The sequence below is a fragment of the Equus przewalskii genome, chromosome 1 (genome assembly GCF_037783145.1).
Source record: "Equus przewalskii isolate Varuska chromosome 1, EquPr2, whole genome shotgun sequence".
Classification (NCBI taxonomy): domain Eukaryota; kingdom Metazoa; phylum Chordata; class Mammalia; order Perissodactyla; family Equidae; genus Equus; species Equus przewalskii.
In genome coordinates this window covers 106,970,346-107,114,524 of record NC_091831.1, presented here as the reverse complement: position 1 = coordinate 107,114,524, position 144,179 = coordinate 106,970,346, and the positions used below count along the sequence as shown (strand labels likewise).

General features: G+C 40.2%; 2 protein-coding genes and 1 long non-coding RNA gene across 6 annotated transcripts; all 3 read left to right on the top strand.

Moving 5' to 3' along the window:
* Positions 1 to 61,604: 61,604 nt before the first annotated feature.
* On the top strand, positions 61,605 to 127,487 carry TARS3 (threonyl-tRNA synthetase 3). Its single transcript, XM_070571533.1, has 19 exons — positions 61,605 to 62,126; positions 63,042 to 63,107; positions 63,818 to 64,014; positions 71,165 to 71,288; positions 76,417 to 76,538; positions 78,239 to 78,356; positions 81,112 to 81,176; positions 83,708 to 83,786; positions 84,630 to 84,776; positions 85,873 to 85,971; positions 98,761 to 98,927; positions 100,623 to 100,785; positions 110,279 to 110,416; positions 112,403 to 112,480; positions 112,565 to 112,665; positions 120,846 to 120,950; positions 124,354 to 124,426; positions 125,179 to 125,293; positions 126,636 to 127,487. The coding sequence occupies exons 1-19, from the start codon at positions 61,836 to 61,838 to the stop codon at positions 126,782 to 126,784; spliced, it is 2,397 nt and encodes a 798-aa protein (XP_070427634.1). The 5' UTR covers positions 61,605 to 61,835; the 3' UTR covers positions 126,785 to 127,487.
* A 2,115-nt stretch (positions 127,488 to 129,602) lies between these two features.
* On the top strand, positions 129,603 to 140,355 carry TM2D3 (TM2 domain containing 3). 4 transcript variants are annotated; one of them, XM_070571500.1, is made up of 6 exons: positions 129,603 to 129,740; positions 130,138 to 130,230; positions 132,017 to 132,174; positions 136,311 to 136,485; positions 138,042 to 138,117; positions 140,031 to 140,355. In XM_070571500.1, exons 1-6 carry the CDS (start codon positions 129,650 to 129,652, stop codon positions 140,194 to 140,196), a joined length of 759 nt encoding a protein of 252 aa, XP_070427601.1. In that variant the 5' UTR covers positions 129,603 to 129,649; the 3' UTR covers positions 140,197 to 140,355. The 4 variants fall into 4 exon arrangements, with proteins under 4 accessions (XP_070427601.1, XP_070427592.1, XP_070427620.1 ...); XM_070571491.1 differs by having other exon boundaries at positions 140,013 to 140,355; XM_070571519.1 differs by lacking the exon at positions 130,138 to 130,230 and having other exon boundaries at positions 129,604 to 129,740.
* LOC103559249 (uncharacterized) lies at positions 132,957 to 134,405 on the top strand. The gene is made up of 3 exons (XR_011525699.1): positions 132,957 to 133,006; positions 133,562 to 133,620; positions 133,697 to 134,405. It is a non-coding gene; the product is annotated as an uncharacterized lncRNA (long non-coding RNA).
* Positions 140,356 to 144,179: the final 3,824 nt, after the last annotated feature.

The window sequence follows — 144,179 nt, the reverse complement described above, 5'->3', positions numbered from 1 at the left end:
ATTGTCATAGGTATTTGTGGACCTGATGCATCTAAGCACATTTTAAAATCCATTTTTTGAGTTCCTCAAAATAGGTATAGAAAATCAGCAGTCACACACTAATGAAAAACTCTCCTTTAATTTTAAAATAGTGTATGTATGCTGCTAGCTCTGTGATCTACTTTTGAAACTAAGAATGAAACTCCAAATGTTAACAGTGATTTAAAATCCATCCCTGGAGTTTTGATTAGTCTGGGGCATCTTTAAAGGCTCATTTCCAAAGTGCTTTGCCTTTGGAAGCTGCTAATATGTGCGGTGTGTTGCCATGGTAACAGTTACTTTTAGTTAGTACTTTTTATAGATTAAAGTGTTACACCCTGGAGTCTCTTCGTGTAAATGAATAAATCTTAAAACAATATGCTACTTCATTTAATGCAGAGATTTAATGGCACAGAGTCAGACTTAACCCACAAGAAATGGAACATTTTCAGCCTCTATATTTGATACAGACATGCGCTGTTTCCAGAACCATAACATTTTTTATTAAAATTTTTTATAAGATACAAGTTATTCTTTTTTTACTCATTGAAATTTATCAGTATTTAACCAGTTGTGGAGGAAATGTATGTATCTGTCAGGAGTTTGTACACGTCATTTCATTTTCTACCCTGGGGCAAAATGCCCAGTTATTGTGGGGCATCAGAAGACTTGGCGAGCCCAGTGTCTCATAATCTAATGGGGAAATGTCACTGGGCACCTGGGCAGAAGAGGCATGTGGGCCTGGGTTTGGGTATTGGCTCTGACCTTTACCAGCTGCATAGCCTTGAGCTTTAGTTTCTTCAACCAGAAAATGGAGATTACCATACTCACTTTGTAGAGCAACTGTGGTGTGTCTTCAGTTAGTGGTATCTATGCTTCTAAAAAAATGCCTGGATAGTGATTTCAAGTCAATATTTAAGACAGAAAGAGGGGTGGAATATATCCAGCACAAAGGTGCTGAGGAAAGTCAACAGAGAACGGTCACAGTGGATGCGAGATGTCAGAGAATAGACCTGGGGCCTCTGCTTTCGCGCACAGAAGGAGAAAGAGCAGAGAGGCAATGGGCCTGGGCGGAGGGGCCATGGGGCTGGTGGGATAAGGAATCAGTCAGTGAGGGACAACGGGATGGCGACAGTGAGAGGCCTCAAGTCTGGGCTGAGAGCTCTGTGCTTTACACAGAGAGTGACGTGGTGATATCAAGTGTTTCCGAAGGAAGATCTGGCAGGAATAAGAAGCACATGGAGACAAGCATGAGGGCTGTGGGTGCCCCTGGCATGAGGAGAGCAGGGCCTGACCTCGCTCAGGGATCTGGAGGCTGAGATGAAGGTTCAAATCTTAAAGTCATAAAGAGGAAGCCTGAACTATCTTGAAGATATTCCTACACCTCTCGGGATGTGGGTGTTAGCTACTCTGAGAACAGAAGGAGTGGAAGGAGCCTAAACTATCTCAAAAGCTTCATCTTTCCTGATGAACAACTGTTTAAAGCAGCAGCGATAACAATCACGATGTGGTTTGAATGTCTGACATTGGTCCTTTTTAAAAAACTTTTCAAAACATGTTCATGACCCTTATTTCATCTGGCTTCCACAAGACCTTTGTCAGATAGAATGGGCAGAAGTTGCATCCTTGTCTAAAATAGGAAGGGACAATTTCTAGAAAAGGGACAACCAGAATCAGGGCAAAACAATTTTTAGGTCTTATTCTTATTCTGTCTCAGAAAAATATCTAAGTGGCTTCTTTTGCCTGTGTGGTTCAACACTATGGCCAAGGTCAGTTTCATCAGTCAGTTGTCTAGGAATCAGGAGGAAATTGCTGGAAAATGGACATCTGTAGGAGATGTCCCTTAAAGTTCTTTAAGGACAGACCTGATTGTCCAGACGCAGACCAGTTTGTTGTGCAGAGGTGTGCAATGAAATTAAGGATACATGTCTTGCACATGGTCAAAATGGGATGCTTCCTAATCTGTGTCTCCAGCTTGCCCTCTTTCTTCAGCTCTCCCATGGCTCAAATGATTGTGGGTTGTGGTTCTGGATGCCCTACCATTACCTCACATTCACCATGAATACAACGCAGTTCACCATCCGGGTCCCTAAATGATTTCCATCTTCACTGTCCTGTTGTGGTCCATGATATTTCTACTCTTCCAGTCCCCTAGTCTGGTAGGCAGCTTCCCACATGGCTCCCAATGATCCCTACCTCCTGGTATTCACGCACTTGTGTAGTCCCCTCCCTCTGTGTGTATGGGTTGGACCCAGTGACTTGAGTTCAATAAATAAAATACAACAAAGGTGATAGGATGTCACTTTTGAGATTATAAACAACTATGACTTCCATCTTCTTTATACACTCTTTCTGACTCTTCTCGAATATTTGCTCTGATAAAGTAAGTTGGAGAAGTTCAATGGCAAGAAACTGAGGGCAACCTCCAACCAACTGCCAGTAGAGAATCAAGACCCTCATTACAACATCTCACAAGGAACTGAATCTTGCCAACCACCATGTGAGTGAGCTTGGAAGTGGATCCTTCTCCTATTGAACATTCAGATGAGACCAAAGCCCTGCCTGACAGCTTGATTGCAGCCTTGTGAGAAACCCCTGAGCTGGATAGTCCAACTAAATTGTGCCCAGATTCCTGACCCACAAAAACTGTGAGATAATAAATGTGTTGGTTTTTTTTTTTTAAAGATTGGCACCTGAGTGTTAACATCCATTGCCAATTTTCCTTTTTTTCCCCCTTCTTCTTCTCCCCAAAGCTCCCCCAGTACACAGTGGTATATTCTAGTTGTGAATTCCTCTGGGTTGTGCTATGTGGGATGCTGCCTCAGCATCACATGATAAGTGGTGCCATGTCCACACCCGGGATCCAAACCAGCAAAACCCTGGGCCACCAAAGCAGAGTGTGCAAATTTAACTGCTCAGCCATGGGACCAGCCCCTAAATGAGTTTTTTAAGCCACTAAGTTTTGGGGTAACTTGTTATGCAGCAATAAACAGCTAAAACACCCAATTCCAACACTCAGGGTTATCTTTGATCCTATCAATTAACAACGTCAGCTAGAAGTTCTCCTGCCCTTTCCAAAGGCCCTAAATTCATGCTTTACTGAAATTTAAGGGAAGGTAATGGGTTACTTAGGGAGGAAAAGATCACTCAGTCTATGCCCCCAGGCACACTTTCCTCTGCTAGACAACTGCTTATCCAGTCTAACCCTGCTCCAGCTTTTCACTGAGAGAAAACGCTGCTTGCTCTTCCGCCTTGGACTTTCTATGTTCCAAAACTTGGCTTGGGTCCAGACTGTATTCTTCTGTGTCCCTGACCTGGATTCATATTTCAGAGCCTGATCGCTGTGTTTCTGAGCCTGACCTGGCCAGGAGGTCTTTTATTACTACTGTGTTTGCTGGTTGGTTTACTGTATTCCTGACCTTGTATTGCACCCATACAAATCAAAACCACCATGGCAGCCCTGGAGGATGGTCCGATTCCCTCCCCTAGCAGTACAAGGTAAGGTCCTGAGTCTCCAAATCAGCGCCCCGACTAGCTCCTGGTGCCTTCCCCTGGCCCATGGCTCCCTGACTTCTCCCCTCAAGCTTTTTTATCACTGACCTTTCCAACTCCACTACCTCAAGGAGGCATGAACAATCTTTCAAAGCCACGTGCCAAGTTCTGAGCTCCTTCTTCCTGTCTTTCCAGGGGGTGTGGGATGGGACTTGTGAATGTGCCAGCTCTTCAGAGGGAGATCGGAATGCACCAGCTCCAAGTAGAGTTTGGCAACAGGCACCGCCACTCAGTGGCACAGCGGTGACTCAGGAAAGCAGTGGGGAGTGGGATGTGGTGGCAGAGAGTCAGCCCCCAGCCCTCGAGGCAATTATGAAGGAGGCTGTTGACTCAGAGCCAGGGAAATAGAGTAAAAGTTCCTTTTCCTGACTTCCAAGGACTGCCATAGACTGATGCCAACCTACTTGCCCAGTCTGTTCCTCAACTTGAGCCTTCTGCTCCCACTGCTTTCGTCCAGAATTCTTTACCTTAAAAAATATCTATTGATTGATGAACCTCACAGACTTTATGTGAAGCAAAAGATTCTGGCTGCAAAAGAGTAAACACTATGCTTCGTTTAGATGACATTTTAGAATAGGCAAAATTCATCGAAGGTGAAAAAATCATATTGATTGCCTCTGGTTGGCAAAGGATTGCCTGGAAAGAGATACAAAGGAACTTTCTGGAGTGACGGAAATGCCCTGTATCATAGGGTTGTGGGTTATTCATTTCTATGCATAAGTATATGCATATGTCAAAATTGTACAGCCCATTTTGTCATTATGTCATTTTGATATATGTAAATTTTACCTCCAATAAAACTGTAAAATATTAATGATTGAGTGAGGGGCAGGGAGTGGGTGGAGTCATAGAAGAAGCAGGAATGGAAGAATGTTGATAAGTATTGAAGCTGGGTAAGTGGTAAATAGGGGCTATTATATTATTCTGTTGCTTTGTATATGTTTGAAATTTTCCACAAGAAAAAATTGAAAAATTTTCTATTGAACACATATTCCGTACTAGACACTATGTTAAATGGCATGGCCCAGGCAGACAAGGATGCAGAATACAGAGAAAAGTAAATTAAACATGGAATTTTTACTTACAAATATTAAGTGCATTGAAAAGGGGGAAAATATGGAATAAGCGAAAGAAACACTGGCCATTTTTTAATATCTTAAACTGTTATTCATTAATAATAACCCTCAGATGTCTGTTTATAATTTACCATGGATCTATATGCTTAGATGGAATATTAATGACACTGGCCTCAAATCTATAGACAAAGGTTGCTCTGAAATATCTTGTTTCTTCCCATTTCTATACATTTGTGCTGTTTCCATGAATGCTTGCTTCCTTCTATTCCTCCAAGCCAATGCACATTCCACTCATAACTTAGGAGCACTACTCAAAACATGTCCCAAGAAGATGAGGACCTTGTACTAGCAGGTAAATCAACCTACTGCTTCTTGCATCGAGAACGTCATGTTACGTTATTCTCACAAGAAGAATGTCAGCAGAGCTAAACACTGTGCTAAGTGATGTGGTTGGTTTACATTCTGGTTCAAACTTGATTCTTGGACCCTGGACCAACACCAAGGCAATGGTTCGCTAGATTCACCTGGGGAGAACTCAGATCAACTAAACCAGATCTCTGGGGCAGGGCCCAGGCATCAGTGTGTAAGTTCTCCAGTGATTCCAATACACTGCCAGGGTGAGAACAAGTGATTTATGAACTGCTTAAGTCACTTGCCTTCCAGGAAGTCTTCTCTCTCCATGCTGGTTCACCTAGAGCTTTCTTTTATCCAACCCCCTCAACACTGCTGACTTCCAATCTGATATCTAGTCATATGCGACCTTGTACTGTTTTAAACAACTTGTGGTTGGTTTCTTCAATGAGGATGTTTGGATATGTGTTCTTGAGAGTAGAGACCACCTTTTACTTCCTTACATTCCTGACAATGCTCAGCTATGGTGCTCAGTAAACATTTTTGTTCAAAAATTTTATTTAGAAAATAATGGATTATTACATTATTATAAATTGCCTATATTCTTTAATCAGATATTTATTTATTTATTGCTGTGGGCTGAATGCTTGTGCCCCCTCAAAATTACTATGTTCAAATCCTAATCCCCAAGGTGATGATAATTAGGAGGTGGGGCCTTTGGGAGGTGATTAGGTCTTGGTGGTGGAGCCCTCAGGAACGAGATTAGTGCCCTCATAGAAGAGACCTCAGAGAGCTCCCTCACTCCTTCTGCCTTGTGAGGACTCAGAGAAAAAGACAGCCATCTATGAACGAGGAAATTCTCACCAGACACCAAAACTGCTGGCACTGTCATCTTGGGCTTCTCAGCTTCCAGAACTATGAGAAACAAATATTTATTGCTTATAAACCAGCCAGTCTACAGTATTTTGTTATAACAGCCCAAACAGATTAAGACATACATAAATTTATAAGATACCAAGAATTCCTTCTCAAGATCCTGAAGTAAACGGTTAATCGTTTTTGGGATGTGTTTGTTCATGAAGGAAATATAAAAAGAGGCATGAACTTAAGCATAACTTTTCAATTATTTAATTTTGGGATTTACCAGTTGAATGGATTTCCTATTTAACAGATTCTATCTATATTATTTCTACTATCTGTCTTCATGCAAATCATTCAAATGCTGGGATGGTTGGGAAAACATTTGTTTTAATGGAGTTACTGGGAGCTAAACTGACTTGGGCCTTGGTGAGCCACCATTTTAACAGCTGACCACAGATAAGAGAGAAACCATATATCTACATATTACAAACCAGCATCAGAATGACCTTCACGCATAAATGGCGTAGAGTTTTTTTCAGTGAAAGCTGAAAAAATCTAGCCGTGCAGAGTGAAGTTGGCTTCATGTGTTCTCTGCAATGAAACCATTGTGTTCTCCTGGGTGACTGAGCCCAGTACTAACGTCCATCCGAGAAGCTGCAGGGGACTGCAATGCTTTGATTAAACAGGGTATTAACCAGAGCCTGGTTAATACTGGTGCTTGAACCACACCGATAAAGACAAAATTCACCCTATCTACCAAAAACATTCTCTCCATGCAAGACTTAGCAATGAAAATAAACAAAAGCTTTAGCTGTCAACTACATATATCATGGAGAATGGCAAAGTTTTCATTTTTGTTAGTGCTATTTTGCCTTTTCTTTTAATTGCTTAGTTGGCTATGAAAACTATTGTCCTCATTCTTTTACAATATTGTTTAGCTTGAAAGTAATTATGAAAGAAAATAGAGAATGTCACTTCTCAGAAGCTCATATTTTATTTAACCCGAAGGACTTTATGCAAGAGATTCTGTTCATTATTAATCAGAGGCCATCATTCCTTCATAATGGAGTGATTTAGCAAATTAAAGTTATGAGAGGAGTAAATATCGCTAATGGGACTGGCCAGAGTGCATTAAGAGAGATTTATTCCTTGTAGGGAAAAATCACTGTCAACGCCAAGTTTAAACAATGTGGAATTCAACAACTCCTTCATAGTACCATCTAGTGGTGAGACAGCTCCATCCCTACACTAAATGAGGATTGTGGTTTATCTTAACCTGAAACTAGCAAATCCAGGTCAATAGTCGATCACACACACTGTAGCTGCAAACTATTAAAAGAGCGAAAGGAGAAAGATATTTTTTATCATTCAAAATTTGTTTAACAAAGATAAAGTGAGTTAATATAGATAAAGTAAACAAAGTGTTAGAAGCTCACATGCCATTATATTAAATTTAAAAGTGTTCCTCGGTCTCAGATATGTCCGATATTGATTCTCAATAAATTGTGCTTTGGAATACTGAACAAGTACTGTGGTTACTTTTTTTCACAATAATTATGGCAATTTGTTTTGGGCCATCTTATAGAATACTGAGTACTGCCTTGTTTTGTCCTACTCTGAACAGTCATAATTGGTGCGTTTCTTCCAGTAAATGCAAGCTGAAAACAAACAGTTTTGACATGGTAAGTGTTGTTGGAATACAAGCCTTTATTTAATGAGATTTATGGAGAGTGGAGACAAGAATTTTTTAAAAGGGACAATTGCTCCTATGACAACTTGAGGGCATAACTGAGAGTGTTTTAGGTAATTTGGGCACTTTTTGATCAAATTCAGATATAAAAAGGCACTTACACTTGGTTTACCAGTATTTGTAATTATAAGCACATTTTCAGAGTTTGTGGTCTACCTCTAGTTTAAACATAGACAGACAAGATTCAGTGAGAATCTATCATGTTTTTCTTCCTTCACATGTTGCTTTACACAAGCGACATTGATTTGTTTGTCATGTGTAAACCTCACAATTTAATCTATTAGTTTTCATATCTCAACAATAAAGGCTCTGAGAATAAATGATAAATGTTAATGTCTGGGCTGAAATTATTTTTAAAAATTCACAAAGTGTCTATTCTATTTTGCTTACTGAAGTAACAAATCTTGAAAGAAAACTTTCATATGAATTACGGTAATATGATTTATACCATATAGTGATATGATTTATTGAATGTAGGAGAAGTTCTCACATTCAATCTTAATTTCCTTAAAAAGAAAAGATGGGAAAATGCTACAGTGTTTAAACAGGGACTGTTTTTGTAAAAGAGCAGCGAGGTCAGGATCCAAATGTTTCTTTAGTTTACTCTCATGCTTAACGCTGACAAAATACCATAGTTTGAACTCACAATCAATCTTTATAGATACCTTTTTCCATTATAAAACTGATTCATAGTCGTTGCAGAAAATTAAGAACACAGGGAAACCAAAGGAAGATAAGAAATTTCACTTGAAATCCCAGCACGCAGAAAACCATTTAAAATATTTTCCACAAGTGGATACATTTTTAAAAAACTGGCAAATGAGTTTGTCACCTGACTTCTTTCACTTTGTAATAAAATGTGAATAACTTTCCATGCCAGGAAACATACTTCTATGAAATTCTTAAAAATTGTTCAGTTTTCCGTTGTACAGGTGTATAACGTTTTTTCTCAATCAGCTCTGTAATGTTGAACTCTGAAGTTGCTTCCAGTGTTTATGTCTGTAATAACCCATGCTCTGATGAACACCGCTCTAGCCAAACCTTTGGAAACATCCACGTCTATTTCCTTGGGAAAAATTCTTACATTCAATCTTAATTTCTTTAAAAGGAAAACAATGGGAAAATGTTACAATGTTTAAAGAGCGAATGCTTTTGTGAAAGGACAACAGCAAAAAGACAGGACAGTTTTCATTTCTGAAACTGCCCAGCTCCTGAGGCCCACAGCACGCGAGGAAGTGAGCTAAAAATACATAGTCCTTGAGGGGATTCTGGTCTAGAAGCAGAGGCGATACTCAGTAGTTAATGCCAGATCAAATTTCCCTAACAAGATTTCAAATTCCTTGAGGACAAAATTTATTTCTTCTATGTCTGTTGTTTCCAGTCTCAGTCTGAACTATTTTTGTTACCAATGACAGAAAACCAGAACCCAACTGGCTTAGGCGCAAAGGAAAGTCTTGGCTTGTGTAACTGAATTCTCTAAGAATGGGTCCAGCTTCACACGGAGCTGGACACACTCAGGCTGTTCACCCCACATCACCTGGTGCTGGTGCTGCCCTCGCCTCTGGGGCAGCTTCCCCTCTGTTGGTCCCTTCTCAGGTAGGTCTTCCCTCAAAGAGGCGAAGACTATTGCATTGGCTCTAGGCTACACACTTGCTGTTCAAGCTCAGCGGCCATCCCAGGAGCTTCTTCACCACCGTCCTGGGGATTCCCTTTGACTCACTCTTGGGCTGGATTCTTTGTTACCTTATCCCACGTTTTCCTCTTCCTCAGTTTATGGTGGAGCATCCCTTCTACTAGCTTCCTGAGAGCAGGTGCCTTGGAATTAAATGTTTTGAGATTTTGTATGACCAAAATGCTTCTTTAGTTTACCCTCATGCTTAATTAATGAATAGTTTTGCTGGTATGAGAGAGACTTCCAGTGGTACTCATGTCTGGTCCTCTGGTTCCACAAGGGGACTACCCTTCAAGACCTTTTGTAATTAGGTGGTCTTGTGATGGGTTTAGCAAGTGAAATGTGATATCCCTTTCAGCCCAGGGAATTGAGGGCCTGGGCGCTCCTCCATGCTCTGTTCCCCCGCCGCAGGAACTTGGGAGGCCGTGTGTTTAAAAGCAGCAACTCAAGACGGAAGGAGCCTGGATGCCTGAATGATGATGAAGGATGAGGAGAACCACCTGCCAACCGGCCTTCACAAGAGCGGGAAGTAAACACCGCTGTGCTAATTTAAAATGCCAGGGTTGCACGACAAGGGACAGTCCTGACGAAGCAGAAGAGGCAGTAACTCCAGCCGGAGAGGAAAAAAGCCACCTTTGGGAGCAGTGGAGCTTCTCATCTGGCCAGGCGGGAGCCACCCTAAGGTACGCAGCCCTCCCTGGAGGAGTGAGGTCCGGAGCAGGGGCAATACTGCTATAACCATCCTTGGGACTCAGCCCAAGTGAGATGGGGGTCTTACTATCTGGCTTTGCTGGCTATTAACTGCAGCGAGGACACCCCAGAAAAGCTATCGGCCGAAAGCCGAAAAGATCCGGGTCTTAAAGGGCCCACGCACAAACTCACTCATTGCAGCAACCTAAAGTCACCAGAGAGAAGGCTGACTGTCCTTTGGTGAAACAAGACTCACCTGGTGGGTTCTGGGGGTATCTTGGTGAGAGGAGGATCCTCTCTGGGGACTGAGACATTGGTGGGGGTCGTTGTTCTGAGCTGGTCCAGGCATGCTGATAAGGACACCTGTGGGGGCCATTGAGGTGCATCCCTTGGGATGTTAGCCCAGGGGTCTGCCACACCCACTAGAGCACAGATTTAATCCAGTTCAGCCAGGGCAGGCAACCCGCCCTAGGGACTGGCCCCACCTAACAGGAAGCCCTCAGGCTACTTTTCAGCCTGCATTGACTGAGTGCCTTGATACTCTACAGGCAGGCAAGGGTGTCTGCCTCTGTAGGGCAGGGCTTGTGTGAGGACCAGGTGAACTGTGGGGGGCATTGGGGCAGAGGTGGGGGCCTCTGCAGTGTGGCGATGGGGTACGCTACACGGGGTTGAGAAGTGTACACGGACCAGGACTGTGTTGACAGTGTATGTGGTCCAGGGGGGGTGAGGCTTATCAGCGGCAGAAGACTTGTGTTTCACAAATAGCCATAAAAAGGATCAGCCCCACCTTCCAAAGCCTGAAACAACTGAGTGCCTCCATGCCAAGCGCTAGCCCCACTCAGCTGCACTCCTAAGAGAACTGACATCAGCCTTGTTGGCCTCAGGACTATCACAACTGTACCCCCCTGAGCCTAGCAACCAGCTACACTGGGTACCAACCCAATTAAGAGGACACTTGCAATAAGAGTGGCTAATAGACTTTGTAGCCAACAGTGCTGAGGCCCCTCCAAACCAGATTTACAAACAGCTGGCCAGGGAAGGAAAGATCAGACTCCCTGGGTACCTGCAGTGGGAGCAACCCTGCCACAGCAGAAAAACACAAGTAGCCCACAAAGGAGTCACTCCTGGTTCTTATGGACTGGTGACAAGAGGGAAGCACACTGTTGGGCCTCATAAAGCATCTCATACATAAGGCCACTTCTCCAAGATCAGGAGACATAGCCGACTCACCTAGTACAAAGAAAATAGCACAGAGAAAGAGGCATAATGAGGAGGCAAAGGGATACTTTCCAAGCAAGGGAACACTACAAAACACCAGAAAAAGAACGAAGTGAAACAGAAACTAGCGACCTCCTTGACAAGGAATTCAAACAAAATATAATGAGGATGCTCACAGATATGCAGAGAAGAATGGATGAACACAGTGAGCACATCAGCAAAGAATTGGAAGATATAAAAAGGAACCAATCAGAAATGAAGAATACAATACTGGAAATGAGAAATTCACTAGAGGGACTCAATAGCAGAGTAGAGGAAGCAGAAGAACGGATCAGCAAGCTAGACAAAAGATTAGAGGAAATCACCCAAGCAGAACAGAAAAGAGAACAAAGAATTAGACAGAATGAGAACAGTGTAAGGGAACTCTGGGACAATATCAAGCATGCTAACATTCAGATTATAGGGGTCCCAGAAGGAGAAGAGAGAGACAGAGGGGCAGAAAATTTATTTGTTGAAATAATAGAGGAAAATTTTCCTCACCTGAGAAAGGAAACAGACATCCAAGTTCAGGAAGCACAGAGAGCTCCAAACACGAGAAGCCCAAAGAGGCTCACACCAAGACATATTATAATTAAAATGTCTAAAATTAAAGACAAAGAGAGAATCCTAAAAGCAGCAAGAGAAAGGCCACAAGTGACATATAAAGGGAAGCCCATCAGGCTGTCAGCAGACTTCTCAGCCGAGACCCTACAGGCGAGAAGAGAATGGCAAGACATATTTGAAGTGCTAAAAGGAACAAACCTACAACCAAGAATACTCTATCCATCAAGGCTGTCATTCAGAATGGAAGGAGAGATAAAGAGCTTCCCAGACAAGCAAAAATTAAAGGAGTTTATCACTAAGAAACCAGTTCTACAAGAAATGCTGAAGGGACTTATTTAAGTGGGAAAGTGATGACCACAAATAGAGATAAAAGAAAAAAAATAATCAAAAAAACCCAAAACAACCACAAGAAAAAACAGGCAATAAAATCACTTGTCAGGTAAAAGTATAGTAAAGGCAGCAGATCAACTACTTGTGAAGGTAATATGAAGGTTAAAAGACAAATGTACTAAAATTACCTATTTCAATGATAAGAGGGTAATGGATATATACACACTAGACAAAAGACTATATATGATGTGAAAAACATATAATGTGGGAGGAGGGGAGTGAAAAAGTAGAGCTTTTAGAAAGAGGTCAAGCTAAAGAGTCTATCTTCTCAATATAGACTGTTATATGCATAGTATATTAAATAGGATCCTCATGGTAACCACAAACCAGAAACCTATAACAAGCAGGAAAAAAAGTAAGACAAAAGATATCAAACATGTTACTAAAGATAGCCATCAAACCACAAGTGAAGAGAGCAAGAGAAAAAGAAACAAACTGAGAAGAACTACTAAAACACCCCCCCCAAAAAAAAGAAAAAGTGACAAAATGGCAATAAATACATATTTATCAATAGCTACTTTAAATGTCAATGGATTAAATTCTCCAATCAAATGCCATAGGGTGGCCGACTGGATAAAAAAACAAGATCCATGTATATGCTGCATACAGAGACACACTTCAGACCTACAGACACTCACAAACTGAAAGTGAAAGGATGGAAAAAGATATTCCACGCAAATGGCAAAGAAAAGAAAGCGGGGGTAGCAATACTTATATCAGACAAAATAGACTTTAAATCAAAAACTGTAATAAGAGACAAAGACGGGCACTACATAATGATAAAGGAAACAATCCAACAAGAAAATATAACGCTTGTAAATATCTACCCACCCAACATAGGAGCACCTAAATATATAAAGCAATTATTAACAGACATAAGAGGAGAAATAGACAGTAACACAATAATAGTAGGGGACTTTAACACACCACTTACACCAATGGATAAATCATGCAAACAGAAGATCGATAAGGAAACACTCGCCTTAAAGGACACATTAGACCAGAGGGACTTAGTAGATATATACAGAACATTCCATCCAAAAACCACAGAATACACATTCTTTTCAAATGCCCACGGAACATTCTCCAGGATTGATCACATATTAGGCCACAAAACAAGTCTCAATAAATTTAAGAAGATCGAAATAATACCATGCATCTTTTCTGACCACAAAGGTATGAAACTGGAAATCAACTACAGAAAGAAAACCAGAAAAGCCACAAAAATGTGGAGATTGAACAAAATGCTACTGAACAATGATTGGGTCAATGAAGAAATCAAAGAAGAAATAAAAAAATTCCTGGAGACAAATGAAAATGAAAACACGACATGCCAAAATCTGTGGGACACAGCAAAAGCAGTTCTACGAGGGAAGTTTATAGCAATTCAGGCCTACCTCAACAAAGAAGAAAAATCCCAAATAGACAATCTAAAAGTGCACCTAAAGATACTGGAAAAAGAACAACAAACAAAGCCCAAAAAGAGCAGAAGGAAGGAAATAATAAAAATCAGAGCAGAAATAAACGAAATAGAAACTAAAAAAACAATAGAAAAAATTAATGAAACCAAGAGCTGGTTCTTCGAAAAGATAAACAAAATTGACAAACCCTTAGCTAGACTCACCAAGAAAAAAAGGGAGAAGGCTCAAATAAATAAAATCAGAAATGAAAGAGGAGAGATTACAACAGACACCTCAGAAATACAAAAGATCATAAGAGAATACTATGAAAAGCTATACTGCCAACAAATTGGATAATCTAGAAGAAATGGATAAATTCTTAGAAACATACAAGCTTCCAAAACTGGACCAAGAAGATGTAGAAAATTTGAATAGACCGATTACCAGTAAGGAGATCGAAACAGCAATTAAAAACCTCCCGAAAAATAAAAGTCCAGGACCAGATGGCTTCCCTGGTGAATCCTACCAAACATTCAAAGAAGACTTAATACCTATCCTTGTCAAACTCTTCCCAAACATTGAAGAGGAGGGGAGGCTTCCTAACTCCTTCTACGAAGCAAACATTATCCTGATACCAAAACCAGACAAGGACAACACGAAAAAAGAAAATTACAGGCCAATATCACTGAGGAACATTGATGCAAAAATCCTCAACAAAATACTAGCAAATCGAATACAACAATACGTTAAAAAGATCATACACCATGATCAAGTGGGTTTCATTCTGGGGATGCAGGGATGGTTCAACATCTGCAAATCTATCAACGTGATACACCACATTAACAAAATGAAGAATAAAAATTGCATGATCATCTCAGTAGATGCAGAGAAAGCATTTGACAAGATACAGCATCCATTTATGATAAAAACTCTGAATAAATTGGGTATAGAAGGAAAACACCTCAACATAATAAAGGCCATATATGACAAACCCACAGCAAATATCATTCTCAGTGGAGAAAAACTGAAAGCTATCCCTCTAAGAACAGGAACCAGACAAGGATGCCCACTGTCACCACTCTTATTTAACATAGTATTGGAAGTCCTAGCCAGAGCAATCAGGCAAGAAAAAGAAATAAAAGGCATCCACATTGGAAAAGAAGAACTAAAACTGTCACTCTTTGCAGATGACGTGATTTTATATCTAGAAAACCCTAAAGAGTCCACTAAAAAACTTTTAGAAACAATAAAGGAATACAGTCAAAGTGTGGGATACAAAATCAATGTACAAAAATCCGTTGCGTTTCTATACACTAACAACGAAGTAGCAGAAAGAGAAATTAAGAATACAATCCCATTTGCAACTGCAACAAAAAGAATAAAATACCTACGAATAAACTTAACAAAAGAGGTGAAAGATCTGTACACTGAAAACTATAAAACATTGTTGAAAGAAATCGAAGAAGACACAAAGAAATGGAAAGATATTCCGCACTCTTGGATTGGAAGAATTAACATCGTTAAAATGTCCATACTTCCTAAAGCAATCTATAGATTCACCTCAATCCCTATCAAAGTTCCAACAACATTTTTTTACAGAAATAGAACAAAGAATCCTAAAATTTATATGGAACAACAAAAGACCCCGAATAGCCAAAGGATTCCTGAGAAAAAAGAACAAAGCTGGAGGTATCACACTCCCCGATTTCAAATTTTACTACAAAGCCATAGTAACCAAAACAGCATGGTCGTGGCACAAAAAACAGACACACAGATCAATGGAACAAAATTGAGAGCCCAGAAGTAAACCCACACATTTATGGACAGCTAATATTCGATAAGGGAGCCAAGAGCATACGATGGAGAAAGGAGAGTCTCTTCAGTAAATGGTGTTGGGAAAACTGGACAGCCACATGCAAAAGAATGAAAGTAGACCATTCCCTTACACCATGCACAAAAATCAACTCAAAATGGATTAAAGACTTGAATGTAAGACCCGAAACCATGAGACTTCTAGAAGAAAACATAGTCAGTACGCTCTATGACACTGGTCTGAGCAGCATATTTTCAAGTCCCATGTCTGACCGGGCAAGGGAAACAAAAGACAAAATGAACAAATGGGACTGCATCAAACTAAAAAGTTTCTGCTCAGCAAAGGAAACCATCAACAAAACGAAAAGACAACCTAACAATTGGGAGAAGATATTTGCGAACCACATATCAGATAAGGGGTTAATATCCAAAATATACAAAGAACTCATACAGCTCAACAACAAAAACACCAACAATCCAATTAGAAAATGGGCAAAAGATCTGAACAGAGATTTCTCCAAAGAAGAAATACAGATGGCCAACAGGCATATGAAAAGATGCTCAACATCATTAGCTGTCAGGGAAATGCAAATCAAAACTACAATGAGGTATCACCTCACTCCGGTCAGAATGGCTATAATTAACAAGACAGAAAACAACAAATGTTGGAGAGTGTGTGGAGAGAAGGGAACCCTTGTTCACTGCTGGTGGCAGTGCAAACTGCTGCAGCCACTTTGGAAAGCAGTTTGGAGTATCCTCAGAAAATTAAGGATAGATCTACCATATGATCCAGCTATCCCACTGCTGGGTATTTATCCAAAGAACTTGAAAACACAAAGGCATAAAGATACTTGCACCCCTATGTTCATTGCGGCATTATACACAATAGCCAAGACTTGGAAGCGACCTAGGTGCCCGTCAAGGGACGAATGGATAAAGAAGATGTGGTATTTATACACGATGGACTACTGCTCAGCCATAAGAAATGACGAAATCCAGCCATTTGTGACAACATGGATGGACCTTGAGTGTATTATGCTGAATGAAATAAGTCAGAGGGAGAAAGTCAAATACCATATGATCTCACTCATAAGTAGAAGATAAAAACGACAAAAAAACCCCAAAACAAAACGCATAGCATTGGAGATTGGACTGGTGGTTACCATTGGGGAAGGGGGGAGGGGGGAGGGCAAAAGGGGTGATTAGGCTCACATGTGAGGGGATGCACTATGATTAGTGTTCGGTGGTGAACATGATGTAATGTATCCAGAATTTGAAATATGATGTACATCCGAAAAAAATAAAAATTAAATTAAATAAATAAAAAATAAATAAAAATTCTACTAGACAAGAAAAAAAAAAGATGCCAGGGTTGTTCTCTCTCTCCTTCTTTTTTTAAAATTGCAGCATATCCCAGCAGAATATACACTTCTTAGGTGCACAATTCATTTGAAGAATAATTCAAAACCCTCCTTAGGGACGCAAAGAAAACTCCAACAAATGGAAATCTGTATTCTTGGAAAGGAGGATTTGTGGTTAAAACAGAACCAGAAGTGGAGAGTATTGATTAGAAAGGTGATGTAATCCCATTAAATAGACCAACAGGATATTTCTTTTGAGGGGAGAACTAAACAATCTGATTCTAAAGTTAATACGGAAAGGAAAATTCTGAAGAAAAATAAAGTTAAATTTAGATCTCACACCTGATTCCAGGATAAATTCTAGTTGATCAAATAATTAAATGTAAAAATCATACCATAAAATATTAGAATGAATAACAATAATTATTTAGAATCAAACACTGCCAAGGCTTTTTCTAGATGACATAAAACCTAACAGCCATTAAAGAAAAGATTGATAGATTCAATTACTTAAATAGAAAGGGAAAGAATCTACATGTAAAAACCCTCTATAAGTAAACTCAGAAAATAAACAATAAACTGGGAAAATATTTGCAATTCAATCCACATCTAAAGAATAATTTCCTTTATAAACAAAGTGCTCCTACAACTCTGTAAGGAAAAGACCAATAACCTAGCAAAAAAATGTGCAAAGGATATGAACCGAGAGAAAAGAAAACATACACGGATCTTAAAAGATGAAATGACATTCACTCTCACTCGTAAGGAGTCATTTCACATTGAAACTACAATGGGACATCATTTTTCACCTACCAGACACTGGTAAAGATTTCAAAATTTGATAACACACTGTATTATTTAGGGTACCGGAAACGAGAACTGTTGCAAATTAATCATGGGGGTGTAAATTGGTACAATCCTTACAGAGCACAATTTGAAAATATCTAAGAAAATTACTCATGTAAATACCCTTTGAACCAGCAATCCTCCTTTTAGGAATTTATCGTTTTTTGCAAATATGTGAAACTATGTGCTCACAAGTCTTTTCATGGCAACATTGGTTGTAACGCTGAGATGAGATAAGCTAAATGTCAGCCAATTGCTTAAACAGCCAATTGCTTAAATAGCAGTACAGCCACACAATGAAACATTCCATAGCTGTAAAAAAGAACGAAGGAACTCTTCATGGACAAGCATGGATTCATCTCCAATGTGTGTTATTGAGTGAAAAAAGGAAGTTGCAGACCATAGTTACAGTATACTATTATTTATGTTTTTTTTTAAGAGGAAAATGTATATAACTTTCATATGCACAGAATATCTCTGGAATGAAGTGCAAAAATCTGGTCATTGTGGCTGTTCATGGGAAGAGAACTGGGCGTGGGGGAGAAGTTTTACCATTTCTCACTTTGAACCCCTTGAATTTTGAACCAAGTGAACGTATCTATCTAAAAAATGCCTACCTAAAAAATAAAAATAGTTAAGATTTAAACAGAAAATTTGAAGAGAAAATATGGGCACTCGCGACCCAGCTTTCAGCATCCTTGGTCCAGTAACCCCTTCAGCAATGAGCATCTCACCTGGGCTGAGTCAGCGCATAGCTCGCACAGGTGTGAGGGGCTCCCCCTGCAGTCTACGTCTGGTGGCAGTTTTCAGGACACTACTTCTACTGTGGGCAAGTGTCATTGCCCCTGTCCACCACAGGACAACAGTGGGGGTTTGGGTTTCCCTTTGCTGAGGTAGCCTTTGGCTGATAGAGTCCGGAGGAAAGGCAGGGAAACAGTACAGATCCCTTTTGACATCTTAGTTAACAACGGAGATAACCAGTGAGTAAGAAGAATGGAAAGATTTCCATTTGAAGACAACCCACCAAACACATGAACTTACCCCTCCTCCTTCTGAAAGTCCTATTGCAATGACCAAAGAAACATAAAAGGGAGAGTAAGTTGCTAGTAGCATTGGAAATCTGGGAAGGCTGCTTCTAAGAGATCAAAGGATGCAAAAATTCTTGAAGATAAATGCAGATGGAATCAGGTTGGTGGCAATTCTAGAATTTGACTCCAGGATCAATTTGCTAACATTGCTCTGGAATAAAAGGAGGAATTATGCTAAAGGTGGTGTCCAGAGTGGATACTGGGGCCAGAGTAAAGGGTCAGTGCGCTGAGTTAGCAGCTGCTTGAGGGACAAGAAAGACTTGTACTAAGAAGTCAAGTGACCCTCAGAACCTACACGTCAGCCTGTCCAGCCACATGTCCTGCTAAAAATCAACCAGTAAAAATAAAAATATATAAAAATAAATTTGAAAATCTGGATGAAGTGAATATTTTTAGGAAAATATAAATGTCACACTAGTAAATTTGTTCTGGAAAATTAGAAATAAGTTCTTAAGTGAGAAATTGAGCAGATGCGCTTCATGTAGAACGGGCCTGACTGAAGATCTGATCAGAGAGCTGAAAGACTGAACAGAGGGATTCTCCCAGAATGCAGTGCAAAGCAAGCTATCAGGGATAAAAGGGAAGGAGTCAGCAACTTTAATGAATATGATTCATGTGCAGTGGCTCACACAGTACTGGGGTTCAAATCCTGCCCAATCCTTTATTAGCTCTCTGTTCTCAGATAGGTAACATCACCACCCAAATCCTCAGTTTCCCCAGCTGTGAACAGGGGACAAGCAGAGGCCCTGTTGCATAGGGCAGGTTTGAGCATTATACGAAATAATAGGTAAAGTGCTCAAGAGTGCTGGAATACAGTAGGACTCAATTCTGCTCAGCTAGTTTTCTATCGTTATTAATATTAATAGATCATCAGACATGTTAAAAATAAATATGCAACCACATTCTGCATACAAAGATAGGCTGAAAATAAAACAATACACAGAGGTTGAAATAAATGATGACAAAGATAGTCACATGCTTACAAAAACAACAAAAGACAAGAACTAGTGAAATTAGAAAAATAGAATTCAAAGCCAAAAGTACTAAACAGGACAAATTTTATATTTATAATAAAAATCTATGAAGACAATAGAATAGCAATGAGCCTTTGTGCCTGAACAACATGTTGGCAAAATAGATAAAGAAAAATGAGTTAACAAGTCAATAGTCAAAATGAGAGAATTTAGCAAGTTTCTCAGAAGATGACTGATTAAACAGATAAAAATAAATGACATAAGGGTTTTAAATATTGAGATCACAAGCTTGATTCAATAGTGATAAACAGAATTTTGAACCCAGTAGAGAATACACATTCTTTGTAAGTACACATGAAATATCTACAAAAATTGACATAGTTTTAAACCATGAAGTCTCAATAAATTCCAAAAAGTGGAAGACATTCAGGTTAATTTTCTAACCACAATGCAATAAAACCAGAAATTAGAAATAACACAGAAGAGAATATCCCAATCAAAAAAAGAAAAAGGAGGCCAGCCCCATGGCCTAGTGGTTAAGTTCAGTGTGCTCTGCTTCAGTGGCCCAGGTTTGGTTCCTGGATGTGAACCCACACCACTCGTTGGTGGCCATGCTGTGGTGGCAACCCACATATAAAATAGAGGAAGATTGGCACAGATGTTAGCTCAGGGTGAATCTTCCTCAGGAAAAAAAAAACAAAGGAAAGGAAAAGATATACGTATTTGGAGATCAAACAAAAAACACAATGGTATTCTATTACTCTTGGGTAAAGCAGAAGGTCAGAGTTGGCATTGCCAGCAGTTTACACTTGGACAAAAAGAACTCTGTGTAGTAAAGGCTCTGAGAAGACAAGGGAAAAGAAACAAACTCTGAAAGTTAGCAAAGAACTCAAAGTGTAAAAAAAAGAATAGAAAATTCAAAAGGTAAAAGCAGAAATTAGTGAAACAAACAGGGCAAACAATGAACTTTGACCAGACCCAAATCAAGTTCTTTGACAATAACTTATACTAATAACTAGTACGATGGCAAACCGTGCACAGCCTTGATCCAGAAAAAAAGAGAGTAAGAAAAGAAATGTAACTGCAAATGGAGACGAGACTTTCAAAATTGCAATCCACTTTATAAAAATAAATTTGAAAATCTGGATGAAGCGAATATTTTTAGGAAAATGTAAATTATTAAAACTAACTACAGAGTCAGAAGACCTAAGTCCTTGATGGTTTCATCGAGATCATCTGTAAAGCAGGCCCAGCGCTGTGGGGGAATTCTTGTGGACCTTCAAGAACCTGGGTTCTTGTTATGCAGACAGTTTCTGAGCACAGGAACAGACAGACAGTTCCCCTTCTCATCCTAAAAGTCTAGAAAAATCCTAATAAACAAAACTGAGAGTAGAGAGGTTTCACGTGCGTGCGTGAAGATGCTTCACAAAGGCTCCAGATCCCGGCAGGACTCCTCCGCGGAAGGGCGGGCACAGGGGCTGGGCGAAGGGGGCTTCCGCTTCTTGCCCTACACATGTCTGCCGGTGTGATCTTCTTTTCAACAAACACATATTGATGGATTAACTAGGTAATAATTTTTTAAAGTATTCGTTATTTTACTTATTATTATTACTTTTTAAACGAAAAGAAGAAGTAGGACGTATCGTCTTTATCAAAGGTTGGCAAATTTTTTTCCGTACAGGGCCAGATAGTAACTATTCAAGCCTTGGGAGCCACAAGTCTCTGTCATAACCTCTAAACTTTGGTGGCCAGCACGAAAGTGACCACAAAGTCTATGTAAATGAATGGATGTGGCTGGCTTCCAAAAACATTCATTTACAAAAATGGACTGCAGGCTGGATTTGGCCCACTGCCCCACTTTGCCAGCCCTGACCCCTGTCAGCAGTGGGGACATGGGTGTTTTGATGCATTTTATTACACCTCAGTCCAATATTTTATCCATTTCACAAATATGTACTGAGCACCGACCTTCCAGGCACCACTCTAAGGGAGTAGGGTTACAGCCGCAAACAGAACCCAGTCACTCCCTTCAGGGGGGTTCCAGTCTACCAGGAGAAAACAGACAAGGCACAAATAAACAAAACCCACAACCCATCAGGGAGCGATGAACAGACTGAAGAAATAAAGCAGGGCTGGATGCGCTGGAGATGGGGATGGCGCAGTTTCAGAGAGGGCGGTAAGAAAGGCCTCTCTGAGAGGAGGGGGAGCATCAGAAGGAAGCAAAGCTGTGCTGTGCAGAGGGGAGGGGAGCAGGAGGCTGTTCCAGGGAACAGAGAGTGTGAAGTCCTGAGAGCCAGGAATGAGAACCAGCAAAAGGCTGATGCGCCTGCAGCCATTGGTGTAGGGGGAGCATCCAGGATCCAGGGCCAGGGCCTTCCAGGCCGTTTGAAGGAGTATGGACTTTATCCCCGTGTCACAGAGGCCTCTGGAGGGCTTTAAGCTGGCAGCGAAGTAACTGATTTATGAATTTGAAAACTCTCTGCTGTGGCACCATAGACCGTGGGTCAAGGACAAAGCAGGGGTCGGTGAGGAAGCTCTGCAGCCATCCAAATACGCGACGGCCGTGCCTCAGATGGGGCGGTGTGCTGAGGAGTAGTCAGATCCTGGATACAGTTTGAACGTGGAGCTGGCAGGACACCTGGTGAGGGAAAGGGACAAGAGGAGGGAGATCCTAGGTTTTTGACGGAATTGCTAGTTGCTGAGGCCTGAGCAAGCCCAGGGCTTGGCGCAGGCTAGCACCCACGTGGTGTGACATACATCGTTTGACTGCCTGATGGACAGCCAGGGACTTCAGTGAGCAGACAGTGAACTGCAGGGTCTGGGCTTCAGGGAGGGCATGCAAATTTCGGAGCCACGAGGGTAGAAGCCCATGAAGTCATCAGGGAGAGCCCGCAGAAAGAAGCGCAACACCGAGGCCTGGGCCCCGGAAAAGCCCCCAGGATGCAGGACCAGCCCAGGAGCCCAGAAGGTGCGCAGGCGAGCAGGAAGGACACGGAGGAGCGTGCGCCTGGGAGTGAGGGAAATACCAAGGAAAGGACAAAGGATGTGAACCCTTCTCACAGGAAACCTTCACAAGGGCAGTGGGGGGCGGGGTGCAGAGTAGGTTCGAGAAGGAACACGAGGCCAGAAAGCCAAGCTCGGTGCTGCGTGGAGACCGGGGCCAGGACAGGGATTGGGCTGCGCGGCACGGGGCTGAGGCCCTGGTGCCTTCCACCTCCGCCAGCTGCAGGTTAACCAGCACCTCCTTCCAGCCAAGCTGGACACAGAACTAAAAGGAGAATTTAAAAGTTGCCTTCTTGGGTAGGGGTGGGTGGAGTGAGGGCTGTAGGAAGAAGGTGGCTAATGGAAACAACGAACCTACTCTGATAAGTATGAAAGTAGGGCCAGTGCAAGGGTGCATGGAAACACAGGAGGGGCCCATCCCCTTCGCCCAGGTCTGTCTGTTTATGGAGGATGGGGGGAATTGTACACTAAGATTTCCAAGGTTTTAATCCAGGCAAGAGCCTGGATCCCACACATGCTGTCAGCAAGATGACAGTGCCCAGTGTGCTGAGTCAGATTTGGGGCAGGTTGGCCCTTCCCAACTCACAGCCGAGACTTGGTGGGCAGGAGACCAGTGTTTCTTTCCATCCTCAGGGCGTTAAGAACCAGGCTGGCCGCCTCCTTCGGTTTGTGTCCGGCACACCCTGTGAGTGAGGAACGCCAGGTCCTTTGAGGCAGCAGGGCCCTGAACACAGAACCCGGGGCCTGGAGGAAGTCACTTCATCTCGGAGCCTCAGTTTCTAAATCTGTGACTTTAGGATAATCGCACTTTGGGGTGCCTGGGAGATGGTTCAAGACACTGTGTGGAAGCTGCTTGTGATCCTGCAGGCTGTGGGCATGATGGGAAAGTCCTCAGTACTCCATGGAAGCATCACATCCACTAAGAATTATCAACAGACCCCAGAGGGAGGGTCATTATTTGTGAGCGAAAAATTTTAGGTATAAAAAATTATCAACTTTTCTTTCCACTTGTCCCACATTGTTCCTTTTTCAATGCATTTAATGTTTGAAAATAGAAACACAATGGTGGCTTGACTTCTTCCCGCATCCTGCCGCCTTATCGCCATGCAGCCTGACGTCTGTGTGGCCGGTTGCCGCCTGCCTGCCCTCAGGACCACTGCTGCTGGCTTCTCATTGGTGGATCTGAAGGTCCTGGATACTGTTGCCTTGGTGAAATCACAACGCTGTGCATGTGTAGGGGCAGAAGCTCCTCTGATTTATTACAGTTCTTAAAAATGGGGGTTATCTCCTGATGAAGCTTAAAATCGGTTATGACTCTCTCTCTCCACCGTTTTATTTTTCTTCAGTGTATGCTTCTGTGAGCAAGCAGTGGGTTTTCTTTTCTTTTGATAGCTGAATGAACAGAAAAAGGAGGAAAAGCAAACTCTGCTGTGTCCCCATTGAGTCTCCTCTGCCTAACCCTTCCTGGAATGAAGAGAGAAAAATCACAAAGGACGCACCATAATGTTTCTGAAATCAGGTCTCAGTGGCGAGCGGCAGTGGTGCCCCTCTGAAGGAGTTCACTCCAGCCTGACTTTGGCGCCCGCCGTGCGGTGCGGGGAGCCGTCATTTTCCATTCTGCCTTGTCTTCCTGGGCCAGCTTGAGGATGAGGGACAGCATCTGATCCCACAGGGCTCTAACAATGACAGCCGTGCAGCAGACGTTTGTGTGGTTGAAATGTCCTCTGACAGCCAGTGGAATCAAAGTTGATTTTGACGTTACTGTGGTAAACCCACTCAGGAAAGGAACTTTCCCAACTTCCTGATAAAATCACATAGTGTATCCCTAACCTGTTCATTAACTCAGAACCCAAATGTAATTTATTTTCGGCATTGTCTGTATTACTACTTTCCTCCAGAGGCATATTTAAGAGCTGACCATATAGGTGTTTAATAATACCATACCGTTATTACTAGAGTGATAAAACATCTTAGTGAAGCACATTTCTCACAGGACTACATTTTAACTTGAGTGTGGATGATTATGTTAATTATAATTTTAGACCAATGGTTCACTGATGCAGGAAAATCTACATGTTAGAGGTGGTTTTTGTGAACAAAATAGGGATGACATTTTGCATTTTGTAGGTCAACCTAATGGACAACCATTGTTCTAGAATTTATGCAATACATAGGGCCATTTTAACTCTTTAAGTCATGGCATGATAGGGTTGGGAGTGTGCAGGGAAGTATGCAGAAATTGTCAGCATAAACAGTGAACTCAGAGAGAGTGCTGGTGTAAGGACAAACCAATACACACAGAGTGTGCAGCGATGGTCTCAGCATGGAAAGTTCTCCACATGTTCTCCAGCTGGGTTTGGAGTATACTGTTTAGAATTTCAGGCTAGAAAAGGACAGTGAAGTCAGAGAGAAGACAAGCAGGGCAGAAAGGGAAGAATAGGTCAGAGAGGCTGGTGAGAACTCAGGCCGTGGCTACGAAGAGGAGGGCCAGTCTAGGAATGCAGGCGGGGTTGGCTATCACTTTTCCTTTGGAAATGGAAGTACAGGAATATCATTGCTTAGTCTTAAACTCGGAAGGCCTGAGTCTGGGGGCAGGGGTGGGGGAAGATGGGCTTTACTCTTAGACCACCCCAGTGTGCGTCTTACCCACGTGCACCTGCATCGACGCGGACTCGGAGGGAAACGCTGGCAGCAGATGTGAACCTTGGGACTGGAGGAAAAGGAGAAGGTGTTGACCCTCCCTAGGAATCAGGAAGACCAAAAGCCTAGAAAATCAAAGAACGTGAGCTCTCTCAGGGTGCGACTTCGGAGCCCAGACTTCCCGCTGTCCTGCGTCTGACATAGAGTCATGATCTGAGGACTGCTCTTTCTGTCCTTATGCTATCACTGGGGAGGGACTGAAAAAGGAAAGAGAGAGAGGAAAGAAGGATCTGAGACTCAGGGAAAGATACTTATGTTTGCACGTAAGACGGAAAGGAAAGCTGCAGAGGATCTGCTGCGCTTAGTAATCCAACGCGTGCTGCTGGTACCCCTGGGGGCGGTGTGCGGCCAGGCCCAGGCGAGCAGAGGGCACAGACGTGGCGGGATGAGCTTAGTCAGCAGGCCTGGTGTGCGGGGACTAGTTGCACAGAGGAAATGCTGGTAGTCCTGGACTGGACCATTGTCTTAATTGCCGAGTCAAGAGGAGTCAAGCAGAAGAATGCACTGTGCCGGCTGCTGAGTCAACAACTACTTAGCATGTGTTGAGTGCCAACTATATGCCAGGCACAGAGTAGTTTGGGCCACGAAAAGGGAAAAATGAATCAAGGGAGGCTGCTTTGTATGTTTCTGTGCATTCAGTGCTCCCAGTCACTGTCTGAGCCAGGTGCTATTCGTTATCCTCATTTTCCATAGGAGAAGCTCAGGTTTAGAAAGGTTAAACGGCTTGTCCAAGGCTACACAATACTTGTGATTCTTATTTTTATGTGTGAGTTTGTCTAGACCATGGTGCCTAGTTATTTGGTCAAACACCAGTCTACAGGGGCCGGCCCCGTGGCCGAGTGGTTAAGTTCGCGCGCTCCGCTGTGGAGGCCCAGGGTTTGGATCCTGGGCGCGGACATGGCACCGCTCATCAGGTCACGTTGAGGCGGCATCCCACATGCAACAACCAGAAGGACCCACAACTAAGATATACAACTATATACAGGGGGGGTTTGGGGAGATAAAGCAGAAAAAAAAAATGTTGGCAACAGTTGTTAGCTCAGGTGCCAATCTTTAAAGAAAAAACAAAACACCAGTCTACATGTTGCTGTGCTGGTATTTTTTAGATGTGATTAACATATAAACCAGTAGACTTTGAGAAAAGCAGATTACTCTCCCTGATGTGGGTGGGCCTCATCCAATCAGTTCAAAGCCTTAAGAGCAAAGACTGAAGGTCCTTGAAATAGAAAAAACTCTCCTCAAGACTGCAACATAGAAACCGGCCAGTGTCCAGCCTGCTGCCGAGTGGAATTTGACTCAAGACCGCAGCATCAACACTTAACTGAATTTACCCCCTCATGGGGCTTGCCCTATGGGTTTTGGACTTGCCTGTCCCCACAATTGCATGAGCCAATTCCTTAAAATAAATTTCTCTCTCTCTCTCAACATATGTATATGTGTATATATATATATATATATATAAAATATATATAACATACACATAACATATATATATATCTTATAAATATATAGCTATATCTATTTTTTTGTTTGTTTGTTAGTACCATTGAGTGGATTCCAACTCCTAGCAACCTGTGTACAGCAGAGAGGAACTGTGACCAGAAACCAGGCAAGGAAAGGGTTACGGAAAATCTGAGCCATAAAGGAACGTAGTCTGTCAAATGTTTTCCAGACAAGGAGAAAACTAAATGCTGTTTTTCAGAAGTTGGTGTCCTCATTTTTGCAGATGTTGCCACTCTACAGTGAAACTTAAGGGAACTAAGCTTGCAGCAGGACCCCTGCAAATTGCTCCAGCTCTAATTGTCCAAAAGTTATCATGGAACTGTTGTATAATGATGTGTTCCTTGAACCTGTTATGTAATGATGCCTTGACCTCGTTACGTAATGGACTGTGCATGTGCCCTGATTAGGCCCAGTTGTTACACAGTTGTAACATATCCTCTGCACTCTAGTGTATAAAGTCTCCACTGGCATGGAACAGTGTATGTGTGTGTGTATGGGGTGGGGGGTGTTCTCCATTGCTTGTGCAAGCAATAAACCTTTTTCTTCATCCACTTCAGCCTTGGTTGTGCTTTTTGGCTTTGCTCACCAAGAGATGGACCCCTTGATTTTGGTTACAGAACCCTGCCCAGTCTTTTTGCGCCATCCTCTCACCTTGCAGCACTATATCAGACAACGCTCTGCTGCTATTCATAGGATTTTCATGGCCAATGTTTTCAGAAGTGGGTGGCCAGGTCCTTCTTCCTAGTCTGTCTTAGTTTGGAAGCTCTGCTGAAACCTGTCCACCAGGGGTGACCCTGCTGGTATTTGAAATACTGGAGGCATAGCTTTCAGCATCGCAGCAACACGCAGCCTCCACAGTATGACAACTGACAGATGAATGGAGTGTTTCCCTGACTGGGAAACAAACCCTGGCTGCACGGGTGAGAGTGCCGAATCTTAACCACTTGACCACCAATCTATATATTGATATTGATATTGATATCAATATCTGTATCTATCTATCCTTTTCTCCTTACTGAGAACAAGAAGTAGAAGGGAAAAGAAACAGAAATCACCTCTTTGACAAACCCCAGAGGCAACTATAGTCCAGGATCCCGTGATACTTCCTGAAGGACTGTGATCAGTGGGGGCCAGATCTCAGCCTGCTGGACAGGGCTGGCAGGACATCATGCTCTCCATGGAGGGGCTCATCCCTGAACCACCAACCCAGCCAAGGCCAGGGAGAGCCTCCTGGCCCTGCAAGAGGAGGCACCATCACAGGGAACTCAAATCCTCCCAGGTCAGGCTCAGGGACCCCTGAGAGCTTTGCCCCAAGACTACACGGTTCTCCACGCAGCCAGAAAAAGGAGAGAAAGAGGATGTGTACTGTCTTAGTGACTAGACTGTGATAATGGGGCCTCAAGTTCATATTTATATTAATAAGCCTGGTGAATGGTAAAATCGATTAGATATGTTAATTAAGCACAGTAAATGTTGGCGTGTGCACTTTCCTATGATACTTACTAATTATCTTAACAATGTAGATATTTATAAGCAAGGCATAAGCAAATTAAAGAAAGCTAATGGTTTGCACCATGCCTTTGGGAGAGGGGAAGGACATTGGATGGAGTAGGGACCATTTCAATGGCTGCTTTGAGTTCTCGGTTTATTCCAGTCTTTCCTATTAGAGAGTCTGTAGCGGCAAGAGATGACCTCGAAGGCTTACCACAGGGCAAGTTTTATTCTAGCCCATAAAACACGTAATTTGTGAGTCGAAAAATCAAATGAAGGTCACTCATATTTGAGCAACTCCAGAACATCCCATAAGGAGTTGAGAATTACAGATTTTTTTCCGGGGGTGTGTGCGGGGGTTGGAGAAAAGCACTAGAACACATTTTAGGGGCTCACCACACAATTCTTAACCCCTGTTCAGATTTTAGGATTTTACTGTTGAAGTGCCTGGTTATCTAGGATGTGCTGAATGAGCAGCATCAGCCTGTTTTGGGCTCCAACAAAGAAGAAAAACTGACAGTCAGGCGCACACTTCAAGAGCCTCAACAGCCTGTGATAAAATGGTGCTCTCCAAGTACCATCCTTTCATGCTGTGGAACAAGCCAAGAAGTCACATAGGGGCCTGGGCATGTCCTGGAAAATATGGACATTGGCAAAATGATTTGTATATGGCCAGAGGACACAGTGGAATGAGAAATACACGCAGAGGAAGAAAACGAAAAGTAAGAGATAAGACTTTTAAAGGTTGCAAACACACTGGGAATGTTAACGTACTTGTTAAATAACTGAAGGCTTTGTTCTCGATCTTCGGTCTCCAGGGCATCGCTGTGTTCAGGCGGAGGTCCAATCTTTCCTTCTTCTTCTGCAGCAGATGCGTCTTGTAAGATCCTATGGGTTTGCTCTGCATTTTAACATAAACATGGATCACCGTTCTGGCAAGAAGCCCACCCATTTGTTGCTGCACTGCTCTAAAGTTGTATGTTGCTGGAGATTTGGCATTCCAAATTGTGTATAAAAGGACAAAGATTATTCAGTTCACATTTTTCTAAACAAATATCCATTGGTTCATTGAAAAATGAGTCATTACAAGTTGTTCAAAATAAATAATTGCTCATTTTGGCTAGGAATAGAGTGGCAGTTTTTCAAAACTGCATGTTGGTATTTTTCTGGTTTCGGGGGTTGGAGTAACATATATATTTCTTTGCAATATATAAAAATGGGTTTCATGGAAACAGGGGAAGAAGGGAAAGGAGGAACCAGAATCTCTTTCAAACATGACTTCTTTCTGAACTGCTGACCAGTGACATACGTGACCTTCCCAACCTTGGATTTGGGCTTTGGTTTGCGAGCCAGAGTCACAGGAACGTTCTGCTGACTTTTAACCCTCACCAGTAAAACTCATTTTCTTCCTCCCCAGGACCTCACCATGATTTCTGCCATAGCTTGGGCCAGCCTCTTCTCCACACCCAGTTCAAAACCTCAGAGACTTTTTTCCCTGTGAGCCTCTTTCCCCACCTCCCATCAGTCACAAGAGACAATCTTCCCATCATAGCGCTGATGGCACCCCAATAAAAAACTTCTGTGGAGCCCCTTTAGCATCCAAAGTCCACCCAGCCAACCTTTTGGCCCACTCCCTGTCCTGCACTGCCCCTCACCCTCATGTACACCTCCTTCTGTCATGTCCCTCTCCTCCTCGAGCTCCTGGAAAGCAGTCCCCATTCTCCCATCCGTGTGTGCCCAGTGCTGGGTCCTGAACCTGTGAGGTGTAGACATGCTGTGACCTGTGCAGTCAGATCAAATTGTATGGCTGTGGAAAGACTCATCCGAAGAGACGAGCTATGGAAGGGGCTGCCTTTGGCTCCACTCTCCCTGAGCTCTTTGTATGCTCATGCTGAAATTCTCCTTCTAGCTAGATCTTGCCTCCTCTCAATGGGACAGGGATGGAACAAGAGAAAAGCAGTGGCCACTGTGAGGAGTGGGAACTGCCATAGGGATTAGCCTCATACCCTGATATAGCGGCTTATCCCCTGTGATTAGGGATGTCAGGCATTCTTTTCATCCTTGTTGGCACAAGTGACCTGCGGGAACAACACATGTTGTCCACAAACAACATTAAAATGTGGGCATAAAACATGAGACACTATTGTGCTCCCGGGCTCTGTGATCCCACTAGCTAATGATATTAAATGAAATACAATGGCTTCTTTCTTCTACCTTTATATCGATTAGATCATTTTGGCTTCCACAGAGAGCTCTGAAGCATAACGGCTCACCTGGAGCCTTTCTAGCTCTGTCACTCTAGGATGCATTTCTCTAATAGCAGGTATTTCTAATGATGGCAGCTGGCCATTTTTGTGTTGTCAGAACTGCAGAGCCTCCTCAGCGTTTATACAAGCTGGTTCTCCCCTCACAGTGAGAGGAGATGGCTTTCCTCCTGAAAGTGGATGTCATTAAAGCTCATTATAAAGCAGCCTTCTGGGGTACCCACAAAGTCCCATGGAGCACAGGGTGATCACACCATGCTGGAGGGAAGTGAGCCTTTGAAAAGAAGTTGCTTAATAGCCCAGAATTACCACCTAGGAAATCACCTACCAAAGTTAGTTTAAAACTCTAAATTCTCACCATTCATGTGACATTCAGGTAGCAAAAGAAATGGAACATTTTAGAATCTTATTTTTCAAAAATAATGTCTCCAGTTAAATTTTGATAATGTTATTGCTATATATATTTTTTACAACTTTGAATGTTTAAGTAGTTTTAGGCTCACCCAGAAGTTGTAAAAATAGTACAGAGACAGAGGTTTGTCAAGATGGTGGCATAGGCAGACTCTGCTCACCTCCTCCCATGAACACAACCAATTTACAACTATTCTTAGAACAATTACCCCTGAGAGAGAACTGAAAACTGGATAAAAAGAACCCCCACAACAAGGGACAGTACTGACTGAGGTGGAAGATGCATAAATTCCTTTCTGGAGAGAAAAAAAGCCACCTTCATGAGCCACAGAGCTTCACAGCCAGCCAGGAGGAATCCTAAGGTATGTAGCCATCCCTGGAGGGGTGGGAGACCTGAGCAGGGGAGCACTACTGTCGTAAGCATCCTCTGGGCTCAGCACAACTGAGACAAGTCTCATAATATCTGGCTTTGCTGGCTATTAACTACAACAGCCCCACTCTGCTGCAATCCTAAGAGAGCTGACAACAGACTTGCAGGCCAGAGGCCTACAGCAACTGTAAGTCCCTGAGCTTAGCAACCAACCATGCTGGGGGCCTACTCTCTTAACAGAAAAACTGCAACAGGAATGTGCTATTAGACCTTGCAGCCAACTGGATTGGGGCTCCTCAAACCAAATAAAGTGACTGAAGGGTCCAGAGTGAAGGGTCTCAGCCACACACAACTGAGAATTACAACCAGTCAGTCAGGGGGACAGCCTAGCCTCCCTAGTCACCTGCAGCAAGAGCAATGCTGTCACAACAGAAGGACATAAGTAGCCCACATAGGGCTCACCCTTGGAACATTTGGAACTGGTGATGAGAAGGAAACACACTGTGGGGCCTCATAAGGCATCTCTTACATAAGACCACCTCTCCAAGATCAGGAGATACAGCTGAACCACCTAATACATAGATATAAGCAAAGAGAAAGAGGCAAAATGAGGAGGCAAAGGAAACAGGACAAAACCTCAGAAAAAGAAGTAATTGAAACAAAAATAAAGAACCTACCTGACAAAGAGTTCAAACAAAAAGTCATAAGGATGCTTACTGATCTTGGGAGAAGAATGGATGAGCTCAGTGAGAACGTCAAGAAAGAATTGGAAAATATAAAAAAGAATAAATCAGAAATGAAGAATACAATACTGGAAATGAAAAATTCACTAGAGGGACTCAATAGTAGAGTAGATGATACAGAAGAAGGGATGAGAGAGCTGGATGAAAGAGGAAATTGCCCAAGCTGAATGGATAAAAGAAAAAAGAATTTAAAAGAACAGGAACAGTCTAAGGGAGCTGTGGGACATGATCAAGTGCACTAACATTTGTATTATAGGTGTGCCAGAAGGTTAAGAGAGAGACAAAGAGGGAGAGAATCTACTTGAAGAAATAATAGCTGAAAACTTTCCTAACCTAAGGAAGGAAACAGACCCAGGTACATGAAGCACAGAGAGCACCAAACAAGATAAACCCAAAGAGGCCCACATCAAGATATATTATGATTAAAATGTCCAACATTAAAGATAAAAAGAAAATCTAAAAGCTGCAAGAGAAAGGCAACAAGTGACATACAAAGGAAAGCCTATAAGGCTATCAGCTGACTTCTCAGCAGAAAGCTTACAGGCTAGAAGGGAGTAGCACAATGTATTTAAAGTGCTGAAAGGAAAAAAACTACAGCCAAGAATACTCTACCTGGCAAGATTATCATTCAGAATCGAAGGAGAGATAAAGACAAGCAAAAATTAAAGGAGTTTATCACCCAGAAACCAGTATTACAAGAAATGCTAAAGGGAGTATGCTAAATGCTAAATGCTAAAGTGGGAAAGAGAAGACCACAAATAGGAATAAGAAAATTACCCCCGCCAAAAGGCAATAAAATCACTGGTAAAGGCAAAAATACAGTAAAGGTAGCAGATCAACTATCTATGAAGACAATATGAACGTCAAAAGATAAAAGTACTAAAATTACCTATTTCAATGATAAGAGGGTAATGGATACACACACACCAAAAAAGAGGTTAGATATGATATCAGAAACATAAAATGTGGGAGGAAGGGAGCAAAAGATTAGAACTTTTAGTAAGAGGTCAAACTGAAGAGACCATCAACTCAATATAGATTGCTACATACATAGGTCATTATATATGAACCTCATGGTAATCACAAACCAGAAACCTATAATAAATACACAAATAATTAAGAGAAAGTAACCCAAACATAATAGTAAAGAAAGCCACCAAACCACAAGGGAAGAGAGCAAGAGAAGAAGAAAGGAAAAGAGAAGAACTACTAATATGCACAGAAAAAAATTAACAAAATGGCAATAAGCACATACTTATCAATAGCTACTTTAAATGTCAATGGACTGAATACTCTAATCATAAAGTGCAGGGTGGCTGACTGGATAAAAAAACAAGACACATATATGCTTCATACAAGAGACACACTTCAGACCTAAAGACACTCACAAACTGAAAGTGAAGGGATGGAAAAAGATACTCCATGTGAACGGCAATGAAGAGAAAGCTGGGGTAGCAATACTTATATCAGACAAAATAGACGTTAAAACAAAAAACTGTAACAAGAGACAAAGAAGGGCACTACATAATAATAAAAGAAACAATCCAAGAAGAGATATAACACATGCAAATATCTATCCACCCAACATAGGAGCACCTAAATATATAAAGTACTTATTAACAGACACAAAGGAGAAACAAACAGTAGCATAATAATAGTAGGGGACTTTAACACTCCACTTATGCCAATGGATAGATCATCCAAACAGAAGATCAATAAGGAAACATTTGTCTTAAATGACGCATTAGACCAGATGGACTTAGTAGATATATACAGAACATTCCATCCCAAAACTGCACATTACACTTTCTTTTCAAATGCACATGGAACATTCTCCAGGATCACATATTAGGCCACAAAACAAGTCTCAATAAATTTAAGAAGACTGAAATAATACCAAGCATCTTTTTTGACCACAAATGTTTGAAAGTAGAAATCAACTACAGGAAGAAAATAAAAAAAGCCACAAATATGTGGAGATTAAACAAAATGCTACTGAACAACGATTGGGTCAATGAAGAAATCAAAGGAGAAATCAAAAAATGCCTGGAGACAAATGAAAGTGAAAATATGACATGACAAAATCTATGGGATACAGAAAAAGTGGTTCTAAGAGGGAAGTTTATAGCATTTCAGCCCTACCTCAACAAACAAGAAAAATCCCAAATAAACAATCTCAGAGTGCACCTAAAGGAACTGGAAAAAGAAGAACAAACAAAGCCCAAAATCAGAGAATGAAGGAAATAATAAAAATCAGAGCAGAAATAAATGAAATAGAGACTAAAATAGCAATAGAAAAAGTTAATGAAACCAAGAGCTGGTTCTTTGAAAAGATAAACAAAATTACAAACCTTTAGCTAGACTCACCAAGAAAAAAAGAGAGAAAGCTCAAATAAATAAAATCAGATATGAAAGAGCAGAAATCACTACAGACAACTCAGAAATACAGACGGTTATAAAAGTATACTACAAAAAGCTATACACCAATAATTTGGATAATTTAGAAGAAGTAGATAAATTCTTAGAATCATACAACCTTCCAAAACTGAATCAAGAAGAAACAGAGAGTTTGTATAGACCAATCATCAGCAAGGAGATCACAAGAGCAATTAAAAACCTCCCCAAGATGAAAGTCCTGAAACAGATGGCTTTCCTGGAGAATTCCAGCAAACATTCAAAGAAGATTTGGTACATAGCCTTCTCAAACTCTTCCAAAAAATTGAAGATGAGGGGAAGCTTCCTAACTCATTCTATAGGGTGAACATTACCCTAATATCAAAACCAGGCAAGGACAACACACAAAAAGAAAATTACAGGCCAATATCACTGAGGAACATTGGAGCAAAACTCCTCAACAAAGTACTAGCAAATCGAACACAACAATACATTAAAAAGATCACACATCATGATCAAGCGGAATTTATTCCAGGGATGCAGGGATGGTTCAACATCCACAAATCAATCAATGTGATACACCGCATTAACAAAATGAAGAATAAAAATCACAAGATCATCTGAATAGATGCAGAGAAAGCATCTGACAAGATACAGCATCCATTTATTATAAAAACTCTGAATGAAATGGATATAGAAGGAAAGTGCCTCAACATAATGAAGGCCATATATGACAAACCCACAGCTAATGTCATTCTCAATGGAGAAAAACTGAAAGCTATCCATCTAAGAACAGGAACCAGATGAGGATGCTCACTTTCACCACTCTTATTTAATATAGTATTGGAAATCTTAGCCAAAGTAATCAAGCAATAAAAAGAAATAAAAGGGACCCAAATTGTAAAGGAAGAAGTGAAACTGTCACTATTTGCAGATGACATGATTTTATATATAGAAAACCCGAAAGAACCCACTAAAAAACTTTTAGAAATAATAAATGAATATGGATAATAAATGAATTTGGTAAAGTTGAAGGATACAAAATCAACATACAAAAATCGGTTGCATTTCTATACACCATCTAAGAAACAGCAGAAAGAGAAATCAAGAATACAATCCCATTTACAATTGCAACAAAAAGAATAAGATATCTAGGAATAAACTTAACCAAAGAGGTGAAAGATCTGTACACTGAAAACGATAAAACAGTGTTGAAAGAAATTGAAGAAGACACAAAGAAATGGAAAGATATTCCATGTTCTTGGATTGGAAGAATTAACATAGTTAAAATGTCTATACTTCCTAAAGCAATCTGCAGATTCAATGCATCCTTATCAAAGTTCCAATGACATTTTTCACAGAAATAGAAGAAAGAATCCTAAAATTTATGTGGAATAACAAAAGACCCTGAATAGCCAAAGGAATCCTGAGAAAAAAGAATAAAGCTGGAGGTATCATGGTACCACTCTCCCTGATTTCAAAATATACTACAAAGCTGTAGTAACCAAAACAGCATAGTACTGGCACAAAAACAGATACACAGATTAATGGAACAGAATTGAGAGCCCAGAAATAAACCTGCACATACGTGGACAGCTAATTTTTGACAAGAGAGCCAAGAACATACTATGGAGATAGGAAATTCTCTTCAATAAATGGTGTTGGGAAAACTGGTCAACCACATGAAAAAGAAAGAAAATAGACCATTATCTTATACCATACACAAAAATTAACTCCACATGGATTAGGAGTGACATCAGCATCATGGCGGAGTGAACTTGCCCAGGACTTCCTCCCTTCCAACATGCAACAAAAAGGGACATCCATACTCCAACAGAAGACATCCTAACAACACAAAAATCTTGGAGAGACACGCAGGCACATGACAGAGGGCAGAAAGGCTGGAGCCCCCCTCAGAGGAGCTGGAACAGGGTAAGAGAGAACTTCGCTCCCCCCCCCAAAAGATTACAATCACTGCTGCAGGAGGCTCAGGAGGGAAGGAGTCGGGGAGGGGTCGCATGTCCATGGGATCACCCAGGACTCCCACAGGCCCTTGCACCCTAGAGGGAAGCCCTATAATGGGATGAAAGCTTTGGCACAGGGTGACCTCATGAAGCCAAGACCCCAGGAGACCAGATAGCTAGAGCTGGTGGAGAAATCCCGGAGTACACGCAGGAGAAAGCATCCCTCCCACGACCCACTCAGCAGGGCTCTAGCCCCTGGGATCTCTGCTGAAGGCAGAGGGCTCAGAGCACGCAGCTCTCGACCCTCACCCAGTGGCGATAGACTGTAACTACAACTGAGTAATATCAGAATGAGAAAGAGCAGAGCTTCCAACATCAGATACTACATCAAATCTCCAGACCAGAGAGGAAATGGCAAGCACCCAGAGCTCAGTCCTGAGGATGCAGAAATCTGTAAGCTAGACAACAATGAATTCAAAATAGCGATGATCAAAAGAATCAACAAAGCAAAAGAGAATGCAGAGAAACAATTCAACGAGTCAGGAGCTAATTCACAAAACAGATTGAAACTATGATGAAGAATCAATCAGAAATATTAGAGATAAAAGACACAATGGAAGAGATAAAACACAATATGGATTCCCTGAATGCTCGAGTGGACCTCATTAGAGGAGCGTATTGGCGTAATCAAAGATAGACATGTTGAAATGCTCCAGACAGAGGAGGAGAGAGAACTAAGGCTAAAAAATGAAGAAAGTCTCTGAGAAATATCCAACTCAATGAGGAAATGCAACATAAGAATTATAGGTATTCAAGAAGGTGAAGAGAAGGCAAATGGAGCAAAAAGCGTGTTCAAAGAAATAATAGCAAAGAACTTCTGAAATCTAGGGAAAGAGAGGGAAATATATGTGGAGGAAGCTTCCAGATCTCCTAGATTTGTCAATGTAAAAAGACCTACTGCAAGGCATATAGTAGTAAAACTGGAAAAAATGAACGACAAAGAAAGAATACTCAGGGCAGCAAGGCAGAAGAAAATAACCTACAAAGGAACACCTATCAGTCTTTCAGCGGATTTCTCTGCAGAAAACTTAAAAGCTAGGAGACATATTCAAAACTTTAAAAGACGAGAATCTTCAGCCAAGAATTCTCTACCCAGTAAAAATATCCTTCAGATATGAGGGAGAAACTAAATCTTTCCCAGACAAACAAAAGCTAAGGGACTTTGTAGCCATGAGACCCTCCCTATGAGAAATCCTCAAGAAGGCTCTCATACCTGAAAAAGGAAAAAAGGGAGAAAGAGGTCACAAAACACAGAGTAAGGAGATAAATAGGTATACAGAATCAGAATAGGATAGGAAATATTAGACTATAGCATTAGGCTAAAAGGAAGGAAAAGACCAAAAAGAAAGATAATCTTGTCACTTTAACCACAAACTCACAACACAAGTGGGAATAAGATATGAGAAAAACAACTTAGGAGGGGAGGAGGAAAGGGACTGAATTGGGTTAGACCAAGAAAATCAGAGGCCATCAGAAAATAGACTATCTTATACATGAGATTCTGAATACAAACTTAAGTGTTACCACTAAACAAAAAAGAAGAACACAGACACGAAAAAATAAATAAGCAAAAATCAAAAAACACGTCATAAAAAACCACATAATTCAATGGGTAGACCAAAACACACAACACATGAAACAAAGGAAATGCAGGAAAACCAGAAAATGAGTCATGTAATCATAGCATTAATTCCTCATACATCAATAATCACCCTAAACGTTAATGGATTCAATTCTCCAATAAAAAGACAGAGAGTCGTGAGATGGATTAAAGAACAAGACCCAACAATTTGCTGCCTCCAGGAAATACACCTCAGCTCCAATGACAAACACAGGCTCAGAGTGAAGGGGTGGAAGGGGATACTCCAAGCTAATGGCAAACAAAAAGAAAGCAGGTGTCACAATACTTAGATCAGACAAAGTAGACTTCAAGATAAGGCATGTAAAGAGAGGCAAAGGGGGCAGTATATAATGATCAAAGGGACACTCTATCAAGAAGAAATAATGCTTATAAATATCTATGCACCCAACACAGGAGCACCAAAATTCATAAAGCAACTATTAATAAACCTAAATGAAGATATTAAAAATAACACAAAAATGGTAGGGGACCTCAACATCCCACTCACATCAATGGATAGATCATCAAGACAGAAACTCAACAAGGAAACAGTGGAACTAAATGAAAAGCTAAACCACTTGGACTTAATAGACATAACATAGAACACTTATCCAAAAACAGCAGAATACATATTCTTTTCAAGTGCCCATGGATCATTCTCAAGAATAGACCATATGTTGGGAAACAAGGCAAGCCTCTATAAATTAAAAAAAGTTGAAATAATAACCAAGCATCTTTTCCAATCATAATGCTATAAACCTACAAATTAATTACTAGAAAAAAGCTGAGAAAGGGACAAAGATGTGGAGACTAAACAACATGCTATTGAACAAAAAATGAGTCGTTGAAGAAATTAAAGGAGAAATAAAAAATATCTGGAGACAAATGAAAATGATAACATATCATACCAAATCATATGGGACACAGCAAAAGCCATATTAAGAGGGAAATTCATCACAATACAGGCACACCTTAACAAACAAGAAAAATCCCAAATAAGCAATCTCAAATTACACCTAACTGGATTAGAAAAAGCAGAACAAACAAAGCCCAAAGTCATCAGAAGGAGGGAAATAATAACAATCAGAGCAGAAATAAATGCTATTGAAACAAAAAAGGCAGTAGAAAAGATCAATGAAACAAATAGCTGGTCCTTTGAGAAGATAAATAAAACCGACAAACCCCTAGCCAGACTTACCAAGAAAAAAAGAGAGAAAGCTCAAGTAAACAAAATCAGAAATGAAAGAGGAGACATAGCAACAGACTCCACAGAAATACAATGGATTATAAGAGAATACTGCAAAAAACAATGTGCCAACAAAATGGATAACCTAGAGGAAATGGATAAATTCTTAGACTTTTACAATCTCCCAAAGCTGAGTCAAGAAGAAGCAGACAGTCTGAACAGACCAATCACAAGGAAAGACATTGAAACAGCAATCAAAAGCATCCCAAAGAATAAAACCCCAGGACAAGACGGCTTTCCTGGGGAATTTTACCAAACTTTCAGTGAGGATTTAATGTCTATCCTTCTCAAGCTATTCCAAAAAATTAGGGAAGATGGAACACTTCCTAACACATTCTACAAGGCCAACATCACTCTGATACGAAAGCCTGACAAGGACAGCACAAAAAACGAGAACTACAGGCCAATATCGCTGAAGAACATAGATGTAAAACTCCTCAACAAAATTTTGGCAAACTGAATACAGCAATACATCAAAAGGATCATACATCATGATCAAGTGGGATTCATACCAGGGACACCCTCCAGTTCAACATTCACAAATCAATCAACGTGATACACCACATTAACAAATTGAGGAATAAAAGCCACATGATCATCTCAATAGATGTAGAGAAAGCATTTGACAAGATCCAGCAGCCATTTATGATAAAAACTCTTAACAAAATGGAGATAGAAGGAGATGACCTCAACATAATAAAGGCCATATGTGACAAACCCACAGCCAACGTCATACTCAATGTCCAAAAACTGAGCTCCATCCCCCTGAGAACAGGAATGAGACAAGGATGCCCACTATCCCCACTCTTATTCAACGTAGTACTGCAGGTTTTGGCCAGAGCAATCAGGCAAGAGGAAGGAATAAAAGGAATCCAAATAGGGAGTGAAGAAGTGAAAATCTCGCTGTTTGCAGATGGCATGATCTTACACATAGAAAACCTCGAAGAATCCATCAGAAAACTAATAGAAATAATTAACAAATACAATAAAGTTGCAGGCTACAGATTCAACTTACAAAAATCAGTTGCTTTTCTATACTCCAGTAACGAACTTACAGAAAGAGAACTCAAGAATACAATTGCATTTGCAATCGCAACTAAAAGAATAAAGTACCTAGGAATAAATTTAACCAAGGAGGTGGAGAACTTGTACAATGAAAACTATAAGACATTACTGAAGGAAATTGATAATGACGTAAAGAGATGGAAAGAGATTCCTTGTTCATGGATTGGAAGAATAAACATAGTTAAAATGTCTATGCTACCCAAAGCAATCTCAGATTCAATGCAATCCCTATCAGAATCCCAACGACATTCTTCATGGAAATAGAGCAAAGAATCCTAAAATTCATGTGGGGCAACCAAAGACTCCAAATTGCTAAAGCAATCCTGAGAAAAAAGAACAAGCTGGAGGTGTCACAATCCCTGACTTCAAAACATACTACAAAGCCATAGTGATCAAAACGGCATGGTACTGCTACAAAAACAGGCACACAGATCAATGGAACAGAACTGAAAGCTCAGAAATAAAACCACACATCTACGGACAGCCAATCTCCAACAAAGGTGCCAAGAACATACAATGGAGAAAAGACAGTCTCTTCAATAAATGGTGTTGGGAAAACTGGACAGCCACATGCAAAAGAATGAAGGTAGACCACTATCTCATGCCATACACAAAAATAAACTCAAAATGGATTAAAGACTTGAAGACACGTCCTGAAACTATAAAACTCCTGGAAGATAATATCAGTAGTATACTCTTTGACATTGAACTAAAAAGGATCTTTTCAAATACCATGTCCTCTCAGACAAGGGAAACAAAAGAAAAAATAAACAAGTGTGAATTCATCAGACTAAAGAGCTTCTGAAAGGCAAAAGAAACTAGAATCAAAACGAAGGGACAACCCACCAATTGGGAGAAAATATTTGCAAATCATATATCTGACAAGGGGTTAATATCCATAATATTTAAGGAACTCACACAACTGAATAACAAAAAGACAAACAGCCCGATCAAAAAACAGGCAGAGGAGACGAACAGACATTTTTCCAAAGAAGATATACACATGGCCAGTAAACACATAAAAAGATGTTCAACACCACTAATCATCAGAGAAATGCAAATCACAACTACACTAAGATACCACCTTACGCCTGTTAAAATGGCTACAATCACTAAGACTAAAAATAACAAATGTTGGAGATTGTGTGGAGAGAAGGGAACCCTCATGCTGCTGGTGGGAATGCAAACTGGTGCAGCCACAATGGAAAACCATATGGAGATTCCTCGAAAAACTAAAAATAAAACTACCATATGACCCAGCTATCCCACTACTGGGTATCTACCCAAACAATTTGAAATCAACAATCCAAAATAACATATGCACCCCTGTGTTCATTCCAGCACTATTCACAATAGCCAAAACATGGAAGCAATCCAAGTGCCCATTGACTGACGATTGGATAAAGAAGATGTGGTATATATACACACACACATACAATGGAATACTACTCACCCAGAAAAAAGACAAATTCGTCCCATTTACAATAACATGGAAGGACCTAGAGGGAATTATACTAAGCGAAAGAAGCCAGTCTGAGAAAGACAGACACCAGATTTCACTCATATGTGGAATACAAACAAATACATAGACACAGAAAACAGTTCAGTGGTTACCAGGGGAAGAGGGTGACAGGTGGGCACAGGGGATGAAGGGGAGCACTTATGTGGTGACACACAAGAAATAACGTACAACCGAAATCTCACATTGATGTAAACTATTATAAACTCAATAAAAAAAATTAACTCAAAATGGATTAAAGACTTGAATGTAAGACCTGAAACCATGAAACTTCTAGAAGAAAACATAGTATGCTCTTTGACATTGGTCTTAGCAGCAATTTTCAAGTCCCATGTCTGACTGGGCAAGGGAAACAGAAGAAAAAATGAACAAATGGGACTACGTCAAACTAAAATGCTTCTGTGCTGCAAAGGAAACCATCAACAAAATGAAAAGACAACCTAACGATCGGGAGAAGATATTTGCAAACCATATATCAGATAAGGGGTTAATATCAAAAATATACAAAGAACTCATACAGCTCAACAACAAAAAAGCCAACAACCCAATTAAAAATGTGCAACAGATCTGAACAGACTTTTTTACAAAGAAGATATACAGATGGCCAACAGACACATGAAAAGATATTCAACATCATTAACTATCAGGGAAATGCAAATCAATACTACCATAAAATATCACCTCACTCCCCTCAGAATGGCTATAATTAACAACACAGGAAACATGCGTAGGAGAGGATGTGGAGAGAAGGGAACCCCGTACACTGCTGGTGGAAGTGCAAACTGGTGCACCCACTATGGAAAACAGTATGGAGATTCCTCAGAAAATTAAGAATAGAACTACCATATGATCCTGCTATTCCACTGCTGGGTATTTATCCAAAAAACATGAAAACACAAAGGCGTTAAGATACTTGCACCCTTATTTTCATCGCAGCATTATTCACAATAGCCAGGACTTGGAAGCAACCTCGGTGCCTGTCAAGGGACGAATGGATAAAGAAAATGTGGTATATGTACACAATGGAATACTACTCAGCCATAGGAAATGATGAAATCCGGTCATGTGCAAAAACATGGATGGATCTTGAGGGTATTATGGTAAGTGAAATAAGCCAGGGAGAGAAAGTCAAATACCATACGATCTCACTCATCAGTAGAAGATAAAAACAGCGACAAACAAACACATAGTAACAGAGATTGGATTGGTGGTTACCAGAGGGGAAGGGGGAGGGAGGAGAGCAAGAGGGGTGATTAGGCACATGTGCGTGGTGATGGACTGCAATTAGTCTTTGGGTGGTGAACACGATGTAATCTACACAGAAATTGAAATATAATTTTGTACACCTGAAATTTATATAAAGTTATAAACCAATGTTACCACAATAAAAAAAAATAGTACAGAGAGTTCCAACATACCCTTTAGTCAGCTTCCCTCAATGATGACATTTTACATAACCCATACAATCATCAAAACCAGGAAAGTGATACTGGCGCAATACTAAACTATAGACGTTATTCAGGTTGTACTAGTTTCTACATGCACTCAGTTTTTATGTGGTTGTTGTGTAGTTCTATAAAATTTTATCATTGGTATAGATTTGTGTAACCACCACAATAAGATTATTTCTTTTTCAAATCAAATATTTCTATTTTTATTTTTATTTAAGAACATTTTCAAATACGCAGAAAAGTATGGAAATAATATAATAGATATCCATGTTTCCAACTCTAGATTTAACAAATGTTAACATTTTGACACAAACATTTGAGAATTTTAAAAAGTATTAAGGATATAGCTAAAACCTCACTTGCTCCCCTTCCCTTCCCCTCTTCCTTCTCACCCAAGGTTATTTCTTATCTTTTCTTTTCTTTTTTGCTGAGGAAGATTGGCCCTGAGGTAACATCTGTTGTCAATCTTCCCCTTTTTGCTTGAGGAAGACTGTTGCTGAGCTAACATCTGTGCCAAAATTCCTCTGTTTTTTGTATATGAAATGCCACCACAGCATGGTTTGATGAGCAGTATGTAGTCCTGGGCCCGGGATTGAACCCTCCAACCCTGGGCCACCAAAACAGAGTGCGCAACCTTAACCGCTACACCACCAGGCTGGCACCCAAGGGTATTTCTTTGCAAGCAAAATTAAGCAGCAAATAAACAAACAAAACTCACTCTGTAAAGTGTGAGCTTTTCTTACCTCAAAAGTTAAATGATTACTATAACAGATATTCAGACTATTTTTGACTTAGCATTTTAAATTACATTGTAAAAATATTTATCAAAGTTTTAAAAATGTGTAATAGATATTTGATAGCATAAAGGGACTTGAGAATAAAAAAATAAAGGAATGCATTGGTCTTGTTTACCGTAGTGCTCTATAAAGTTGTATTGAATCAATAAATGAATGGATGAAAAAATACTTCCATGATAAATTCATATTACATTACAGCCTATAAGAATGTATTACGTGACAACCTAAAATAATGTATAAATAAGAAGTCACTTATAGATACTCACTTTCACCAACTTGACGTTTTCAATAGGTGGACCATTTTACTGAACGTCATGGGGCCTGTGGTATGGGAGTTTTCCATAAGACTGTAATTCATAACAGCTGCCCTAAAAACCAAGGATAATTTTTTCACTAAGTCAAACCTTAAAATACATGTAACTGTTGGGGCTGGCCCCGTGGCCGAGTGGTTAAGTTTGTGTGCTCTGCTGCAGGCAGCCCAGTGTTTTGTTGGTTCGGATCCTGGGCGCGGACATGGCACTGCTCATCAACCACGCTGAGGCAGCGTCCCACATGCCACAACTACAAGGACCCACAACGAGGAATATACAACTACGTACCAGGGGGCTTTGGGGAGAAAAAGGAAAAAATAAAATCTTTTAAAAAAAAAATACATGTAACTGTTGTAAAGTCGGGACCATTATGGTTCAGTCTCGGAGAAGTGTTGCGGGCAAATGAAGACCAACAGTCAAACACGGCTTCAAACAGCTCAAATTCTTTTCTGCAATGGTTACGCAAGTACACAGGCTACAGCATCTCAAACAAGGATCTCCTTTTGCCTCTGCCTTCATCACTCCTACAACTGCCCCAGAACATCCGCTGCCATCACTTTCCCCAAACTCTCCTCCTCTGTCCAGCTCTACGCTGCTTTTCTCTCCCGCGCTCACCTTCCCCTCCTCCACTCGTCACTCCTTTTTATACTGACCAACCCAAACTAGCTCTTAGCAGGAAAGAATCCTTTTCCTTTAGAAGGAACAGGGAAGGGAAGTTGGGAGAAGCAATTACAGGGCTCTCTTTAGAAAGCTAGGAGAAGAGAAACAGCTAAGAAGACTTCTGTGCTAATTTTTTTAAATAATAGTTTTATTGACAGATAAAACATATATCATAAAATTCCTCCTTTTAAAGTAATACAGTTCCGTGGTTTTTAGTATATTCATGGATGTGCTCAATGATTGCCACTATCTAATTTCAGGACATTTATATCATTCCCCAAAAGAAACACTGTATCCACTGACAGTTACTCTCCATACCCCCTACTTCCAGCCTCTGGCAACTGCTAATCTACTTTCTGTCTCTATGGATTTATCTATTCTGGACATTCCATAGGAATGGAATCATACAATACGTGGCATTTTGCGACTGGCTTCTTTCTCTTAATATAAGATTTTCCAGGTTCATCTATGTTGTAGCATGTGTCAGGTCTTCGTTCCTCTTTATGGCAGAATAATATTCCATTGAATGCATATACCACGTTTTGTTTATCCATTCACCAGCTGACAGACATTTGAGTTGTTTATACTTTTTGGCTATTATAAATAATGCTGTTATGAACATTCTTACACAGGTTTCTGTGTGGACACATTTTCATTTCACTTGGTTATATACCTAGGAGTGGAATTGCTGGGTCTTATGGTAACCTAACATTTTAAGGAACCGTGATCACTTTGCGCCTTCACCGGCAGAAGGAAAGCTCAGTCCAGCTTCCTTAACCAACTAATAATTTGTGCCTTGCTCTTGACAGTTCCCATTAAATCAAGTAAGGTGCAAATCTTTCTATGAAACAACTGAAATCATCGCCCAGGTCATGTCAGGGGTTATGTAGGATTTTATTTGGCATCACAGACATTTACTTCTGTATCCTGAGATTTTAGAGAGAAGCATAGGATATTTTTATTGAAATAAAAATTAACACTGCAATGAAGCTCATTACTACATAGTGTTGCTGGGGTGCTGGATATTTTGATTAGACCATCATCAAGCTTACTGCTTTTCAGAGCAAACTCTGTTCTTACCTTGGTAATAAAGAAAAAAGCAGGTGAGCAGGTAAGGGCAGAATTCCTCCAGATGAGAGCAGAAAGCACAGAAAGCCTTTGGACCTTTGGAGTAAAGCTTCAGAAAAAAACACTCCACTCTCTTCTGACAGCAATCCCGAGAGAGGATCTCTTTGTACTCCTTCAAGGAGAACACGCCGTCGTACACCAAGTGTGGCAGCATCCAGCTCACGTTTAATTCCTTCAGTATCTTCTCTTTATAACTCACCGGTATTTCTGAGAGCTTCTTGCTCCTCTTCTCCTTTTCTCTCTGTGTCGTCGACTCACAGTAATAGAACCAGGACCTGGGCCCTCTCTCAGCCATCTTGGCACGTGTAGAGCCAGGGAAATGTCTCCCTCCTGGGCCTTGCTGCTCTGCAGCCTCTGCGGGCAGTGTCCACACCACACGGACCTCTGGAGGCAGACTCATCCTGCTGTCTGGAGTTATTATAGCTCTGCAGGGAGAGGCGAGGCCTCAGATTAATCCAGCAGTGCTGACCGTCACGGCCTAAGAGGATTGCGCGGCACTAATTAGCCCCTTGTAGCAGTTAACTTCGAAAGATGAACAAGGGATGCGGTCTGCCTAACTCCTGTTCAGTTTAAATTCTTCTCCTCATCCCCAAAAGATCATTTCCCCAGGTGGTCCGCTACATTCTCTCAAATGATCGTTTTGGGAACACAACACGCTCACAGTCTGTACGGAATGGTCTCATCACGACGTTGGAAGCCTATCAGGAGCTGGGCTGCTCATCTCTCTCTGGACTTCTCACCACTGCCCTGTGGTGTCAGACACGGCCTTGCAGGAAAGCCTGGACAGCAGAGGAATGTTGCCAAAGCCGGCTGTTGCATGATGGCATTTCCGTTTTGAATTGTCTACTGAGTACTATTTCTTAGCAACATAGTCCCTTTTCTTTTAGAAATTGGAACACTTGTACGTCATTGCTTGGTTAAATGATCCAATCCTGTAAATGACCCCTTTCCCTGGTGTTCACTTAATGAGGTCAGATTAGAAAAAGGGATTATTGTTGGCTCAGGGGAGGCCTCTGCCACAAATGATGCCTCACTGTGGATCGTGTGGATATAATACGATTGCTCCAAGTGAGCCTTCATGTGTCCCCCTGGAGTCACCTCAGGACACTCCCGTCTCGGTCTGCAGCTGACCAGTCTTCTCTTGCCCATACCCTCTCTGTCCCAGTCTTCTCCATCTGCCCATATGAGTGAATTATGGCATCCGGGTCCTTCTTCCACTCACGTCGCACGTGTCTCTCTAAGAGTCACCCTAAGATTGTTTGCATTTCAGGAGAAATGATTTAAAGACGCTCAAATTTTTTTCCAGTTAGGAAATTGATGAAAAGATCTATGGTTATTGTAATATTCTTGCCGGTTCAGTTTAGAAGCAATTGGATATTTCTCTACATCATCCAGGTGGAAGACATTTTCCAGAGATCAAACCTCGCTGTGGTGGTAAACCACAGGCAAAGACTTTCCCTGCCTTTGCTTCTGACCTCATGTGCGACCTTGAGAGAACAACTTCATGTCACCATACTCCATTGTGTCAACAGTGTGTTTCTCATGTTTTGACGTCTTGGGATCTTGCTGACCCTGGAGAGAGCGACCCTCTTGGGGCTAGCTAATTCCTCAAGACAGCAAATACTCACCTGCAAGCGTGACTTTCATATGCAAGCCAAGCAATCCCGAGACCCCACCCCAACCACCTCGTTTATGGGGCTCTTACCCTTGGGGCCACTATCCATGTGCCTTGATCACCCCAGGGCCAGGTACTGACAACAAGGGACAGCCCCCATGCCCCAGGGCCCATCCAAATTATTCCAGCTAGCCAATCCTAACCCTGCTTACCCGGCCTCACCTGTTCCTCTGTGTGGAAACCACAATCAAGGCTCTTGCCCACATTTCCCTCTTGCTCGCTCTGTCTCCTGACCGACCCCAGTGCTTCCCTGTGTGGCCCCTGGTGGTGTGATGCGCCCCCTCCTCTTGAGAACTATGAGTAACAAACTACCTTTTCAATGGCAGTCTTCTCCTGATCCGTTGGCCTCATCATACCTGAAAAGCAATAAACTCTACCTTTTAAAACATCAATGGAAAGTACAGACCTGGGGCTGGGCTGTGACAATATCGTGAAACACTTTGAGTCTCATGAAGAGCTGGGACAGGAAGTCACAGAATCCCTGCTGCTTTCTGCAGCACCAGCAATTGAGGTAAATGTGCCCCGCATTGAAACTTCTGAGGGAAATAATGCCATCCTGTGATATTTTGTAGTCTCTCTGGCCATTTTTTTTCTTTTTCTTTGTGAATGACATTTATTTTTTTAGAGCAGTTTTAGGTTCACAGTGAGGTTGAACAGAAAGTACGATGAGTCCCCATATACCCCAACCCCATAAACTCCCCCCCTCCCCCATTATCAACCTCCCCCACTGGAGTGGTACATTTGTTACAATTATGAACCTAATTGACACCTCATCCCCACCAGGAGTCCATAGTTTACATTAGGGTTCACTCTTGGTATTGTATGTTCTGTGGGTTTGGATAAAGTGTAAGGGCATGTATCCCCCATTATGATATCATACAGAGTATTTTCACAGCCTGAAAAGTCCCCTGTGCTCCACCTTTTCATCAGTCCCTCCCCCCTAGCATCTGGCACCCTCTGATCTTTTTACTGTCTCCAGATTTTTGTCACAGGCCATTTTTGCTCTAAGATTTTCTTTTTTGAATGCCCACTTTGTGCTGGTGCATGATATAGAATCGTGGTGAGTGAGGCAGAAAACTCTACACTCTGGCGAAGAGGTGTGGGGAGGGATAGAAGACAGGAATAAAAAAAAGTCGGGTGGGGAAATAAATAAAATGATTACAATACGGCTGAAAAGGATGCTGAGAGAAAATGGGGTAGGGCCACCTTAAACAGAGTGGAGAGGTGGCACATAAGCCCAAAACTGCCAGGATGAAAAGAAGTCAGATATTAAGAGTGGACAGAAGATGTCACCAAGCAGAGGCTCAAAATGTGTGAAATCCCAGAGGCAGGAAGGAGTGGGAGGTATTTGGGCATCTGAGTGTTCCACAAACCAGCACATGGGGTTAGAGGGCGTGGGGTCATGAGATGATGTTGGAGAGGCCGTCAGGAGCTCCATCTTGCTGGCCCGGTAGGTCCTGATAAGGAATTTGGATTTTCTTCTGTTTGCAGTGGAAAGCTCCGGAAGGCTTTACCCAGGGGAGTGATGTAAACTGACAGATGTTTTCAGAACTGATACTAATTTTCAGAAGCCTCATGTTTGAGGCTGTTAACATTTCACCCTTTGCTTTATCATTTATTCTCTCCCCCTCTACAATTTTTTTCTGAACTATTTTGAAATGTTACATACAAGGTGACCCCCTACCCCTAAATATTTCAGCTTGTTTTTACTAAGAATGAAGATATCCTCTTCTATAGCTTTAGAACAATTATCAACTCCGTAAATCACATTAACATAATATCACATTAGATATTTTGTCTAATATACCATTCTTTTTCCAGTTTTGTCTGGTTGATCTAATAATGTCCTTTGGAAGTTTTTATTAATTTGAGGTCAGGTATGGAGTATAGTTGTTATGACTCTTGAGCCACCTTTAATCTAGAATATTTCTACAGAATTTATCTTTTATGATATCAACATTTTTGAAGAAAACAGTTCTTTCCCCTCCCATCACTTAAAAAAAATTGTATTCCTCATTTTATGCTTGTCCAATGTTTCCTTGTGATTAGATTGGGGTTATGCACTGGGGGTATGAATTCTGTACGGGCAATGTTATACCTTCTTCAGAATCACATATGTAGGTACATGATGCCCACCTGTTCCTCATAGGTGATGTTGATTTTGATCGCTCAGTGAAGGTATTGCCTGGTGTCTCGACTGTACTATTACATCTTTTTTCTCCCTTGCATCTAATCAATAGTCTGTAGGAGGACACTTTACGACCATGCAAATATTCTGCTGCTTCTTACAGCTGCTCCCTGATGGGCATAGATGTTAGCTCAGGGCCAGTCTTCCTCAGCAAAAAGAGGAGGATTGGAAGTAGTTAGCTCAGGGCTAATCTTCCTCAAAAAAAACCCCCCAAAAAACTGCTCCCTAGATGGTTCTTGCCTGATCCAATCTTTACTGTGATGGTGGCAGACTGACGATTTTCTAATTCCACATTTGCTGTTTAGCCCTATTTTCAGTATGGACTCATGAATTCCTATATTTGTCAATGCTTTATCATCCCTTACTGTACTTAATTGTTTTTGTTGTTCAAATGGTCCCAGATTTGCCTAGTGGGAGCCCCTCCAAGCTGGTTCCCATGTCCTTGTGACATGTTCCCATCATTTTGGGGGTGGTGGTGAGCACTTGCTTACTTTCCAGCAGAACAAGGTGCTCCAGGCTTATCTTGAACCTCCGTGCCCCAGCCCTGGAATCAGCCTTTTCTCCCAGGAGCGCTGGTTCCTTTAGTGGGGAATGGTACTAGAGATCAAGAGCTTGATGCTAGGGGTGCTCATTGCTACTGGGTATATTTGCTTCTTGACTCTTCCAGCATACAGCCTAGGAAATATATGCATGGATATATACATATACACATGCACATACATGCATATGCACATGTGCACACAAACAAGCATATTCACGTATATTTTAATGAGTTCATACTGATCCCTTCAAATCCAATCTATTCCCATAGGGCTGTTTCCTGCCTTCCCCTACTCCATATTCATTTCTATCTTCTGCAGAGAGAACTGTAGTTCCCAATAACATCCATGCATTTACTCATTTCTCCATCCTATAATATATCAAAAGTTATTTCAGAATTCCTTTGCCCATACCACTACAAGAAACAAACCTTCTAAAGAGGGTTCAGTATTTGTTCGAATTTCTTCCCCGACTCTGCCCTGGCCAAGACTGAGGATATGTAGTCATTCACTCTTTTTTTCCTCCCTTTGGTTTCGTCATGGCGTTCATATGAACTATATCAAGTTTATTTGTTTCAAATTGCTTCCAATTTAAGCTTTCCCCTTTCCCATTTCTACTGATTTAATTTGAGTTTTTGAATATGTACAATATTTATATACCTCCAAAAGTCAAAACTATACAAAAGATACACCCAGGAAAGCATCATTCCCTCCTTTCTTCCTCCTACTCATTCTCCCGACCCCTCTTAGATAAGCAATTTCATAGTTTTCTGGTTTATCCTTCTGTTGCTCTTTTGTGATGATACGCAGACATATGCATGTTTTCTTATTTTCTCTTCTTTCTTACAGAAATTTCTCTTCTTTCTTAATTTCTTTTCAGAACTTAGCATACTGTATATGCTCTTTTGAACTTTGGTTGGGTTTTTTTCACTTCATAATATCTCCTGGGAATCACTCCGTGTCAGTTCTTAGAGCTCCTCCTCATTCTTTTTTAACAACTGCATAGTACTTCACGGTGTTTATGTGCCATAGTTTATTGAAACAATCTCCTATGCAGTATGCTACAATTACAAATGATTTTTGTGCATATGTATTTTGTATTCTTGGCGATGGATCCTCAGAATAAATTTCTGGAATTGGGATTTCTAGATTGAAGGATAAATGTATATGTAGTTTTATCAGAAATTGTCATAATCCCTTCCATAGTGGTTCTATGAGTCTGTATTCCTGCCAGCAATGTATGAGAGTGCCTGTGTCTCCACAGCCTCACCAACAGGGGAACTGTCAAACTTTTGAATTTTTTTAATCTGATGGGTGAGAAATAGTATCTTAATATAGTTTGAATTTACATTTTTCTTATTAGTAGTAAAATTAAATATCTTTAATACTTTTAAGGGCCATTTTTCTATTTCTTTTTGTAAGTTGTTGTGTCTTTTGACCATTTTCTATAGGATTTTTGGTCTTTTATTCAAAGTCTTCATAAATTTGCGAGATTAGTCCTTTATCTGTGATGTACATTGAGAATATTTTCTCCCAGTTTGTCATGTTTTTTGACTTGCTTATAGTGACTTTTGCCATGTGAATTTTTTAAATTTTTAGGTAGTCAGATGCATCCATCCTTTTTCTTTGCGTTGTCTCTGGATTTTGAGTCAAAGTTAGGAAGTGTTCACCTACGCCAAGGTTACAGAGGAATTCACCTATTTACTTCCAGTACTTGTATAGTTTTAATTTCTACACTTAGATCTCTCATTTATTTTGAGTTTATTCTCGTGTATGATGTAAGGAATGGGTTTAACTTCATCTTTTTCCTAATGATGATTGAGCTGTCCTTACACCATTTATTAAAATCCCCACATCTTTTTTTGTGTGTGAGGAAGATTGGCCCTGAGCTAGCATCTGTTGCCAATCTTCCTCTTCTTGCTTGAGGAAGATTGTCACTGAGCTAACATCTGTGCCAGTCTTCCTCTGTTTTATGTGGGATGCTGCCACAGCACGACTCGATAGAGCAGCGCTAGGTCCACACCTGGGATCCCAGCCTGTGCATCCCCGGCCACTGAAGCGAGTGTGTGAACTTAGGCACTACACCACCAGGCCGGCCTCCTCTACGTCATTTTTTAAAAGACTATATATTAGTTATTTGAGATACTACCTTGATCATCTACTGGATTTTTATATCTGGTTGGGCCTATTTTTGGACTATCTGTTGCATTCTGTAGATATATCTGTCCATTCGTGCACCAGGTCCATAATCCTAATTATGTAGCCTTTTTAATATGTTTTAATATCTAGTAGGGTTAGCCTCTCTTTATAGCTCTTTCTTTTCAGTGTTTTCCTGGCTATTATTATGTGTTTATTTTTCTATGTGAATTTTAGAATCAACTTTTCTATTTTGATGAAAAAGCTCACTGGAATCTTTATTAGGATCACATTAAACTTCTAAATCCACTTAGGGAAGGCTGACATCTAAAGGATGTTGAGATATCCTAACCAAGAACAAGGATGTTTTTCCATTAGTCCAAGTCTACCTTTGTGACTTTCAGAAGCATTTTAATGTTTCTTCATATAACTTTTGAATATTTCTTTCTGGCTTATTTCTAATATTTTACCTTTATTGTTCCTGATGTAAATGGGCTTCTCCTATTCATTATATCTTCTAACTGGTTATTACTTGTGCATATGAATACTATTGATTTTTGCATATTAATTTTATATCCTGCTATCTTGAAGAATTCTTCTCATTTTTTGTGTTAGTTTTATTTTTGATTATCCAAAGTTTTCAAGGTATACTATCATGTCATCTTGAGATAGAGACAATTTATTTTCTTTTTGATTGTTATTCTTCTATCATTTCTCTAGTCAAATCTTATTGACTAGTACCTCCATAACAATGTTAAATGGTAGTGGAGTTAGTGGGCATTCTTGTCTGTTTCTCACCTTAGGGGGAATGCCTCTAGGGTCTCCCCGTTAAGTAAAACTGTGGTTTTATGACTCATATATATATTTATGTTAAATTATATTTAACATATTTAATATGTTATATATATTAAATATAAATTTCTGGTATAAGTCGTGCTTGATCATGATATGCTAGTTTTTTTGTTTTTTTTTTTTTGAGGAAGAATAGCCCTGAGCTAACTACTGCCAATCCTCCTCTTTTTGCTGAGGAAGACTGGCCCTGAGCTAACATCCGTGCCCATCTTCCTCTACTTTATATGTGGGACGCCTACCACAGCATGGCTTTTTGCTAAGTGGTGCCATGTCCGCACCTGGGATCCAAACCAGCGAACCCTGGGCCGCCGAGAAGCGGCACGTGCGAACTTAAGCACTGTGCCACCAGGCCGGCCCCCTGCTAGTTTTTTTATATAGTATGGAACACTGTTCATTTTTATTAATATTTTACTTAAGATTTTTTTCTTTTTGAGGGAGATTAGGTCTGAGCTAACATCTGTTGCCAATCTTCCTCTTTTTTGCTGAGGAAGACTGGCCCTGAGCTAACATGTGTGCCCATCTTCCTCTACTTCATAAGTGGAACGCCTGCCACAGCATGGCTTAGGTCCACACCCGAGTTCCAAACTGGTGAACCCCAGGCTGCCGAAGTGGAACATGCCAACTTAACCACTGTGCTACTGGGCTGGCCCATTATTTAAGATTTTTGCATCAATATTCTAAATGATGTTGAACTTTAATTTTCTTTTTTAGTGCTATCTTCATCAGGTTTAGGTATCAATGTTATACTTGTTTCATTAAATCAGTTTAAATATTTTCCTTAATTTTGCATGCTCTGAAACAATTTATTAACATTGGTGCTCTCTGATCTCCAAAGGTTTGATTGAATTCCCCTGTGAAATCATCGGGCCTGCTGCTTTTTGTGGGCTAGTTCTCTGATATAACTTTATCTCTTCTATGGAAATTGGTGTGTTTATGATTTCTACTTCTGTTGGAGTAAACTTTATTTACCTAAGAAATTATCCATTTCTTTTCAGTTTTCAAATTTATTTGCAGAGGTATGTAAAGTAGTCTTTTATAATTTATTAAATTTCTTCCATATCAATAGTTACTTCCTCTGTATCCTTCCTTATCCTTTTTTCTCTGATTGCAGAAGTCAGTGGTTTGTCCATTTTGCTTATTTTTCAGAGTTAGATTTTGATTTACTAATTTGAACTAAAGGTTTTCTGTTTTTTTATTAATTTCTGCTTTCATCTTTATTTTTTCCTTTCATGTGCTTCTTTTGGGTTTATTTTGTTGACATTTTTCTAGATTTTTGAGTTGAGAATTTCTTTTCATTCTTTTGTTTTTATTGACATAGGTGTTAGGGTTATGAATTTTCCTCTGATCACTACTTTAAGTGTATCCCCTAGATTCTTTTTTCTTTTTTTATAAGAGTGCCACCTGAGCTAACAACTGTTGCCAATCGTCTTTTTTTTTCTGCTTTTTCTCCCCAAATCCCCCCAATACATAGTTGTATATTTTAGTTGTGGGTCCTTCTAGTTGTGGCGTGTGCGACGCTGCCTCATTGTGGCCTGATGAGCGGTGCCATGTCCATGCCCAGGATCTAAATTGGTGAAACCCTGGGCCGGTGGAGCACATGAACTTAATCACTTGGCTGGCCCCTATCCCATAGATTCTTAAGTGTAGAGTTTTCATTATCATTATTTTAAAGAAATTCTATAATTTTCTTTTGTTTCCCCTTTCACTAAAGAGTTGAAGTGCTTTCCATGTCCACGTGAAAGATCTTTCTTTTCATTGTTTAATTTCTAATTTCCAATTTTATTGCACTGAGATCCAAGAGTGTTATAAATGTTTCTAATTTACTGAAACTACTGAGGTTTTCTTTGAGCTCTAGTGCATGATTAATTTTTGTGAAGATCCATGTGTGTTTAAGAAAAAGGCGTAGTCTCTTTTATCAGGGTATAGTTTTTGATATATATCCAAAACATCTACCTTTTCTGTTATGTTTTTTGGCCCTTTTACCTTCTTTCTTTTGTGTGTGTTCACTTGACATGTCTTGAACAGAGTAGTGTCCTAAGTTTTCCTATTATTAGTGTGTTTTGATCTATTTTTCTTGCAGTTTTTATTTTATATAAGTGAATGCTATTTAGTTTGGTTTATAGATATTAACAATTGCTATATGTCATTGCAGAAAGTGGCTCTTTTTATATTACAAAGTGTCCTTGTTTGTCTCATTTAACACCTTTTAGCTTGAATAATTTTTTAGTATAAATTAGTTCCAAATATTGAATGGGACATACTTATACCAAAAATTATTTGTTGTTTATCTGAAATTCAAATTTAACTGTGCATCATGTATTTTAAGCTGGCAACCCTAAATACAGAGAAGTCCTAGAAATAAGGATGACTGCCAGCACCCAGATTGTGCAGCCTAAACACCAGTGCCCACTAAAAGGGACTAGGGCATGGTGCCTTGGAGAGATGACAGTGTGCATGTATACAAGATGAGTCTGGAATATTGTATCGTACCAGAAAGCAAGGGAGCAACTAAATGTCTCAGGAGTCAACTTGAAGAGGCTTTTACTCCACAAGAGTAAAGAGCCATCTGTAAACCAGGCTCAAATATTTTCTTCCTCAGTCAACTGTCCATATAAAATATCCCATTAGGCCATAGGAGCTGTTGCTTATGCGACTAACTTGTGCCTTGAGAATTTGTTTGAGTTTGATCTTGTGTACACCTCTTTATTTGATGTTGGAGTGCTGCCATGCATGCCCAGACTTAGCACTTGGTGGGTCAGACAACATCCAGTTCATGATGGGCAACTTAGGTAGCTTGTAATTTCATGGCCCACAATCAACAATCAGTCTCCACTATGGTCCAGTAGCAAACCAGAAGCTGCTTCTTAAAAGCAGGAAATGACATGCTTTCCCTCCCAATCCTAAAGGAATATGCTGTGATTTACCTATTAGAGTTGTCAAAGGTTACATATGCCACCCATATCTGCACTTTAAGCACTGTCAAATCTATAGGATCGTGTGGTCCATGTCAAAAAGTAGCTTTCACAGCGGTTGCACATAATCTTGTTCTGTTCTTAGTCCCACTCAAAGCCTGCAGTCTTTTGAGTTACATAGTAATTGGGTCAGAGTGACATGCCCAAATGAGTTATAAATTATCTCTAAGATCCAGAGATGCCCATTAAGCATTATGCCTCTTAGTGAAAAGAGGACAAGATTCAGCAACTTTTCCTCCACCTTGAAAATGACATGTCTAGATGCCCTGAATGACTAGATTTGGGGATTTATTTCCCTCCCTATAGCTTTCATAGGTCTTATCATGTGACTACAGTATTTTCTATTTCCTGCTCACCAGGTACAATCAACATGATGGTATCATTTATAGGGCACCAGCATGATGTCTTATGAAGTGGAGCACCAATCAAAGTCCTTTTGGACTAGATAATGACATAAAGCTAGAGTTTATATAGTCCCAAGGTAAGACAGTGAAGGTATTGCTAGTCTTGTCAGCTGAAAGAAAACTGCTTTTGATGGCCTTTAATTAACAGGTAGAGAAAAAAGCATTAGCCAGATCAATAGTTGCATATAAAGTGCCAGGGATTATGTTGATATACTCCACAAGTGATAGCATACCTAGAAGAGCAGTGGCAGCTAACGTCAACATCTAATTAAATTTATGATAATCCACTGTAATTCTTCAATATCCATTTGTCTTCTATACAAGCCAAATAGGTAAGGTAAATGGAGGTGTGGTGAGAATCTCCACACTTGCATCTTTCAAGTCCTTGAGGGTGGCAGTAATCTCTGCAATTTCTCCAGGAGTGGGTATTGCTTTTGGTTTAATATTTTCAGAGGATGAGAAAATTCTAGCAGCTTCCCCTTGACCCTTCATACTAGAATAGCCTTACGTCCGTTGATCAGGGAACCACTGTGAGGCTTCCGCCAGTTGCACGTATGACTGTACAAACGCTGCTTTCTGAACCCGGGGGAATAACCACAAGGTGAGTTTGAGAACGTGAGGAGCTCACTGTGAGATAGAGCCTAGACCAGACCTGGACACAACCCAAATATCCAACCACAGATAAATGGATAAAGAAATTATGGTATATTCGTACAATTGAATACTGCTCAGAAAAAGAGAGAAAAAAAGAAAGAATAAAGTGAATAATAGATACACCCAACAACATGGGTACATTTCAAAATTATTATGCTTAGAGAAAGGAGCCAAACAAAAGAAGTACGTATTGTATGATTCCATTTACAGGCATACTCATTTTATTGCACTTCACAGATATTGCATTTTTTACAAATGGGAGGTTTGTGGCAACCCTACACCAAGCAAGTCTATCGGCGCCATTTTTCCAACTGCATTTGCTCACTTCATGTCTCTGTGTCACATTTTGGTAATTCTCACCATATTTCAAACTGTTTCATCATTGTTATACTTATTATGGTGATTTGTGTTCAGTGATCTTAGATGCTACTGTTGTAATTGTTTTGGGGCTCCACAAACTGTGCCCATAGAAGACAGCGAACTGAATTGATAAATGTTGTGTGTGTTCTGACTGTTCCACCGACTGGCTGTTCCCTTATCCCTCCCCCTGGGCCTCCCTATTCCCTGAGACCCAACAATATTAAAATTAGGCCAATTAATAACCCCACAACGGCCTCTAAGTGTTTAAGTGAAAGGAAGAGTTGGACGTCTCTCACTTTAAATCAAAAGCTAGAAATGATAGAGCTTAGTGAGGAAGTCATGTTGAAAGCCAAGATAGGCCAAAAGCTAAGCCTCTTGTGCCAAACAGGTAGCCAAGCTGTGAATGCAAAGAAAAAGTTCTTGAAGGAAATTAAAAGTGCTACTCTGGTGAACACATGAATGATAAGAAAGTGAAAAAGCCTGATTGCTGATATGGAGAAAATTTTTGTGATCTGGACAGAAGATCAAACCAGCCACAACATTTCCTTTAGCCAAAGCCTAATCCAGAGCAACGCCCTAACTCTCTTCAATTCTCTCAAGGATGAGAGAGGGGAGGAAGCTGCAGAAGAAAAGTTTGAAGCTTTTGAAGTTCACGAGGTTTAAGGAAGGAAGCCGTCTCCGTAACATAAAAGTGCCGGGTGAAGCGGCAAGTGCTGACGTAGAAGCTGCAGCAAGTTCTCCAGAAGGTCTAGCGAAGACAATTAATGAAGCTGGCTACACTGAACAACAGAGTTCCAATGCAGATGAATAGCTTTATATTGGAAGAAGCTGCCATCTAGGGCTTTCATAGCTGGAGAGAAGTCAATGCCTGGCTTCAAAGCTTCAAAGGACAGGCTCACTCTCGTTAGTAGCTAATAGAGCTGATGACTCTGAGTTGAAGCCAATGCTCATTTATCATTCTGAAAATCTTAGGGCCCTTCAGAATTATGCTAAATCTACTCTGCCTGTGCTCTGTAAATGGAACAACAAAGCCTGGATGACAGCACATCTGTTTACAACGTGGCTTATTGAACATTTTAAGCCCACTGTTGAGACCTACTGCTCAGAAAAGAAGATTCCTTTCAAAGTATTACTGCTCATTGACAATGCACCTGGTCAAGCAAGAGCTCTGAAGGAGATGTACAACGAGATTAATGTTGTTTCCGTGCCTGCTAACACAACATCCATTCTGCAGCCCACGGATCAAGGACTCATTTCAACTTTCAAGTCTTATTTAAGAAATACATGTCATAAGGCTATAGCTGCTGTAGATAGTGATTCCTCTGATGGATCCGGGCAAAATAAGTCAAAAACCTTCTGGAAAGGATTCACATTCTAGATGCCATTAAGAAAATTCATGATTCATGGGAAGAGGTCAAAATATCAACATTAACAGGAGTTTGGAAGAAGTTCATTTTGAGGGGTTCAAGACTTCAATGGAGGAAGTAACTACAGACGTCATGGAAATAGCAAGAGATCTGGAATTAGGAGTGAGGCCTGAAGATGTGACTGAATTGCTGCCCTCTCATGATAAAACTTTAACAAATGAGGAGTTGCTTCTTAAGGATGAGCAAAGGAAAGTGGTTTTTAAAAGATGAAATCTATTCCTGGTGAAGATGCTGTGAAGAGTGTTGAAATGACAACAAAGAATTTAGAACATTACATACACTTAGTTGATAAAATAGTGGCAGGGTTTGAGGGAATCGACTTTAATTTTGAAAGAACTTCTACTGTGGGTAAAATGTTATCAAACTGCATCACATGCTACAGAGAAATCCTTCATGAAAGGAAGAGTCCATTGACGTAGCAAACCTTATTGTCTCTTATTTTAAGAAACTGTCACAGCCACCCCAGCCTTCAGCAAGCACCACCGTGATCAGTCAGCAGCCATCAATATCGAGGCAAGACCCTCCACCAGCAAAAGGATTACCACTCACTGACGGCTCAGATGACTGTTAGCATTTTTTATCAACAATGTATTGTTTAATTAAGGTATGTACATTGTTTTTTAGACATAATACTTAGACTACAGTACAGTGTAAACATAACTTATACGCACTGGGAAACCAAAAACTTTTGTGATTTGCTTTATTGTGTATTTGCTTTATTGTGGTGACATGGAATGGAATCCACAATATCTTCGAGGTATGCCTGGATAGAAAACCCTAGGAAATGAAAACAAACCTATAGTGACAGAAAGCAGATCAGCAGCTGCCTGGGGATTAGGGGTGGGTGGCCAAGAGAGACAAATTACAAAGGAGCCCAAAGAAACTTTTGCGGGCTTAAGTGGGACCACGACATTTGACAATACATAGGTCATGGCAGTGAGTCTCTGTCAGGAACTTATCCAGAATCTTGTCAGGAAAGGGAATAAGAAAGATACAGTGGTATCAGTGTTGTACTTTAGGGAACCTCCTCCTGGCAGCTGTTTTTGATTCCAGTTAGCTTAATCCAATTATCCTGCGCCCCGCCCCCAGCTCCTTCCAGCATGCTGATTCTGCTCCTAGAGTGGCATTCATCTACCTCTCCACCTGCGCAGACCCCTCCGCCTGCCCCACTCCTCCCGGTTGCCCGTCCCCGTTGGTTTCCAGTGTCTGCCAACCTTTATTCCAGAAAATTGCTAACTTTCTCAACTGCATCTCCAAACTAAACTCTCCCATTTTAGAATTCTGATAGCATTTTTTACCTGTATCTTGTCATATGACATGTTCAATTAAATCTTACCAGAGTTGAAAGGCACCATAGTATTAAACACATTGACACTGGCACCAGATTATCTGAGTTTGAATCTCAACTCTGTCATTCTGTAACTGTGACCCTGGTCAAGTCACTTAGCCTCTCTGTGCTTCAGTTTCTCCATCTATAAATGGATATAACAATAGCATCTGTTATAATAAGTATTAAAGGAGTTAATATTTGTAGAGAGCTTAGAATAGTGTTTGCTACATTCCAAGCCCTAAGAATGTTAATTAAAATCAATCTGTGTTCCTACTACAGGAAGGTTGTGCTCCTGGTTATGAAGGATACTGAGATGTATGTGGCATTTGCCCTAGCCTCAAGGAGCTAACAATATCATGCCAGTCAGATTAAATTTTTGTAGAGATCTGTGCGCCCTGGCCCAGTGGCCTTTGCACTTAGGCAGCCTTATGAAGTATGAAGGCCAGTATGAAGGCCAAAGAGGGTCAAAGCTCAACGGCCACTTTTCAGAACCTGATCGCAAGGTGCAAGAATGTCGACTGCCAAAGTTCGCGAGGGGAAAGACAGGAACCATTCTGGAAGGGACATGTCAGCCTGCCCAAGAGTTTGGATGATTTGCGTTTTAACTGACCAATGGCGACATGCTGGTAACACTGGAGTCACCATGAGCCTACCCGGACCCCACGCAAATCTCCGAGCCTGGGCCACCCAGCGTGCCCGCTCCCAGCGACGCCCACCACCACGCCGCGCCCCACCTCGGCCCCGCCTCCCGCACTGCGCAGACCCCCGCGGCCCCGCCCCACTCCTCCCGGTTGCCCCGCCCCGCTGATTTGCATAGCCCCGCCCCGCCCCGTCCCCTGCAGCGTGCCCTGCGGCTACCCGGCTCTCCCAGCCGCCGTAGCCGGCCCTGCTCCCACCGCGGTGCCCGGCGTCGGTCCCCGAGCCCGGCGAGCGCCATGGCGGCCGAGGCGCTGGCGGCGGAGGCCGTGGCTTCGCGCCTGGAGCGGCAGGAGGAGGACATCCGCTGGCTGTGGGCGGAGGTCCAGCGCCTCAGGGACGAGCTGCAGACCGCGCCCGACCGCTGCCAGGCCGAGGGGCCGTGCCTCACGCGGGAGGTGGCGCAGCTCCGGGCCGAGAACCGCGACCTGCGCCACCGCCTGTACCGCCTGCGGCTGTGCCTGGCCGAGGAGCTGAGCCACCAGGCGAAGCTGGAGAGCGCGGCGCGGGCGGCGGCTGCCGGCGCGCAGGTAACGGGGCGGCGGACTTGCCTGCGGGGCCCCGGGCCCGGTGAGCGCGGCGGCCGCGGAGCGGCTTCCCCTGGGCCGGGCCGGGCCGGGCCGGGTGCGGGTGCGGGTGCGGGCGGCCTGCGCCCCCGGCCCGCTGCGTGTCCCGCAAGCGCCCGGTGGAGCGAAGGGTGGAATTCCCTGCGGTCCCAGGAAACGGCCTGCCACACGCCTTCTTCAGTACCAGAAATGGGGTTTCCCCATGTTTGAAAAACTGCTGGGGTGTTTGAAACCCGCTCCTCTTTCCTTGGACGGGCGGACGAACAGCGACATACAGAAACCCTCCGTTTCCATTATTGAGCCCCTGGCGCTGAGCCCTGACCACAGGTGGTTTTGGTTTCTTTGGGTGGTCTGTCTTGAGATCTGTGTCTTTAACATTATTATTTAATAGAGTTTTAATATTTGGGTTCATTTAAAGACACATTGTCTGCTTCCTGTAACATCATAAATTTTCTACGTTCGAAAGGCTTTCTCAGACTGTGGGGTGTCCCTCAGTCCTTTACCCAGCGTCACTGTGGAGCGCTAGCCACATCTTCCTGAAATAGTGCGTTTAAAATCCCTGGCAGCAGCTACACAACCATTTTTCCAATGACATTATTTGTTTAAAGATTAGAGGAAAAAACCTTTAAAGAGCAGAACATATTAAATATGCTTAGCAAGAATGTGTGAAAATGCACAGCCAGGAAGGACTGAACCCCAGCAAACGACTTGCGGGTTGAGGTTCGTTGAGGGTCGTGGGCGATGGTCCGAGAGCCCAGCTATGGCCTCTGAACCCGGGACACTTGCCTGCGGCCGGGCCCCCTCCTTGCTCAGGTTTCAGGTGTGTTGCTCTTTCTTTTCGTTGGTATGAGTCGTTTACAGTTTATCTTTATTTCTCAGCCTCCTTCTAGTCAAAGCCCAGAAAAGAACAATAAAAAGAAGAAGGAAAGCGGGTCTGACAGTGAGGTAAGTTGTTGCTGTAGAAATAATATAAAATACTACCTGGAATTTAAATATGCTTATATAGTTAACTGCCCAGGATTTTTAATTAAAACATAATTACTCATTAAATTACGACTTAGGCCACAGTAGGACATTTAAAACTTTGTAAGCCTTCAATACAAGATGTCTTAGGGATGAGTTATAAAGTGCTCCTTAGTCTGTTTAAGGTCGGATAGCAGAGCTCTTCTTTTGTGTTAAGGAAACTGGCTACTTTGCTTTTTTAGGTGAGTCATTTAAACGACAAGAGAGTATTTATCAGGCATCAGCCTTTGGTAGGAGCAAAGCAGGAATATCTGGCCTCAAAGGGATCAGTCTGGTTGAGGAGTTCAGACAAACACAGGTTTGAAACCACTAGAGGACAAAGTAGGATGGTGTCTAAGGGCGGGCTGAACTGTGTGACTCTGCGTGCACATGTGCTGAACGTGTGGAAAAAGGGAGAGGCCGGTGGGTGTGATAGTTAGAAGAGGTTGGCTTTGAGCTGGACCCTGAGAACTAAGGAGTCAGATCAGTGGAGAGGAGTCTTCTGGAGGTGAGAGTGAGAAGTCAACTGATCCAGACTAGCCCTGGAGGTGACCTGGGGCCTGCTGAGAAGGGGGTGGAACTTCCTGAGAGCTGAGCAGTTAGGAAAAAGTGGGCTGTGTATGTCAACCTTATGGTATTCTAATGATTTTCAGGTGAAAAATCAACCAAACTTCATAAAGGAAAGATTGAAGCTTTTTGAAATATTGAAGAAAGATCATCAGCTCTTACTTGCCATTTATGAAAAAAAGGGGAATACAAGCAATGTGATCACAGTCCGAGTGGCTGATGGGAAAACAGTGGAAGGGGAAGCTTGGAAAACAACACCTTATCAAGTGGCTGCTGAAATTAGGTAAACCGTAGTTTGGAGAAGATATTCAGTATTAAGTATTGTGCCAGAGCTTGATGAAAATGTGTTCTTAGGGACTCCTAAAATATTTTTTTCCTACTCGGTTGAATGAGTTAAATGTAATTAGTTAATTTTTTCCCTCTGGCTTCTAAAGAGGCCATTAAACAGTAGTTGAATATCAGAACACAGTCTCTTCCTCTTTAAATAAAAGGTCCAAATTTTAAACTTCTAATAAAAATACATAGTAGAGAAAAGTATATAATCTTTGACAGGCCACATTATATTGACTTTGTTCATCTTGAAGATATTTCCATGAGATTTGTCAGGTCTTTTGCTGGACTTGACTCCAAGCCATTGGTCCATCAGGAAGTAACCATGGGTGGCTCTTTGAACCAACTTGGGCAGATCCCTAAAGCTTTCCAAGCCTGTTTTCTTACATCTTCAGTGGAAATAATACTTTTCCATTTACCTTGTGTGGTTTTAAAGGTTAAATGAAATGCTGTATATGAAAGATACTCTGAAAACTGAAGTGTCTCTAGAAATGTACAAAAAAGCTTATTAATTATAGATTTAAGATGTATGTGTTAGAGCTCTTATTGGCCCTGGAATAAGTATGTTGACTTGCCTAGAAATTAGATACATTAGTGAAGTTATGTTGTTTTGACTAATGTTAATTCCTAGCATTAAATACAAGTTTATGAAAGTATAGCTCTAAACTGCCATGTAAATAAAGTTTTATTATTTAAAAAGCAAACTTTTTTAACAATTGAAATCCTGACATTTCCTTTGGAAACTATGGTTAAGATTGTATTTCCTTTTCATCCTATCATATCATGCACCTTAAGGGCCCCTCCCAACCTGTTCCCATGTTTTCCAAGAGAGATGAATAGATGTACTGGGGAAAAATGGGCTTTGAGGCAAAAATAAGTTGATGTTTCATCCTGGAGAGTCACTGTGCATGTTAGCATGTTAGAGACTGACAAGCCTGCACTGAAGAAACCTGTTCAAGCTTTGGAAGCAAAGTTATTGATTATGGAACATGTGCTTCTTTGTACACTTAGCAATATGCGTTTCCACAGGGTACTAGCTTAGACACTCCACCCTCAGGTTTAATGACAGAGGGGTTGCAGGAGTGTCTAAAAAGTAAAATCATCCAAAACTAAAGGATGGGCCAATCTTTATTGGGCAAACCTGATAAGAAAACAGCGGCCGTAATGTTACTGTCAGACAGCAGAATTCAGGACTGAAATCATCCAGTGGGATACTGAGGCTTACTTTAAAAATAGGTGAACAGTATACAATTATACAATCCACAGTGATTATTTGTCATGAGCCTTTATGAGTTAAATAATATAGCATCATGGGGCCGGCCCGGTGGCGCAGTGGTTAAGTTTGCACGTTCTGCTTCTTGGCAGCCCGCAGTTCGCCAGTTCGGATCCCGGGTGTGGACATGGCACTGCTTGGCAAAAGCCATGCTGTGGTAGGCATCTCCCGTATAAAGTAGAGGCAGATGGGCATGGATGTTAGCTCAGGGCCAGTCTTCCTCAGCATAAAGAGGAGGATTGGCAGTAGTTAGCTCAGGGCTAATCTTCCTCAAAAAAAAAATATATATAGCATCAAATTAGAAATACAAAATTACAGAAACTCAGGAGTGGTAGACTGTAACACTCCTCTTGACAGATCAAATAGGCAAAATTAAGGTCATATGTGTGTGAGTAATGACACTATAAGGTAGACTTCGTGCCTCCTCGCCCATCTCTGTGCTCTACAGGCAGAGACACTGCCTTCTCTCTTGGCACCTGTGGTCATGCTTTTGGCTCCTCAGAATCCTAAATAAAATGCAGAAACATACAGTTCACATTCTGTGAGTACAGTGAAATCACTTACAAACGCAGTAAACAGATTAATGACAATAAGACAAAAAGTAAAACTTGAAAATTAAAAAAAAAGCTCTTTAAAATAACTTGGGTGAAAGGAAATAAAAACAAGCACAGAATTCTTAGAAAATATTTCTAATGAAGAGAATACATTTCAAAATCTATCACCAGTACATCCAGAGTGGTTATCAGAAACAGATTTGTGGCGTTGAAGGCTTTTATTGTTGAATAAGAAAGAATGAAAGAAACAGACTAAGAATTCAATTCAGGCAGTTAGTAAAAGAACAGTTAAACAATTTAAAAAGTGAATTAGAGAACAGTATTAACTAAAAACTGTTAAGAGTAAGTAAGGGTCCTGGGAGGTGGCTGGATATAAGATAATAGCTTTATTCTGTTATACTGCCTGTTCCCTTGTTTAACTGAGAGCAGACTGCATAGGTGGTTATTCCTGCTCTGGGGGAGCGTAGGCCTTTCTGAGCGTAACATGTGAGGTAGAAATCATTAAGGAAAAGATGTACAGATTCGAACTGCACAAAAATTAAACACTTAAGAAAAATGGCCATGTGTAAAAATGACACACAAAATGGGAAATGACAGTTGTGGAAAAAAATGTTCCATGTAAAACATGATTGCTCTCTAAGTGTTTTTCAAATTAGTAGGAAGCAGATGAAAACTTGAACAGAGGAAAAAATAATCTTATAAATGCAAATGAAAATAATTACCTATTACCTATTGATTTGTCAAAGATGTATGGAAAATAGTTAATATCGATACAATTTTGAGGACATGGCCCTGCTGGAGGCAGGATGAATCCATGCGGTCTCTTTCAAGCTTTTAAAGCCTTAAAAATGTGCAGACCCTAACCCTTGGACCTAGGAATTCTATACGTAGCCATTTACCCTAAGAAAATACCCCAGTCGAAAAAATGGGCAAAGGACAGTTCATAGTAGTTCATGAAAGAGTAGTTCTCAGAGTGTGGTCCCCAAACCAACAGCATTAGATCACCTTGGAACGTGTTAGAAAAGCAGACTCTTGGGCCCCATCCCACACCTCCTGAATCAATTAACAGTCTATGTTTTTATGAGAGGGGCTTCTGATGCAAGCTAATGTTTAAGAACCACTGAGTTAGGCTAAACTGCTGCAAAAAAGAGACCCCCAAGAAAGTGGCTTAAATAAGGTGGATCTCATGTTCTCTCACATAACAGTACAGAGATGACCAGTCCAGGATGGTGGACATCTCTGGTCCATGCAGTCATTTATGGACCCTGGCTCCTTCCATCTTATGAATCTGCCATTGCCTAGGTAGGGTTTGTTAATGTCTTGGCGTGGAAGCTGGCTCCCATCCATGGAGCCGCCTGGAGGCAAGGGGAAGAATGGCTGAAGAACGAGGATGCTTGGAGGCCAAGACCCCTAGTGGCACACTGTAATTTCCACTTACATTCTGTTAGCTCACATTTGGTCACGTGGCCACCCCTAGCTGTAAGAGAGAATGGAAGTGTAGCTCCTGCTGGCCAGCCACATGTTCAGCTAAAGCATTCTCACTGTGGAAGAGAGAAGAATGGTTTAGGGGAATAGTGTCTGCCACAGTGTGCTCCTCTAACGCCCAGATATCTGTGAGCACCCTTCTTTCATCATCCCACACACTCATTCTCTACCCAAATGAGACAACTCCAGGTCCCATCAACTGGAAGCCCAGGATTTCCAAGTGTTGTGCAGAACACCCCCGTCAGGCTGGCTCCTTGCACTCTAGCAACAAATAAACTAATGGACAAGGCTGCCCATCCACACATGTATACAGTGGTGGAATAAACACAGACAATCACAAAGTTCTATTTGGAAAAAAGAAGAAGGAGCAGTATGGCAGGCACTGGTGTACAGAAACCATCAGATCCTGCTGGCAGCGGTTGTGAGGCCCACAACTTGGCAGTGGGTTGTGCTTGGGTCAGCCCATCTGGCCACCCTTTGTTCGCTGGGAGCGGCTCTCTTGTCCACAGTCTCTCGTGGGCCCTCGTTTTGCTCTTCGGGAGGTTCATAACTGTCCATCAGCATCATTTGCTGCATCTGAAGTGCAGGGCTGTTTGTCCTCTTGGAGGCCGTGCGGTTTGCACAGCACAGTTCCCACTGGTGCACACTTGGAGGCTGAGGGCTCTTTTCAGGATCAAACAGTCAGAGGTATTTGTAAGCTGGATTTGTAGTTCATTTGGCAATAGAATTCCCTCAAGCAGTTAACTGTAATAGGCCCTTGGTCTGTTTGCTTCTAATCAATTCCGAGTGAAAGTAATCTCACTTAAAGAATTCTTCTAGACAGACTTTTCACCCCTTTATTCCCTGGCTTTTGCACTTGGCTCACTCCCTTCTGTCTCAGTTTAATGGGCTGAGATCAGATGAAACAACAGGCTGTAATCCTTGTGCCAGATGGGCCCCTGTTGCCTGTCTTGATGCCTGGCCTTTGGGAAGGGCTGTCAGTGCCTGTCCTTCCTGCTGTTTGGGACAGAAGATTGTGTTTCCAGTCTTGCACAGCCTCACATATCCAGGCTTTGTCAGTTTGGGTTACAGGCCACGGGCTAGGAGAGCCTCCCTTGGCAAACCCTGTCCCTTCCATCTCTGCTTGCAAACTGGACACGTCTCCCCTGATCTTATCTCATTCTGGTTGTATCTTGCTAAAAGCTAAAAGTGGATATCAGCATTCTGCCCTTTTATAACTGCTTCCTTATGTGCTACAGGCATTGGAAGCACATTAGTTTGCCTGCAGTTTTTATCAAATCTTTTGTTCTGCCATAACAAGGGTTATTGGCTTTCCGTATTTTAGTATCTCTTTCCTTTATCCACTGCCCATCTGCTCACCCAATGCCACATGTTTTGTTTTTGTTACTCACTTCCAGGTGCTTATTTCTGTATTAGTTAAGATACAGGTTAAACTACTGCAACAAAAAGACTACAGAAAACTCAGTGGCTTCAATATGGTCAAAGTCTCTCTCATATAGTAGTTTGGAGGTGTGGGGTCCAGGTTGGCAGGGCAGCACTTCTCTGTACAGTCATTTGGGGACCTAAATTCCTTCCATCCAGTTGCTGGACTGTCTGGTACGGTGTTGCTCTTGTCTGCATGGTCCAAAGGGAACAGTACCTCTGTGCTCCAGTCCATAGAAGGCAGGGAGTGGATGGAGAAGTGCCCTCCATTGTCTTAAGGCTGAGATAGAGAAGTGCAACATATCACTTCTGCTTGTATCCACGCCTCCAAACTTAGTCGCATGCCACATCTAGCTGCAAGGGAGGCTGGAAAACTTAGTGTAGAAGAAGGAGAGTGTGGATTTGAGGAGCCCTTAGCAATCTATCAGAGCCAGTAAAAATGAAAATAAAATGCTATTTTGTTAATAACAATGTCTAACATTTATAAATTGTTATTAGGAGTACATTTTATTTAATTCTTAGAATAAGTGTATGAGGAAGGTCCGACAATGCCCAATTTACTACTGGGAAAACTGAGGCTTAGAGAAACGGAGTAAATTGTCCAATGTTTAAACCCTGGTTGGCCTGACATCAGAGTGCATGCTCTTAAGCACAGTGCTGCACCACTGCTCAAGTTACTCACGGAAATGCAGATTATAACATTACATTGTAAAGAGGGCACAATTTAGTAGTACCTAACATGAGGGCACAGAGAAAAGGTACTCTTGCACCCTTCCTGATAGGAGAATTTGGCAATATGTTCCAACAAAAGTTATTAAAAGTATATTTCCCTTGACCCAGAAGTTTTTCTTCTAGAATTTTTCCTGAGAAAATAATTGGGTACTAAGGTGTATGTTCAAGAATGTTCATTGCAGCATTATTTGTCATTACCAAAACAAAACAAAGAAACACAAAACCCACAAAGAAATAATCAAAATGCCCAGCAATAAGGGATTCATTAAGTTCATCTACTGCATTAAATAGCATGTTTTACGAGTCTGTCTAATGTTAGGGAAAATGTTGTGATTTATTGTTAAGTTTAAAAAGTAGGTTACCAATTAGCATATGCAGAATAGTACTATTAAACTTTTTATATTGGTGTATATATTTATGAAAATATGTGGAAGGACATACAGCAAAATGTTAACAGCAATTTCTGGGCAATAGGATTGTGGGTGATTTTTTTTTCTTGGTGCTTTTCTGTACTTTCCAGCTTTCTTATAATGTTTTTTTGTAAATAATTTTGAAACAACAATAAATGTCATTTGAAAGACACACAAAGAAAAGGAAAGGAAAAGATCAACGCATCAATAGAAAATAGGTAAAGGACATGAACAGTTAAAAAAAAAGTAAAAATGGCCAGTAAACATTTACTAAAATTAATAATCAAATAATTCAAGTTAAAATGACAATTCCCAATGTCAAATTGACAAAGACTTAAAAAATCTTTTGGGGTGCATGGAAGTGGTACACTCAGACAATATTTGTCAGAAATCTTTCAAAGGCTCGTGCCCCTTGGCCTGGCAATTTCACTTTGAGAGCTTATTCCCAGAAAACAGTCACGGGAGACACAAAGCTGGATGTGTCTGGATGTCTGTGCAGCCACCTCTATGATAGCAAAACACAGGTGACCGGAATGTGCAGAGTGGAGGCTTCCTCAATGAATACGATACTTCTAGACTGTTTTGGAATCTGTCAGATGGTATTGCAGTGAAAAAGCAGGCTATAAAATTATATTGGCAACTATGCTTTTAAAACCAGTATATATGTTTATGTGTGAGTCGGGGTGAACATAGAAAAAAGACTGGAAAGACATGTACCAAATGTTATGAGTAGTTATCTCTGGGTGATGAGATGTATATGTGATTTTTGTTTTATTCTTGTGCTTTCTGTTTTCCAAGTTTTTTACAGTGAATGCATATTACTTTTGCACTTAATAAATATTGCAAAATAAAAAATATCTGTCTTATTAGTTTACATTTGTACTTTCTATCCACTTAAAAAAAACCCTGGAAATTATTATTATTATTTTTTATTTTGTTTTGTTTTTTTGCCTGAGGAAGATGAGTCCTGAGCTAACAGCTGTACCAGTCTTCCTCTTGTTGTATGTGGGTTGCCGCCACAACATGGCTAACCAGTGGTGTAGGTCCGTGCCCAGGATCCAAACCCGTGAACCTGGGCTGCCGAAGTGGAGTGTGCCAAGAGTGCGCTGAACTTCACCACTTTGCCACAGGGCTGGCCCTGCCCTGGGAATTATTTTAATCTTTTGTTTTAATGAATTGTTGTAGAATGTGATAAGGTTAACTCCCAAGTGACTTTTCTCTCACTAGTCAAGAACTGGCTGAAAGCACAGTGGTAGCCAAAGTCAATGGTGAATTATGGGACTTGGACCGTCCGTTGGAAGGGGACTCCACCTTGGAGCTGCTCATGTTTGATAGTGAGGAAGCTCAAGCTGTAAGTATTTAAAAACCAACCAACCAAACTTCGGGTGTTTATGTTATAAACTACTTTATATACAAAGTCACAAACTGAAGTCAAGAATGAGGAGTTTTGTGGCCAAGATTTAAAATGTGTATATTGGTATTTAATAAATATTTAATATGTTTTATGGAATGAATATATACAAGTATATATCAATTTTGTTGTTTCCTTAAGTTAGAATGCTTTAATTATTAAATCAGTGTGTATTTGAAATGAATTTTTATTAGACTCTTAAAAATGGATCTACTTTATAATTTAATATGTGTGGGAGAATTGGAAAAAATTATCAAAACTCAAATATCCTTTAAATACTTGTTTGTGTAATATTCCATAAAATAGATACCACATTTTCACATAAGTCTCTGATATACACTGTCACCCTCACTTTGCAGTCTCCCTTTAAGAGGTCCGTTGTCTCAATAAAACCTAACCTGTGAATGCTTAGGTTGCATTAGTTGTGAAGCTTACGTGGAATTTCTTGATTTATTAATCCAAACTGTAGAACCATATTATAATTACTTCTTTGTTTAAAATATGCAGAGTATAGCCATTTAATAGTTAAACAATACAGTATTAATAAAATCATATTTACAAGCGATTCAGAAAGAGCAAGTTTTTTAAAAAATAAATAGCTTATATCTATTATTTAATTTTTCTCTCTAGTTCTTAACAATTGTCACCTAACTTCATCCCAGGTGTTATCCCTGGACCTGTAAAATTTTATTTATTCCCTCAGTCAACTAACCAGTGTCTAAGGCAAGGGATGCAGGTGCGAGGTTCTGTGGGGCTGCAGTGGACAAAGCATTGAGGCTCCCGCTCCAGAGTTCACATCTAGTGGGAGGAGATAGTGAACAAGAAAACAAACAATAGGTGCTTTCAGACGGTGTCAGTCTCTGGATAAAGTAAAATAGGGTCTGGAACAGAGAGCAGCCGTGGTAGTTGGTTAGTTTCAGTCCTCTTCTAAGGGCCCAAATGCTGCCTGAACCTGGGTGTGAGCAAGCCTTGCGCTTTCCCACACTGCCGGGCTCTTGGTTGACCTGCAGGCATCTTTCTGCGACCCTTCTCTAGCAGTCAGCTATTGAACTCGCACTGTCAGGGATTTGAGTGGGGGTGGGGAGGAGCTGCCAAGTTCAGTGTTCCATGGAGGTGTTGGCTCTTTGGAGTTCTTTCATCCTTGTGTTTCGTGACGTCATGAAAAAGAAAACACTCATTATCATTGGGAATCTTTCTAGACTGCCTAACCAGCATGCCCTCTGCTTGCCATGATACTAATGTGGTTCCTGACATTGCATTATGGGACTTCCATAAATATTTGTGGTTGTTGATGAAAATGATAACGGTAATAAACATTGACTGAATGCATGTTATGTGCCAGGCACTGGCCCCAGCTCCGTATGTGCATTATGTCATGAGTCTTCAGTTACTCTATCACACAGCCACTGTTTTAATCCCCATTTTACAGATGAAATAGCCATGGCTTGGAACAGTTAGGTAACTTTTTCAAGATCTTGACGCTTCCTCTAGTGTAATTTAGTAACAAAGGTTTTTTTTTGTTCTTGGATTTTATTTTCCTATTACTATGAAAATATTAGCAAGATTTTGAACATAAACCAATTTATCAATATTTAGTGACTATCCAGGAAAAAGAAACCCTATAGGAAAGTGAATCTAGAAAACTCAGATCTACAAAATGATAAATTAATGATTTTGTAAAAGCATTTTTTGCTTTACTGAAAAATTCAAGTCTCCATTAAATAGCAAACTCTCACTTTTATTTTTTTGGTGAGGAAGATTGGCCCTGAGCTAACGTCTGTTGCCAATCTTCCTCTTTTTGCTTGAGGAAGATTGTTGCTGAGCTAACATCTGTGGCAGTGTCTCTCTATTTTGTATGTGGGACACCAGCACAGCAGGGCTTGATGAGCAGTGTGTGGGTCTGTGCCTGGGATTGGAACTCGTGAACCCTGGGCTGCTGAAGTGGAGTGTGCGAACTTAACCACTATGCCACCGGGCCTACCCGTCACTTTTATTTTAAAAGATGATTCTAGGACTGGCATAGTGGCATAGCGGTTATGTTAACACAGTTTGCTTCAGCAGCCAGGTGTTTGTGGGTTTGGGTCCCAGGTGCAGACCTACATGCTGCATGTCAAGCCACACTGTGGTGGCATCCCACATACAAAATGAAGGAAGATTGGCAACGGATGTTAGCCCAGGGCCAATATTCGTCACCGAAAAAAAAAAAAAAATTGGCCAGCCCCATGGCCGAGTGGTTAAGTTTGCACACTCTGCTGCCGTGGCCCAGGGTTTCACAGGTTCAGATCCTAGGCACGGACATGGCACTGCTTATCAGGCCACGTTGAGGCGGTGTCCCACATGCCACAACTAGAAGGACCTGCAACTAAGCTATACAACTATGTACCAGGGGGATTTGGGGAGATAAAGCAGAAAAAAAAAAAAAAAAGATTGGCAACAGTTGTTAGCTCAGGTGCCAATCTTAAAAAAAAAAAGGAGAGGATTCTATTTATAAGAATATTTAGTGCATAATGTAGCATACGAAAGGACTCCCTGCCCTCTGGATAAATTCATATGGAAAATGACAGAGTGAGAATGTTCATGTAAGGTTGATAAATACGCACACCAGAAACAAGGGGTGTTTTATAAAATGATAGAGCTTTCAAGTTTAAATATATATCTAATTGCTATTTGCTTTTGTAACCATCACGTCTGGTAAAGGGTGTATTAAGGTGTATGTTCTGCCCTGAATCTTTGTGAAATCGCAGGAGCAATCCGTGATGTGCAGCCGCAGTCTCATTCTCAAGAAAACATAAGGTGCTTATTTGGAGGTGTAAACAAAAAAAGCAGATTCTATAAGAACAGATGCTGCTAGTTCTGCGACATGCTTGTAGTTAGGTTCAGTGACCTCTCCCAGGGTCTCATGACATTAGTTTGACATCACCTGCAATTTCAATGGCTAGCCGCCCGCCCCCCAACTCCCCATCCTATATATTTTCACAGCAAAATTGACAGTTAACCACTCCCTTCTTTTTTTAAGGTTCTCCATGTCGCCAGTGCTTTCCTAGTTTTATTCTCACCTCTGGTTGTTTTTTGTCAGTCTTCTTTGCTGGCTTTTTCTTCTTCATCCACCTCCAAATGTTAAGAATTCCTCCGTGTTCAGTCATAGCCTCCTTCTTTCTTTAACTCCTGTTCTAAGCTGTCATACTCATCTATAAACTGTCAACTCTCAACTCTTCTATCTGTAGCTAGAATGCCCTAGTCTTATATACACTCCTGCCCATGTGGCATCTCCACCTACATATTGTACAAGAATCTTTACTTCCATTCGTCTATATTGAAATTCTTGATTTTAACCTCAAAACTTCTTTCTTCCCTGGCTGCCCATCTCAGTGTACAAGTTTACCACGTACCCAGTTGCTCAGCCCAGAATCTTGGAGGTTGTATGTGATGAGTCCCCTTCCCTCAACTCTAGTCTATAATTTATTGGTAGCCGTTACTTTCATAATGTGTCTTGAATCTGCCCACTTCTCTCCATCTCCACTGCCACTAGCCAAGATTCTATAATCCTGCCATTTGTAGCAGTACCCAAGAAACTGCCCACCTGCTATCTCGTTCCTCTGAAATCCATTCCGATATTGCTACCAAACAATGTTTTAAAATGTAATTGAGTCCATTTCTTTTCTGCTTAAAACTCTTTAATGTGTCCCATTGCATTAGAATAAAACCCAAATTCCTCCCAAGCCCTGCGTGGTCACTGGCCCTCTCTTACCTCTCTAACCTTTCTCGAGCTACTCTTTGTTCATCTCCAATGTATTAGCCACCCAGGCCTTCCTGACTCCCTGAGAATGTAGAGGCTTTGCTGCTGTTCTTTATTACAGTGCTTGTTCATCTCCTTTTAATTGCTCTTCTCATCTTGTGATTATGTACTTACAGATTCATTTGCCTGTCTCTCCTCCACCAGGCTGTAAACCGCATGAAGCCTGTGACTAAGGTGTTTTCACTGTTGCATCCCCAGCACCTAACACAGTGTTTGGCTCAACAGATAGCGAGGTGTGGACAAAGCACTGAAGAGGAGACTTGGGCTGGTGTTGGCAGTTGGCCTGCCATCCCAGCACCATCCAGAGCAGAGGGGCTCTGCCCCACGGACTGACCCTCTGTGTCTGTTTGCAGATCATATCCCAGCCGAATGCCGTGGGTCAGGATTGCACGTAGTCTGCTCAAGCAGCTAACTCCCTTTGCTCTGGGTTATTTATTTTATAAAACATCTGTCTAATTTTGATTTGTTTCCTATTTAATAAAGGAAAAGAAAGTGCTGCCAGAGGACTCAATTATCTTGTTCCTTTGGCACTCGTATGTATTTGGTGACTTTGGTTAGTTTTAGTTTATCTGTAAACCATTGATTCTTTGGGAATTCAGTACTGAGTTTTCTGAACTTTTAGAGCTGATGACTGGCCTTTGGACTATGGTAAATTAACTCATGTATTTACTCCTTCCGGGTTTCAGGCAGCCAGCAGGCTTCCCCCCACAACACCTTGCCCCCTCCACTAGCCATCTTTCAAACGTCCACAGTCATGTGCTGTTCAGCATGTGAAGACTGCCGTGTAGATGAAACATTTTGGTAATGTTAGTGATGTCATAAACAGCGTCTTTGGCCCTCCACATTCTGTTCAGATGCTGCCCCTGGAGAAAAAGGAAGGCAATTAGTGTCTGTCACTCCCCGCCTTCTTGCACTCTGGGCTGAGCCAGGCTTCCGTGTGGCTACTCTTCTCAGTGTCCAAGTGGGTGGTTGAAGCTTTTAGGCAATTAAAACACACAGAAGGAAATGATTTAGGAGCTGTACTTTAGCTGTGACTCAGAACAGCAGTTTTACGCTAGAACCAAGCAAATGGCTCTGGTGGAAACTCAGAGTGCTCAGAAAATATGCTCTTCCAAGTGGGCATTGGAGATTTTCTTTTGAAATCACTGTTGCCCTGTGTGTTGGTGTTTATCCCCTTAAAATTTATCAACGCTCTTACTCATGTTTTTTTACTAATAATTTTCCATGACATAATTTTGATAGCCAGTGACCTCTGTGTCCTGTGCCCTGCAGGTGTACTGGCACTCCAGTGCTCACATTCTTGGGGAGGCCATGGAGCTTTACTATGGAGGCCACTTGTGCTACGGTCCACCCATTGAAAATGGATTTTATTATGACATGTTCATTGAAGACAGGTAACACCACTGGATAGTCACTTCTGAATGCATGTGTTTATAGTCCATTTTTTTAAAATAATGGTTATGTATTAATTTAGTGAATTATATGTTACATAATGTGATTATAGATTGGCTAGGTATGTTTGAAAATTATTTTTTTTATGAGTTTAGATTCCAGGTAACTTCTTTAATGTTTTCTTTCTTTTCCCCAGAAGAAAGTGATATACTATTTATCTAATCTGGGACTTGCTAGAGCATAGTACTAATTGAGACTGGAAGCGAAGGTTAATCCCTGGAGAGCCATTAGTTCGGTTCTGGTCCATGGTAATCGAAGATGCTGTCCATCTGGGCCAGCATCTCACACAGATGAATACCAGATGGGGCAATTCACAGGGGCCTCACATTCAATGGTCTGTTCTTGAAATCATTAGCAACAGGCCCAGCCAAGCCCACCTCCTTCCCTGCAGTCCTCATGGCTCTCAAGGATACCATGAGCAGTCCAAACTGAAACTGGAGGGTCCTTCCAATTCCTCCCTGCTCCTCATCCCCACCCCACCATCCCGTCGCTCAGTCCAGTTCTGCCAATTTCGTCTACTAAATAGCTCTCCCATCCTCCTCTCCTCCTCTGTACTTCTGCCTTAATTTAGACCCACAACATCTCCTGCCTGGATGACTATGGTACATTTTGCCTTTCCCTGTCACCTCCATCCTGCTTAAATGATCTCCCTCATCTCTCCTGAGCATCCAGTATTCTGTAGTCCTGCCTTCAGGCAGATCCGGCTTCATCCCCTGTTACCACCGCTCCGAGATCCATTCAGCAAGATTTTTTGACTGCCTACTATGTGCTGTGCTTGCTGCTGGTGATTCAGCAGTGAACAGATCAGCCTGTCCTTGTGGAACGAACAGTGTGGTTAGCTCAGACAGACAATAAACAAACAGCATCCACTGTCAGGTGGTGATGAGTGCCATGAAGGAAAATAAACCAGGTATGGGGAAGTGTGTGCTGTGACAGGAAAGCAGTCAGGAAAGGGTAAAGTGACTTTGAAGCAGGCACCAGAGTGGAAGGAGGGAGCAAGGCTCTGAGGCTGCTGGGGGGTATTTATGGTCCTTTAGGGGAAGAACGTGCCAGGCCTCTGTGGAACAGCCCCGTCTGGGCGTATGCCATGCTTGTTTGAGGAGTGGCAGGAAGCCAGCGTGGTTGGAGGGGAGTGAGCTGAAACCTGGGAGTGACTGAGGGAGGTCAGTCCATGCCTGCAGAGGCCCGCTGCCCTCCTGAGCACCCAGCTCCGACTCCGCTGCTCACGCACACAGATCTTCCTTCAGCCTGGGCTCCACAGTCAGTGAGGGCAGGGACACGGCGAGCGCTTCATACAGCCCTCTGAACAAAAGTATAAATGTGTGAGGGACGAGGAAGACTGCACGGAACAGGCCTGAAAGGAGCTTACAGTCCACCTGGGGTCGTTTCTAACGGGGTTTTCAAATGGCACGCCTCACTGCAGAGAAGAAGTGAAGTTGATGGCTGTCTCCTCTTTGAGAGATAGCATCTGCCTTGTATGTGAATTTTTGACTTTCTGAAAGTCCTGGTACAAAAAAACCCAAATTCCTCAATTTGGAAAGTGTGTAATTAGAGACAAAGTCTACAGGACAAAGGTCCACACAAAGAAACATGCATATTGTCTGAAAAATCTGTGTTGATTCTTACTTGCTCTTCCTTTTAGAGCAGTGTCCAGCACAGAGCTGTCGGCGCTGGAGGGCATGTGTAAGACGATCATAAAAGAAAAGCAAGCCTTTGAAAGATTAGAAGTCAGCAAGGAAGTCCTCCTGGAAATGTTTAAGGTAAATTCAGGAAACTCTTTAGAATAACAAAGCTTTTTGCCGAGAATATTAAAAATAATTAACATAGACAACCTTTTTTTTTTTACTAAGTAATTGACTGGTACTAGCCCAGTTGTTCCAAATGATTTGGCAACCTATTGTGATGTTGTCACCAGTCACTCAATGTGCTATTTCCCTACTATTTCCTGAGAATTTTAATGCAGACATAGGTAGGTAAAGGGCCAGGTGAATAGTTTTCATGTATGTATTTATAAATCTGATTAATTTTTAGTATTAATATTCTGACTACTAACTTCAACAATATTTTTAATACCGTATACAATTCTGGCTTTTCTCTTTCCTTTGGGGTTTTCTGTGGTTATTTTTTTTCTTTTTTTTTAGATTTTAGCTTGGAGTAACCTGTATAAAATTTCAGTTTTCTCTTTATGTGTTTTAACCAATGTACTTAGATATATTCATAATTTTATTTTTAAAATCACAAATATCAGAGAAAGCACATATAGTCATACACCGCATAATGATGTTTCAGTCAAGGGCAGACTGCATATATGACAGTAGTCTCCTAAGATTAGTACCATGTAGCCAAGCTGTGTAGTAGGCTATACTATCTAGGTTTGTGTGAGTACACTCTGTGATGTTCATACAAGGACGAAATTGCTGAATGACACGTTTCTTAGAACGTGTCCCCATTGTTAAGTGATGCACGACTATAATTTGAAAGCACAATATTGTTAGTTTTATGGGCTTGAGTTAAAAAAATAGATTTGGATTTAGTAAAAGTTGCAGCTACTCTTTTTTTTGTGGTAAAATATCCAAAATATAAAATATATCATTTTAGTCATTTTTAAGTGTACAGTGGCATTAAGTATATTCATATTGTTGTGCAACCATCACCAGCATCTATGTCCAGAGCTTTTTCATCTTCCCCAACAGGAAACGTGTACCCATTAAACACAAACTCCTCATTCTCCCTTCCCCTCCATCTGTCTCTATAGATTTGACTACACTGAGAGCCTCATATAAATGGAATAGTACAATATTGTCCTTTTGTGACTGGCTTGTTTCACTCAGCATGTCCTCGAGGTTCATCCATGTTGTAGCGTGTGTCAGAATCTCCTTCCTTTCCTGAGACTGAGTAGTATTCCTTTGTGTGCATAGACCACAGTTGGTTAATCCATTCATCTGAAGACGGACACTTGGGTCGCTTCCATCTTTTGACTATTGTGAAAAATTATGAACATGGGTGTACAGATGTCTGTTCAAGTCCCTGCTTTCAGTTCTTTTGAGTATATACCTAGAGTGGAATTGCTGAATTATATGGAAATTCTGCGTTTTGTTTTTTGAGCAACTGCCATACCGTTTGCCACAGTGACAGTACTATTTTACTTACATTCCCACCAACAATGCACAAGGGTTCCAGCTTCTTCACATTCTTGCCAACACTTGTTATTTTCTTTTTTTTTTGCTAATAGCCATCCTAATGGGTGTTAGGTGGTATCTCATTGTGGTTTTGATTTGCATTTCTCTAATGACTAGTGATGTTGAGCATCTTTTCATGTGCTTATTGGCCATTTCTATATATTCTTTGAAGAAATATCTATTGAAATCCTTTGCCCATTTTTGAACTGAGTTGTTTGTTTCTTGTTGTTGAATTCTAGGAATTCTTTATATATTCTGATCTCATTATCAGATATGTGATTTACAATTATTTTCCCCTATTCTGTGGGTTGAGAACTAAATTCAGTAAAGCCTTCATGAAGTAAAATGATTTGATTTTAACATATAAGTATGAAACAGTTAAATCATACAAATCCATTTTTTCTCCCAACAGCTACCTCCTTTAAGTAGTTATTTAATATAAAGTACCAATATCATAGTAATAGTGATGAAAGCATGAAAGAAAAATGTCTGCTAAGTTTTTTAACATAATGATATCTTTTACTATAAACTTTGTTTTAATTTTTACGCAAATTAATAATGTAGCTGTGTCCTCAGAATTTTATTTATTTATTTCTTGTAGTTAAAATTAGAATCTTCTGGAACAGGACTGTCCGATAGAAGTATAATGCAATCCACAAATATGAGCCACATATGTAATCTTAAATTTTCTGGTAGCCACATTTTAAAAGTAAAAGATGGGCTGGCCCCATAGCATAGTAGTTAAGTCTGGCGGGTTTGAATCTCAGGCGTGGACCTACACAACTTGTTAAGCCATGCTGTGCCGGCAACCCACATACAAAATAGAGGAAGACTGGCACAAATGTTAGCTCAGTACTAATCTTCCTCAAGCGAAAATAAAAGATTGGGAACAGATGTTAGCTCAGAGCCAATCTTCCTAACCAGAAAAAAAAGTAAAAGAAAGATGAAATTAACTTTTATAACTTTTTTTAACCCAATACAGCAAAAAGATCACTTCAACATGTAACATAGTAATTATTTTTAATTAAATACAAAAATAATTAACATAATTAATGAGCTACTTTATGTCCTTTTTTCACATTATGACCCTGATCCAGTGTGTTTTGCATTTGCAGCACATCTCATTTCAGGTTAGTTGCCTTTCCAGTGCTCAGCAGCCTCAAGGGCTTGTGGCTCCTGTGCTGGACAGTATGGCTCTAGGCTATGAGCTCTTCATATCCCCAGGGTCTCAGCACCTAACGCATGGTAGATGGCCATTCAATGTTTGTTGAAAAAGGAAGTTTTTTTCCATTCAAACATTTTATGTAATAACATGCAAATATATTTTTCTTTGTAGTACAATAAATTTAAATGCCGCATCCTGAATGAGAAGGTTAACACGCCAACTACCACAGTTTACAGGTAAAGTGTGTGTGCATGAATTTTAAACACTGCTCAGTGGTAAACCTGAAGGCCTTGGCAGTGGAAGCAGTTTGTCTCTGGCTGTTGGGGGTCGATGTGTAAATTTGCATAGTTGATATACTGCTTTAGTTAGGGACTCCAAAATGTTATCACCAAAGGGAATTATTTTTTTCTTGTTTGTATTCATCAGGATGGTACAAAAACCCAAATTTTGTTTTCTGATGTTAGCTGTAACAGCATCTTTCTCCAAGTGGGTGAGACTGTGTTCGCCCAGTGCCTTACATTTTTGGGGGGTTGTTAGGGAAAGGAATTTTGTTAATCCTCCCACATTCTTATGAAGGTGGTGGTGGGAGCTGTTGTGGGCCATCTCAGCACACAGTGATTTTCTGCCTTGTGCTGTAGTGCCCAGAGTCCAAAGTGTTTTTTCTCTTTTATGTGAAAAGTCACATATCGACCTTTATGCGTTAGCAGGATATTCATGATGAAACAAAAAGTTGGAAGCAAAGGCAAAGTCAAGTGGTAAGAAGAGGGAAGGGAAATCAGTACAGTGACTTAGTTCTGTTAGTTTAGCGTTAGGCTCCTGAGCCCCTTTTTATTCATCCATTTTTAAGCTGTATTACAGGTAATTGCCATTCCCCATTTCTGTGTGTTCTGGCTACCTGGCTGCCGCTGTGACCTTCATGGTCCCATCTTAGAAGATCTGGTGTCTGTATAGTCTATACCATCACACATATCCATTGGGACACTTGTTTTCCACAGTCAAGTACTTATGGTTTTCTGGTTTAATTGTACTATAAGTAAAATCATACCCCTTCTGTGAACTATGCACAGGGCATTTCTTAAATTATGATATGAACTCATTGCCATTTCACATTGAAGTGGGATACCATGTTTATCTTATTTTTGCCACTATCTCATGACCTGATAAGGTTTTCTTATTAATTACCTGTAATTCAAATAAATATTAGGATAGCCATTTTAAAGTATAAAAATAAATGAAGAAATAGAAAAGGTATGTTAAGTTTTGAAATTCTGGCTTCTGCTACTTGACCTTTTTTGTTTTTGTTTTTGTTTTTTTAACTTTACTTAGATCAACATCAACACTTCTTATTGTATCAATTTGAATGGCTGTATTTAATTTTTGGAAAATAAATGACTTTTTTTTCTGTGGGTTTATTTAAAGATTAGAGTATTGAGGCCTTTCATGCTAATTAGACATTCCTTCCATTGCTCTGAACGTTGATTTACTCCATCGTGGACAGAGAACAATATATTAACCCTGGTCCTTCAAAGAAATGAAACTTTCATGTTTCAAGCTTCATTCCACTTTGGTGAATCAGCCAGTCCCTTTATGTGTTCATTGTAATTTTTAACTTTTTAACCAGTGAACTTTAAAAATATTTAAAATTGGTTGGAATAGTTAAAAGGAATAACTTACTTTTCTTTACTAAATTTTCCTTATATTAGTTGATGTTGGGTAACCTTCCCTCTGACCTGTGTTATAAGTATTTTGACTCTGTTAATGTTCCTGTACTTGAAGAAAAGGCTGTGCTCATTAAGATTTGGGAGTCCTTGTTCATTATAGATTTGGAGGTCCTTGTTCATCATAGGTTTGGGCGGGGTCCTTATTCATCATAGGTTTGGGGGTCCTTGTTCATTATAGGCTTGGGGGTCCTTGTTCATTGTAGGCGCAAGAGAGTCCCTGGCTACAGCCCCATGTGTTTTAATAGCGGCGTCATCTCTGATCTGAACTTTTGCCTGAGATTTGCATTGTAAGTCAATGTGCTGTTTTAATCAACCAAGAGACATTTAGGCATTTTGTCGTGAAACCAGAGAGGCTAAAAACAAACAAAAAGTCCTTGAAACTTATATATTTATTTTTTTAATAGACTTTATTTTCTAGAGTAGTTTTAGGTTTACAGTGAAATTTGGAGGAAGGTACAGGTTTGCATATATCCCACATGTGTACAGCTTCCCCTACTATCAACGTCCCCCACCGAAGTAGCACGTTAGTTACAGTCCCTGAACCCACATTGGCCCATCATGATCACCCAGAGCCCAGGGTTTATATTATAGTTCACTCTTGGTGCTGTACATTCTATGGGTTTGGTGAAGTTTATTTTTTAATGGAAGGTATCAAATTAATGCCTTTTGTATAAACTTCATATAATTTTGGTTTTGAAAATTAATGTAGAGCAGGGAAATGGCTTTTTGATTTTATGACAGTAGGAAGTTTGTAAGAACCTTGGGATGTGGCAATGAAAAGTGGTGTCTCTGTATGCAGTTTCTTTCACAAGATTCTGTAGCTTTTGAATTAGAGGAAAAGAGAGAAGACTGGGATCTGAGACTAGATGAATTGCCTCTCCTTCACCCTAAATTAAAAATTAATTTAAATTGCCCCCAAATTAAAAATTGCCCTCAAACTTACAAATAAGTGAAATTCTTTACCTAAAACATATGAGAACATGGTTTATAATGAATAACCCAAAAAGCTGTAACTCTGTGAGCATATTTTAAATATTCCATTATAGGTGTGGTCCACTAATTGACCTTTGTAAAGGCCCCCATGTAAGACACACTGGAAAAATTAAAGCCATAAAAATTTTCAAGGTAAGAATTGATTTTTTTTAACATAGCAAACTTAAGGTGAACTAGATAAGAAGGTATTTCAGTCCTATCTTTTATAATCTGAACATCATGCTATTTTAAAACATTTCATTCTTATTTGATTTTTACATGGACTTCTAAAAATAATATGATGTTTTAGAATTTTGGTAATTAGAACATTATATGTAGCTTTTAATTGTTTATGATTTAACCTTACTGTGTTATAATGCATTTCTTTTTCATATGATATTTTAAGATATTGTTCTGCATACTGTTGTTTTCTTGAATTGCCCTAATGTGAACAAGAACGTTTATCTGCATGTGAGAATAATGTACTGTAGGAAAAGGAAAAAACAAAAGGGGATATGGTGGTATGATGGAGAAAACATTGCTCTGGGAATGAAGAGGCTGGGGACTGACTTTGCAGTCCTGGCCTCTCTGGGCCTTATTTTCCCGCAGGTGGTGAGATGAGGGTTGATGACAGCACTGTTCTTAACCACTGGCCGTGGATCAGCAAGGCCTGTCTTCGCTTCCTGCCTCTCCTTCCTCTGCTGCTCCCCTCCTTGGTGATCACAATTGCTGTTTAACCTTCCCTCACTTCCACTCTTTCTTTATCACTTTCTATTCCTAGAATCCGCCGCAGGCTCAACATAGTTTATGATTAATGATATAATTTGGGCTGGGAAGTTTTAGTTAGAATTAAAGATTTTTTCAAGTACTACAAAAAATCATCTTTAAGTAAGCTATGTTGATGTTAGAGTGGAAATTTGTATACGTGCTTAAGAGCAGTTTTGTTTGTAACCAGATATTTTTTATATGTTGACCAAAATGTTGTTTGATGTTTAGAATTCCTCAACATATTGGGAGGGCAATCCTGAAATGGAAACATTACAGAGGATCTATGGGATATCCTTTCCTGATAACAAGATGATGAAAAACTGGGAAAAGTTCCAAGAGGAAGCCAAGAACCGAGATCACAGGAAAATTGGGAAGGTATGCTGCACACCCTAAGCACTACTGAGGTGGTAACATTCTTTTGTTGGCTTACGATTACATCTCATAAAACCATATTGTTTTAATAATAATATTTCTTCTTCTTCTCCTATCTTCTATTTTGCTGGCACTCATAGTTTGCTGTTCAGTGCTTTCATGCTAATACCCTGGATGGCTTCTAACCTTGTTCCTTCCTGTATCTTTTATTAGGTTTTAAAAATTGCACCCTTCTCTTATTTTTATTTTTTTTTGAGGAAGATTAGCCCTGAGCTAACTGCTGCCAATCCTCCTCTTTTTGCTGAGGATGCCTGGCCCTGAGCTAACGTCCATGCCCATCTTCCTCTACTTTATATGTGGGATGACTGCCACAGCATGCCATGCCAAGCGGTGCCATGTCTGCACCCAGGATCTGAACCAGTGAACCCCGAGCCACCAAAGTAGAACATGGGCACTTAACCTGTGCCACCAGGCTGGCCCATTCTCCTATTTTTATCATGATATAAAAATACCTTTTAAGAAATTATGTATACTTGGTAATAGACTTTTCATTTGGGAAGTAGAACAGAAAGAAGGAATGAGATGTGAACGCAGGTAGACCTGGTTTTAATCTCAATCCTGCCACTTATTAGCTGTGTTATATGATGGGCCAGGTATTCACTTACGGAACTGCATGTCCTTGTCTCTTGCTGGGCAGCCTTGCAGGGCTCATGCAAGGACAGACGCTAGGTGATGGCATGGGCAGGCTCTCAGAATGTGACAGCCGTGATCATGGTCACCATCACTTAATGCCCACCTCCGGCAGTGCACTTTTCTGATCTTTTTTGTCATGTTGATCCATACTCCATGGTGCCAAGTAAGAAATTAGCCATAAGTAGAAGTTGAAATAAAAGCTAAGCAATCGTAATATGAATTATAATTTTACATGTGCTTTTACATATATTTAGATATCGGTATTGAGAGACTTTGGAATGTCAGTTATTAGAAGATGGAAATGATAACTGAGTATATGTTTTACTCCTAGCATATCCTAGCATGTGTACAGTAAATATTCAGCAATAGCAATGAAATTTGAAATGCAATTATTGTTTTAATCTAGGAACAAGAGCTTTTCTTTTTCCATGATCTGAGTCCTGGAAGCTGTTTTTTCCTTCCCAGAGGAGCCTTCATTTATAATACACTTATGGATTTCATACGAGTAAGTTAATTTAAAAAATATTTTATTCTTATTCAACTCCATTTTACATTTTACTATTTTCTCTCACAGTAAAATGGCCAAGCATTTTTTTTTTTTTTTGAGGAAGATTACCCCTGAGCTAACTGCTGCCAATCCTCCTCTTTTTGCTGAGGATGCCTGACCCTGAGCTAACATCCATGCCCATCTTCCTCTACTTTATATGTGGGATGCCTACCACAGCATGGCGTGCCAAGCGGTGCCGTGTCCGCACCGGGATCTGAACCAGCTAACCCTGGGGCACTGAAGCGGAATGTTCGTACTTAAACGCTGCGCCACGGGGCCGGTCCCAAGTATTTTCATTCATTTTATTTTAGTAATATTAAGAATTTTGAACCTAGAAGAGAAATAGTGGATTTTGCCTTCTAATAAAAACATTGAGATAATTTGTATTTTCCCTAAATAAATTCATTCTTGGGTTTCATTAAATGCACCTATTGTCCGTATAAGTTTCTAGAGAAGCCATACAAAGATACATACAATACAAAGACAAGCATTAGACCAAGTGCAGAACTCTCTGTGAAAGAGAAGAAAGCAGGAAGTGTCATATTTGGCACAGAACGCTAAGCTATGAAGCACCGCTTCTCCACATGTGGTCAGTGGACACTGGTGCTCCTCCGTCGTCATAGGTGCCTCCCAGGTGATGTGGCAGCTCCAGAGCAAAGAGTGAAAAAACAGTTCTGTAAAATACCTACGTGTAATGCCAGTCCATGGATTAGAAAGTCTCCGTTAGGACCTTATAGATACTGTTCAGAGGTATCCATGTGGGCTAGGAGGATTACATTTCCTTTCTTGTGCTTCTTTTTGGTCTTTCCTATAATTAATAATTTTCATTTACTGAAAATTTTCATTTACTCAGTTTTCTATGTGCCTGTCACTAATTCATCCTCACCTTTCTATGAAAATCTGAAACTCCTTGCAGCATGTTCTGATGGTTCAGATAATCTCTGAGTCAATTTTTTTTTTCAAATTTAGTTCTCTCACTCCAGAATTAACTTGCTGCTAAGATTCTTGCCAACTGATGTCTTAGGACTTCTTTTCCTCCTCATCCTGGTTACTCCCTCATGTCTTTCCTATGCTGATTCCCCTCTTTCCTGATCCTGTGTCTTCCTCTTCCTTGCTTATCCCTCTCATTTGGGGGAGCAGTTTCTTCAGTAACTTCCTGAAAAGGGTACATGGAATGTACTGGTCATTCTCTGTCTGCTTCACCTGACTCATTTTCCTTCCTTCTCTTCTTGTGCTGTGCCCCTGGAAGCTGACCGCTTTGGACTCTGTGACCTGAGTTACATACCTTCCATAGGGATTGGCCAGTGCTTAGCCATGGTAGAAGACCAGAGGGTGGGGAGGTGCGACTTGAAGAATCATTGAAGATTACTGGAGACTTCGGCAGGTGGTAATGACCATCACAGCTGCTGTTTTGGATGTACTGTTTTTGCTGGAAAATTAACACAGCCTTTGACATCTTGAACTCTAGGTTGGGGGTGGAGTGTGTGAATAGACAGAAAGCCTCTGTGGTTGTATGATTGTATGGGTTGCAAATTGTACAACCATTGAAATACACAACCCCAGTGGTCTCTCATACTAAGGTAAGGGCACTGATAGGAAGGAGTGGGTCCCTGAGGTTTGGAAAGGAAATATTTAGCAGATACAGATGAGGTGGAGAACTTTGAACTCCCAGATACCCTTGTCTGAAGAAACTGGCCTTTCCATGAAAAAAAAATAAAACAACCAAACAAATTTTTAGGAATTTTGCCTGTTTTTTCTCTTGGTTATCTGTTACATGGTCTTGCCTCTTCCCATACCTCGAAGTTTTTTATTATATGCTAGATACTGTATATAAAAATAACTGCAGAGGTTCTAGATAATATTATTTCCCACCAGAGCATTGACCCTCTGCCAGAATTGAAGGCTGATCACTCAATCCAGTCAGAGACTGAGCTGAATTAGGGCTGGGCTTCCATTTTGATAAATCACATTCTACCTCTGATTCATCCCTGTTTCTAGGGCATGGCCCTCTGAGTTTCCAGTCAACAGTCTGGTGGGTCATCATCTCTTCAGCCCCAAAAGACCAAAGGAGAGTCCATTCTGCCCTTCAGATGTGTTCTACTACTGAGAAAAACTATTCCAAGTGTCCTGTGATTATCACGTGGGCTCACAATCTACTAATGTGTCATCTCAGTCAGGTGTAGGGGCAGGTGAGCCTCCTCAGGTGCAGTCCCTTAGGTACAGATCATCAAGTACAGTTCCTCTCCGTTATAAGACCTGTGAACTGAAGAGACAAGTTATCCGTGAGCCACCCCACTATTCCCTCCCCTACGTTATAAAATGATGATAGAGGAATAGGATGCAGTAGCTACTCCCATTCCAAAAGGGTTGGGGGAGAGTAGGAGGCACTAGTAGTCACTAATCTATAGAAATCTTGATAATGTACCAGTTCTCCCTGCTACAGGGGCAAAAAATGCACATTGATTAGGACTCAGTTTTGTTCTTTCTGGGCTCTGGTTCTGAGTCATCCTTCTTTTTTCCTAAGAAATGGTCCATGTGAACCTCTGAGTAGCTTTCTCAGTGTTCTTAACCTGATTCCTTCTGTAGAAGGTTGGGGGTCCAAAGGCCTCATTTCATTTTGTGATGTCTCTGTCTCTTTCAATCTAAGCTACTACAATTCCTTTAAAAACTTTGGGGCCTTTTACATACGTTTATAATCAACACCTAGATAAAAGCCATGCTTGCATCTCTTTCTGAGACCGAGCCTTCTCTACCTAGGGCTGCCTGTGAGGCTGCTGTGAGATAATACTTAAAAATATAAAAGCCTTAATGTTTCACTGAGAGAGCCTACAAAGCACACTCGTACGGGCTACAAAGCTGCAAAGTTTAAGTCTACAAAGCACACCTGAGGCCTGCTGGGCACTCAGGTCACGCTGAGTCTCAACCCCGAGGGCACGCTCGACTCACTGTTACCTGGATTTTATCTTTGTCCTGATGCTATTCTTATCTTGTGAGCCTTCTACTGGGAGAATCTGATGATGAGAAGTTGTATTTTTGCGCCCAAGTAGGTCCTGGCACTTTTATATTTCCTCTAAATTTGGCTCAAAAGTGTTATAGTACTCTCTTTGGTTTATGACTCTCTTCTTAGATTTTAGCATAGACAGCTAGAAGTCAGTTGTCCTTGTTGACGCAAAATAACTAATAACCGTTCTATAGATGAGAGAAATAAGGTGAGTTTTGCCTTAGCCAGAGTGAGGGTTATAACCCAGGAAGGCCTTGGAAAACATTCCAGAGAAGTATGGTTTTCAGTACAGTCTTACATCTTTTGAGAACAAAAAACATACATTAAACATACTCAGGATACGTTTTCAAAGTTTCAAAGATGTATTTAGTTGCAAATTAGCAGGTCAGCATGACCCTAATGTCAGGAAAGGGACTCATACTAGCTTACCAATAGGGCATTACCAATAGTGCGTAGGAAGGGAAGTATTGCTTGAGGAAGATTGTCACTGAGCTAACATCTGTACCAGTCTTCTTCTATTTTTTGTATGTGGGATGCTGCCACAGCATGGCTTGATGAGCAGTGCATAGGGTCCGCACCTGGGATCTGAACCTGCGAACCCTGGGCCACCGAAGTGGAGTGTGTGAACTTAGCCACTACACCACCAGGCCAGCCCCATGCATTCTTATCTTAAGAGAGTGTATTCTTTACTTTAATGGTTAAAGCAGATGTACAACGTATGTTTGATAGGCCATAAGTCAGGCTTCTTTAGTTCAAGCCAAATCAGTTTTGAACCCAAATAGTTACCCCATATACCTCAATATGTGAAAATCTCTTGTCATCCTTTTCTACTGTCTGCCTAGATATCTTCCCAGCTAAATCCATGAGTTCTTTGGCTACTCTTTCTGTTTTCCATGTTTCTTCTGGTGACGGTGTTACCAAATGTCTGTCACCACATAACAAGGGTTCTCTTTTCTTCAACTTCCAATAAGATTTTCCTTTCTGTCCTTCAAGACCTTGCTGATACTCTCTTTGAGGCTCTTCTGGCTTCTGCCTACCACCTGGCCCCAAAGCCAAAGTTACATGTTTTCGGTTATCATTATAGCAGCACCCGCATCCAGTGCAAATTCTGTCCTGGTTGTCTATTGCAGCATAACAAAGTGTCCGAAGATTTAGTAGCTTAAAACTGACATTTTTTCATTATTATCTTTCATGGTTCTGTAGGGGAGGAAGAATATTCCTCTACCCTCTAAGTTCTTTTGGCTGGTCTAAGAATTAAATTGACATGAGACAGAATAACAGGAGAAAATCAAACAAAGTTTAATGATATGTATACATGGGAGAAACCCAGGAAATCAGAGTAACTTGCCAAAGTGGCTGAAGCCACCACCTTAAATATTGTCTTCAGCTACAGACAAAAGAAGATGTTGGGGGTAGTGTTTTGGGACTTAAAGGGGAGGAAGGCAGTTTACATGGAGATGGAAAAGCACATGTATGGTAAACAAATGTTTGCTGGGCGTCTCCAGACAGTGGGACCTGAGAGGGAACTTTGATAAAATGGGCCTTGCCGGGTGCCTTTCTGTCTACCACACCTAGTTATCCATGGTGATAGCTCCTTCCTGGGACAGGCCTTCTATCTTAAATTCTTTTAGGCAGTTATGGGGTAAGGTCAAAATTTCTTTCTGAGTCTTTTGTTCTTAAAAATAATCAAATCAAAGAGACACATTTTGGGGAGGCCAATTCTGAGCTCCCACAGTTCCGAGTGTTAGACTCACATGGGTGACTTTTGCATTGGGTCCATCATTTGACTGCGTTTAGGTGGAGGCTGATGCCAGAGTTGCTGATTGAAGTGTAAGTGAGCTTCATGAAAATGCACAAAGCTGAAGCTCAGTAAATTTTCACCCATTATACATCTACACAACCACTACTCGAATCAAGACATAGAAAACTTCCAACTCTCATAATGTCCTCTCGGGTCTCTTCCCAATCAGTACCTGCCTCCCCTCCTCTCCCCTGAGATTTCTGTTAGCATAGATTAATTGTGCCTGATCTTACACTTCATATAAACGGAATCATATAGTGTCTGCTATTGTGTTTCTGGCTTCTTTTGTTCAATTTAATATCTGAGATTCATCCAAGTTCTGTATTTAATAGTTTCTTTTCCTATTTGTTTGTGGTATTCCATTTTATAAATATGTTTGTTTATTCTCCTGTAGGTATATATTAGGTTGTTTCCAGTTTGGAGCTCTTATATATGAAGCTGCTGTGAACATTCTCGTACATGTTTTTTGGTGCACACAAGTACTCACTTCTCTTGGGTATACACCTAGGATTGGAATTGCTAGGTCCTAGGGTAGTAATGACTAACTGTTTAAGAAGATACTGAACAGTTTTTAAGTGGTTGAACCAATTAATGTTCCTTCTAAAAACATATGAGCATTCCAAGTGCTCTACATCCTTATCAATACTTGGTTTTATCAGTCTGTCATTCTGGTAGGTATACTGGTTTTATTTTGCGTTTCTCTGGTGAATAGTGATGTTAAGAATCTTTCATATGCTTATTGGCCATTTGAGTGCTCTCTTTTGTGTAGTAGAATCTTTGTCCTAAACAAAATAATCATATATATGACTACATATATATTTTTTCTGGGTATTTAGTCTGTTCTTTTGTTCCCTTTGTTGTCTGTCCTTGCATCAGTACCACACTGCTTTGACTATTGTAACTTACTGTAACTATATTTTAAGTCTTCATATCTGTAGTTTAAATTATTTAATTTTATTCTTCTGCAGGATTATTTTGGCTATTCTAGATTCTTTGTATTTCCGTATATTATTTTACAATAAGCTTGTCAATTTCCTAAAAAAACCCAACCCTGCTGATATTTAGATTGGAATTACATTCAATCTATAGATTAACACCTTAACAATATTGAGTTTTCCAACCTGTGAATATGGAAATTTTATCAATTCATTTAGATCTTTATTTTCCCTCAGCAATATTTTGCAGTTTGTATTTTAGAGGTCTTACACATCTTTCATCACGTTTGTTCCTAGATATTTTGTTTTTTTATGGAAATGGCAGAAAAACACATAAAAAGATGCTCAACATTGTTAGTCATCAAAGAAATAAAATTAAAGCTGCAGTGAGGTACAATTACACACCCAAAAGAATGTCCCCCAACCTTGCTACAAGAAAGACTGAAAATACCAGAGGTTGGTGAGAATGCAGAGCAATTGTAGCTTTTGTTGCTGGTGAGAATGCAAAATGGTATAGTTACCTTGTAAAGTGGTTTGGCAATTTCTTAAAGTTAAACATATACTTTCCTTGAGACCCATCAATACCACTTCTACTTGTTTACCCAAGGGAAATAAAGACATATGTCCATACAGAGACTTGTATTGGAATGTTCATAGGAGCTTTATTTATAATAGTACAAAACTAGAAGCAACCCAAATGCTCATCAGCTTGTGAAGGGATAAACATCATGTGGTATGTCCATGCAATGGAGTACTACTCAGCAATAAAAAGGAATGAAGTATCGATACATACACAAGAAGGATGAATCTCAAAAGCCTTACGCTGAGCCAAAGAAGTCAGTCAGAAACTGTATATGGTATGATTCTGCTATATGAAATTTTAGACATGGCAAAACTACAGTGATAGAAAGATGATCAGGTGTCCTGGGGGTGGGGAGAGGGGATTGCCTACCAAAGGTCAGGAGGGAACCTTCTGGCATGATAGGAGTATTCTATGTCTTGATTCTGGTGGAGGTTACATGACTGCGTACCTCTGTCAAAAGTCATTCAATTGTGCACTTAAAATCGGTGAATTTTATTGCATACAGATTATACCTCAATAAAACTATTTTTTTTGGTGGTAAAATATACATAATATAAAATTTACCATTTTAACCATATAGTTTAGTTGCGTTAAGTACATTCATCACCGCCATCATCTCCAGAACTCCTTTCATCTTGCAGAACTGAAACTCTCCAGAACCTTTTCATCATCCCAAATGAATCTCTGTACCCACTGAAGAGTAATTCCCCATTCCTGCCTCCCCCAGCCTCTAGTAATTGCCATTCTGTGTTCTGTCTCCGTGAATTTGACTATTCTAGACATCTCATATAAGTGGAATCACACAGTATTTGACCTTTGTAATAAAGCTAATGTTTTAAAAGCCAACTTTGATATTAACTTACGCAAAACAGGTTTCTTGTGTTAGGGTTTGCATGATAGATCTTTTGCCATCCTTTTATTTCCTGGATGTCTTTTTCTATATTGAAAGAGTGTTTCTGGAAAAAAGAGAATATTGTTGGGCCTTATTTCTGTTGTTCAGTCCGACCACCTGTGTCTTTTTTCCTGTACCCCCTCCCTGTGCCTCACAGTCCTTCTCCGAGAGATGATCCAGTCAGTTCTGTTAATCACCACCCAGTAGAGGGTGTACAAGTGGGGCAGATTCTCAGTCACACCAGGTCACTTCAGGGGCCATTGGCCATCCAGTATCAGCAGCCTTTGGCTTGGCATCAGGTCCTGGTCCAGTCAGTTGTGGCCAGAGTGGTGGGGATACATGGTACTGAGCACAGTGGCCTCTGCAGAAGCAGTCTGCTATATAGGGCTATTTTTCTCAGAAATAGAACTGCCGCCTTTCTGTGGAAGGTCATGCAGGAGGGCATGTTGTTCCCACTGAGAGAGAAATTTCAAAGTTTGTGAGTTTTTGACTGTGAACTGAGATGACCTCCACTTATATTTAAGTTATGGTGAGTGAGCTTTTGGATGTAGATTGGTTGCTGACTGTATGAAAAACTAATAGCGAATAAGTATAGAGTCTTTTTGTTACTCTCCTTGAAATTCTTTTCTCCTGTTTTCTGGAATATGTCTGTCAACGGGTTCTTTCTTTGTCTTTCATTCCTCCTTTAAAATTGTTTTGGTTCTAAAATTTCATATGGTGAAATTCACACTTTTTACAAATGTGCAGAATTGTGTTATCACCACAACACTTAAGATACAGAACAATTTCTTTACCCCAGAAAATTTCCTCATGCTACCCGCCTTTAGAGTCAAACCCTCTTCTTCTTGATCCTAGGTAACCACTGATTTGTTTTCCATTCCTAAAATTTTGGCATATAAATAGAATCATAACTGTATGTAACATTTGAGACTAGTTTCTTCTCCTCAGCATAACACCCTTGAGATCCACCTAAGTGGAGTGTATCAATGATTGGCTCCTTTCATTGCTGAGCAGTGTTCCATTGTATGGACATTACACAGATTGTTTATCCATTCCCCAGCTGAGGGATATTTGAGTTGTTTCCAGTTCTAGGAAATTAAGAATAAAGCTGCTATAAACATTTATGTACAGGTTTTTATATGAATATAGGTTTTCATTTTACTTGGGTAAATATGTAGGAGGGTGATTTCAGGGTCATGTGGTACATTTATGTTTATCTTTATAAGCAATTGCCAAACTGTTTTCCAAAGGGACTCTTGTCTTGCATTTCCACTGGCAATGTATGAAGGTTCCTTTTGTAAAACTCTTCTCGGTCACACCTTTTGAGTTTGCTGGTTTCGTGGAGTCTGCCTGATCCATGGATGCACGTCTGGAAGTATGGAGTGGAGAGGGCAATTGCTTCTGTTGTTTTTATTTTTATTTTTATTTTTTTTTATTTTTTTTATTTTTTAAAGATTTTATTTTTTCCTTTTTCTCCCCAGAGCCCCCCGGTACATAGTTGTGTATTCTTCGTTGTGGGTCCTTCTAGTTGTGGCATGTGGGACGCTGCCTCAGCGTGGTTTGATGAGCAGTGCCATGTCCGCGCCCAGGATTTGAACTAACGAAACACTGGGCCACCTGCAGCGGAGCGCGCGAACTTAACCACTCGGCCATGGGGCCAGCCCCTGCTTCTGTTGTTTTTATACTAATAACTCATGGAGAATTTTTGCTTCCTGTTCCCACAACCTTGGATTCAGTGGATTTCCAAATCAAACTTGTCTTTACAGACATGTGAGATATCAAAACATTTACCTGCTGTGCAGAGAGAGTCCTGACAGGTGCATTCAAAGGGTTTAACTGAAGACAGTCTAGTGAAGGAAATATTTACGGAGGTGTGGGTCCAGCTGAGGTAACAACAAGACATGGTAGAGCAGGGATTACCAACAGCAGGGATTACCAACAGCAGGGATTACCAACAGCAGGACCCCTTTACCCCCACCCCTAGGCCTGAAGAGGTGAGGAGAAGAGTAGTGTTACTGAAACCTAGAGAGAACTTGAAGCCATGGAAGAGAGGCCACTCAACAGAAGCTGTAACTGGAGAGCACAGTCAGAGACAGAATAAACCCAAGGCAAGGAAGGAGTGGGGAAAGGGGGAATAAATACCCTGACATCTCTCTTCTCTCACCCTCGAATCCTTTTAGAACCTCGCATTGGTCAAACCCGACCAGAAGTCAGAAGGCAAGTAAGCCTGGTGATGGAGTCCATGGAAGTCAGCCTTTGGGGACACAAAGCAGGCCATAGAAGGGAGGAAAATGGATCACTATGGTGTGGGACAGCGGGTAGCAAATGGAGAATAACCAGCACGGCCCATCCCTTTTGCTACTCAGCATCCATTTTTGTCCTTTGCTTGGATGAAGACATTTGTTTCCTCACACAAAGTCCCATAAGCCAATGTATCATCATGTGGTGACGTCAGTTCAGTTTCACCTAAAATCTAAATTGTGATATTAGCCACCATCAGTGCTCTTCATGTGAATATGCAGGGAAAAGAAATATTTAAATGTAATGGTTCCAGCCTCAGCCTCTGGAGGCCTAAGTTGATAAAGCAGAGTTTCCTTCTTCCACCACCCACTTCATCTTCCCCTTGTCCTCCCAGCACCTCAGATGGACAGAATGTTTTGCTTGGTGGGTGTATTAGCGTCACCTTTGTTAGGGGGCCTAACAAAGCACCATAACGTATTGCCTTGCAGTTCTGGAGGCCAGACATGTGAAAGTAAGGTGTTGGCAGAGCTGTGCTCCCTCTGAAACCTGTGGGGGATCCTTCCTTGCCCCTTCCTAGCTGGTGGTGGTTTGGCAGTATCGTTGGTGTTCCTTGGCTTGTTGTTGCATCACTCCAGTCCTTGTCTTCACATCGTGTTCTCCCTGTGTCTTCACATTGTCTTCCCTCTACATGTGTTTGTCTCATCCAAATTTCCCCTTTTTATAAGGACACCAGTCATATTGTAGTAAGGCCCACCATAATGACTTCATTTTTACTCGATTATCTGGAAAGACCCTATTTCCAAATAAGACCATATTCTGAGGTCCTAGGGGTTAGGATTTCAACATATCTTTTTGGGGGGACACAATGCAACCCATAATGGTGGATGACCCAAATCTTCTTCCCAAGGATCCAAATTCTTAGTGATCCTGTCTTTATTGGTTTGCTAGGGTTCCCCAATCATTGTTGGATGTGGAAATACTTAAGGCTCCTCACTGATTCCAATAGTCCTCCTTACTCTGCTGTTTAACAGCAACACAATCTCCCCTAGTAACTGGGCTCCATAATCCTGGCCAGAAGAATAAGTGATTCTCTGCCTGTTAGTTCAATGAACAAGGGACAGTCTCAGCTCCCAGCAGAAGTGTTCCGGGATTTTTGGTGAAAACATTCTTTCCTTGGGCACCAAGGCACATTACTGAGAGATTCCAAAGCTTTAGGGATAAAGAAAAGATCCTAAAAATTTCCAGAGAGAAAAAGCTATAGACATAAGAACAGAAGACACAAACAATGCCTTAAAAATGTGAAGCCTAGAAATTTATATACAGCTAAAGTAGTCTCGCTTCTGGGGTTCTCCCATTTAGTTTTCGTTTTCTCAGGTCTGCTGAGGCAATTGTGCATCTGCTTTCCAGATTCTCAGGTATATAGCGTTCGTTTCCTTTCCTTTTCTCTTTGACCTTGTAGATTTATGCTTTTATAAAAACTCTGTTATTTTAGTGTGGTTTTGGAAAGCAGCTGTTAAACTGGAATTGCTTTAGTTTTTATAGTGAAAAATTACTTAAAAGCATTTCTCTGATATTTAGGTGCTATTTAGGTGTTTCCAGGCAACCACATCACCAGGCGCAGGAGAGTCAGTACCTTCAATAGCCTGAAACTGTACCTTCAGGGATGAAATATGATTTTTAATCTTCAGAATAAGCTTTCGGGATTTCTTCAGGAGACCAGACTGAGCTGTGAACTGTTCCATCACCATGACTTTACTCTTCCAAGAACTTGATTTTCTTTACTCTTTAGAGAAAGAAATTGACAACATGGCATCAGACATATTTTTTCCCCAACATTTTCTTTTGAAAAGTTCAAACCTACAGATAAGTTAAAGTGCAGTACAGTCAACATCCGTATATCTTTCATCTAGATTTATCAGTTAACATTTTGCCAGTTTGGTTTATCTCTCTCTTTCACGTGTGTGGGTAAAAGAGACCGAACAGTATATATTTATTATATATGAATATTATAATATATAGAGATAGGACAGTATACATATTATATATGTGTACATATTTTATATATAAATGTAGTAGTAGTTTTTTGCTAAACCACACAAGATAAGTTGTAGACATTATGACACTTTCCCTCACAGGGCATAGTTTAAAATCATTTCCAAACACCTCAACAAAACATAAATTCCTAACATGATGGTATCCAGAGTGGATTAAGAATCCATTGATCATTGTCTCCTGAGCTAAGCATTGAAAGTAGCCTCAGTAAAAAGAAACAAACTCACAAAAACCCCTTTAATCTCTGGGACCTTGTTTAATCTGGATATATGGAGCCATCTGACTTAGCCACTAAATAATTACTGCTGTTTGTACTGATCTATAATTTTGTTAAAATTTTCCAACTTAATGAAAACAGAGGATAGGTAAAGCAGCTTGGTGGATGGCTGAGACTCAGGCTATCCACAATTAGACTGAAAAGGTGGTCTGCCAAAGAGGAACGATTAATATCCCTGTCAGTGATACAAACTTGTTGTTGTTAGTGATTTAAAAATATTCTATTTTATATATTTTTAATTGTCATTTTTTTTTACGTAGCTAAAATATGGTGGTCTAGATTTGTGCCAGATGTCCATTAAGTGATTAACAAATGTTGAAAATCTGAGGAACACCCAACAAAGATCACCAGATTGATATCTTGAAGGAAAAAAAACAAGAACAATGTTTAAATAAAATAGGAACTTTGCTTGAAATCAAAACTCTTGTTTCCCACCCCCAGTGACTGAATTAGGGAAGCTGTTTACAAGTAAGGAGGGAGAGAAGCCAGTAATGACTTGATATCAACCACTAGGTGTTATAAGTTAAAATTCCCAACTTTATTTCTATTTAAAACTAAATTGATCAAAACTGTAAGTTAACATGCAACATGGCATTCAAGCTTATTGAGCTATAAAATTATTCTACCTTTTTGAGTAATAGAGAAAACCTACTGTTTATCTAGAATGTAGAAGGATTTTGGAGTTTATAGTTACAGGAAGTTTAATATATGGTATTTCAATTACTAATTTTCAAAGAATTAAAACATTATATACTATATGCTATTGTATACTATAAAATAAATGTACCTAATGTGAAAATTATACTGAGCATACATTAATCTTTCTTTCATGATCCAGAAAGCACATTAACCACAAATTAATATGGCATAATCTCGAGTTAAAAAATATTTGTTGACAGTGTTACTTTGCATGGAATTGTAATCTGTCATAGCAGATTTTAACTTTAAATGCATTTATCCTACAGGAGGAATATCACCAACGTAACTTCACAGAAGTGCTCTCTCCCAATATGTACAACAGTAAACTCTGGGAAGCCTCGGGCCACTGGCAGCATTACAGTGAGAACATGTTTACCTTTGATATTGAAAAGGACACTTTTGCCCTTAAACCCATGAATTGTCCAGGGCACTGGTGAGTATTCAGAGTGAAGCAGATCTTTGCAGAAGAGCTCATAGCACACTTCATTAAAATTAGCTTTTAATGTTATTTTACTTTTTGGAGTTAAGTAATTCCTTTATCTGAAGATTGGTGGCTATTATCATCTTTACCAAGCTATTTCATTCTGGAAGTGAGTTCACTTTTTAAAATATGTTTGCTTTTTGGCAGGTGTGGAATTTTAGCTGGAAACCATTTAGTATTTTGTTCTTCTCAGAGGATAATGTTATGTATCAACTTTATAAATTATTATAATGTTTGTCTTCCTAACAGTAATATACTTCAAATATACATGTTTACAGAACATTTAGTTCTTATATGCTGTTTGGGTCTATTATGAGTGAAATCATAATCAATGGGTTACTGGATTTAATTGATTCCAAGATATGGCTTCCTCCCGTATATCAACATCCCTGAAATTGGGATGCATCTTATAATTCATAGCATCGTAGCATTATGTCATAATTTAATTAATGGGTTATTTTCTTTCTTAGTGATACAGAAAATAATGGTACATCTTAGAATCAATGCTGTCTTATATTCTATGAAAAAATTTAATTATCATAAAGTTACATGGTATGCAAATTTAGCCTTGTAAGACAAGTAGATTTGACAACTAGAAGTGAACAGACACAATTCTCCACAAAACATTTTCCAACTATTGTAGTTTTGTATCGTCAACATACGTAGTTTCAAGTAAATTGACCTTAGAAGGTAATTACTAAAACAAACCTCTGAACATTGAAGAAAGCTCTTTGCCCTTTGCAGTAAAGACTGAAAGAAGTCCAACTTCATGATGACAGCATGTAAAAAGTATATGTTTACATTTAATTTTATAAAAACTGATATATAAATATTCTGTAACTTCTCTTTTTAAACAGAAGGTGGAGGCTAACCTAGTGCTTTGCATTCTCTAAAACAGTTGTGTTAACAACCTCTTAACTTAGTTTCCCATTAGGTGTCATTTGAGGCTGTAGCCTGTGATTTCAACTATAATGATAAGAAAGCCTGAATGAAAGTAGAGAATGTAATTTTGTGTCTTCATGCCTCAGAATAAGGAAGCAGGACCACAGTGGCTCAGTGCTGATGGGCTATGGGAGCCAGGAGTGCTTTCTGCAGAAGAGGTCTTTCATTCAACAGAGAATATTAGTTAATGCTTACAATGCCTTGTGCTAGAAATACAGAGGTGATTAAGACACAGTCCATTTCATCATGGAGCTCAAAAGAGGAGTGGGGCAGGAACAGATATATAGGTAGTCAGTTATAAAAAAGTAAGACTAGTGTCAAGATAGTGGCATGTTCCAGGTATTCTTGGACCTAAGGAAAGACTACCCTAGCCCTGTCTAGGGAAGCGTCCAGGAGGACTTGACTTAAGAAGTAGCCTTTGAAATGAATTGTAAACAGTAAGTGGAAATTCACTTGGTGAATGAGAATCAGGAACAGCATTTCTGGAAGAGATAATAGACAGAGTTCTTTCTCAGATCACTACAGTGCTGTAAGTTCAAGGTTCAATAATTCATAGGTGAAGAAATTTTTTTTAAACTGGTGATCTAAGAACCAGAACAAAGTGTTTACAAATCTTGAGACTTAATTGAAATTTACTAATATTTAGATAATTACTTAATTTTCTCTATGCTGAGTAAAAGTTATGTGTTACTGCATCTTTTCTAGTCTAATGTTTGCCCATCGTCCACGATCTTGGAGGGAAATGCCTATTAGATTTGCTGATTTTGGAGTTCTTCATAGAAATGAACTGTCGGGAACTTTAAGTGGCTTGACCCGAGTTAGACGCTTCCAGCAGGATGATGCTCACATCTTCTGCACAGTGGAGCAGGTATGATACAGGGTGAAGCGTGGTCAGCACAAATTCAGTGTGTTGCCTTGGACACATCTCTTGTCTTTCAGAGTCACTGTGAAATAAGATGTCTGGTCTAGTCTCTAAGGTCTCATTCAGCTCTAACATTTTGTGATTCTCTCTAATTTGGGTCATAGATCAGTAATCTCTTGACATGAAATTTATTATTTTTTTCTTTTAAGTTTCCTCCAATTATAATAATTTAAATATGTTAAGTGGAATGTTTTAAGGGATTTGTTAGAATTTTGGATGTTTTTGTTTTTCACTATTGCCTAGAAGTTAAAGTTTACTTTTTCAAGTTTTCATGTTAATTCAAATTCAAATTGTCATGCAAAGGGCCACTATCAAACTGTTTGACCTAATTGACATTTATAGAATACTCCCAACAGTAGTAGCAGAGTACACATTCTTTGAAAGTGCACACAGAACATTTACCAAGATAGACCATATTCTGGGTCATAAAATGTCTCAATAAATTTAAAGGGATTTGATTCATACAAAGTATGTTCTCTGACCACAATGGAATTAAAGTAGGTGTCAATAACAAAAAGCTATCTAGAAAATTCCCAAACATTTGGAAGTTAAACAACACACTTGCTGAATAACCCATGTGTCAAAGAAGAAACAAAAGGAAATTAGAAAATATTATATAACAAATGAAATGAAAAGGAAACACAACACATCAAAATTTGTGAGTTGCCATTAAAATGGCACTTAGGTGGAACATTTATAGCACTAAATTGGAAAAGAAAGATGGTTTCAAATCAGTAACCTCAGCTTCCAATTAATAAACTAGAAAAAGAAGAGCAAATTACATCAGAAGTAAGCAGAAGAAAGAAAATAATAGAGCAGAAATCAATGAAATAGAAAAAAGAAAAACAATACAAAATATCAGTAAAAACCAAGGCTGGTTCTCTGAGAACATCAATAAAACTCATAGACCTTTAGTCAGACTGATTAGAGAAAAAAGAGAAGACATGAATTAAAAATATTAGGAACAGGAGAAGTGACATTACTACAGATTCTGTAGATATTAAAAAGATAATAAGGCACCATTATAAACAACTTTATGCCAGTAAATTTGACAGCTTAGATGAAATGGGCAAATTTTTTGAAAGACACAAACTACCAAACTTCATTCAAGAAGAAATAGATAACCTGAGTAGCCCTATGTTTATTAAAGAAATTGAATTGGCAGTTAACAACCTTCCCACAAAGAAAACTCCAGGCCCAGATGGAGTCACTGGCGAATTCTACCAAACATTTAAAAAAGAAGTAATACCAATTCTGCACATTCCTGCTAAGAATTAACAAGGACCCCTATCCTCACCCCTATCCTGTAGTGTCAATGGAGACCATGTGGGAGCCTGGAGTTCCACTCTCACCTGGCAGTCACAAGGTGCCTCTCCCACTTCCTGCTTGAGTAGCGTCAGAGGAGATCCAGTGGAGACACAAGACTTTTACCACCACCCCACAGTAAAGAGGCCATGCACCCTATGTGGTCAGTAAAGGCCATGTGAGGAGCAGTAACAAGATACTCCTACCTCTCCCAGCCAAAGCATTATCAGGGGAATCCTAGTGGGGAGCCAGAACTCCCATTGACACCCAGCAGTAATGAGGAACCCTTGCCTCCATCACGGGTCCCCAGTGGGAAACCTAGGCATCAACTCCAAGCTTTCAGTAACCAGGCAGTATTGTCCTCTCTCTATTGGAGCAGAGTCAGTGGATGATAGCTAAAACAGAAAGTTTAAATAAAATCCAAAGTCTTATAGCATAATGCCCAAAATGTCCAGATTTCAGAAATCAAAAATCATTTATCTTTTCAAGAACTAGGAAAATCTCAACTAGAATGAAAAAGGACAATCTAGAACTCTAATGTGGAGGTGACAGGGATATTAGAATTATCTGACTAAAATTTTAAAGAAGGCATCATAAAAATGACTTTAGCAGTTACAAACACACTTGAAACAAATGAAAAAATAGCCTCAGCAAAGAAATAGGAAATCTCAGGAAAGAAACAGAAGACATAAAGAAGAACCAAATGGAAATTTAAGAACTGAAATAAAATGCTCAGTGGATGGATTCATGAGCAGAATGGAGGAGACAGAGAAAAGAATCAGTGAACTTGAAGGTAACAATAGAAATGACCTAGTTTGAAAAACAGAAAGAAAAGAGACTGAAAGAAGAATGAACAGAATCTCAGAGACCAGTGGAACTATAACAGAATATCTAATATTCATGTCACCAGAGTTATGGAAGAAGAGGAAAATAAGGGTGGAGGTGAAAAAGTACTCAAAGACTTAATGGCTGAAAACTTGCCAGATTTGGCAAAAGACATAAACATACAGATTCAAGAAACTGAGAAAACTCCAACCAGGATAAATAAAAAAAAATCCACACTAAGACACATCATGATGAAATTTCTGAAACTAAAGACAAAGAGAAAAACTTGAAAGCAGTGAGAGAAATGACACATTACCTTTAAGAAAAAAAATTTGAATGACAGCAGATTTCTCATCAAAAACTAGGGAGGCCAGAAGGAAGTGGCACATTTTTCAAATGCCGAAAGAACTGTTGACTCAGAATTCTCTATCCAGAAAAACTACCCTTCAAGGATGAAGGGAAAATCAAGACATTGGACTTACCTTAAAAGAATGGCTGTGGGAATTCCTTTAAGCAGAAAGGAAATGACAGAAGGAATCTTCAAACATTAGAAAGGAAGATAGAACAATTGTAAAAGTAAAATGGGTAAATATAGTACATTTTCCTCTTCCTTTTGAGTTTTCTGAATTTTGTTTAGTAGTGGAATCAAAAATTATATTACTGATATGGTTCTAAACATATGTAGAGAAAATATTTAAGAAAATTATACTATAAATGGAGGAGAGTAAAGGGAAGTAATTTCTGCACTTGTACTAGTAAAATGATGACATCAGTGTACTGTGGTAAGTTATGTAATACCTAGGAAAAACACTAAAAAAAGCCATACACAGAGATACACTAAAGAAAAAAAAAGAGAAGTCAAAGAGAAATTCTAAAAAAATGTTAAATTAACCCATAGAAAGGCAGGAAAAAGAAAATAGAGGAATGCATAACAAGAGAGTACAAGAAGTAAATAATAACAAGAAAAAAGGGAAACTTAAGTCCTAACATATTATATTAAATGTAAATGGTGTAAATAAACCAGTTAAAAGATAGTGATTGGCAGAGTGATTAAAAAATATGTCGCAACTATGTGCTGTCTACCAGAAACATACTTCAGGTATAACATAATAGGTTGAAAGTAAAAGGATGGAGAAAAAGATATTATGAAAACATTAATCAAAAGAAAGCAAGAGCTGCTATATTCATATCAGATAAAGTAGACTTCAGAGAAAATTACCAAAGACTGAGAGGGATATTACATAATGATGAGAGTTAATCCATCATGGAGATATAGCAATCCTAACTGTATAAAAGCCGTACAACAGAGCTGCAAAATATTTGAATCCACGAAATATTATAATCCACAATTATAGAACTGAAAAGAGAAATAAACAGAATCAACAGAATCTCATTTGTCATTTATAAAGCACTCCACCCAATAACAGCAAAATACACATTCTGTTCAAATGCATGCAAAACATATATACCAACATGGACCATATCCTGGGCCATAAAACAAACCTTAACCAAATTTTAAAAAATTAAAATCATACAAATTGTTTTTTTCTGACCACAGTGGAATTAAACTAGAAATCAATAAAAGAAAGATAACAGCAAAGTATCTGAACACTTGGAAACTGAAAACACACTTCTAAATTATCTGTGGGTTCAAGAGGAAATCTCAAGAGAAATGAAAAAAATACATTGACCAGAGTGAAAATGAAAATACAACATATAAAAATTTATGCTACAGAGCAAAAGCAGTACTAAAAGGTAACTATATAGCATTAAATGTGTATATTATAAAAGAGGAAAAGTCCCAAATCAGTAATCTAAGCTCCCTCCTCAAGATCTAGAAAAAAGAAGGGACAAGTCCAAAACAATAAGAAGGAAGGAAACAATAAAGATTGCAGCAGAAATCAATGAAATTGAAAACAGAAAAACAATAGAAAAAATGAATGAGACAAAAAACTGGCTTTTTGAAAAGGTTAATAAAATTTACAAATGTCTATCAAGACTGACAAAGAAAAATATTGAGAAGACACAAATTACCAATATCAGGAATTAATAGAAGATATCACTACAGACCCTGAAAAAATAAAAAGCATAATAAGGGAATATAGTAAACAACTCTACACACATTAAAAATTTAACAACTTATATGAAATGGACTAATTCCTTGAAAAGCACAGACTACTGTAGGTCACCCAACAGGAAATAGATCATTTGAAGAACACTATCACTATAAAGGAAATTGAATTGTAATTTTAAAATCTCCAAAGAAGAGATGTCCAGGTTCAAATGGTTTCACTGGAGAATTCTATCAGACATTTAAAGAATTAACACTAATTCTATATAGTCTACTCTGAAAACAGAAGAGGAAGGAATACTTCCTAGTTCATTTTATGAAGCTAGTATTACCTGATACCAGAACTAGACAAAGATAGAACAAAAAAAGAAAACTACAGACCAGTATCTCACAGAAATACAGATGCAAAAAACCTTAACAGAATATTATCAAATAGAATTCAACAATATATAAAAAGAATTATCCATCATTAGCGATGTAGGTTTAGCCTTCAGGAATGCAAGGCTGATTCAGTATTCAAAAATCTGCTAGTGTAATCCACCATATTAACAGGTTAAAGAAGAAAAATCACATGATGATATCAGTTGATGCAGAAAAATAATTTGACAAAATTCAACACTCATTCATAATAAAAACAGTTGGAAAACTATAGAGGCGAACTTCCTCAACTTGAGAAAGAGCATCTACAAAAGAGCCAGAGATAACATTGTACTTAATGGTGAAATACTGAATGCTTTCCCCCTAAATTGGGAACAAGGCAAGGGTGTCTGCTCCTGTCCCTCTTATTCAACATAGTACTGGAAGTTCTAACCAGTGCAAAAAGGCAAGAAAAGGAAATAAAAGGCATACAGATTAGAAAAGAAGGATTAAACTATTCCTATTAAAAATGACATGATTGTCTACATAGAAAATCTCAAGAAATAAACCTGCTAAAACTAATAAGTGAGTTCCACAAGGTCTCAGAACATAAGGTCTGCCTGTGAATATCAACTGTATTTCCTTATACTAGCAATAATCATGTGAATGCTGAAATTAAAACTACAATGTCATTTGTAATCACTCAAGAAAGAAACATTTAAGGGAAATCTAACAAAATATACCAAAGTCTTGTATGCTAAAAGCTTCAAAATGCTGAGGAAAGAAATCAAAGAAGTTCAAAATAAACAGACATTCTGTGTTCACAGATTGGAAGACTCTGTGTAGTAAAGATGTCATTTCTCCCTAGATTGACATAGAGGTTTAATGCAGTTTCTGGTCAAAATCCCAGCAAAAGTTTTTTTGTAGATGTAGACAAGATTATTCCAAAATTTTCATGGGAAAGCAAAGACTAGAATAGTTTTTGAAAAGGAATAGTAAGTGGTAGAAGCAGTCTACTTCATTTCAAGACTTACACAGCTACAATAGTCAAGACTGTGTGAGTTTGGCAGAGGAGTAGAAACATAGACCAGTGGAACAGAATGGAGAATCCAGAAATAGGCTCACACAGTATAGCAAAGTTATTTTTGACAAAGGTGCAAAAACAATTCAATGGAGGAAGGATAGCCTTTCAATAAATGGTGCTGGAGCAATTGGAAATCCATGGGCCAAAAAATAAAAAACTTCAACCTACACTTCAAACCTATATAAAAATTAACTAAAAATGGATTGTGGATATGATGGACACAAATATGTGGACACAAAAATTAACATTTTGTATGTCAGTTTGACTAGGCCATGGGGTGTCCAGATAATTGGTTACACATTATTCTGGGTGTGTCTATAAGGGTGTTTCTATGAGATTAACTTATAATTGATAGTTTTATAATCTCTGTGAGATTGACGCTTGAATCCATAGACTGCATAAAGCGGATTATCCTCCCTAATGTGGTGGGCTTCATCCAGCCCACTGAAGGCCTGAATGAAAAGGCCTGAGTGTCTTCGCGCTGGAACAGCAGTCTTCTCCTGCTGCGGCCTTGGGCTGGAGCTCACACCCCTGGCTTTCCTGGCTCCCCTGCTTGCTGGGGGCAGATCTTGGGATTTAGCCTCCATTACCACGTGAGCCAATTCCTTGTAATAAATCTCTTTACACACACACGTAGGTTCTGTTTCTCTGCAGAACTGAGACTAATACAGTGGACTTAAATATAAGATGTAAAACTTATGAAACTGTAAAAAAACAACATACAAGACAATGTTTAGGGTCTAATGCTAGACAAATAGTTCTTAGACTTGACATCAAAAGCACAATCCTAAAAGGAAAAATTGATAAATTGGACTTCATAAATCTTAAAACCTTTGCTCTTTGAAAGACTCTATTAAAAGGATGAAAGATAAGCTACAGACTGGAAGAAAATATTTGCAAACTATATATCTGAGAAAGAACTAGTATCTAAAATATATAAAGAATTCTCAACACTCAACAATAATAAAAAATACATTTCGAAAATGGACAAAAAACATGAGCAGACATTTTCCAAAGAAGGTATATAGATGGCAAATAAGCATATAAAAAGAGTTAATATCATTATCTATTAGGGAAGTACTGTATACCTGTCAGAATGACTAAAAAAATAATGACACCACCAAATGCTGGCAAGTATGTGGAGAAACTGCTATCATTCATCATTGCTGTTGGGTACAGCAGTGATGCAGCCACACTGGAAAACAGTTTGGCAGTTTCTTAAACTAAACATGCAACTACTGTATGACCCAGCAGTTGCACTCCTACGCATTTATCCCAGAGATATGAAAAGTTATCTTCACACAAAAATATGTACATGAGTGTTCATAGCAGCTTTATTACTAATAGCCAAAACCTGCAAGCAATCCAGATGTCCTTCAAAGGGAGAATTGTTAAACTGTGGTACATCCATATCATGCAATAATACTCCACAATAAAAAGTAGCAAACTGTTGATACCCAAAACAACTGGGATGAATCTTCAGAGAATTATGCTGCATGAAAAAAAGTCAACCCCAAAAGTTTATGTATGTTGATTCTATTCCATTCCATTCTTGAAATGACAAAAACGTAGAAATGGAGAACAGATTAGTGGTTTCCAGGAGGGGTGAGGATGAGAAAGAAGTAGGTGTGGCTATAAAATGGCCACATGAGGTCTCCTTGTGGTGATGGAATTGTTCTGTGTCTTGTATCTTTGTTGATATCCTGGTCATGATAATGTACTGTGGTTTTGTACGATGGTGTTATTGGGGGAAACTGAGTAAACTGTAGAAGGATCACCATATTATTGGTTACAACTGCATGTGAATCTCAAAATAAAAAGTTTAACTTCAAAAAATGGCAAAAAGATTTGAACATTCACTTTACCTAGAAGATAGACAGATGGCAAATAAGCACATGAATAAGGTATTCAAGATCATCAGTCACTAAGGAAATGAAAATTAAAACCGTAATGAGCTACCACTCTATGCCTGTTAGAATGGTTAAAATTAAAAAGTCTGACTATAATAAATGTTGAGAATGTGGAGGAAGTGGTCATGGGAATGTAAAATGATACCATCACTTTGAAAAACAGTTTCTTAAAAAGTTAGACACACATCTACAATATGACCAAGCCATCTTACTCCTTCCCCACCCCCAAAAAAGGGCACAGGTCCATACGAAGAAAAAGAAAGCACATGTCCGTACAAAAACTTGTACACAAATCTTCATAGCAGCTCTATTTAAAACACCCAAAATATAGAAACAACCCTAATGCCCAATAGTAGGCGAATGTATAAAGGAGCTGGGGTATATCCATCCAATGCAAAACTACTCAGCAATAAGAAAGAATGATTTATTGATACATACAACAGCATGGGTGTGTCTTGAAATAATTATACTGAGTGAAAAAAGCCAGACCAAAAAGAGGATGATTCCACTGATAAAAATTCTAGAAAATTCAAACTAATCCATGGTGACAGAACACAGATCCTTGCTTGTCTGCTCTCTCTCCTAAAAGTCTCTCTTTTTGCTGACCCCATCCGGTTTGCATTTAATTGTGCTGTCCTTTCCCCCTCTCAGAGATGCCCTCTCTCAGCCTCACAGCCCCCAGCTCTGCTCTTCTCACTCTGCACTTTCTCTAGCTTCAGTTACGCTCTGAGCTCAGCCCCCAGTCTCACCTGCATCTCAGCCCTCCCTCCTGAGCTCCAGACCTCAATCCTGCAGGGCCTGGTGGACGTGGCTGCATGGCCATCGCAAGCACCCTCACATTTGCCAAGTCCGAAATCGACCCCTCTTCTACCCCCCCCCCCCAACACTGCTTCCTCCTACTTTTGGGGATGCACCAACATCCTCTCTGCCACCCAGGCCAGGAACCCAGGTGTCCTTACTTTTCACTCCTCATGTCCAGTTTATCACAAGCCCTATTGATCACTCTCCTTAAATATATTATTCAGTCCTGAATTCCCAGCACTCAGCACAGTGCTTAGTACGTGGGGCAGTTACTATCTGCTAATGAATGACAGGATTGATATCCTGCAAATGCATCAAATTTCCTACATTCCAGGTGCTTCTCTCTGTTTCATCTCGCTCCTGAATGACTCCACCAGCTTCCTAATGGGCCTCTCTTCTAGTCTTGCCAATCTATTTCCCATACTTCAAAAGAACAAAGCGGAGGGTGTTAGTCCCCTACTAGAAAACTCTTCAGTGGTTTTCCATTGCTCTCAGGCTAAAAGGTGCAGACATTACCCTGGCTTTGAAAGCACTTAATTTTCTCTGCCCCTTGCCTGCCTCTAGCCTCATCACCTACCACCCTCCCCTCTGTGCCCCTCTTCCCCATCACATACAGCTGAGTCCCATGGCAGCTCCCTCTGGCTCCCCACCTTAGCCTGCTCCTCTGTCCTCTGGGCCTTCACCCTCAGTATTCCCTCTGCTCAGAGAGCTCCTGCCCTCTCTTTCCACGGAGAACTCTTAACTTACCCTCTGGCTGCAGGTTGGCCATCACTTCCTCTGGACAGCTGCCCTTCCCCTTCCCTGCGGCACTGCTCACGGTGAGGTGCCCCTGCCTGCTTCTTGGTCCAACCCCTGCACTCGACGGGAGCCTCTGGCAGCCTGCACATGCCTGGCATTTGGTGGGCATTCAGTGAATACTTGAGTAAGGAATGGATGAACAACCAAAACAGTGTCATTGACTGAACTCTGTAGTAACAACATGCTTTATTTCTATCTGACATGGAGAATTCTCTTTATTTTAAAAAATGCCATAAATGTATTTAAGTTAGTGTTCTTTTAAAAATATTTCATTTGCTCTAATTTCAGATTGAAGAAGAAATAAAGGGGTGTTTGCAGTTTTTGCAATCTGTTTACTCAACATTTGGCTTCTCCTTTCAATTAAATTTGTCAACAAGACCAGAAAACTTCTTAGGAGAGATTGGGCTCTGGGATGAAGCTGAGAAGGTATGGAGAAGCTAGGTGCTCGCCTTTCATTTTTGTGAATATGGAAATCGCTGAGGGACTGCGATTATCTTGCATGAGGATGCAATGCTTTGCAATAGAAATTTTAAATTGGAGGTTCCCGGATAAAGAGGGCAATTGCAGAATCTAGTTATCCAGTTTTCTCCGAAACAGTGATAATAATAATATCTTCCATTTGTTTCACACTTCAAATTTATATCAGGTTTTTGTTTATACTCTCTTAGTGCCAGTCACTAATAACCATTTTCATAGGTTTTTGAAAAAATCCTCTCGCTCCATCTTCAGCAGCTCTGGTCTGGCCTCTACCACTGCAACCAATGTAAAGCCATCAGCTCCTTAACCCCAATCCGAGTCTCTCCCTTGTCCCACTTTTCCAGAGTTGCCATGAGTCATTAAGATCCCTAAGAACATTACAACCCCACACTCACACAATTTCAAGCAAAGTAACGTGTCCAGAGCCCAGCACATACCACAGTGTAGACCTCCAGTGCTACTGGGAGCCAGTGACTTGGTTTACCTGGGGAAGGAGACAGACAGCAGCGGAGAAAAGGAGATCTTGATTTCTCCTTCACCAGGGTGCCAGGCAGGCCACACCAGTGTCCACAGACGTGTCCTGTGAGGTGCAGCGGCTCAGGCTCCCCTTACACGTGCACTTCTCCCATACCTTGCATAAACCAAAAGCTTTCTTAGCCTTGGCCGCTTGTTTTGGGCCTTCCTATCCCTGTGTCATCAGAGGCCCGGTGAGGCACAGTGACCTCTGCTTTATGCTCTTCCTCAAAACCTGGCCTTTTTTGGCTTTTTAATTCCCTGAGACGCCCAAAATTCTTTCCATCACTTAGTTACCTGCTGTACCAGAGTCTCATTTTCTCTGTGAACATATACCAGTGTATTTCCTCCTTTCAGAAACAGAGGAAGGGGGAGGGTAGCCTCCTAGCTTGTGAAGTGCTCTATGGTGGTGGCCTTCTCTGGTCCTAAGTAGAAGGGAAGTTGCTTCAGTAGGATTAGGCCCAGGAGGGAGCCTCCTGGGATCTTAGCCAAGACCAGTTCCTGACCCACTCTGACTGTGATCCTGGAAAAGCTTAAAAAAATCCCAAGAGTCAGCTTTCTTAATAACTCTATATTTGGCCCCAAAAGACCACCACTGCTTTGACTTCACTGTCAGGTACTTCACTCCCAAATGTCAGTCCCCCTCATGGGCACCAATATATTGAGGAGATGACAGGAGTTTGGGTGGCATTTTGACAGTATTCTGGGCAAGGACTTGGGAGCGCCCCAAAGCTTCCCAAAGAAGCTTTATTCACAGGGAATAGCCAAAGACTCAAAGAACCCTTTTATTAACATTTATATATATTCACCTTCAGTGCTGAGCATCTTTACCTCAAGCTAACTGGAAAGAATTTATGTGGTTAGTCTAAAGACCAAAGTGGGCCTCCTGCTCCCACACCCCTATAAATCATCAAGGACAGCCCTACTCCCCAGCTCCATGTACAGAGGTAGAGGAAAAGCAGGAGAGAGGTGGCAAGGCCTGCCCTGCCCCTGGTCTTCTTACCCAGCTAAACACAGAGTAGATGAGGGAGAAAGGTCAAAGCTTTCACGCCTTTTAATCTGTGGAGCCCCCACCTACAAGGAGCTGGTAAGTGCATAGGGGTGAGGGGGTTTGCCTTGGCAGGAGTGCCAAAAGCATCCCTTTCTAATGCTTACCTGGAATTCACTGGAACGATTTAGTAAGTTATCTTTTTTCCCCCAATTAAAATGTGTATGTTTCTTGAGAGCAAGTAACATCTTAATGATCTTTTTGTAGTCCTTGCTCAGTAGTTTATTGAATGCGACAGATACTCAATAAATATATGTTGAACTAAAATAGAATGTAATTAAGATTTATAACAACAATTTTTGAACTATATGAGAGAAAAGATAAAATGTACAATAAGTAGAAGTCTTAAATGTTCTCTTCTTTAAAAAAAATAGCAACTACAGAATAGCTTGATGGAATTTGGAAAACCATGGAAGATGAACCCAGGAGATGGAGCATTTTATGGCCCTAAAGTATGTAGACTATATGTTTCAAAAAGAATAAAATTTAAAAGAAAAATAAAAACTGTCTCTAAACAAACATCATTTAATTTACAGATTGATATAAAAATCAAGGATGCTATTGGCAGATACCATCAATGTGCTACAATTCAGCTGGACTTCCAACTACCTATTAGATTTAATCTTACGTATGTTAGGTGAGTGATTGAATGTGACGGAATATGTAGTACTAATATCCTGATTATTTGTCATTCGAGCATTAGCAATACAAAAACAAACATTAGTGAATGTTTAGTTTATGTGCAATGTACTCAACATATGTTTATGTGCTTATAATCTAGTTGGAGAGCAACTTGAATTTTCTCAGGACATGGTCTAGTGGGGGCAGGAAGATAAATAAGCATAAGATTAGAGATATGAACAAAGTACCATGAAAATGTGATCCAAATTGCCAACTCTCCCTGAGGTGGAGGGGGACAACTTCATAAAGAGCTGACATTGGATCTATGTCTTGAGGATGAGGTATTTGCCAGGGAAAGCAGAGGAAAAAAGGCAATTTCATCACTGCAAACCAAAAAATCTTCTTAACACGCAGTAAAGTTGACTTTGTGTGTATGTGTGTGTACAGTTCCATGAGTTTTACCATCCGTGTAGAATGGTGTGACTACCACCACAATTATGTTTCCCTCGTGCCAGTAAACTCCTATGCTGCTCCTTTGCAGTTACACTCTCCTCCCACCCCTAGCTCCTGGCAACCACTTATATGTTCTCCATCTCTGCAGTTTTGCCTTCCTCAGAATGTCATATACATGGAATCATACTGTAACCTTTTGAGAGTGGCTTATTATATCAAGGTGCGTGGTACCAATATGACTTATAACCCATGATGTTAACCTCAATCACTTGGTTAAATTAACGTTTGCTGGGTTTCCCCACTGTAGAGTTACTGTTATTCCCCTTTCGTAATCTGTTCTTTGGAACCAAGTCATTAAGTTTAACAAAAATTCAAGCTTACACTTAAGCTTCACCTCCTGGAGAGGGGAGTATCTACACTTATTATTTGGAATTCTTCTGTAAGGAAGATTTGCTGCTTCTTCATTTGTTTATCTATCCCATCATTTATTTATATCAGTAGAGACTTGTGAATATTCATCTTACATTTTGGGATATAATAAAATAGTACATTTTAAAGTTCTCTTGCTCAAATTGTGCCAGCCTTTGGCAGTGGGCACTCTTTTGTGTTGGCTCTTGTTCCCTTTGACGTACCCCATCCTTTTCCCTTTTTCCTTTTTTTTTAAGCACTTCTTTGCTCACTGGCACTACAAGATGCTGCCAGCTCATCTTGTATTTTCTCTGACATGACTTGTGAATCAGCCATTTTTCCAATGAAAAATGGAAATCTTAGAACTGAAAAATGCAATAAATACAATATTGGAGAATGATATTTAGAAATGAAGATCTAGATGCTGGTAAGACCATTTACTTTTAATGTGATTATTGATATGTTTAGATTTAGGCCTGCCATTTTGTTATTTGTTTGTTCTTTATCTTGCATTCCTCTATTTCCCTTATCCTATTTTCTTTTTATTATTTGAATATATTTTAGTATTACACTTAAATTTAGCTATTGAGTTTTTGACTATATCCCTTTGTATAGTTTTTTAGTGGTTGCTCTTGGAATTACAGTATATATACTTTCTTTTTTACAGTCTACTTAGAATTAATATTTTATGACTTCAGATGAAACGTAGAAACCTTACTACCACGTAAGGCGCCTCCACCCTCCCTCTTTCGTGTTATAGTTGTCATACATACTACATTTTACATACAATGAAAACCTCACCGAGCAATATTACAATTTTTGCTTTCCGCCATTGTACATGTTTTAAGGAGCTTAGGAGGAGAATATTTTGTTATATTTACGCAGATACTTACAATTTCTATTACTCTTCCTTCATTCTTGATGTTCCAAGTTTCTCTCTGGTATCATTTCTCTTACATCTGAAGTGTTTCCTTTAACAATTCATTTAAAGCAGGTCTGCTTGTGATGAATTGTCTTAGTTTTCCTTCATCTGAGAATGTCTTCATTTCACCTTCATTCCTGAAGGATATTTTCTTTGAGTATAGAACTCTGGGTTGAAAATTACTTGCTTTCAGCACTTTGAAAATATAGTTCTGTGTCCTTCTGGCCTCCATGGTTTCTGATGAGAAATCTGCAGTAATTTGAGTTATTTTTCCCTATATGTTATATTTCATTTTTCTCTTATTGCTTTCAATATTGTTCTCTTTGTCTTAATTTTCAGCAGTTTGATTATGATGTGTCTGAGTGAGGATTTATTTGAGTTTATCTTTTTTAGAGTTTGCTAAACTTCTTGAATCTGTAAGTTTATATCTCTTGCCAAAATTAGTTTTCAGCCATTGTTTTTTTTATATTTTTTCGGTACAATTTCTCATCTCCTATTCGGACCCAGATGACATGAATATTAGGCCTTTTGTTATTGTTCCACAGTTTCCTGAGGCTCTGTTTATGTTTTCTTCAGTTTTTCTTCTATATATGTATATTTCAGATTGGATACTTTGTATTCATGTGTCTTTAAGTTCACTGACTCTTTTTCAAGTTCACTGACTCTTTTCTATCATCTCCTTTGCTGTTGTGTTCGTCCAGTGCATTGTTTATTTCCATCATTGTATTTTTTAGTTCTGCAATTTCTTTTCTTTATACCTTTTATTTCTTTGCTAAGACTTTTATCTTTCCAGTCATTTCAAGTGTGTTCACCTTTACTTGTTAGCGCATAGGTATGGTAGCTGCGTTATAGTCTTTGATAATTTCATCATCTGTGTCATCTTGCTGTTGGAATCTGTTGTCTTTTCTCTCATAAATTGAGATTTTCCTGGTGATTAATATGCAGAGTAGTTTTGTATTGCAGCCCAGACATTTTTAATATTATGTTTTGAGATGCTGGGTCTTGTTTAAGTCCTAAGGAGATTGTTGATTTTTTTTTAATAGTCAGTCTGCCTGGTTAGGCTCAGGCTGTAATTTCCAACCCCTCTTCTGTGGTTCCCATGACAGTTCCATTCCAAAGCCATAACGGTAATATTCAGAGCTGTTCTCTGTGTGTGGCACCCAGTGGCCAAGTTCCATAGTTCAGTTCTCAAGCCTTCTGTATGCTGTTTAGAGTCAGATCTATCCATGTGCAATTCAGAAGTGAGGCCAGGTGAGTTGATACGCTACTTTATGGGATAGCTCTTTTGTGCCCCCTACTCTCTGTGATTTCCCTGATACTTTTTGGTTCCCTGAATTCTCTTTTTGCAGTCCTGTGGCCAGAAAGCTGGGGCTTTAGCTTCCCCACTCTGCCATGTTCTATTTCATGACTATATCCCTGTCAGAGACAAAGCATCAGAAGGCCAGAGATAGAGAGAGAAAGCCACAGAGATTCACCCCATGTACTTGGGATCATAGCCTTTCAGGTCAGAGAGAAGATCCCATTCCTCAGAGTTTTAGGTGCCTGTTTAGTCTTCATGCCACTGTGGGAATGCCTGGGAGCTGGGGAGAAGAGAACAGCAAAAATGGGGAAAAAACAGCCAGGATTTCCCACACCCTCACGCTTTCTGAAACTCAGGAGTTATTTTTCTGGCTCTTGGCCAGAAAGTGAGGATTTCTCTTGATGCTTTTTCTGTCTGCATCTGGTGGGTACTTCTTGGTGGGCTGTCTTTGAGTCCAGGCCACACAATACTGGAAGACAAAATTACAGGAGACTAACTGCTGGTTTGGTGGTACTTCACGTTCTGGGCTTCTTTGGCAATCTACCTGTCACGATTCACTCTTCAGAGTCTTCAGGTAGCTGCTCCTTACCTTCTCTCCAGGACCTCTGTTTGCATTCAGTGAGAGAGCTAGAGTAGAGTATGTTTACTTCATTTTGCCTGAAACTAACTTCTTTTTAAAGACCATTCCCCTGATGTGAATTACACAAAATCACAACAACATTCCTGTAAACTCTCCTCTTCTCACCATGTCCAATTTAGATGTAGTGTTGATTAGATAATGTGTTGAGTTCTTTTTCACTCAACATTATTAATAAAGGCAAAAGAGGAAAACTTATTGGCATGTTTTAAATCCAGTAATTTTTAATGGAATATTTTCATAATAAGATTCTTAGAATAAATGAACAACTACCATTTTCCCAGAATGTGTGATTTTATGGATTGATCTCAATTTATGTCCAAGCAACAGAAGTCTTATTTTATTTTGGATTCTCCACCTTCTGTTTTGATTACGAGTTATAGAGCTACACTAAGAGTTAGGCCTGGGAGAAGTTAAACAGCTGAAGGAATAGGTGAAGTGTATCATACAGAGTTACACCAAGACCTGAGAATAATAAAAATGCTCAGAGAATAAAGGAGAACACGCAGACCTTTCAAAAATAAATTTGGGCCCTTTGGGAAAGATGGTGTCTAAAGTTCATATTTGCAAAACCATCTTTCTCCAAAACCTACTAAAATGAACAAAAAGAATGAGAGGTGGGGGACCTTCTGCTAAAATAACCCAACTTGTTCAATGAAATTTGAACACTACTGACCATGCAAGAGGGTGTGGAGGAGAAGCAGATCAGCCAAGCCATCAATCCATCTATCCTAGGTTTTGTGTGGAAAATGGAGAGTAGGGGAGCAAAAGGGGCAGCAGTGGTCTGTAGACCAGGTAAGAGATGATGACAGAACAAAGTGGTAGTAATAGAGATGAAAGAAGTGGAGATAGTTGGGGTATATTTTGGAGGTAGAACTGATGTGATCTATTCATGGCTTAGATATGAGGGGAGCATCAAGGTCATTACCATGATCAAGTAGGGTTTTTTCCTAAGATAGCAATAATGGTTAAGATTAAGAAATATATTATTGTCATTCATTACATTCAGCAGTGCTGAAAGGCATTGAATAAAATTTGACATTCATCCCTGTGAGATTAACAGAAAGTATTTTGCTTATTATGATAGAGAATATTTATTGGAAAACAACGATGACATCTCAACTTAGTTGAGAATAAGGTGAATATGCCTGCTATTTCTACTGTTACTTAAAATTGTTTTGGGAGTACAAATATTTGAAATAAAGAGATAAAATTATCATTATTCGTAGATGTTAAGATGTCTAGAAATGCAACAGAATCAAATGGAGGAAAATCAAAACTAATATAGAGTTAAGTAAAGTAGCTAGCAATAAGGTTAAAATGGAAAAAATCAATTTGCTTTCATACATATTAGCAATAATCTCCTAGGAATTGCAATGGAAAAAACATTTTAGAAGCAACAACAACAAAATACAAAATATCTAGGAATAAACTTAATAATAAATATATAATATTTATATGAAGTATACACCATAAAATTTTATCACAGGCCATAAAAAAAGAATTGTTTAAATGAAGATTCATGCTACACTCTTGGAATGGGAAGAATCAATATTATGAAGATTTAATTCTCTCCAAATTTATCTATAAATCTAATGTAATTCCAACTAAATCCACTGGGATTATTGGGGGGGGGCGAATTTGATGTTAATTCTAATGTTTATCTGAAAGTATAGATGCGTTGGCATAGTTTAGGTCACTTTTTGCCCTTCTTAAGGCTTCCCTGTCCTTAATTCTTTTAAAATAAATGATAGGACAGAAATTCCTGGTACCCATGTGCTTGTGAAAGGATCATCCTACTTCTCTTTCATTCCCTACACAGAAGCAACATATGTAACATTCAGGAATATACCATGCTGGTTTCAGTTCCTGGCGTGAATTATTTGTTCATATATCAGAGAAGGACTGGACTCAGCCAGCTACCCCCACTCCAAAGCTTTCTGTGGGATCTAGACAGAGGCTTTGGCCTGCAGCCAGTCTGTAATGACTCTTAGAAATGACTAGCAATGACGATATCCAGTTATAACTCATTTGAAGTGAGTTTAATGAATGGGTCTCTCTCTTTCTGTTTGTTTGCTGTGTGTGTGTGTTTTAGTAGTAGCTAACCTTTAGTAGCTGGTAGAATTTTTAGATAAAATTTTCTCAGAAGAACTTTGTAAGTGTCACATGTTACATTTATTGCAATAATGTGAAATTTATCTGTCTTAAGTGTGCACAGATCTTGGGGTGACTTACTTCATTACAATTAATAGTCATAATTTGCTTTTTCCAACTTTTTCTGAAAGGTAGGAGAGAATCAGTAAATGTAAGGTGCATTTCATGAAGATTTCAGGTCTGTAAAGGGAATTTGACCAGTGAACTTTTGGAACAAACATCAGAAACATTTTTTGAAGAATGAGGTTTACAATATGGGTGGTGGATAGTGTCAGGAATGAGATGCATTTGGATCAAACAAGATCGGCTGTGAGTTGATGTTGGCGAAGCTGGGAGAGGGTTATTTCGGAGTTCATTATACTATTCTCTCTACTTTTGTATATGTTTTCAATGTCTCTAATAAAAAGTTTTAGAAGTAAAAGAACAAAGATTAGCAAACAGAGTAGTTTGTTTTGAGAAACAGTCTTTTGTTTTGAGAAAACAAGACAGTCACAAAACAAAACAAATACAGTTCATGGGGGAGAGATCCAAAAATACTCATCTAAATCTATAGTCAAAACGCTGTGAGAAGAACCCGAAGCACTCTGCTTTGGTGCTCCCCGTCCCAATCCCCCCCGCCCAGATGTAGAGATTGCTAAGTGACCTAGAAGCAGACAATGTTGATGGCCACTTCCCTGACTGTGCTGCTGTGCGATGACTTGACCTGGTCCACACCAGTGTCCTGCCGGTACCTTGACCGTGGTGAGCCTGCATGCCCCTGGACTCATGCTGACTTGCCTGGAAGGGGCTCCTGTGAACTCTCAGGAAAGTTTACAGGAAGAGAGTCCGGGACTCCATTCAGCGCCTCTTCTCTGGGGAGTCTCCCCGCAACGGTGGTGGTCCTACCCCAACATTACACAGCTGGGCGTGCATGTACTTGCTGCTTGGTATGCTTAGAAACTAAATGGTAGTCCAAACCCCAAAGAAAAGCAAGGATGGAGGAAGGGGGATATGATTGGGGAGGAGTCCATTTTAAGGTTCTGGTAATATTATATATATTTTTAGCACAATTTTTAAAAAATATTCTTTAAAGTAGATATCAACGATTGAAACAATCTTCACTACAAATGATATATATCACAATAAATTTTTAAATTAGAAAAAAAAATAGTGCTATTTATAAATGAAGCAATATAGCCCAGATACAGACTTATGAAAGAATATAGTACATGAGAAAGGAGGCATTTCAAATCTATGAGGAGGGGATGGGTTCAATAAATAACATTGGGACAATTGGCTATCCATTTGGAAGGAAAATGTGAAATTCCATTTTTCACTCTAGATAGAAAAGTTAATTAAAGCTGGATAAACTATTTTTTAAAAATCCATCAAAGTAGGAGAAAATGTAGGTGAGTCTTTTTATTATGTTGGGGAGAGAAAGTTCTTTATTATATAACCTTAATGTTAAAATTCATAAAGAAAATGATAGATAGCTTTGACTTCTCCAAGATTAAAAACTTATCATAGAAAGGATAGTACCAAAATAGGCAAATAACAAGTAAATAAATAAACTTGGAAAAAGTATTTTCAATTTTGCTTATTAGAAAAGGAGTTAATTTCCTTAACATGTCTTTATATATTTGTTTACTATATATACAAAATATACATTTACACATATATGTTTATGAGTTAATTACCCCCCCCCCCAAATTTCCACTAGTCAGTGGACAAAGGGCACAAGTAGGCAGTTGAGGAAAAAGAAGTATCATTAAACATGTAAAATGACATTCAACTTCACTAATTACAGCCATACAAATTTTTTTCTATTTCATTTTCTATCTTTATAACTTACAAAACAATTCATCCCATGATTTATTTTTAATGTTTATGAGAAAATGAGAATTTAGATACAGAAACCTGTTTCCTTTATTTTTCAGTATCTTTGACACAGTTCAATCGAGTACTGGTGAAGTAAGCCAGAGTTCAAAATAAAGTTAATCTAAAAAAATTACGACTTGCAAGATTGCCTGTCCCTGTTAGTAAAATGATGTAAGCCAGTAGTTTAGAATAAAGAGAATCAGTAGATGTAATAGAGATAGTGATATAATACCACCTTGATTTTTACTGGATAATGTATTTCCTTTCCCTTTGGTTTGTAGAAGATACGATAATTTGAAAAAAACCCTTTGTTTCTAATAAATGGAACATTATATGCTTGAAGATGATTTATGAGGAATCCATCATTTTACCTACTTTAGAAAAATAAGTTAAATATAAGGTAAGAAGACAAAATTATCACTGAATCTTAAGAAAATACTTACATATATAATTTTCATTTTTTAGTAAGGATGGGGATGATAAGAAGAATCCTGTGATCATTCATCGAGCCATTTTGGGATCAGTGGAAAGAATGATAGCCATTCTCTCAGAAAACTATGGGGGAAAATGGTAAGTGATCTGGAAAAGAAAAGCTACATGTCTTTTATTCTTAAAAATCTTGTCTGACAAGATAAAATTAGTACAAAAAATTGGTGGCTCCTGCTTTATAATTAGCAAGTATCCAAACAGCAGATAAAAAAATTCTTGTTGCATGTGCCTGATCAGAAAACAAAAGCAAAGTGGCATGAAACTGTATCATTTATTTTTCTGGGAACTCAGGAGAATTAAAGAGTTATCTTTTCACCTACTTCAAGCCCTGCAAAGACCTATCTGCTGTCTGGCAAATATATCGCCCACACTCCCAGGGTCCTGCCTCTTGGAAACCTCATGGGGGCCTTATCACCATTGACTTAGGAGGAAAACGTGTAAACCTGGTTCACAAATGGCTCTGACCAATATGCTGGCACAAACCCAAAGAGGACAGTTACAGTAGCACAGCCCCATTTAGGGATGAAGAGGGGAAGGGAAATGCTCTCGAGTGCAAGATTTTGAGTGGTCTATCTTTTTAGTCCTCTTTGCCTGGAAGGAAAAAATGGCTAGAGGTAGGGAGTTACACGGATGCATGGGCTCTGCTTTACTACTTTGGCTGCAAGGTCAGAGAAGTAATTACTTAGAAGTAATTAGATTGGAAAATAGATGACAAATAGATTTGGGGGAGAGGAATGTGTATGATCGCTCAGAATGGGCCACAGAGGTAGTGTTACACCCAAGGGCCCTCACTGCGAATAGTGTTTCAGTATTCAAATACAAGAGAACCCATTCTGTTATCACCAGCTTCTTTCTTCTCCTAGTGATTGCTCAGTGGTTCATGAACAAAGTGGCCAGTAGGGGGCATGCATGGCTTAACAACATGGACCTCGCCAAGTTCCATCTGGCTACACCTCTTCTGAGGACTCAGTTTGCCATCACTAGTGATCACTCCTGATCCCTCATAGGGCACCATAACCCAGGGAAACAGCCAGCTCTCTTGTAGAGGGTCGATGACATTGGATCCCTTTCATCATGCAAAAGGCCAATGACTTGGCCTCACTAGAAAAGATATCAACTCTGGATTTTGCTTTGCCCTTCTTTCCTGCCATGCCTCTGCCAGCAGCACCATATAGATCCTTACTAGCCTTCTTCGCTGTCAGAAGTACAACAATACTTCTGACCATAGAAGTAACTTGTAGCAAAAGAAGTAAGGCACTGAACTGACATTATGGGATTTGCTAGTCAGGGTACCAGCTGGCAGATACGTCTTGTGATGGCACATCCTATAGCATGTGGAAATGCTGCAAACCAGCAACTACTTGTGAAATTTTTGCCTCCCTTCCCATTTTGAAGAAACCAACTGAGCATCTGCTCATGCAGTTTAGTTGTGTCTTCAGGACCTACTGGCCCCACTGCTACGATAGCTGGGCACAGTCCCTGCAGCTGCCATGGTTGACACTGGGCACTGGACGCTACTGCTGCAGTCACTGCCTCAGGTTCCTCCCAAAGCTCCGTGTCTCTCTATCACCCTTGCCAGAACCGATTCCACGTAGTACCTCCCTCCATGTGCCGCTCTGTCCCAAATCAACGTGCCATGCTTGTCCGTGCTTGATCACATGCATGGACTCTAACATCCATGTCTAGGGAGGCTAGGAAAGCAAATTTCCGAGCAGGAAACACAAGGCAGGAAATTTCCCACACAGAGGGTGTTCAAAATGTCCTGGGTAGCTAGAGTCTGTCCATATCCCTGAGATTTTATTTGTGATCTTAGAAAAATATCCTTAGGTGTCATAAGGTATCTAAGCTATTAAAGTTACAGATAAGCCAAAAGTATAGATATGAATATGTATGCTACCTAAGTATGAATTAACATGTTTATATTTGTTTCTAGTTGATTCTGTTTCAAGTAGTTTAACACAGGTGAGAGAAGGTGGTGTCTTGCAGTAGAAGAGTAGAGCTGAAAGTGGTAATAAAAAACCAAAACCTAAAAAACTAGTGGAATCAGGAGACCAACAGGGAGATGGGAGATGGTGTTGGTGCACTAAATGTGCCATCCTGCACAGCAGAGACTCAGTGCATGCCCTCTGCAGTTCATAAATCAAGAGTTCACACACCTATTAGGATTGTGATGGGAATCTCCCCAGGAACTAAAAATGGAAATGTTTAAAATGTGGCTCCTCTTGGGGGAGCAGGACTGGGGGTGGGATGAGGATGGAGCTCCAAAGGGAACATTTACTTTTCATCTTAAATACTGTATCACTGTATTTCTCTTTTATCATATGTATTATAACTTTTATCATATGTATTATTTTGCTTTTGTAATTTAAGAATAAATATATAAATACATACATTCATAAAGTGCTGTCTGGTAATAGTACCCATTGCATTTCCTTCCACCTTCAAATTAAATACTCACATGATGAGGAAAAAGGCAAACACTTCCCGCATCAAACATTGCTTATATTCACCTTTCCATCTTTTTTTTTTTTTTTAAGAAAAAAGCATTTCAGTTGGAGATAATTGTAGAGTCACATGTAGTTGTAAGAATAATATGGAGGGGTCCAGCACAGCCTTTACCCAGTTTTTTCCAATGGTAACAACTTGCAAAACTATATCGAGTATCAGGACTAGAACACTGACTTTGATGCAATCTCCTAATCTTATTCAGATCTCACCAGTTTATGTGTACGCATCACTTGTGTGTGTGAATTTAGTTCGGTAAATTTTATCACATGTATAGATTCGTGTACCCACCACCGGTCAAGATACAGGACAGTTATGTGACCTATAAGGATCCCTCGTGCTACTGTTTTATTGCCACCACCCCCCCCCCGACCCCCATCATCAACCTCTGGCAGCCACTAATCTGTTCTCTATCTCCATAATTTTGTCATTTCAAGAGTGTTACATAAATGGAATCATAAAGTATGCAGCCAGTTGAGGTTGGCTTTTTTCACCCAATGGAATTCCCTTGAGATCCATCCAAGGTGTTTCAGTATCAATAACTGGTTGCTTTTTATTGCTGATAGTGTTCTGTGGTGTGGATGTACCAGTTTGACCATTCACCCGCTGAAGGACATTTTGGGGTATTTCCAGGTTTGGGCTACTATAAATAAAGCTCCTATGAACGTTAGCATGCAGGTTTATGTAAGTTTCCAGTTCTGCGGGATAAATGCCCAGGAGTGCAATTCCTGGGTCGTATGGTAAGCGATGTTTAGCCCTGCCATCTGTCTGCCAACCCATTCTTCCCTCCTTTTCCTATCAAAATTCCAAGTTTCCCCTTTTGTCTACTCTGCTGCCTTTTAACTTTTAATATAGTTTGCCTTACTTCCACACCACTCTACTGAATCTGCTGTCTTGTGAAGTCTTCAAAGAAAATCTTTGGTTTAATCATGTAATAAATGGTCAGTTTGAAAATACATATTTTTAAAATATTTTTCAGGCCTTTCTGGCTGTCTCCTCGTCAGGTAATGGTCATCCCTGTGGGGCCAACTTGTGAAAAATATGCACTTCAGGTAATCAGAGACATTTAAAGTACATAATAATTTTGGCATTATGGTCGTCTGTGAAGGTCATTGACTTGGAATGTTATTCATGCCTTAAAATACTGCATAACTAACACATTAATTTACCAACCCATGTTTTCAGTAATTGGGAGTAACACCTGAATCATGTCTGTGTAGGTGTATCATAACTATTTTATTTCTTAATGTTTTTGAGAAATTGGTATTTTAAAATATCACATATTTAAGTTATTCTTTTCTACATGGCTCTATTAGGGAAGAATACTTATATTATCTATTGCCGCATAACCACTTACCTCAAACCTTAGCAGTTTAAAATAAGAAACATTTATTATCTCATAGTTTCTGCAAGTCAGAATCTGGGAGCAGCTTGGCTGGCTGGTTCTGGGTCCGGGTACCTCGTGAGGCTGCAGCCCTTGGGGACACAATCACCTCATTGTTGGGTGCCTCAGATCCTCACCATGCAGGCTTCTCAGAGGTTGCCTCCGTGTCCTTCCAACATGGTGCTGGTTTTCCCCAGAGGGAGTGATCTGAAAGAGATGAAAGCTGCAGTCTTGTAACTTAACCTCAGAAGTGACATGCCATCATTTCTGCCCTTCTCTATGGTCACAAAGGCCGACCTGGTACAATGTGGAGGAAACTACACAAGGATGTGAATAGTAGGAGGCAGGCACCCCATGGGTCATCTTGGAAGCTGGCTGCCATACATAATGTAATAATAAAAGTGTTTCATTTTCTTGTAGGTATCCAATGAATTTTTTGAAGAAGGATTCATGGCTGACGTTGATTTAGATCATAGTTGTACACTAAATAAGAAAATACGAAATGCGCAGCTGGCTCAATATAATTTTATTTTGGGTAACTTAAATTTTTATATATTTTCACAATGCTTAGGTTTTTTTCCCAGTTAAATTCCAAAAAACAAAATAAAGAATATGGTATAACTACTTTATCATGACAATTTGACTGTTTAATACTTATACACAGAGGAATCTGTGGTGTTCCTGGGAAGGCTGTTCCTATGTAGTCTTTGTTATTTGCTGGAAGAAGAGTATAAAGTTTCACAGGAATCCTGTAATAGAATATTACTAGCAAGAAATAATATCTCAAACTAACAATGGAAAAAATGTGAAAATGATCTCAGTAAAATTATACTCCTTATGTTTCAGCCATGTAACAGGCCTTAAATATTCTCCTTTGCTTTTCTGGTTTATTAGAAATCTTTAAGATTAAACTAATGAGTGGAAAAGTTTCCAAATTTAAGAAGGTCAAAAGAATAGAATTAAGCAAAAAAAAAAAAAAAAAGTTTTTGAGGCACATGAGTAACTGTATGCGAATCTAAAATTTTGACTTTAAAAAATGATTCAAAATCAAGAGAAACTGATAGTGATATAGCTGTGGGCATGATATTGTTATCTCTTATAAGTTGCAAGATTCTGTAGAAGGCAAAATAAATAGGCATGGAGTTGTCCTATCGGCAGCTTTTCATCAAGAGTGTTGACTCTGTATTGTGTGTTTCAGTCAGACTTCTTATGGTGACAGAAATTTCTAATTAGCTTAGGCAAAGATGGAACTTGTTGGAATGGTGTTGGAGTCTCATGACATGGAAGGTAGAGTTAAATAGCCAAACCATTAGAATAATAACTGGAACAAGGAGCTCCACCCTTACCAGGACTATTTCTCCCCATTTCTGGTCCCCCTGTTTTGCTTTTATTCTTAATTCTTCTCTGGAATATCTGCTTTATTCCCCTTACTTGTTCGCCAATTTCTTTCTTGATGAAATATGCAAGAAATATGGCTGCAGATTCCTGTGTCATCTTATGGTACGGGTCACTAAAGAGAACAACTTTTTACCTGCATTCCAGAATATTCTGGTTGGCTGCTTGGGCCTGGCTCTGGTGGCCACCCCATGATTATCAACTATGCCAGGTGGAGTCAAGAGGCCTGTAAGAGCTCCTTGCTCCCGTTTGTACCCCAAGACCACAACAGATGTTCTCCCAAGTGGACAGTAGAGAGATGGGATTAGAAGTCATTACTTCCCTCCAGAAACTTACTATCAGAGCATGACCTAATGGTCATTAGATTGATATTTAGTGATTAATACTGAAGAAAACTCAGTAAGACACATGTGTCATGTGACAGTTGACAATATTTAATAAATCATTGATTTAAAATGTTTATTTCCCTTTCTTTTCCACAGTGGTTGGAGAAAAGGAAAAGACAAATAATGCTGTAAATGTTCGAACAAGGGACAACAAAATTCATGGAGAGATTTCAGTAACTTCTGCCATTGATAAATTGAAGCATCTCAAGAAATCACGTACACTAAATGCTGAGGAAGACTTTTGAAGTTCTTTCCTTGTACTCAGTTCTGTGTAACCTTATTTTGACCCCTGAAAATGCATTTTTCTTAATTAACGTTAGTACTTCTTTTAAGAACTTTGGACCCACCGACGGGTCCACTGATGGGAGCAGTGAGAAAGGAGACAGTGAATGAGTACCTGAAATGTACAAAGCTTAATTCACTAATATGTCTGAGGACAGTAAGAGGACAAGCTTGGGAAACTTTTAATTTCCCAAATGTCTTGAGAGACTTAAATGGGAAAATGTTATTCATTGAAAGAGGGAAATACTAGGAAATGAGGATTATGAGATGTTATTATCTAAGATTTGTGATTTTCAAAAGATTGGTTTCAAATATAAGTCTGCAAAGCTTTTTTGAATATAAGGGAAAATATTATTTTCTAATAACATTATTTCTCAGGTATTTTTATGGTTGTTTTACTAAAGTTCACACTGAAACTTTTATCTCCAAGATTGGAGTCATTACTTAATTTATTTTAACTAACCAACAACCACAAAAGAAGCAGCTAGTGCTAAATACTGAATTACTGACAAAAGACTCTGAACTCAAAGAAATTCATTGTTGTGGAAACTCCTGTTGTTTGCACTGTAGTTTAAGAATTGCTGTTTTAATGCTTCTAATTGGCAATTGAGCCTTGTTCATCTTTACAAAAAATAAATTCCCAAATAAAATGCATCACATAGTGTTTCCACTGTTTCAGCTATGGGCTTATTCCACAGTAATCTGCTGCCCTAGAGTTAAATTACTTTTTTGATGGGATGACATTCCACTGATTTATAGACTCAAGTGGATTTCTGATTTTAACTGAGAGGAATACTTTACTGCTCAGAACCAAATTAAAATGGCTTAATGCCAATAGAGAATTTAGCTACCAATCAAGAAGTAGTTTTGAGTGTTTATTTGGCTTGGTGCTACAGAATTAAAAATAAATTTAAGACATGCTCTCTCTTCTCAACATACTTATCATTTAGTTTCCTGGACATCTGGTAAATAAAACAGTATTATATATCAAACCTGTATAGTGCTATAAGGTGCAAATTATGTGACATAATTTTTCACACTAACAGTTATTGAGGCCAGAAACAATTAGATTTTTTTTTTCTTTTTTAAGGAAGATGAGCCCTGAGCTAACATCTGCTGCCAATCCTCCTCTTTTTGCTGGGGAAGACTGGTCCTGAGCTAACATCCCTGCCCATCTTCCTCTACTTTATACTTGGGACACCTACCACAGCATGGCATGCCAAGCGGTGCCATGTCCGCACGCAGGACCCAAACTGGCAAACCCCGGGGCCGCCAAAGTGGAACGTGTGCACTTAACTGCTGAGCCACCAGGCCAGCCCCTTGATATATTTTTCATTCACCAAACGTGGTAGTGAGGAAGTGGGGAGTCAGAAGATCCCCCCCACCCCCAAAATGATCTTGTGGCAGGCAGCTGGGAAGAGGGAAGCATGTCAACAGCCCAGGACAAAGTATACTATGATAGAAATAGGTGCAGATGGTGGCCTGGGGTGAGGCTCACCCCCAGGGCTGGCCTTCTCCAGGGAGGGGCCCATGCTTTGGACCCTCCTCTTGCATCCAGGGCTCTTGTCCCAGGGCCTGGGGGCTTCTCCCAGTCTTGGAGGAACGCTCTGAAGTAATGCGTGTCTTCGAGGTGTTGACGAAAATAATCCATAACGAATCTATAAATGAAATTTTGGGTGAGTTTATTCTGAGCTAAAATGTAAGGACCATGGTCCGGGCCTGTCTTCCGGAAGGAAGAAAGGGCACTGAAGAAGTGGGATGCACAGAGTGGTTATATACCCCCAAAGAGGATGTTTCACATGATTGAAATGTCCCTTTTACAATAGTCGTGAGACTGCTCTGTCCACACAGCAATTGATGGAAACAGCAGTTAGGTCTGCTGTCTTGGTGAACACAGCAGGGTGGCGGGTCTGTTGTCTGGAGCTGGGCGGAGGGAGTGCAGCAATCAGTTCCTAGCCTAAGGAAAGATACTTATCCTTAAGGAAATGCCAATGTAGGGGGAAGTTGCACCTTTATCTCAAGGCCATTTGTTCTTGCCATAGGAAATGTTTAAAGCAGATATACAGTGCGGGCTCAACGGCCACAGTCAGGCCCTTTTGGAAAAAACAAAGTCAGGCCAAATTAGGTTTACACGAAATGGCTTCCCCATACACTCGAATATATCCTACTGCTTGCCATTTCTATTTGTCAAAGGATTAGGCTCGTGGGGCGCCCACGCAGGCCGCAGAGAGACGCTAGCTGCGCTGACCTGGGCCAGCGCTGGGATCACCAAGAGCGGCTTGTGCAGGGCCACCTGGCACACCTGGGAGTCACTTCCCGTACAGTTTGTGCCACGGTTTCTTCATCTGTAAACAAGTACTTCTTTAGTGTGAAATTATATGTAATGTCATTAAAACTTTCCCCTAGTACGTAGCACACAGTTGCAACTTTTATCTCTACGCATACATATCCAGCCACATACAAATGGTGACCAACTTCCCAAGATACCCGCCTCTGCTTTCAGTCACTTCAGGTGCGCATTTTGGTCCCAGGTGACCTTCCCCGGTCTCTGGCCATGAAAGAAGTGAGCACCTCGTGCAAGTGAGCAGCTCTTGTGAACCGAGCAACCTCACACCGTCGCATCGGCCCCGGCCCCTCACCACCGCCTCACTGCTCCCGGGAGCTTCCAGCCCGGGGGAAGAACCCCTGCAGCACTAGCTGCGCGCCTGCGCCCTGGGCTCCCCGGGGACGCGCCCAGACCCGCCCCCTCCGGCGCCCCCGCCCTCGGCTTAGCCCCGCCCCCGGCTTAGCCCCGCCCCGCGTCCCGGAAGTGCGCGCGCGCCGGTAACATGGCGGGTGCAGCGGTCTCGCTGCGGGCTCTTCGCCGCCTGTGCCGTGTGCTGCTGTTCCTCTCACAGTTCTACATCTTGTCGGGTGGTGGTGAGTTCAAGGCCGGCGTCCACTCCGGGTCGGGCTGAGTGACAGGGAGCCCCCGGGAGCTGCGGGAAGCGTCCGGGCTGGGCCTGCGGGCGGAGGGCGGCGGGTCGCTGCAGCCCGAGTCTGGCGCGTCCTGAGCGCAGGTCCGCGACCGCCCCTCCGCTCAGGAACCCGGAGCCGCCGGGCTCTCGGCCGGGCAAGCGGAGCTGGATCCCGATACCAGGCTCTGTTCCCCAGTTGCCCATAGATCTCAATTGGTGTAGACCCTTTTGGCGTTTCATTCTTTAGTTTTCTGGGCAGTCAAGCTGTGAGGGTTTCATGAGCAGTTGTTGGACCCTGCGTGTTAACCACACAAACCAAGGTGTTCGTATCCCAGGATAACATGTTTCTCTAATTGTAGGATCCTTAAATTTAGACCTTTCGCAGCCGCTGGCTCAGTCACTAAAGGATCCGGGCCCAACACGTACTTTCACAGTAGTTCCCAGGGCAGCAGGTACTAGACATTTTCTATTCTAGTAAATGTGTATATTCATATCTAGTGGTTTCTCTTTTTCTTTTTGGGTAAAATCACGTTCCATCTTTTGAGTATTTTATTTATTGTATTTTAGGTTATGTGAACTAAAAGGCAGATACACAGACCTTTCTTTTCTTTCTTTCTCTTTTTTTTTTTTTGGTGAGGAAGATTGGCCCTGAGCTGACATCTGTGCCAATCTTCCTCTATTTTGTATGTGGGATGCTGCCACAGCATGGCTGATGAGCAGTGTATAGGTCCGCACCTGGGATCCCAGTCCATCCCAGTGAACCCTGGGCCACCAAAGCGGAGCGCCTGAACTTAACTACTAGGCTACCAGGCTGGCCCCCAGATACACAAACATTTCCATAGACAGTCTTGATATTTCACTACCTTTTGGCATTCCTGTCTCACCTCTTTTTCCAGTCCCACACTCTTCATTTCCATTTCTTTATTTCTATTATTTTTCCATTTTGTCCTTCAAGATAAACTTCAGCCAGTGCTTCTGCTTTTTGAACCCTGTTCCTGCTGTTGGACTTTAAAGGCGCCTCCCAGGGCTGTGTGTAATGGAAGGATCACAGAGGGACTGAGAGAGACTTGGAGTCTAGGTCTGGCTGTGCTGCTGGGAGCTTGAGCAGATCAGTCACCCCGTGGGCTTCGGTTTCCTCATCTTTCAGGAGGTGAGGTTAGCCTGGCCCTATAAAGTCATTTCGGCTTTGTGATTCTAAGGGTCCAGCCTCCAGCCACAATAGTAATAGGAAGAAAAGAAAAGAAAAATGGTATTTTGTAGAATTGCCTACTTAATGCAGTGACTTTGAGACCATTCTTAAATGAGTATTAGTGTGTTTTGCTAAATGGAACCATTGTCTCTCTCATTTCATCCCTTTAGAGTTCAGTTATTTCAATGAATTGAAACTGGCAGAGGTATTTACTGTTTGTTATTTGGATATGAAAGACTGCTAGAAGATAGCAGCATACTTGAATTTAAAACATAGGTTATTTTATAGAGAAAGCACAAGAATTTTTTATTCTTCTGGATGTCTTTGAAAGCTTCTCTTCCTCCCCAAGAATACTTGCAATTTTGATCCACTTAATTGATAAAAATATATCGTGCTTTTGGCAAGGTTGGCTGGAAAAAGAATTGCAACCCACTGAACAAGTTATTAATATAGAGAACTATTTTGAACTTTGGTAGTACAAAACTGTAAATGTTATTAGCTAATTATATTAGTAAGGTATGGCTTCTTGACGTACCAGTGTGGAATAATGACAGAAGATTTTCTGGAATTGATACTGGTTGTACCCATTGATTCAGTTAAAAAGTCATTGGCTTCACTTCCAAATTAGTGAATTCATGTGAAAAGAACATTGAATTGGAAACAGAGATTTGGGTTGTGGTTCCAGTTTTGTCACTCCCTCTGTGATCTTGAACAAACTCCACCGTTTCTAAGCCGTAGTTTTTCATCCTGTTACATGGTAGATTTTTTGAGGCCCTACTTATACCTAGCATTATATATACATTATATGTACATAAGCACCTTTGATTTTCATAGTCATTTTGGGGACAGTAATTAAGTCCTTTTTACTTAGCTGTTGAGCTGTCGAATCCTGCTTTAATTGCAGGTGTCTCTGACTCCAACTCTGCTTTCTCCATTCTAGCACAGTATCTCATTGGTAATGATCGTGTCCCTTAACCTTAGAAAGTTCTTTTCCTCTGTGATTCCGATCAGTATTATGAAAGAATAAGCTTGTCTCTCACTTCTCACAGAAAGTACCGACATGCCACCTTATGTGATGAAGTGTCCAAGCAATGGTTTATGCAGCAGACTTCCTGCAGACTGTGTAGAGTGCAAGACAAATTTCTCCTGTGTCTATGGGAAGCCTGTCACTTTTGACTGCACAGTCAAACCTTCTGTTACCTGTGTTGTAAGTACTGCAACTTACTTGTTCTAAACAAACTCAGTGTAAACCTCGAGTTAAAAGTAGACTTTAGACTTGACTGTGGGGGAAATTCTGGAAGAAAGTGCTCTGCATTTGATAATTAATATTTTAGGAACACAGTCAACTTTATCAGAAGACTGAACGTTGTATTTCCAGGTAGGGTTTGATCGTAAGGGTTCATATGGCAATTTTTTGACGTAAGGATAAATTGGAGCAAATATCAGCCTTCTTACAGAAAGTCGGAAGTAGAGAAAGTTCAAGTACACCGGCTATTGCCTCTTAGAAATGGCCCTGTCACAATCATCACACCTCCATCCTCTCTCTGCTACTTGACAGACAGGATGGAGCCTAGAAAGGCCTTGGTAGTTGGTGTTCCTTGGAGTGTCCAGGGCCAGCCTGTTTCTCAGCTGCTTCGCTGGGGCTCCTGTTAGAGTCCTGGCGGCAGCCCCAGAGCCGCTGACTGTGGATAGCTCAGGGAGACTCGGGCATCTGCGTTTTTTAACAAGTAGCCCAGCAAGTCCTTGCACATCCCATTGTTTGGGACTACTGTCCTAGCATCTGGGTGAGCTAAGGAGTAGAAATGAATAGTGAAGCAGTGTTTTACTCTTGGTCCTGCCATAATTAACTGTGTGATTAATTAATCTTTCTCTTGTTAAATGAGGGGATGGGCCCAGAATAGCTTTTCCTAAAGTGTTTCCATGGGACCCTGGTTCTGGGAGATGGTCGAGGAGGAAAAAACAGATTCCATTCTATATCCTCTTTCACAGATTTCTTTTGACACAGCGTTTGTGGCATGTCCGTCACTTACTTGAACAAGGTACTGTTTCCCCGGTTCTTTGGAACTTGGTCTGGGAAGGGCTAGATTGGAAAGTTCCTTCCACCGCCAGGCTCTTTCTGTAATTCTCCCAAAGTCTGGTATCAGGAGACTATCAGGAGAGGGAGCCAGAGAGGCTTCCCTCCAAAGGGGAGATAGGGTTTTATGCCGTGTCAGTGTCTGAATGTGGTTTTTGTAAACTTAAGTCTGTCATTTTCATTTGTCAGTGTTACCCTTTAAAGCACACTGGAAAATTGAGCCAATTGCCAGATAGTCTTCATAACTGCCCTTGAGTTATTAGTCATCAGTCTTTGGCGCTGTTTCTTCAATAGAATTTTCCCTCTACCTGATGGTTAAGCCTACGTGAAGCCTTTTAAAATTTTCTCTCTCCTGGGTCTGGAGCGTGGTAGGTACTTAGTGAAGGACGGGCCGACTTTGCCGTTGAAGGGAGCCTTCATAGGGTTTGCCTCCTCTGTGGTTTGCTTCCTCATCTTTGACATTCAGCTCTCAAAACTGGTTACAGAGGGAGACATGGTCCTCAATCTCTTCTTTCTGTAGGTGTTCTGAAAACAGTTTCATTTAGTGGAAAATAGCAGAGGATAAGAAAAATAACAAAGGTAGGGAAATTACAAAGCTTCGGGAAGTTTCTGAACTCCTTGGTCTCACCTCCTGGCTGAGATGTGCCCTGATTAGATTCTTTCTCTCCTCCTACTCCAGGTGTTTTCATCTCACCTGCTTGCTGTACTAGCCAGTAATAAGAATCCTCTAAGATAGCAGGTGCCCAGTCCTCGGGTGTGGAGTTTGAAGTCTGCCCCAAGATGAGTCTGGCGGTCTGTTCCTTCTTAAAAATGGAGAGCAATAAAATATGTGAATTGCCTGTCAGGAGGTGTGGGTCCTAGGACCACCGTTGCCAGGAGATCCCGGGCAAGCCATGTGTTCTCTCCTTATTTGTTTAGTGACAATCTGTAGGGTCCCTTCTTGGTAAATAAGTTCCCGTTTCAAGAAGAAATAATCCCCGCCTGTCACATGCACACATGCAAATACTCGTTCTCTTTTGCTTGTGTGTGCATGCACTCAGGCCCCTCTCGCTCTCTTCCCCCACTTATCTTGAACTTAAAATTAATGGGGAAAAAAGCTCTTCCAGTCCTTCTGCATGTGTACAGGCTAAGAGAATCTCAACTGGATTACACCATTCAAAGAAATTATTTTGTGATGGCCCTGTTAAGTATATAAATAGAAATAAATGTAAAAATCCTTCAACTTCTTCTGTATCAGATTGCTCCTGTTCCAATTATAATGGTAACTGTCAAGCCAGTTGATGTCAGCTCTAAATGTGCTTGAAGAAAATGTTGCTTTGTATTAACTTGGAGAAGATACCAGTCTGCTAGTGTGCCCGAAGCAGGTAGAGTTCCCTCAGATGGATTCTGTGTTCTTAGTAACGACAGCTGTTTCACAGAGGACAGGTAACAAATCTTTTCACTCTAGATGAGCTTTTGAACAGGTCTGTATTTCTCTGTGGTGAGAAGATAGATTCAGTAAATGTTGGGTTTCCTGGATAGCTATCTGGAAAAAGATTAGGAGGAATCCCTGTCTTGTCCAAAATAAATTCCAAGTAGATCAAAGATTTAATATGCAAAAAGAAACCATGAAGTATCAGAGAGAGCATGAGAGAGTTTTCTTATAATCCCAAAGTCGGGAATTTTTTTCCAAATATGAAATAAAATTTAGAAGCCATAAAAGAAAGAATTGATACATTTGACTTCTACAAATTTGAGATTTCTGCATGACCTAAAAAACATAAAAGCAAAAGATAGATGACAAACTAGGAAAAAGTATTTCTAACACACATGACAAGTAATGTACTAATGTTGATAATACGTAAAGATTTCCTAAAAACCAATGAGAAAAGGTGACAATCCTATAGAAAAATGGCATTAGGACATGAGCAGATGGTTCATAGGAAAGAAATACAAATGGACTTTCAACACATGAAAAACATGTTTAATTTTTCCCATAATTGAATAAAATTAATACTTCTTTTAACCTATCAGATTGGCAGAAAAAGTCAAAAAGTTTGATAACACTGAGTTTATGAGGGTATTAGGGACAAACGCTTTCATTTCTTGATACTGGGTGGGCAAATTGATCAACCTCTTATAGGCAGTTTGTCATATCTATGAAACTTAGAGATACACATAAACTTTGACCCAGCAATTCCATATCTAGGAATTTATCTTACAGACATTATTGCAGATGGATGCAAATCAGTATGCCTAATGACATTCTTAGCTGCATTGGTTCCCTGGGCAAAAGACTTGAAACAAGCTAAATGTCCAAGAGAGAACTGTTTAATTTATGGTTCACTGTGTACTGAAATAAATACATTGCACCTATTTAAAAGGATTTGGCAGCTTTAGAGATATTTCCTGATAGCTACAGAATTACGTGAAAAGTAAATATCAGTGGGAAAGTTAAATTTTAAAACAGAAATATATGTGCTATAAATGTGCCCATGCATCGACCGAACTCGCTGGAAGGCCTCTGGGTGAGCAGTGCGCGGTGCTGGCAGGGAGCGGCTGCTGAGGGCAGAGCCGACTTCCTCCTCACTCTCCTGTCACGTCTGGGAATTTGTACCACATACGTGTATTACCTAGTTTTAAAAAACAGTTGATAAGAAATGTTTGTTATAAATGCATAACTGGAAATATGCAGATGTTTAAAATGATATTGCCTGAATCAAGTGGTCTTACCCAGTTTTGAACGCTATCCATAAAAGCTATTTTGCATTGATCAAGAAAATTAATAAATATGATACTTGCAGAGGTGATTGTGTGACCATTTAAAAATGATTTTGAAAAATATGTATCATATAGTGTCAAGTGGGAGTAAAAAGGATACCAAATGCTGTCAGTAAAGTTCCACTTACATAAATCTATGTTACAGGAGGAAAAAATGGAAGAAGATGAAAAGTGGTTCTCTGGAGAGGTTACAGGGTTTTTTCTGTAATTTCCAAATGGCAGCATCCATAGAACGTGTGCTACTTTATAAGCAGAAAACAAAATAATGACTTTTTAAATGGAAATGAAATGGGTGTATATTTTTATGATTATAGGACTATATACATTTGTTTTGTGTACATATTGTTTTGGTACCTATTTTTCTGCCACTTTCTGCTAGGTCATAAATTTAAATACTTTAGGAATTTTGTGCCATATGGTATGTAGTTTTATTGACATATTAACAATTGACATGTTAACATAACATTAGCATATTATGATTGATTAGTTCTGTGTCCTTTGGTATGTAGGATCAAGACTTCAAATCCCAAAAGAACTTCGTCATCAACATGACTTGCAGATTTTGCTGGCAGCTTCCAGAAACCGATTATGAGTGTTCCAATTCCACCAGCTGCATGACGGTGTCCTGCCCTCGACAGCGCTACACTGCCAACTGCACGGTGCGGGACCACATTCATTGCTTGGGTAAGTTGGAGTTTAAGGAAATTTGTAAGCAAAATGTTTTTCTCTAAGCTTGCTTATGGAACTTTAACCAGAAATTTGAGAATTAAATTTAAATGATTTACTCAGAAACATTTGTCAGCACTTTTTAGTTATGCCAAGCCTCGTTAATAAACTCAATGAACTAAAAAAAAATCCAGAGAATTTGAAATTTTCTTATCTTTTAAAATGTTTTCTTGATAAAACAAGAAAAAATGTGTGGGGTCTAGAGCATAGTGTATGGTCATTGAGTTGTACCCAATCAATCAACTGAGGCCATCTGCTACCCTCGCAGCTAGCCGCCTCCCCTTTGAGGTAACCACCCCTCTGAATTCTCTTACCATCCCACTTCCTCTTCTACATTATTTACAGTTCTGTCACATGTAGATGATAACATATAGTGTGACATATTATCCAATAGGGCGTGTTTTAGAATTGTATAAAATAATAGCAAGCTGTTTATGGTCTTCTAGGACTTTGTTTTTTCCTGTCAACATTATGGCTCTAAGATTCATCCATATGTCTTCTCTTATTGTTTTTGACTTCTGTATCATAATCCATTGTAAGATCGGATGATAGTTTATCCATTCTGCGTGTTTGGATTATTTACCGGTTTTTACTCTTACAGATTGTGCTGCTGTTAACATTTTTGTACATGTTTCCTGGTTTCACATGTGTACAAGCTTGTCTAGCATATACTCTTGTCTAGCATGTATTTTTGTGTAGCATGGTAAGTGGTTTGATCGATTTCTATTCCCCCCAGTGCTGCATAACTCTTCTTGATGATCCACAGCCTCTCCAATCCACATCTCTAAGTTTTATCTTTTTCTTAAAGATTTCTGGGAATTCTTTTATATTCTGGATGGTAACCTTTCGTGTCCCTGAAATCATCTCCCAGGTTTTATCTTCTTTTGCTTTTCCACTTTCTTTTGGTATCTTTTGATGAACAGAACTTTAAAATTTTAATTAGTTGAAGTTATTAGTCTTTCATAGTTAGCTCTTTTCATAGTTGTAGGAAATCTTTTCTTACCCCGGCTGCATAAAGATAATTTCCTGTGGTTTGTTTTACAATTTGTAAGTTTGGCCTTTCACATTTAGGTCTATAATACACCTGGAATTCGTTTTGGTATATGGTGTGAGGAAGATTCAGGTTCACTTTTTTCTCACACGGATAGCCAGTTGTCTCAGGACTCACAGGAGGTCTTTATACGTGTGTGGTCTGGCCACTCTCTTTTCCCATCACTTGATTTGTCCATCTCAGTACCACACTGTTCACTCTTCACTTTACAAAGTCTCGATAGCTGGTAGGGCATTTCACAGTCAAGCTGTAACCCTTACTTAATTGATTTAAATATTAAACCTATGCTTATAGATAGTAAGGACTTGCCTTTTACCATTCATTGTAGTAAACATTTGTTATTGTAAAGGGAGTTGACTTTTTAGGTTTTCAATTACAAGGCCACTAGTTATACTTGTCTCTGTGTAAGAGTATTTTTGTACCCATGTTTCTATGTACTTAGAGTGTTTTTCCTTTTTTTAAGGTAACCGTACTTTCCCGAAAATGCTGTACTGCAATTGGACTGGAGGTTATAAGTGGTCTACTGCTCTGGCTCTGAGGTAAGCTTTATTACTAAGAAGTTAAAGACGCCATTTGGATTTCGTTGGGTTTAATGGAGTCTTCCAGACATTGAGCTCAGCCAAGCTTCTCCTTCACTCAGCTCCTCCCACATGTGTTAGACCATAGGAAACATCAAGCTGCAGGCAATTACTTAGATGAGCAGACCAGTACCTTCATGGAATTTAAGGCCAGGATGTAGCTTTTCTCCCAAAGTACCTGCATATTCTAGAGATGATTTGGTTGAGTCATTATTATATCATTAGAACCAGTCAGGGTTTTCCATCTTGAACGTTACCATGAGTCAGTAAAATGCCGTATGCTGTTTAAAGTAGGTAGGTTTAGGGTGTATATTTTTACTTTCTAGTGACTTGCTTCTTTATTTTAAAAACTAATACATGCTTAATACTGAAAACTGGAAAAAATGAAAAAAACATTAAACATCACCTATAATTCCACCATCCAGAGATAATTATAGACTTATAATTTTTACATAAAAATGTGCTTATATTTGTTAAACTTTTCAACAGTTTGAAAAAAAATTATACCAGTTCTTCCCACCAGAGGGATGCTAGTTAAATGAGTCACTAATTAAAAAGTTGTGATGTCTGCAGCTGAAGATTTAGAATTAGAGCCTTAGACGCTGTGGCTGCAGTGTGACATGGGGCAGCGTTTCTCAGACTCGTCAGTGTTGACATTTGGGCCAAATCCTTCTTTGTTGTGGGAGTATCCTGTGCATAGTAGGATGTTTAGCAGCATCTGTGGACTCTCTTTTCTAGATGTTAGTAGCACTTCCTCCCTTCCCACCCTGAAGTTGTGACAATCAAAAATGTCTCCAGATACTGCCAGATTGCCACTTGTTAAGAACCCCTGCATTTGAATTTGGGCTGGGGAGAGAGAAGGCTCCTGCCTGGCAGGAAGGCTCAACTGGAAAGTAGAAGAGGAGTCTAGATAGGAGATAGATACAACAAGAACGAGGTTTGACAGTGGCCATGGTCACTGTCAGCAGAGGTTCAAATTAAAACTAACAACTGGCTTTTTTTTTTTAAATAAACTTTTTGTTTTGGAATAATTTTAGATTTACAGAAAAGTTGCAAAGAGAGAGAGTTTCTGTACACCCCTCACCCAGTTTCTCCCACATTGTTAACATCTTAAATTATCATGGTACATTTAACAACTGACTTTCAAAAAGTAAGAATAGTTTTCTTCTCAAGGCTCAACATAGTTTCTTTCAGACCGTTCACTGTGAATGTGGTAATGTCCAGGGTTTGCTTCACAGTCCTCTGGGTGGGGAGGAGAAGGGTATGGATGAAGCAGGGTTGGCCACGTGCTGATAATTGTTGGAGATGGGTCATGGGTACTGTTCTCTTTACTTTTCTGTGTTTTAAAGTTTTCCGTAAGAAAAACTTTAAAAGAAATACAATGGAAGTTGTCTGAATATTGTTAGATCTTGGAATTTGAAGGAACCTTAAAAGTCATTTGTTTGTAACGCTAAATTTTCAGCGATGAGTGACTGACAAAGTTAGGCGGCTTAATCCAGGTCAGCCAGATGGTGTTGGCTGCCTCACGCCACCGACTGCATGTTCGTGCACTTTCGGTTAGACCCAGCCCCCGCTTTGTTCTCCTGGATGTGCCATTTTCAAAATGAAAAAGCAATGAGATCAATTACTTTTCTATAAAAAAGGAACATTAAATTTCAGTACAGCTAAAAATTGTGTGTTTACTTTTGGCATTTAAACAATCTTCTTGCTCATGATTATTTGGTGTTGTAAATTGTGAAATAGTCATTCTGTTCTAATTAAGAGTTATGATAATTTGAGGCCCTTTCGCAAGTGGGACTTGGCGTGGTTATTGAGCCCCACCTGCCTACAGTTGGGGGCCGTCTGATCCATTCCAGTCCTGCTTGCTGTTGCAGCATCACCCTCGGTGGGTTCGGAGCAGATCGTTTCTACCTGGGCCAGTGGCGAGAAGGTCTCGGCAAGCTCTTCAGCTTCGGTGGCCTGGGAATATGGACGCTGATAGACGTCTTGCTAATTGGTGTTGGCTACGTTGGACCAGCAGACGGCTCTTTGTACATTTAGCGGTGATTCTGTGCTTCAGAAAGAGAGCAGTGCTTAGAAAAAGCCCTTTTGCCTGTAGAAATTGATGTGTTGTGAGTGATGTATTCGTATGTTGTTTTTAATGTACAGCATCTGTACTTTGCCTGCCTTGATGAAGGTAAAATAAAAAACCGAATCGTGCTTCTCTGGAATTTGTTTTTATTTGCCTGAAATATATTTTTTTCTGTGAAAAAATTTAAACTTAAATTAGAAGAACAACCTTTGCAGTGATTGAATATCTATTTAATTCCTGTGACATTAGTTTTATATTGCTAAGTTGAAGTGTGTCACTCATATCTCTGGCCTGGATGTAATTTGCCTTGAAAAGCTTTTCAGCTATGATTGCAGAAAGTGGGAAGTGTTTCAATTCTTTAGCTAAATAAAGTTATCTACCTAAACTTGAGTCGTCTGTCAGTTCTACAGTGTAATAGTGACGTAGTCTTGTCTTCCTATGACTGTTTAAAGTAAACTGCACACCTGTTGTGTCTAGTTGATGTGGTTTGAATTTTGTTAGTAATGTAAAAGGTTGCACGAGTACTGGAAAATTAATAAAATTACAAGTCACTTTAAAAATGTAGTTTTTTTCTGTATGTTTTCTACTTTAAAATATAATCTGGAATAATCATAGCAACTTAATTTTATTATTAAGAAGTAAAATGTTTATTTTTAAGGCATTACTCCATTTTAAGATATATTCATAATTGGCTGATTTATTGACAGACTGGAAGTGTTTAGAAATGTGTTTCAGTGTGTTAATGTTTTTGAGTCTTTGTAGATCTGCTGTTGACCCTTTATTGGAAAGAAAAACAATTATTAATCCCAAATGGGTTTTACTCAAGTTTCTTTTGAAACATTTACAAATTGTTAGCATTTTTCCTTTCAAATTGGGTGTCTGAGTATTACTTTTTAAACATCTGTGTTAATAGCTAGAAGACTTAATCAGCTTGTCAAATCTAAAAGCTGTAAATATTTTTTGAGAATATCTTCATAAATCTCATGGGACAGACCCATATTTTCTTCATCAGATTATTAGTTACAGTTTACCTGAAAGGGGAACTGAATCGCTTTCATGTGATAACTTGCCATTTAAGAATGGGCCTCTTATGAAGCTCAGAATCTTCTGCTTAGGTGTGTTGGTATAGTGAGTGACACTTCCAGCTCTGGTCACTAGGTGGTGCATCCCCATCACATCTGCTTTCCCACGCTATTTCCAGAAACAGCCAATGTTAAGTTGTTTTTTGCTAGGAACGTGAGCTTGGGCACAGAGCAGGGCAACACTTCCAGCTAGGTAGTCCCGTTTGCATGGCCTTTCTTTTGTAGGGCAAACGCTTTCTTATCTGTCATGGCTACATGAGACTCTTGGCTGAGCAGGTATTTCTTTAGAGGAAAACCTGTTCCTGCAAGGAAGCGGCCCCTTTGCTATCAACAGTAAAGATTTCCCCTGAATCCCCTCCGTGTTTAGCTCTATGTAGAAGAGAATCCCCAACATTTCCCTGTTGAGCTACGTCACGAGGAGGAGCCAGGGAAGCGATGGGAATTACTGGTTGCACATGTGTTCACATGGGAAATAAGTAGCAGCTGCCTTGACAGTTGACCATCTTTATGGCTTTGGGGCCTGGGTTAAATAAGGAAGCTCCAGTATTTGACAGGTGAAAGCTGAAATATTCCATATCCATGAAGGGAGATGAAGGAACTTGTTCCCCAATCCTAAAAAATCTTTACAAGAGAATAGACTTTGGAACCTAAAGGATGTCAGCAAATCGGGGAGGCTTCCTATCAAGCATTTGATGGAGCTGATGGCCTCTGAGACAGAGAATTAGCAGGAAAATCAAGGGATTCCCAGATACAATTTAAACAAATTTATGAATGATGAACTCAAACATGGGCCCCTAAAAGAAACTGTAATAAAAGTACACGTTCAAAGGGCACCAGAGATGGTGGGTGTGATCTCTAGCAAATTCCATGGGCCTGTGCCGGCAGCAAAATGTCATGTTTGGGTCTGACCTTCAGGCTCTGTTTCTGTGTGCTGTGAGCTCTGACTAGGGGCTGTTCGGTACGGAACCTCTTCACAGGCTAGGAACCAGGTCAGTCACCAAGCTCTGTTGACGGTTCTCTGGAAATTCAGAGTTTATCACGCAGCGTGCCACGTGGCATTGCTTCATCTTAAGACTCTCTGCCTTGCTTTGTCAGCACTCTTCTACTTGCCCCAGTAATTCCTCCGGGGCAGATGCTGTGTTACTTATTTCTGTCTCCCTCGTTGTCCCTAGCACAGTGCAAACAGTAGGTCTCATGTATTTGTGGAATGAGTGGATGTAATGGATGTCTTGGAGTGTTGCAGTGATCAAGTGGAATTCTGGGGACTCAACAGTTGAGGTGGCTGCAGGGAGGTAATCTACAGAAATTGGCTTCAAGTAAATAGTAGCCATGGCATCACGTTAATCTGATTTCTGCAAATTACTGAGGTGCAACTATTTATGCTGTTTATAAAAAGATTTTTAGGGGCCAGCCCCGTGGCCAAGTGGTTAAGTTTGCGTACTCTGCTTCAGCGGCCCAGGGTTTCACCACTTTGGATCCTGGGCGCGGACATGGCACTGCTCATCAGGCCATGCTGAGGCAGCGTCCCACATGCCACAACTAGAAGGACCCACAACTGAAAAAAAAAATGCAACTATGTGTTGGGGGGATTTGGGGAGAAAAAGCAGAAAAAAAGATTGGCAACAGTTGTTAGCTCAAGTACCAATCTTTAAAAAAAAAAGATTAAAAATTTTTTAAAGATCTTAAGCTTCAAGATTTAAAATGTAAAAATGTCTTTTCTGTGCCACACAACTTTGTTTCCCTATACTTTTTAAATGTGTTCTGCCAGAATTGCATTTACTTTTGGCACATCATCAGCCAAGGAATTTGCAAATGACTTTAATTCATCCTGTAAGCACTGAGAGGGAAATGAGCTGTGTCTGATGCTGCTTTTCAAGTACAACATCAAGAGAGCTTAAAAATGAAGGCAGGGGCCAGCCTGGTGGCATAGTGGTTAGGTTCCCTCGCTTTGCTTCAGCGGCCCAGGGTTTGTGGGTTTTTGGATCCCAGGCGCAGACCTACATACCACTCATCAAGCCATGCTGTGGCAGCATCCCACATACAAAATAGAGGGAGATTGGCACAGATGTTAGCTCAGGGCCACTCTTTGTCAAACACAAGAGGAAGATTGGCCACAGATGTTAGGTCAGGGCCAATTTTCCTCACCAAAAGAAAAAAGCTTCCTTGCTCCCACTCTTCAGCTTCTGCTCTGCCCATGCCATATCTGATGAAAGCACCTTTGCTAGACTGTGAAGTCTCAGAGGAATGTTATAGGGTGAGTTAATTATATAACCTAGGCAAATTTGGTATAAATTCTTAGGTTTGGAGTATTGAAATTATCTCTTATAAACACATTTTTATGCAAATTAAGGAAGCTGATTGAGACACTTGGACTAAGTGGCTCCATGAGGGGTGGACTCTGGATCTCTGCTGTAGCCTGGCTTCGAGAGTCCTGCCTGGCACACAGTAGGTGCACAGTGACTATTTGTTCAATGAATGAATAATAGGGAATCTCCAGGAGTAAGCTAAACACCTGAAAGTTTTGCTAAGAGTTTTTGGATAAAGTGTGAGAGTGCAGCTGGATCACAGCAGCTCCTTTTACAAATCCTTAATGACATGAGCACAATATGGTAAAAACTTGCGCTTCCTTCCCACAAAAAACATGCAGGCAAAAAGACCCCAGCAGCATACAAGGAAAAAGACACAACCAAATGTCAAAAACATCCAAAAATAGTAAGAGAAGGGAAGAACTGTTGTTCAGGTGTGCAAGGCTACTCCTGCAAATGGCCCTGGTGAGTCAGCCAAATCCCGGAACTCTCACTTGCAGGAGAAACAGGCAGGGTGAAGGCGGATGTCCTTACATTTCCCCTGGTGATGCTGGGGGAAGTGGA

Coding starts and splice junctions, on each gene's coding strand:
- TARS3 (XM_070571533.1), top strand. CDS start 61,836: ATGGCGGCCGAGGCGCTGGCGGCGGAGGCCGTGGCTTCGCGCCTGGAG. Junction 78,357..81,111: donor TCCTCCTGGAAATGTTTAAG/GTAAATTCAGGA, acceptor TTTTCTTTGTAG/TACAATAAATTTAAATGCCG. Junction 98,928..100,622: donor ATGAATTGTCCAGGGCACTG/GTGAGTATTCAG, acceptor CATCTTTTCTAG/TCTAATGTTTGCCCATCGTC.
- TM2D3 (XM_070571491.1), top strand. CDS start 129,650: ATGGCGGGTGCAGCGGTCTCGCTGCGGGCTCTTCGCCGCCTGTGCCGT. Junction 132,175..136,310: donor AACCTTCTGTTACCTGTGTT/GTAAGTACTGCA, acceptor TTTGGTATGTAG/GATCAAGACTTCAAATCCCA. Junction 138,118..140,012: donor TCTACTGCTCTGGCTCTGAG/GTAAGCTTTATT, acceptor GATCCATTCCAG/TCCTGCTTGCTGTTGCAGCA.